Below are 121,896 nucleotides of genomic sequence, written 5' to 3'. Positions count from 1 at the left end.
TGGTCCCCCCGTATTTTGAGGCTGTGGCCCCTGGTTCTAGTCTCCCCGACCAATGGAAACAACCTCACTGCCTCTATCTTGTCTATCCCTTTCATTATTTAAAATGTTTCTATAAGATCACCCCTCAAACTTCTGAACTCCAACGAGTAAAGACCCAGTCTCCTCAATCTATCATCATAAGGTAACCCCCTCATCTCCGGAATCAGCCTAATGAATCGTCTCTGTACCCCCTCCAAAACTAGTATATCCTTTCTTAAGTAAGGTGACCAAAACTGCATGCAGTACTCCAGGTGTGGCCTCACCAATACCCTGTACAGTTGCAGCAGGACCTCCCTGCTTTTGTACTCCATCCCTCTCGCAATGAAGGCCAACATTCCTTTTGCATTCCTGATTAGCTGCTGCACCTGCAAACTAACTTTTTGGGATTCATGCACAAGGAACTCAAAAGAGTTTCATGCACAAGGAGCCAGCAGCGCGACCTCAATTATGACACGCAGCTCCTGTTTGTGAACTTGGGGGGTGCCAGGACCGCCCTCCGGGAGCTGCCTGTCTTTTACAGGGAACTCATCAGGGTCTGGAACAAAGTCTCCACCAAGCGCAGCTCTCCACCGGCTGGAGTGGCGGCCGTCCTGCAGGAGCCGCTGCTCGGGAATCCGTACCTCCACGGCCGAGGCTTCATGTGGCGGTCGGAAGAGAGGGCTGTGGCTGGTGAGGTGACCAGGGTCAGGGACCTGCTCGATGGCGGAGGAGCGGGCTGGATGGCGCCAGTCACGCTGGCGCGGCGCCTAAATTCTGCCAACGTCCGCCACGCGGCCGATGCCATCGAGTCGCTAAAAACAGCTCTGGGCCCTGACTCGGTTAGGTGTATCGAGGAGGCTCAAGCACGTGGGGAGATCCCGTCCGAACTGACCCCCGTCCGGACGGAATTCCTCATCGGCGCCAAACCCCGGAACCTCCCTCGGGGGCCGGCGCCTCACAACTTGAGCCGCCTCGGGGAAATCCCCTCCGTGCCTTTCAGTTCCGCGCGGAGGGGTTTCCTGTACGGGCTGCTCCTGCACACCCTCAACTTTGCCATCCTCGCCGGCCGTCCGGACACGCCATGGCGTACCATCTTGCCGTCCGGAGGAGGCGGGGGTCCCCGATGGAGGGCACTCTACGCAGGGGTCCTCCCACTATTCATCGGGGACTTGGCCTGGAGGGTGGTGCACGGAGCAGTGCCGTGCAATAAATTTTTAAGCCGGTTCACGGACTCCCAGGCCGCCTGCAATTTCTGCGGTCTGGAGGAGTCCGTGTTCCATGTTTTTATTGAGTGTACGAGGTTGCAGCCCCTGTTCCATTATTTGAAGGGGCTGCTTCTGAAATTCTGGCTGCACTTCAGTCCCACACTCCTGATCTTTGGGCACCCTGAGCGGAGGGGAGCGGGTAGGTCCGAGGGCCTCCTCGTAGGACTGCTCCTGGGCACGGCCAAGGGTGCCATCAGCCGGTCCAGGCAGCGGGCGGTCGAGGGGGTCGTTCAACCTGACTGCCTGCCTCTCTTCCGCTCTTACATCCGGTCCAGGGTGTCCTTGGAGATGGAGCACGCGGTGTCCACCGGTACGCTCGCGGCCTTCCGCGAGAGGTGGGCACCGGAGGGACTGGAGTGCATCATCACGCCCGGCAACCAAATTTTAATTTGATTTTACGTTTTAAAGTTTAATTTGTTTTAATTGCCGGTGCTTTTAGTGTCCCCCTCTCCTTTTATAGGGGGCACTGGAAAAAGGAAAAATTTGATTTTAGTGCCCCAAAAAAAAAAACCCACAAAAAAAATAAATAAAAAAGGGGCCTTGTAAATGTCTTGTGTGTGTCATCCAGGTCGGGTGGCACGGATACATGTTTTATGTTTTTGCAGTTTAACTCAAAAGAGTTTCATGCACAAGGAACTCAAAAGAGTTTCATGCACAAGGAGCCAGCAGCGCGACCTCAATTATGACACGCAGCTCCTGTTTGTGAACTTGGGGGGTGCCAGGACCGCCCTCCGGGAGCTGCCTGTCTTTTACAGGGAACTCATCAGGGACTGGAACAAAGTCTCCACCAAGCGCAGCTCTCCGCCGGCTGGAGTGGCGGCCGTCCTGCAGGAACCGCTGCTCGGGAATCCGTACCTCCACGGCCGAGGTTTTATGTGGCGGTCGGAAGAGAGGGCTGTGGCTGGTGAGGTGACCAGGGTCAGGGACCTGCTCGATGGCGGAGGAGTGGGCTGGATGGCGCCAGACACGCTGGCGCGGCGCCTAAACTCTGCCAACATCCGCCACGCGGCCGATGCCATCGAGTCGCTAAAAACAGCTCTGGGTCCTGACTCCGTTAGGTGCATCGAGGAGGCTCAAGCACGTGGGGAGATCCCGTCCGAACTGACCCCCGTCCGGACGGAATTCCTCATCGGCGCCAAACCCCGGAACCTCCCTCGGGGGCCGGCGCCTCACAACTTGAGCCGCCTCGGGGAAATCCCCTCCGTGCCTTTCAGTTCCGCGCGGAGGGGTTTCCTGTACGGGCTGCTCCTGCACACCATCAACTTTGCCATCCTCGCCGGCCGTCCGGACACGCCATGGCGTACCATCTTGCCGTCCGGAGGAGGCGGGGGTCCCCGATGGAGGGCACTCTACGCAGGGGTCCTCCCACTATTCATCGGGGACTTGGCCTGGAGGGTGGTGCACGGAGCAGTGCCGTGCAATAAATTTTTAAGCCGGTTCACGGACTCCCAGGCCGCCTGCAATTTCTGCGGTCTGGAGGAGTCCGTGTTCCATGTTTTTATTGAGTGCACGAGGTTGCAGCCCCTGTTCCATTATTTGAAGGGGCTGCTCCTGAAATTCTGGCTGCACTTCAGTCCCACTCTCCTGATCTTTGGGCACCCTGTGCGGAGGGGAGCGGGTAGGTCCGAAGGCCTCCTCGTAGGACTGCTCCTGGGCACGGCCAAGGGTGCCATCAGCCGGTCCAGGCAGCGGGCGGTCGAGGGGGTCGTTCAACCTGACTGCCTGCCTCTCTTCCGCTCTTACATCCGGTCCAGGGTGTCCTTGGAGATGGAGCACGCGGTGTCCACCGGTACGCTCGCGGCCTTCCGCGAGAGGTGGGCACCGGAGGGACTGGAGTGCATCATCACGCCCGGCAACCAAATTTTAATTTGATTTTACGTTTTAAAGTTTAATTTGTTTTCATTGCCGGTGCTTTTAGTGTACCCCTCCCCTTTTATAGGGGGCACTGGAAAAATTTGATTTTAGCGCCCCAAAAAAAAACCAAAAAAAAAAAGGAAAAAAAAAAAGGGGCCTTGAAAATGTCTGCTGTGTCACCCAGGCGGGTGGCATGGTTTTAATGTTTATGTTTATTTTCAGGTAAACTCAAAAGAGTTTCATGCACAAGGACCCCCAGGTCCCTCTGTACCGCAGCATGTTGTAATTTCTCCCCATTCAAATAATATTCCCTTTTACTGTTTTTTTTCCCAAGGTGGATGACCTCACATTTTCCGACATTGTATTCCATCTGCCAAACCTAAGCCCATTCGCTTAACCTATCTAAATCTCTTTGCAGCCTCTCTGTGTCCTCTACACAACCCGCTTTCCCACTAATCTTTGTGTCATCTGCAAATTTTGTTACACTACACTCTGTCCCCTCTTCCAGGTCATCTATGTATATTGTAAACAGTTGTGGTCCCAGCACCAATCCCTGTGGCACACCACTAACCACCGATTTCCAACCCAAAAAGGACCCATTGATCCCGACTCTCTGCTTTCTGTTAGCCAGCCAATTCTCTATCCATGCTAATGCATTTCCTCTGACTCCGCGTACCTTTATCTTCTGCAGTAACCTTTTGTGTGGCACCTTATCGAATGCCTTTTGGAAATCTAAATACACCACATCCATCGGTACACCTCTATCCACCATGCTCGTTATATCCTCAAAGAATTCCAGTAAATTAGTTAAACATGATTTCCCCTTCATGAATCCATGTTGCGTCTGCTCGATTGCACTATTCCTATCTAGATGTCCCGCTATTTCTTCCTTAATGATAGCTTCAAGCATTTTCCCCACTACAGATGTTAAACTAACCGGCCTATAGTTACCTGCCTTTTGTCTGTCCCCTTTTTTAAACAGAGGCATTACATTAGCTGCTTTCCAATCCGATGGTACCGCCCCAGAGTCCAGAAAATTTTGGTAGATTATAACGAATGCATCTGCTATAACTTCTGCCATCTCTTTTAATACCCTGGGATGCATTTCATCAGGACCAGGGGACTTGTCTACCTTGAGATCCATTAGCCTGTCCAGCACTGCCCCCCTAGTAATAGTGATTGTCTCAAGGTCCTCCCTTCCCACATTCCCGTGACCAGCAATTTTTGGCATGGTTTTTGTGTCTACCATTGTGAAGACCGAAGCAAAATAATTGTTTAAGATCGCAGCCATTTCCACATTTCCCATTATTAAATCCCCCTTCTCATCTTCTAAGGGACCAACATTTACTTTAGTCACTCTTTTCCGTTTTATATATCGGTAAAAGCTTTTACTATCTGTTTTTATGTTTTGCGCAAGTTTACTTTCGTAATCTAGCTTTCCTTTCTTTATTGCTTTCTAAGTCATTCTTTGCTATTGTTTAAAATTTTCCCAATCTTCTAGTTTCCCACTAACCTTGGCCACCTTATACGCATTGATTTTGAATTTGATACTCTCCTTTATTTCCTTGGTTATCCATAGCTGGTTATTCCTTCTCTTACCGCCCTTCTTTTTCACTGGAATATATTTTTGTTGAGCACTATGAAAGAGCTCCTTAAAAGTCCTCCACTGTTCCTCAATTGTGCCACTGTTTAGTCTGTGTTCCCAGTCTACTTTAGCCAACTCTGCCCTCGTAGTCCCCTTTGTTTAAGCATAGTATGCTCGTTTGAGACACTACTTCCTCACCCTCAATCTGTATTACAAATTCAACCATACAGTGATCACTCATTCCGAGAGGATCTTTTACTAGGAGATCGTTTATTATTCCTGTCTCATTACACAGGACCAGATTAAGATAGCTTGTTCCCTTGTAGGCTCTGTAACATATTGTTCTAAGAAACAATCCCGTATGCATTCTATGAATTCCTCCTCAAGGCTACCCCATGCGATTTGATTTGACCAATCGATATGTAGGTTAAAATCCCCCATGATTACTGCTGTTCCTTTTTCACATGCCTCCATTATTCCCTTGATTATTGTCCGCCCCACCGTGAAGTTATTACTTGGGGGCCTATAAACTACGCGCACCAGTGACTTTTTCCCCTTACTATCTCTAATCTCCACCCACAATGATTCAACATTTTGTTCATTAGAGCCAATATCGTCTCTCACAACTGCCCTGATATCATCCTTTATTAACAGAGCTACCCCACCTCCTTTCCCTTCTTGTCTATCTTTCCGAATTGTCAGATACCCCTGTATGTTTAATTCCCAGTCTTGGCCACCCTGCAACCATGTTTCAGTAATGGCCACCAAATCATACCCATTTGTAATGATTTGTGCCATTAGCTCATTTACTTTGTTTTGAATGCTGCATGCGTTTAGGTAAAATGTTTTAATACTAGTTTTTAAACCATGATTTTTAGTTTTGACCCCTCCTGCAGCCCCTTTATATTCAAATGTATTGTCCCTTCCTATCACCTTGTGATTTACACTTACCCCAGTGCTACTCTGCTCTGTTTCCTCCTGCCTTTTGCATCCTTTCTTGGGGTTCTATTCATCTGAGCCCTCACCCACTCTAACTAGCTCAGAGCCCTCTCCTGGGTTCCCATCCCCCTGCCAAGCTAGTTTAAAACCCTCCCAACCGCACTATCAAAATCACCCACACGAACATTGGTCCCGTCTCTGTTGAGGTGTAACCTGTCCGACTTGTACAGGTCCCACCTACCCCAGAAGCAGTCCCAATTGTTCAGGAAACTAAAGCCCTCCCTCCTACACCAATGCCCCAGCCACGTATTTATCTGACTAGCCTTCCTATTTCTACCCTCACTAGTACGTGGCACTGGCAGGAATCCAGAGATTACCACCTTTGAGGTCTTGGCTTTCAATCTTACTCCTAGCTCCCTAAACTCAACTTTCAGGACCTCACCGCTCTTTCTACCTACGTCGTTGGTACCAATGTGGACCACAACCACTGGCTGTTCCCCTTCCCTCCCCAGAATGCCCTGCAGTCGCTCAGTGACATCATTGACCCTTGTACCAGGGAGGCAACTCACCATCCTGATGTCACTTTTGCTGCCGCAGAAGCGCCTATCTGCTCCCCCCAAATATTGAATCTCCTATCTTCTTCCCGTCTTCTTCCTCCCCCCCCCCCCCCCTGTGCTGCTGAGCCACCCACGATGCTGTGGACTTGGCCCTGGCTGCACTCCCCAGAGGCATCACCACCCTCGCCAGTAGTCAGAATAGAGTACCGGTTGGAGAGCGGGATAGCCTCAGGGGACTCCTGCACTACCTGCCTCGCCATACTCTTGTGTGCGACCGTCACCCATTCCCTATCCTCCTGTACCCTTTTAATCTGTGGGGTGACCAACGCCTGAAACGAGCTATCCACGTACCTCTCGTTCTCTTGGATGCTCCTCAGTGCCTCCAGCCATGATCTTATTGAATGGCGGTGCAGGCTCGAAGGGCCGAATGGCCTACTCCTGCACCTATTTTCTATGTTTCTATGTTTCAAAGAAAATGAAAAAACAGGCAATTTTTTTTGTGCCCCTCTGATTTATCTCCTGGGTTGCTCACAGCAGTGTCCTGGAGAATAATCTTCATTCCTGGAGACTCCAGGCCAATCCTGGAGAGTTGGCAACTCTACCTCCTGATCAGCCCCCTCCCTCGACATGTGTCAGCAGCTTGCCAGTGTCATTTATATTCGACCCGAGGCCCAAAATGGAATGGGCATCAGGCCTACCCACTCCAGTGCAGGGATCATTCCCCAGTGTACCAGTTTCTAGGCCATTGGCTTCTGTGATTGCTACTTGGCTTAGACAATCACATGATGGGTGCTTGTTGGCTGAACAAAAAGGTGAAAAAAGAACTGCATTCATTTTTAGTGAAGGAACTGGATATCTCCAGTTTGAAATTGAAATGAATGCCTAACACTTCTTCTGCCTTCAGCATAGGATAATTTTTCTTTAGAGTTTAAAAAATGCATGGGGTTTATCTTGTTCTGTCAATTCTGAAGCTGCTTCTGGTTGCGCTGGTTTCCCCATATCAGTCAAAGCTAAAATTTACTGCATTGCAAGCAGATTTGCTACTTTCTCAGAGATTGTGCTGAGGTGTGTACTAAAGCAGTTTAACAGGCCACACAAGCAACCTTTTGCAGTTTAATCCTTTTTACAGGGTGATTTTAAGAGACAAAACGTCCTGAATTAACATCCCAGACAAGCAAGAGAAAAGACAAAAAAATTGGGGTACTGTACATTTTATTTGTTTCATTCAAAACTAAGATGTACTTTTGTTTAATATGAACAAAATTAGATTTTTTTTTAAATTGTATCTTTTTGACAACAGACCTCTAATTGTACATACAAAATAGGAGAAATACTGTCAATAACATGAAACATGCATTGCAAAGTTGACAACCACTTCGGGTTTGTATTTCCTCGGACCACTAGCTAATTTCTCAGGATTTATTTTAGATTCTGTATTAAAATGAGGTTGCAATGATCCGAGGGCAAAGCAAATAAAGTCACGCACAAAGTTTCACAATAATAGTCAGAGAAAGAAACACGTGGTCCAACTATTTGTAGTTTTGTGCTTAAGTCAAGGAAGAAAGACTGTGCATCTATACACAGGTTTGATGTTGAAACAGCGCCTTTCACGAACTCAGGATGTCCCAAAGCGCTTTACAGCCAACAAAGTACATTTGAAGTGTAGTCGCTCTTGCAAGAATCAGGTTTGAGGTTAAAACAGAAGAGGCAAGTATGAAAAGCCTGGTCTTTCCGCCCATGTTCAGACTCGGCTGCTGTCAAGGGTTACTGGACCATCGGTTGAACATAGTTCCGTGGGAAAAAGCCAATGCGACCTCTGCACCTTCCTTTCCACCAGTTGGGGTCCACGCTATCCATAACTTCAATTATGTCGCCTCGGTAAAAGATCAGCTCCGTAGGATCTTGGGGACAAAAGTCGAAGCACGCCTGGACATGTCTGGGTTTCTGTAACTAAAGTGCAAGAGTGATTGGGTTAAAACACCCTGAGATTAAAAGTACAAGATTTAGGGGCCGAAATTTGCTTTATAACACCGTCTGTTACCGCAGGCGGCAGACGGGTGTCAATGGCCTACCTTCAATGGTAAGCGCCGTCCACGCCTGCACAGAAATTCAGTCGGCTCTTTAGCAGAGGGCCAAGAGCTAACGCTGCACTGGCTAACGCCACCCACGTGGTGACGTCATCCAGCGTGCAATGCCTCCTTGGTGTCTCTGTCGCAATATTTAGTTTGAAAGTCGGCCTTCTTGGCAGGCGTCTTACAGTGTGAAAAAAGTGGTGTTTATTCAGCTGAACTCGAGCGGAATCAGCCAGAGAGCAAGGTAAGTTATTTTTTTTCTTTATTTATTTCTTCATTTTTTCATTAGTTGTTACAGTGGTGAAGTTTGTGTGTGGGTCGGGGAAGTTTGAGGTTTGTTTTCTTTCTTCCCGTTTTTCAGCTAGCATGGCGACAGCCTTCCGTTGGGAAATTCAGTCGGCCTCCTGAGCTCCCGCCCGAGGATGAGTGTGCATCGCCACTTTTAGCACTGCTCTCTCATCTTTGGGCGATAAAACTGAATTTTGCAGTTTGAGGCTGCATCTAATGCCTGCCGCTAAAATCAGCCCTCAGCAGGCGACACAGCCTCAAAAACAGCCATAACTAATTTCGACTACTTAGTTTTGTAAATAATTCAACACTGGAGTGGTGAAGGACATCCCAATGAGAGGTTAGAATTGCAGATAGGTTGATGCTAAAGATCCAGGTGGGAGATGAGGAGATTTTTTTTTCTTACACAGCGAGTTGTTATGATTTAGAAGGCACTGATGAAAGGGTGGTGGAAGCAGATTCAATAGTAGAAAAGGGAATTGGATATATACTTGAAAAGGAAAAATTTTCAGGGCTATGGGGAAAGAACGGGGGGGGAGTTTGGCTAATTGAATAGCTCTTTCAAAGAGCCAGCACAGGCATGATGGGTCAAATAGTCTCCTTCTGTGCTGTATGATAATACACAAGATAATGCTTCTATCCATTAGGCTATTGTAGGAGCTAGTCTACTATACCATACATTGGTCTGGATAGAAATCATGTAGTGTAATAATCAGAGCCAAATACATTGACAAATATATAAACTAAGAGCAAAGTGTATTGTACATCAGAACACATTGTAGCACACAGGTTTGAAAAAATAAACACTCATAAGATTTAATTTGCTGACTGAGAGTTTCAACAAAAATTTTGGAAAATATTTGCTTCAATTAGTTGTCTGGAATAATGGAATTTATTGGAAAGTTGGCTAAGGCAAGACAGAATCTGAAGAAATGCAGCCCGATGGAGCTTGATTGACAGCTAGGGGAAAAACTGACCTACTTTCACTCACTTTCTTCCCAGCATCTGTGCTGGTATCTCTCTCTCAAAATATTACAGCAATAAGACTTGCCTGAACAAGGTGCTATGACCAGACAGGCAGCCATTGCATCCCTCGAAGAGTCAGAAAGAAGAAAGCGTGCTCCCTGCACTACAAGCATGAACACCAGGCAGAGAAACTTGCACTGTACTGGAGATACTTGCACACACTAGTGGCAAATTAGGTTACCAGGGACTGGTATTAGTTAGTGTTGACAACCATCAAGTTTAAAATAAATGGAGGAGAAAGTGAGGTCAATGCAGGATATGCCAAGGTTGTGCTTTAAAGTCTGAAGATTGTAGAGGACAAGCAAAAAACATAAGCAGATAAGGTGTTCCATGGTTTTAAAGTTCTAGGATAGAACCTGTAAGAATACATATAGAATTAAATATTAAAGTTGGTTTCAGGAAAAATATAGTCTCCCTCCCCCTCCCGCGCCTCACAAATCCCACAAGACACCTTCTGCAATCAACATACCTCTTCATCAGGTTTTGTATCTCTCAGGAAAATCTGTTGCTTCTTTGCAATTGTTGTGGTCCTATAGAAGTCCACCAGCTCATTCAGGGAGTGAAACTTCTCTTCCCACAAATAATATTTGCCTTCTTTATCGCGAAGAACCTTAAAGTGCTGCACGTGTTTTCCATAGCTGTGGAAAAATGTCAAACTCTGTGAGGATGGTTGGATTCACATTCACAATCAATGTTCCAATTATTGATACAAATATAGTTATTTGTCAGCTATTTTAACACTGGCATTTTTTTAATGGGTATCCTAACCCGCACCAAGTCCTGTTCATCACCCCTGTCTTGCTGAACTCCATTGGCTCGCTGTCTCCAAACGGCTCAATTTTAGAGTTCAAATCCATCCATGGCTTCAGCTCTTCCTATCGCTGTAATCTCCTGCAACCCTCCGGAAACTCTGCATTCCTCCAATTCTGGCCTTTTGTGCTTCCCCGACTTCCACTGGAGTCATGGTTTCAGCTGCCAAGGAGCTAAGCTCTGGAATTCCCTCCCTAAACTTCTCCATCCCTCTCTCCTTTTAAGACACTCCTTATAACCTACCTCTTTGACCAAGCTTTTGATCACCTGACATTTGGCTTGGTGTCCATATTTTTGTCTGATTACATGCCTATGAAGCACCTTGGGACATTTTACTGCGGTAAAGCCGATATATTAATGCAAGTTGTTGTTGTTAATACCCCCACTAAAATCATAGACAAAGGACTATCACCAACATAAATTTATTTCAACCCCAATACCTTCAAAGATGTAATAATGAGAACATTCTTGTAGCATCACAGAGATACACTATGATCACATTCTACAATGGTCTTATCCCAGAGTATTCCTGATGAAAAGAAATCATTTAATTCTCATTTTCTTTCAATGGAGCCTATCAAGAATCAAAATTGCCTGGTCTTGCTGAAAGAAAACTGGCTGCATGAGATAAACAGAAAGGCAAGTTACTTGAACTGCAGCCACCAGTAACGTGTGAAGTGCCACCCACATTTGATCTTTTCCAACATACTATAATAGGAATCGTTTTACATACGATGTGTGCATAGATGCCTTTGAATGAGTTTCCAGTTCTAGTGCCAATATATTGAAAAATTATCAGTATTTTCATATGGACTTGTGACCACTATTGGTTTGGACAAATTTTAATAGGATGAACATGGTGAGACTATCATCCCAAAATTCAGGGCGGGATATGAAGCCAGGTCTCAGATAAAAATATAGGGCTAAAAATTGGATAGCCCCGAAACTAGGCACGGGGATCGCGATGCGCGAGTAACCCGCACCCATTCAATGTATTGCAGGCAGCATGCAAACTTGCACACTCAGCAAGAGGCCCAAATTCGTGTGAAACTAGCACCAATTAAAGCTAGTCTTCACCTCTTAAAGGGGAGGTGTATTCTGGATGGAGCAGGTACTGGAAGTTGTTGTATGTCGTGTATGAAGATGGCGCAAAATGGCAGAGAGAGGGCTCCCAGATTTTCAGATGCAGCACTCGAGGTCCTGGTGTAGGAGATGGACAGGAGGAGAATGGTCCTCTATCACAGGGGGCAATGAGGACCTCCAGACTGGCATTGCAAAGGGAATGGGAGCAGATAGCCATCGCTGTCAAGGCAAGCAGTGTAGCCCCGAGGACCTGGATGCAGTTCAGGAAGAAGTTTAATGACCTCACACGAGTGGTCAAGGTTAATTAATTCATCCTCAAATCTTTTTTCACTTTTTTTCCTTTCCCTTTTCTTTTTCTTTTTTTCCCCTTGCTCTTTTCTTTCTAGTAAGCTCACAGAACAATGATAGAACAAAACAGCTGCCTCCCCTTCCTTGACTGAAGAATAGGGACAAATTTGATGGGCCAAGGCCCAAGGGGACATTTTCTCATTCCGTGTTTAGGCTTTTAGGGCATGGGAAAGGGTTAAATTAATATCAGGTTGAAGTAGAAGACGGAGGAGATTACAAAACCTTGAAGGAATAACTCAGGTACTGTGACTAATGTTGTTCGCCACAGTTCTACTCAAGCAGAACTACCAATGGCCAACAGTTACTATGGTCTTTCAAGATAAAACAATGTTGTTTCATTGAAAATCAACTTGTGTTGTAGTTTCCTTATTTAAAAGCAACCATTTGTTTGGCATATATGTGTAATGATGGGATGCATTTAAATCCAACCATGACTAGTTTCCCTGTGTTTCTGTGAAAATAAAAGCGACAGCAAGACAGGATTGCAGAGTTTCACATTCTGACTTGGATTTAGACTGATAATTAGTACATGGAAAATTCCATAAAATGCTTATTCAAGAATGAACATGAACGCACGTAAATGCTAGTTATATAATGCCAGCATAGCACGCTATTTGGGCATTGAACTTCTGGCACAAAACAAAAACTTGCATTTATATTGCACCTTTAATACAGTAAAACATGCTTAGGGCACTTCACAGGAGCATAATCAGACCAAAACATTGACACCAAGCCAAAGAAGGAGATATTAGGACAGATGACCAAAAGCTTGATGAAAGAGGTAAGGTTTAAGAAGCGTCATAAAGGAGGAGAGAGAGGGTCTTCCCTTTTGTTCTTTCCTTCCCTCCCCACTTTTCCCTACCTAAGCACTTGCTTAAAACCTGTTGTATCTCTAACTTTTTTCAGTTCTGACGAAAGATCATCAACCTGAAACATTAACTGTTTCTCTCTCCACAGATGCTGAATAAAATAAACCTGTACAACTTCTTCATTTTCATATTTAAAATATATAACACTTTCAGGATCACTGTTTTGAACTGAAAGGTGATTGGACCCCAAAATGTCAAATATTAATATTTGCTTGGGGGAGGGAGCCATATACCCAGACCCGCCTAGAAAATATATCTTCAGTGTTCATATTCCCCATCTTGAAATTTTTGGGGGGATGGGCGAAGGGTAAAGATCCTGTGGCAGAATGGTGAGGTACGAGGCTCCTGAGATATTGGACCTCGGTCCTCGAGGTCATAGGTCGGCGAGGTGCAATGACCTGCCACTTTGTGATCTTAGACCGCGTAGAGACTGGTAAATGGTGTTGCCACGCAGCCCAATTTCTAGACCCTTAAATCCACTACTACTGCAAATTATGCTTGTTATTTCTGCAATAATAATGATGGATTGTTGGTTATACCTACAACTTAAGTTATAAGAAGCTCATATCCCACAATCTTTTTAAGTATAACTGAGGTAGATTTTTATCTTCAGTGCCTAGTAATTAAGCATTACCTGCGTGTAATGTGAACAAGAAATTTGGATGGTCTCCAGTATTGACATGCAATCCTACCTGCCTGATCGGTTTTGCTGTATGATTTACTCAGATGCCACTTTACACTGAGGTGGTGAAGACAAAAATGTATCCATGTAATCTTTTCAACTGTTAGGCCTATGTTTAATGCTCCCTTTGAGTTGCTAGCTTTTTTGAAGCTTTTGGTCAACTTTTACTAATTTCCTGGATTGACATGTACATCATAAGCAATAGGAAAAAAGATCAATCACTTCATTGCAGACATTCTTGTGTTTGTCGCAGTCTCGGAGCTATGAGAGCTGGATTTGAGTCGTTGACCTTATAATCACAAGACAGAATTCAGAGTCTCTGTCCCGTGCAAATTCCAATTCAGACCTCAGATAAGAATGGCATTCTAACATAATGTGTTCTACAACAGGTGAGAATTTTTTTTTAAGTCTTGCAGATGGCAGTGGCTGTGCGATTTAATATTTAAAAAGAACTTCGCTTGCTTAGGTTTCCAGTTCATATGTAAAAAAAAGTTGAATAAATTCATAGTGAACAAACTAATTTGAAATGTGTACGTTTATGACCAGGTCTTAGTCCCACCCGCTGATTGCAGTGCTGGGTTATCGAGCACCTGGGCTGCTGCATACATCTCTGAAGTACAGCTCATTCTGGTGGTGCCCTTAGCCAAAGTACACATTTTATATAGAATTACATAGAATTTACAGCACAGAAACAGACCATTTGGCCCAACTGGTCTATGCCGATGTATATACTCCACACTTCATTCTCAGCCTACTCCTGCTCCTAATTCATATGTTCTGCCATCATAAACCCTCTTTTCAAAAAAACATTTGACCCCTCCGTCCTTGCAAACTACTACCCCATTTCCAACCTCCCTTTCCTCTCCAAAATCCTTGAATGTGTTGTTGCCTCCCAAATCCGTGCCCATCTTTCCCGGAACTCCATATTTGAATCCCTCCAATCCCTTTTTCGCTCCACCGAAACAGTACCGAAACGGATCTCATCAAAGTCACAAATGGCATCCTTTGTGACTGTGACAAAGGTAAATTATCCCTCCTCGCCTTTCTCAACCTGTCTGCAGCTTTTGACACGGTTGACAATTCCATCCTCCTCCAATGCCTCTCCACCATCATCCAGCTGGGTGGGACTGCACTCGCCTGGTTCCATTCTTATCTATCTAATTGTAGCCAGAATATCACCTGCAATGTCTCCTCTTCCCACTCCCGCATCGTTACCTCTGGTGTCCGCCAAGGATCTATCCTTGGCCCCTTCCTATTCGTCATCTATATGTTGCCCCTTGGTGACATCATCCCAAAACATGGCGTCAGTTTCCACATGTATGCTGATGACACCCAGCTCTACCTCACCACCACTTCTCTCGAACTCTCCACGGTCTCTAAAACGGACACACTGCTTGACCAACATCCAGTACTGGATGAGCAGAAATATTTTCCAATTAAATATTGAGAAAACCAAAGCCATTGTCTTCGGGCCCTGCCACAAACTCCATTCCCTAGCCACCGATTCCATCCCTCTCCCTAGCCTCTATCTGAGGCTGAACCAGACTGTTCGCAACCATGGTGTCACATTTGACCCTGAAATGAGCATCCAATCACATATCCGTGGCATAACTAAGACCACCTATTTCCACCTCTGTAACATCGCCAGTCTCCGCCTCTGCCTCAGCTCATCTGCTGCTGACACCCTCATCCATGACTTGACTATTCCAACCCACTTCTGGCTGGCCTCCCATATTCTACCCTATGTAAACCTGAGGTCATCCAAAACTCAGCTGCCTGTGTCCTAACTTGCACCAAGTCCCATTCACCCATCACCCCTGTGCTCACTGACCTACATTGGCTCCCAGTTAAGCAACACCTTGATTTTAAAATTCTCATAATTGTTTTCAAATCCCTCCATGGCCTCGCCCCTCCCTATCTCTATAATCTCCTCCAGCCCCACAACCCTCTCCCCCCTCCACCTCCCCCCCTGCCCCCCGAGATATCTGCGCTCCTCAAATTCTTCCCTCTTGAGCATCCCTGATTATAATCGTTCAACTATCGGTGGTCGTGCCTTCAGCTGCCGAGGCTGTAAGCTCTGGAATTCCCTCCCTAGACCTCTCCACCTCTCTACCTCACTTTCTTCCTTTAAGATGCTCCTTAAAACCTACCTCTTTGTCCAAGTTTTTGGTCATTTGTCCAAATTTCTTATATGGCTCGGTGTCAATTTTTTTTGTCTGATAACATGCCTGTGAAGCACCTTGGGACATTTTACTATATTAAAGGTGCTAAATAAATACACGTTGTTGTTGTTATTATGTAACATATTCTGCTACTCCTTTCTCCCTCATGTACTTAACTAGCTTCCCCTTAAATGCATCTATGCTATTCGCCTCAACTACCCCATGTGGTAGCAAATTTCATATTGGGTCTCTCCTCAATTTCTTATTGGATTTTTTATATATATTTTCTAAAATAAACCATCAGGGCTGCTTTACTGAGTCTTGAGACCTCAGGACATCCCAAAGTGCTTTACAGCCAATGAAGTACTTTTAAAGTGTAGTCACTGTTGTAATTTAGGAAATGTGACAGTCAATTGGCACACAGTGAGGTCCCACAAAGGGCAATGAGATAATGACCAGATAATCAGTTTATTTGAGAAATAAATAAATAAATAAGCATTTATATAGCGCCTTTCACGGCCACCGGACGTCTCATAGCGCATTACAGCCAATGAAGTACTTTTGAAGTGTAGTCACTGTTGGAATGTGGGAAATGCGGCAGCCAATTTGCACACAGCAAGCTCCCACAAACAGCAATGTGATAATGACCAGATGTAGGCCCAGAAGTCCCGGTTTCTCCTCCCCGCGGCTGTTCAACTGGAATCTAGAAAAAAGAAGCGCACTTACCTGAAGCTGCTGTGCCCACGAGGGATCCCGGTTCTGAGGCCTCCACTGACTGCGCATCGCAGCGTGTGCACATCAGGGCTGGAGCTGCAGTCACGTGGCTCTGGACAGCCAATCAAGGTAAAGTATGTTCTCATTCATAATAATGGGAACTCCGTAAGTTGGAGCCCCTGGAGTGGGACTTGAACCCACAACCTTCTGACTCACAGGAAAGTGTACTACTAACTGAGCCACAGCTGAGGGATAAATGGGGAGAACTCCCAGTTCTTCTTCAGAATATTGCCATGAAATATTTTACATCCACCTGAAAGGCACTATATAAATATAATTCTTTCTTTTACAACAAATAGTCAATGTAAAACTATTATGATGTGAATATATGTTCTATTCTGCCTAAATAGCTAGTAAGCTGCCGCCAAGAATGTGGGTAGCTGTGCTTGATGAAAACACACAGGAACGAGCACCATTGTAAATTCGGGCAGTAAACATCATTTACACAAACAGGCTCTGTCAAAATTCCAATGTTGAATCTTTTTATGCAGCAAAGGTTTTGAAGGCTTTTGATCCAATTATTTTGCACCTGCAAGCCACCCTCCCATGAGACCGAGGTAGTGAAGTGTAAAGGACTAAAACATTTCTGCGTAGATAGGACAAGGTGCAAAATGCAGGTTAAGTGCCTTCCCACAAAGTGACAATGAAGTTCAGGAGGGGAGGATCCTGCCAGACCAACCTCTTTCAGGAAGTGACAATGCAAGTGGATTACAGTAAGCCCTTACGTGGGGTAATTTGAATTCCACAAGGCTATAAATAAAGTTATGAATAAAAGACTGTTGATTTAAACTCGTAGCTGTGGAGTAATTCCTGGCTATGGATTAGAAACTGACTGAACAGCAGCAACGATCTGCATTTATATAGTGCCTTTAATGTAGTAAAACGTCCCAAGGCACTTCACAGGAGCGTAATCAGTCAAAATCTGACACCCAGCCACAAAAAGTTATATCAGATCAGATGACCAAAAGCTTGAGGTAGTATTATGGAGTGTCTTAAAGAGAGAGGTAGCAAGATTTAGGGAGCGAATTCCAAAGCTTAGAGCGTAGGCAGCTGAAAGCATCGTTGCCAATGGTGGAGCGATTAAAATTGGGGATGTAAAAGAGGCCAAAATTGGAGGAGTGCAGAGATCTTGGAGGGTTGTATGGCTAGAAGAGGTTACAGAAATTGGGAGGGGCGAGGCCATGAAGGAATTTGAAAACAAGGATGAAAATTTAAAAATTGAGGCATTGCTGAACCAGGAGCCAATATAGGTCAGCGAGCACAGGGGTGATGGGTGAACAGGATATGGTGCGAGTTAGGATACGGGCAGCAGAGTTTTGGATGAGCTCAAGTTTCCGGAGGGTGGAAGGTGGGAGGCCAGCCAGGAGACCATTGTAATAGTCAAATCTAAAGGGAACAAAGGAATGAAGGGTAGGAAACAAGTATCCGTTAGAGGAGTTATGCCAGAATGGAAATAAGTAATGTGTTCCTGAGGGCTTATCGTTCTTCTTCTGGTTTACCTTTCCAAGTCCGACTGCGGCAACTACAGAGAAATCTCCATGCTGTCGGCCACTGGGAAAGTCTTCGCAAGAATCCTCCTCAACCATCTTCTCCCTGTGGCTGAAGAGCTCCTTCCAGAGTCACAATGCAGATTCTGTCCACTAAGGGGTACAATGGACATGATCTTCACCGCGCGGCAAATACAAGAGAAATGCAGGGAACAGCACCAACTCTTGTACATGGCCTTCTTTGACCTCACAAAGACCTTTGACACTGTCAACCGTTAGGAACTATGGAGCGCCCTCCTCCATTTCGGCTGCCCCCAAAAGTTTGTCACATCCTCCACCTGCTCCACGAAGACATGCAAGTCATGATCCTGACCAACAGATCCACCACAGATCTATTCCACGTCTGGACAGGGGGCAAGCAGGGCTGCATCATCGCACCAACGCTCTTCTCGATCTGCCTTGCTGCAATGCTCCATCTCACTATCAACAAGCTCCCCGCTAGAGTGGAACTAAACTATAGAACCAATGGGAACCTGTTCAACCTATGTCGCCTCCAGGCTAGATCCAAGTTCATCCCCTCCTCTGCAATCGAACGATGCTTGCGTCTGTGTACATTCAGAGGCCGAACTCCAAGCCATCATCAACACCTTCACTGAGGCATACAAAAGCATAGGCCTTATGCTAAACATCCGTAAGACAAAGGTCCTCCACCAACCTCACCCCGCCACACAGCACTGCCCCCAGTCATCAAAATCCACGACTCAGCCTTGGACAACGTGGATCATTTTCCATACCTCGGGAGCCTACTATCAGCAAGGGCAGACATCGATGACGAGGTCTAACACTGCCTCCAGTGTGCCAGCGCAGCCTTCGGTCACCTGAGGAAGAGAGTGTTTGAAGACCAGGACCTCAAATCTGGCACCAGACTTATGGTCTTCAGGGCAGTAGTGATACCTGCCCTCCTATATGGCTCAGAGACGCAGACCATATACAGCAGACACCTCAAAGCGCTGGAGAAGTACCTCCAGCGCTGCCTCCACAAGATCCTGCAAATCCACTGGGAGGACAGACACACCAATGTCAGTGTCCTCGCTCAGGCCAACATTCCCAGCATCAAAGCACTGACCACACTTGACCAGCTCCATTGGGCGGGCCACATTATCCACTTCCCTGACACGAGACTCCCTAAGCAAGTGCTCTACTCCTACACGGCAAGCGAGCCCCAGGTGGGCAGAGGAAACGTTTCAAGGACACCCTCAAAGCCTCCTTGATAAAGTGCAGCATTCCCACCGGCACCTGGCCCAAGACTACCCAAAATGGAGGTAGAGCATCCCGGAGGGCGCTGAGACCTTGAGTCTCGTCACCGAAAGCGTGCGGCAAACCAGACTCCCCACCCACCTTTTCCTTCAACCACTGTCTGCCCCACCTGTGACAGACTGTAATTCCAGTATTGGATTGTACAGCCACCTGAGAACTCTCTTTTAGAGTGGAAGCAAGTCTTCCTTGATTTTGAGGGACTGCCTATGATAATGATGGTGCTGGGACCTCTGCTGATTCTAATTGACATGGATTCAGAAACTCAAGGCAAAGTGTTTTTGTGGGCCAGTCCATAATTATTCGCACCTCCAGCTGCAGATTTGGGCAGGTGCACTCGTGGTGGGAGTGGAAAGTCACAGGTAAGATTAAAGGTGCTGCAATTAATTAGAGGGAAATGGCAGAATAGGGAGCCACAAATTTGTACAGCTTTTGGAAAGGCTGTAACAGCTTCGCTTAAAAATGGCACTGGCACTGGAGTGTCAGCCTAGATTTTGTGCTCACATCTCTGGACTGGGGCTTGAGCCCACAACTCTGACTCAGAGATGAGAGACTGAAGCACGGCTGACAACTTAGGTTCAATGCAGGGTTAATTTCAAAACAAGATATTTTGCTCCAAGCTCAATATGAAGGCTGAAGAAAAGTCCAACTGAACGTACAAAAGCTAGGTCTGGATACCATATTAACTTGGTGTAGAGAAAGATGGGCTGAGTGGAATGAGTTCTATCCAGGAAAAGGAATCCACAGCCACCAGTGAGATTTCGGTAAATCGAAGTATCACTTTTCTGAGTTCTTGAGAGTGACTCTGTAAGGAATGGATGTGGCCCATCTGTGTGACGGGATTGCAGGTGGAGGAAAGCTTCTTTACTAAAGCTGAATTTTTATTTTTGGACCCAGATCAAAGTAGAGGAGGCTGATGTCAGAATGGGGAAAGACGCTAGATATCATTTGAATCATTGCATCATTCGTTAGCCTTAATTTTCATATACGCCATTTCATAACACTGCCAATTTAGCAATCAGACCACATTATTGGGTAACATTCAAATCCAAACATCACCAACCATAGACAGAATATAGTTTGCCTATGTGCCAATAAAACATGTGTCAGCCTGGATTATGTCCTTGGGTTGGGGCTTGAAAGTAGTGACTCTGAGGCAAAAGGACCACCAACTGAGCCGGAATTTTGGCTTTCGGGGTTTTTCGGCGAAAATGGTAGCGGTACGCGAACCATTTTTGCTGCACTACCATATTTAGACCGAACTTTCGGGTTTTACGTGGTAAGGGGGGGGGCATTGCACAAGGATTCACGGCGCAAAAATGTGAGTTTCACCAAATTTAGTCCGGGGCCGGGAGCACTGCGAAAGAGGCCTTGGAAGGGGAAAAGGAAAAAGCAAAAAAACATTCCAAAAACAGTCACAAAGCCCTTAGCTAGCAATCGCTGAAAAAGAATTTAAAAATAAAAACTTTAACTTACTTTTTTGCAGGTTTTCGTACTTAGCGCTGTTGGCAGGGCTGTACCGACAGGTTTGACTTGTCACTATTCTGGGCGCGGCAACGGGTCGGGGGAGAGCCGAAACGCGGACGCAAACAGAATCCGCGTCATTGCATGTCGGCGCACCTCTCGCAAGTGCCGCCGCAAACAGCTACCCGAGGATCCTGCCGGGCTTTGCGACCGGGTTTTCGCCACGGAGGGTCAAATCGCAGCGAAAACCCGGTCGCAAGCCTCTCGAAGATCCGGCCCAATCCTCCGGGTGTGGTCTCACCAGGGCCCTATATAATTGCAGTAATAAAGGCCAACATATCATTTGCTCTCTTAATTGCTTGCTGTACTTGCATGTTAACCTTCGCTGATTTGTGTACAAGGACACCCAGGTCCCTCTGAACACCGACATTTCTCAATCTCTCACCATTATTTTCTCAAACTGTTAGAGTTTGACATTGTCTGTGAGAACACAGCACCATCTCTTGTGGGAAAAATTAATCCACTGAGTTTCGAATATGGAACCCTTTTGCTTTAAATCACAGTTGTTAAGAGGCCAAAACTGAAGCCAAACCACAATCCCACCCAGATTTCTTAAAATGCAAATCTGGAACATTATCACGCAATCTTTAATGATGTGCTTAGAAAAAAACCGATTAATGCAGCTTAACAAGATAGCACTTGTTTTCAACTAATGAAATAAAATTGTCTTAATGTAACCGAACCTTTGAGATGCCCCAATCCATGAGATTAGTTGCAATGTTACTGCTCCATTTAACCAGACAGCAAATTTTCATCTTTAGGTTACTCTTTTTTTACCTTAGGACTCCCAGAGTAGTTTACAACCAATTATTTTTGAAGTTTAAGGAAGGAATGTTGACATCAGGAGCCATGCATAGTCCCATGAAAGCCTTCACGTCCCCTTCAGGACTGCATTGATATGTCAGCCTAGATAATGTGCTCAGGTCTCGATTTGAATTTGAACCCACGACCTTCTGACTCAGAGGAGAAAGTGCTACCAATCGAACCAGGATTGCAAAATTAAAGATAAAAGGGAAGACGGGAGACTGTCCATCTGCAAATCAGGCAAGGTTCATTGATTAGAACTTGAAGATAAAGAGACTTTGTTTGAGTTGCAAATTAAATTGTATGCTGTCAAAACTTTCGCAGATACTTGAGATCCAGAAAACATGTGTGATTGTTCATTAGCATTCAATTATAATGCCCTTGTGTATTGTGCCTTTAATGGAGGTTTCAAAATAGTGAAAGGCAAATATAGGTTTGAATTATGAAAGCTCTTCACACTAAGTTTTCAACACATAGAATGGATTCGAGAGAATACAGGCCTAGTCTACTCAATCTCTCATCATAGGACAATCTCCTTATCCAGGAATCAGTCTGGTGAACCTTCATTGCACACCCTCTATGGCAAGTATATCAAGTAAATTTGCTGTCTGGTTATACGGAGCAGTAACATTACAACTAACCTCATTGACTGAGACATCTCAAAGGTTTGGTTACATTAAGACAATTGTATTTTGTTAGTTTAAAACAAGTGGTATCATGTTAAGCTGCATTAATCTGTTCCTTTTCAAGCACATCATTAAAGATGAATCTCAAAATTGAGTGATAATATTCCAGATTTGCATTTTAATAAATCTGGGTGGGATTGTGGTTTGGCTTCAGCTCTGGCCTCAAAACAACTGCGATTTAAAGCAAAAGGGTTCTGTTATATATGTAAACCTGTAAATACCTTGTTTAACCACTAGAGGGCTCATTCCCTGGAGTCCCAAGGGATTCCACAATCCTTTGGGAGCACCTGTACTTAAGGAGGCCTCACAGGCTGGAGAGGTACTCTGGAGACCTGCAATAAAAGACTAAGGTCACACTTTACTTTGAGCTCACAGTATCTGGTCAGATTCTTTATTCATACACTACAACTGGCGACGAGATACAGTTGACGAACCACACCGCAACAATGTAGAGAACAGTGGGCATCCTGAAGAAATTTTTGGAGGGAGATGATTGGGAAACCTTCATGGAGTGACTTGACCAATACTTCGTGGCCAACGAGCTAGAAGGAGAAGCGAACACTGCCAAACGAAGGGCGATTCTCCTCACCGTTTGTGGGGCACCAACGTATGGCCTCATGAAAAGTCTGCTTGCTCCAGCGAAACCCACAGAGAAATCGTACGATGATTTATGTACACTGTTCCAGGAGCATCTAAACCTGAAGGAAAGCGCTCTGATGGCAAGGTACCGGTTCTGCACGTGCAAGAGGTCCAAAGGCAAGGAAGTGGAGAGCTATGTTGCCGAACTAAGACGCCTTGCAGGACATTGCGAATTTGAAGGACATTTGGAGCACATGCTCAGGGACTTCTTTGTATTTGTCATTGGCCATGAAGTAATACTTTGCAAATTTTGACTGTAGAGACCCCAACCTTGAGTAAAGCCATAGCGATAGCCCAGGCGTTCATCGCCACCAGTGACAATACCAAGCAAATCTCTCAGCACACGAGTGCTGCTACAAGTACTGTGAACAAAATAATGTTGTTTTCAAATCGTAACTTACAGGGCAGGCCTCACATGCCTGCAGCTGCACATCCGCAGATGTCTTAGAGTCCACCATCAAGGGTGATGAATGCTAGGCCATTAACACTTTGTTGGCATTGCGGGGGTGATCATCATTTCCATTCATGCCACTTCAAAGGATACGTTTGCAAGGGCTGTGGAACAATGGGACATCTCCAATGTATGTGCAGGCGAGTTGCAAACCCTGGTAATCCTGCAAACCACCATGTTGCAGAGGAGGACAGATCCACAGAGGATCACGATGAACCAAAGCCTCAGACCGAGGAGGCAGAGATAAATGGGGTGCACACATTTACCACAAAGTGTCCCTCGATAATGCTGAAGGTTGAATTAAATGGATTTCCGGTGTCAATGGAGCTGGACATGGGCGCGAGCCAGTCCATTATGAGCAAAAAGTATTTCGATAAATTGTGGTGCGGCAAGGCCTCAAGCCCAGTCCTGACTCCCATTCGCACTAAACTGAGAACTTACACAAAGGAACTGATTCCCGTAATCGGCAGTGCTACTGTAAAGATCTCCTACGATGGAGCGGTGCACAAGTTACCACTCTGGTTGGTACCAGGCGATGGCCCCACGCTGCTCAGCAGGAGCTGGCTGGGGAAGATACGCTGGAACTGGGATGACGTCCGAGCGCTCTCGCCCGTCGACGACACTTCGTGTGCCCAGGTCCTAAACAAGTTCCCCTCGCTGTTCAAACCAAGCATCGGGAAGTTCCAAGGAGCAAAAGTGCAGATCCACCCAATTCCAGGGCCGCGACCCATCCATCACAAGGTGAGAGCAGAACCGTACATGATGAGAGAGAGGGTGGAGATCGAGCTGGACTGGCTGCAATGAGAGGGCATCATTTCGCCGATCGAATTCAACGAGTTGGCCAGTCTGATTGTCCTCAAGGGAGATGGCACCATCAGAATCTGTGGTGATTACAAAGTAACTATCAATCGTTTCTCCCTGCAGGATTAATACCCACTACCAAAGGCAGATGACCTTTTTGTGATGCTGGCGGGAGGAAAGACATTCACGAAGCTGGACTTGACCTTGGCCTACATGACGTAGGAGCTGGAGGAATCGTCGAAGGGCCTCACCTGCATCAACATGCACAAAGGTCTCTTCATTTACAACAGATGCGCGTTTGCGATTCGATCAGCCGCAGCGATATTCCAGAGAAACATGGAAAGTTTATTGAAGTCAATCCCGCACACCGTGGTCTTCCAGGACGACATCTTGGTTACAGGTCGGGACACAGTCGAGCATCTGCAGAACCTGGAGGAGGTTCTTAGTCGGCTTAATCACGTGGGGCTCAGGCTAAAACGCTCGAAGTGTTTTTTCCTGGTGCCTGAAGTGGAGTTCCTGGGGAGAAGAATCGCAGCGGATGGCATCAGGCCCACCGATTCAAAGACGGAGGCAATCGAGAACACAGGGAGGCCACAGAATGTGACGGAGCTGCGGTCGTTTCTAGGACTCCTGAACTACTTTGGTAACTACTTACCGGGTCTCAGCACACTGTTAGAACTGCGTAAAGGAGACAAATGGGTATGGGGTAAAAGCCAAGAAAATGCCTTTGTAAAAGCTAGAAAACTGTTATGCTCAAACAAATTGCTTGTGTTGTATGATCCATGTAAGCGTTTGGTACTAGCATGTGATGCATCGTCATACGGTGTCGGGTGTGTATTGCAACAAGCTAATGAATCTGGGAAATTGCAACTGGTTGCTTATGCATCCAGAAGTCTGTCTAAGGCTGAGAGAGCCTACAGCATGATTGGGAAAAAAAACATTAGCGTGTGTTTATGGGGTAAAGCAAATGCATCATTATCTGTTTGAGCTCAAATTTGAATTGGAAACTGACCATAAGCCACTGATATCCCTCTTTTCTGAAAGTAAGGGGATAAATACGAATGCATCGGCCCGCATCCAGAGACGGGTGCTCATGTTGTCCCATACAACTACGCCATCCGCCACAGGCCAGGCACAGAAAACTGTGCCGATGCTCTCGGTAGGCTGCTATTGCCCATCACGGGGGTGGAAATGGCACAGCCCGCAGATTTAGTTATGGTAATGGAAGCATTCGAGAGTGAGCAATCACCTGTTACCGTCCGACAGATTAGAACTTGGACGAGCCAGGACCCCTTACTGTCCTTAGTTAAGAAAAACTGTGTGCTTCTCAGGAGCTGGTCCAGTGTTCCATTAGAAATGCAGGAAGAAATAAAGCCGTACCAGTGGCACAAAGATGAAATGTCAGACTGCCTTCTGTGGGGTAATTGGGTAGTGGTGCCTAAAAAGGGCAGGGACACTTTCATTAGTGATCTCCACAGTACCCACCCAGGCATTGTAATGATGAAAACGATAGCCAGATCCCACGTGTGGTGGTCCGGTATCAATGCGGACTTAGAGTCCTGCGTGCACAAATGTAACACATGTTGACAGTTAAGCAATGCACCCAGGGAGGCACCACTAAGTTTATGGTCTTGGCCGTGCAAACCTTGGTCTAGGGTCCATGTCGACTATGCAGGCCCGTTCTTGGGTAAAATGTTCCTAGTGGTCCAAATGGATTGAATGTGAGATGATGTCGGCAAGCACGTTCACTGCCACCACTGAAAGCCTGCGGGCCATGTTTGCCACGGATGGCCTGCCTGATGTCCTTGTGAGTGACAATGGGCCGTGTTTCACCAGTGCCAAGTTCAAAGAGTTCATGACCCGCAATGGGATCAAACATGTTACATCTGCCCCGTTCAAACCAGCATCCGATGGTCAGGCAGAGAGAGCAGTGCAAACAATCAAGCAGAGCTTGAAGAGGGTAACTGAAGTCTCACTGCAGACTCACCTATCCCGAGTCCTGCTTAGTTACTGCACGAGACCCCACTCACTCACTGGGATTCCACCCGCTGAACTGCTCATGAAAAGGGCACTTAAGACAAGGCTTTCGTTAGTCCACCCTGATCTACACGAACAGGTAGAGAGCAGGCGGCTTCAACAAAGTACATATCATGATAGCGCAAATGTGTCATGCGAAATTGAGATTAACGATCCTGTATTTGTGTTGAACTATGGACAAGGTCCCAAGTGGCTTCCTGGCACTGTCGTGGCCAAAAAGGGGAGTAGGGTGTTTCAGGTCAAACTTTCAAATGGACTCATCTACTGGATACACTTGGACCAAACCAAACTCAGATTCACGGACTATCCAGAGCAATCCACATTAGACCCTACCTTTTTTGACCCCCCCAAAACACACACCAGTGGCAACCGACACAGCGGTTGACTACGAAGCAGAACGCATCACCCGCAGCAGCCCGGCAGGACTCACCACACCAGGCAGTCCAGCAAGGCCAGTTACACAGCAGCCCAGCGAGGGCCCAACAAACGACTCACCAAAACCAGCATTTGCACTGAGACGATCAACCAGGGAAAGAAAGGCCTCAGATTGACTCACCTTGTAAATGGTTACGCTATTGACTTTGGGGGAAGTGTTGTTATATATGTAAATCTGTAAATACGTTGTTTAACCACCAGAGGGCTCATCCCCTGGAGTCCCAAGGGATCCCACAATCCCTTGGGAGCACCTGTACTTAAGGAGGCCTCGCAGGCTGAAGAAACACTCTGGAGACCTGCACTAAAAGACTAAGGTCACCCTTTACTTTGAGCTCACAGTATCTGGTCAGACTCTTTATTCATACACTACAGGTTCCATATTCAAAACTCAGCTGGCTGATGGAGACCAAAACCCTGAAATGATTTCAGAAATAATTAGATATTATGATAAGGGGGTTAGATTAAAGAGTGGTTTTAGATAGATGAGCTAAATTGGACTGAATGATCTTCCTTATCTCTGTTTATCTTGTGCTCTTGATAACAATTGAATGGCCGCATTGTCTTCACAGACCCTTCAACTATATAAAGCAATGGCTTCCCCTGCATTCTTTACTCTTGAGGTAAGATCAGTGAACTCTAGAGGTATTTGGAGCTACGGAAATGACCGTACTTGGCTGTTTCATCTAAAGGATCTGTTGATTGCTAATAAATTGTAAGAAGTAGCTTCCTGGAAAAGGGGCAATTAAGCCTTTGTGGACTGATTGCTGTTCTATTAAATATTGTGCTGTTTAATATCTTCCCGGCTCATTGTTTCAAAGTACTTTTATCTGCAAGTAAATCTGAACAAGTTACTGAGCCTGAATGCAGTAGTCTGAACAGTGTTTTTCCTCTACCTTCTGCAATGTTGGGAGGACGTGATGTGCATCCCATGCAATGTTCCCTTTAAGTTGCGCCACCACGTCTGGAGCTCCCGCGCAGGCAGCTGGCCGGCTTTACAACAGGAAAAACTACGCATACATGGGAATTTGAATGGGTTAAAGCGACTGCACACCCAAAACAAAATGAAAGGGAACATTGATCCCATGTAAGCAATTTACCACAATTCAAGGCTAATTGTTAAACCTGGGCTAGGCTAATCCCTTTTCATTAAAGCGGCAGATTTTGGTTCACAAGAGACGTGGAGCATGAAAAGCTACTGGGGGAGAAAGCCTGAACTTTAACTCACCCCGTACTCCAGTTAATTACTGAGAATGACTTGAAGATAAGCTTCATAGGTTAGTTTCTCGCCTACAGCACCAGTCTATCATCTCTGTTCAGATGGGTGGCATAAAAGTCTCTTCTACCCAAAGCAGAAAATATATATCTCTGTGTGACCTTTTTAAGTCAAAATAATTCTCAAAGATAAAGCAAATACCTAAACAGCTCGTGAATACTAAGTTATCTTTACTGTGCAAAGTGCAGTCAGTTTTATGCATGAATGATTTCCAGTTGACATTGGATTTATCAACCGAGGAATGTGGGAACATTCCTCCTCTGGACTGGCTCAAAGCTCTAAGCATGACTATCCCGTTGCTTTTGTTTCTTGCGCTGGGAAGGGGTTTAATTATTAAGCTGGAAATAAAACCCCAACTTGGCATCCGATGACAGGGACGAACTCTGCCGAGATGTTTAATTTGCAGTCACATTCTTCAGTGTGAGGCCCAGAATTGTCAAATGTGGGGCCCGATGGGCACTTCCCATGCCCATCAGAGAAAGGTTGAGTTACAGGAATTGCAGCAATTTATGGCTTGTGATCATGTGCCCTGTTTATATCTCTTCTCAACAAAGCCTACAGAAGTACAAACGGCCTGCTTGTTATCTCCTCTCTACTTAGGATGGTTTATGTCACATTTCTGGACCATTTTTCCACAAAACAGATTTGGAAGTGAGACACATTTAAGCGGTGTGTTTTAATTCAAATCGGTTCACAAGCGCTTCAACTCCTCTTTACAGCCATGTACTGCAGCTGCCCGACAAGGAAGATATTATGTATTAGTAATGCAGGTACTTGTGTAATAAAGCTAGATGGACCAGTTTGTGGAATGGTGCTGCTGACAGGCCACTTTGAACTGAGACAATATGAATCGATTGACTCATCTCAGACTCATTGGGGGAATTATAAATTTCCTCCTCTTGGGAGGAACTGGGTGGGAGGACGGTGGGGTGGGGGCCAGTTAAAATAGAGTGTGCGGCTTACCCACTGGCTTCTTGCCCTGATCTGGAAACCCGGCAGAAACCGGAGGGGTCTTTTTTAAAATATAGGCCGCTGATGACATCATGGGGGCCTGACGGAAATAACAACCTGAGGCTTGAGGGGCTTCTCTCCAAAGTTGGAAACTTGCCCCAAGTAGTTGGAGAGTTCAATTCTGCACTACAAGTCCTGGCAAGTGGAAAAACAATGGAACATAAGGAATCAACTGGGGAAGGAAATTTGACGCACCCAAAGCGGGTAGCTGATTGCTCCGTGAACTGGCCTGAGGCCCAAGCCAAATTCGGCATCGAACAATCCTTAGCACGCAGGCCAGCGGCTGGGAGGGAGTTCAGTAGGGTCCCACAGTTGAGGGAGGGGGTAGCCTAGGGTAGGGGAAGCCTGAGCTATCCCTGATGGGCTCGGAGGAGCATTCCTGCTCCTCTTGGTCCCACAAGGTAAGTTTTTTTTTTAAATCCACTTACATTTATGGACCTCTTCCGGCCCTGGCTTCTCTTCTTTGAAAATGTTTGGTGACCGTTCTTCTGAGGACTGCGGGTTAAGCTGCTGAAGATATGGAACAACTAGGCAGAGTTTGCGCATCTCAAGTTCTTCCCACTTGTACCTGGACTTTGATTTGTGCATTTACTGGGACCCGATTTGCACAGTTTCCGGTAAGTGGGCTGCTCGCCCAATTACAGGCTTGCCTGAATATGGCATCAGGTGAGCCTTGGACACCAAAAGGGCAACTGAGATGCCGCCCCCCCCCCCCCCCACCCCAACATGTTTACCAAGAGCTCGGTGCTTTTAAGGAAGGACTGATGTCACGGAAAGAGGAGGAAAGGCTACATGGCATTATTTTCCACCATATCCTTTTTTGCTGTACATTAATGTGTTTGCATGTAATTCAAACTATCTTGGATTTTGTAAAACCTGGCTTAGTTTGCTTGCCGTTGTTTTATGCAAAGTCTCCAACTGATCACGAATAACTAGCCTTTTTCTTTGCAAATGTGACTCTATAAAGAAGCCTTTGTAATCTTTAGTGCTTGTCTAAATATACAAGAACTGTGTAATGAAGAGACAAACTGTATCAAAGAGACCAAAAAATGCCAGTTCATCTGAGCATAAAGTTTCCATACAATTTTGCATTAAAAGGTATGGGAAGCACCATTAAGTAAATTTTAAGAGGAAAGAGTGTACGATTCTGATATAAAATGTGGACAAGCCAAACCACAGAGTTAAGATGTATATTTCTTACATAAACAGCAGAGCTATGATTGTCAGTTTTTGCCAGTCTATCAGTTGCTGGATGTCATTATCCTGGAACCACGCAGCGACAGGTTGGATCTTGACTGGGTAAAGTACACCCTTGATCAACACACATGTTGATGCAACATTGGGATTTATATTTAGTTCTACATTATTTTTGTAATTGAGATTTAAAGTGTTGCACAGGTAGTGGAGTAATGTGATCTTTCATAATAATTAGGGGGAATTTTCACTCCCGAGCCTGTGGCCTGGGTGGTGCTATGAGAGGCTCTGGTCCATTTTAGCAGATGGGACTCACTAATATAGATACAACAAGCAGCCCACCCAAAATGGGAATCCAAAGGCAGCTCGCTAGGTTCCCCAAGTCATTGGGGGAGGGGTGGGGGGGTGGGGGGTGCTTCTCGAATGCGGAAGGGATGAGACCGGGGTGGCAGCGCCCTAACCTTTTTTTGCAGGGCCAAGAGTAGCATTCCTGGCCCACAATAATAATTTTCATCTGTAAAGGCCTCTGCTTTTTGCCCGCTGGTTTTTTTCTGCAGCAGGTACTCCACGCAATAGGCGGATAGGATTCTTTGGGATACTAATTAGGCCATAGGACACAATTCAGGTGTGTGCAGGAGGCTCCCGCCTGAATTGGGCGAGTGTCTCAAAAGCCCAAAGAAATAGCATAATTAAAATGGCGCTATAGTAATGGTAAGTGACCAGTTTCCAGCTGGCAGAAGGAGTTAGAGCCATATTATGTCTCTGTCTTGTATGTTGTAACATCATCATTTAATGAGTTGATTCTCGCTGTCTGTGTTGAGTAAATTATTTACAGGATTGGGTGACAAAGTGGGGCTACAGTTCTGCCTCTTTATCCTTTGGCCAGTGTTCAACTCCAACTCTGACAAATGGGATGAACATTTCCTGTTTGATCTCTCTTGGGCAATCTTCATAACCCAACACCTAGTGGTTGCAAATTGAGAAATTTTAATGTACCAATGTTTATTTTTTGGACTCATCAATTTGAAGGATATTTCCGTTTTATTGGAACTCTTGCATTTTGAGCAACCATTGTCAACATCAAGTGCTCCCTGGCCAAATATAACTGGCCTAAATGTAGAGCATAACTCTCCAACAATATTCCTAACCCTAACCTTAAAAATAGCACCCACTACTGTAGCAGTAAGATGACAGTGCTCCCGGTGGCCTTTAATTGAGACTGCTAAATTGTCGAGAGTTTCAGTGCTGTAGAACTTTCATTTGCTTTTAGGTGTTTTTCAATTGGTGTAGGGGAGGGGAATTTTCATCTCGTGTGTCTGAGGTAGTTTTAAAATCTGAACAATGGACCGCCCAATTCTCCAGTGTTCTGACATAGATACAAGCAAGTAAGATCTCAAGTTACGTAATTAATTCAAGTGACACTTGAAGCTTTGTGAAAACACCATGTTGCTGCAAAAGGAACAGCGAAACTAGATCCATTCGAGGAGGATAGTTGGTTGATTTTTTTAAAACTCTTTAATAAAGGAAAGAAAATAGCTTTGCACATTGCACGACTGTAGGCAATCTTGGCCACTGCTTAGTCCAGGCAGCACTGATCACTTTTGTCATTTCAAACTGAGTCCATTTGCCTGAATAAACATATAAATGTGAAGCTTACACTTGGGGCAAGCTGTTTCTCTGTGGTCCTGCCCAAAATCGCCCCCACTTGCTTCTCCTCAATCCGCCGTGCACTAATGGTGTTGGTGAGGGGTGGTGTGGGCCTGGGTTCCGGCAAATGTTTACTTCTTTCCACTCTGGGCCCTGGGAAGCAGCAGCAACTACCCCGAAGTGCCCCCTATGGAGGGAGAGGAGGTTGCAGTGGCCTCCTCCCTCCATTCTGCCCCCAATGACTTGCGCATTGAAGGCTCCTGCCATGTCCTTCAGTGGGTCATTGTTTCCAGTCTTTGGAACACTTCTGCCCCTGTTAAGGTCCTTGCTGAATCTTGTGGTGTTGCAATCCCACCATACATATTTAATGAGTACCTGCCCCAGGAAAATAGGTCAGGGTTGGGGCAGCTACAAAGGCACGAGCGGAAATCCTGTCCTGGAATTCTGCCTCTGTGTGGAGAATTACCCACCTTTAGCTTCATGGAAATCTCTCTAAAATTAGCCATATACCTTTTGTGCTAGTGGGCCTCTTTTGCAGCTTTCAAAAGCAAGTCTTGCCTCCCTCCCCTCTACACAATTTGATTAGAGCTAAATGGAGGGGGCAATTTTAAAAGGGTCCCGAACATCACCCTGTATATGAATCTGTGGACATATATTTTGCGGTCAGTGGTGAAAGAACCGTGCCAGCACTTACACTTGGCCATTGACTTTCTATGGGATTTTGTTTGGAACTTGCTGTGATTTGAAAGCCATTTCAGCATGGTGCCCTCCACAGGAGACCTGGGAACTATGTGATCAGGGAAAGCAACTGTGTAGTTCTTTAAACAATCAGATTGAAGAATCTTTACTGAGGCACACAGTCTGAACTAGGAAGTGTCAGTTAGAATAGTTAATTCAATGCCAAATCATGTACAGAAAGCAAAGTAAAGAGAGGGAAAGAATATTGAAATTAAGAGAGAGAAATAAAAGAGACAGAAAGAAAAAGTAAAACAAAAATTTGATTTAAATTATTATATTTTTTAAACATCCAATAATTAAAATCTGAAAGATTCCACACTTGTTAAAGTTAATTTTCAGTGCCAGAGAGATTGTTTGGCAGTAATTAAGACTTATCATACCATTCAAAATGTATTTACATTGGATTGGACAAGCCCTAACTTTTTCTGGTGTGTTTAGTGAGTACCTATCACGTAAGTATCCCAACTTCACACCCCGCCAGGTATGTGAATGCCGAGTCGCTTGGCGAGATACCGGTGTAGCGCAGCTTCGGAAGGAACAGGGCAATTTGGACAACAACTTCCTGATTTCTGCATTTATCTGCACATGTGTGGTCGCCAGACGTTGCAGTCCGATTTACACTTTAATAATGTTGAGCGCTGATAGCATCACCGTTATTTCTACCGCAATATCCAGGCTAATGTTTTCTTGTGTGTTGCAACAGTGCAGTGTTTACATTTTGACCTAATCTATGCATTGTACAAATGCTTTTGGTCTCAAGGTGAAAAGGCTGCATTTTTAGTCAAATATCACTGATAAAGAAGGGTACTTCACTTGCTCTCTGAACTTCTCAATCTTTTAAATTTAGATACCTATACTTTTTGAATGAGGGATGTCTGTGTTGGAATGAAATACTTTTCTCTCCCCCCCACCCCCGTCTCCCACTATAGTCTATAGGCCCCCTAACTGTAGCTACATGGTTGGATGGAGCATAAATCAAGAAATAATGGAGGCTTGTAAAAAAGGAACGGCAATAATCACGGACAATTTTAACCTTCATATTGATTGGATAAATCAAATTGGCCAGGGTAGCCTTGAGGAAGAGTTCGTAGAGTATATCCAGGATAGTTTCCTTGAACAGTACGTTGCGGAACCAACCAGGGAGCAGGCTATCTTAGATCTGGTACTGTGTAATGAGACACGATTAATTAACGATCTTCTAGTAAAGGATCCTCTAGGAATGAGTGACCATAACAAGGTTGAATTTCAAATACAGCTGGAGGGTGAGAAAGTTGGATCTCAAACCAGTGTCCTAAGCTTAAATAAAGGAGACTACAAAGGTATGAAGGCAGAGTTGGCACAAATGGACTGGGGAAATAGATTAAAGTAGGGGACGGTTGATGAGCAGTGGCAGACATTTAAGGAGATATTTCATAATTCGCAACAAAAATGTATCCCAATGAGAAGGAAAGACTGTAAGAGAAGGGATAACCATCTGTGGCTAACTAAGGAATTAAGGGATGGTATCAAAGTGAAAACAAGGACGTACAATGTGGCGAAGACTAGTGGGAGGCCAGGGGATTGGAAAATTTTAAATGCCAGCAAAGAACGACTAAAAAAATGATAAAGAGAGGGAAGATAGATTATGAAAGTAAACCAGCACGGAATATAAATTCAGATAGTAAGAGTTTATACAGGTACATAGAAAGGAAAAGACTGGCTAAAGTAAATGTTGGTCCTCTAGAGGATGAGACTAGGGAATTAATAATGGAGAACAGGGAAATGGCAGTGATGTTGAACAAATATTTTGTATTGGTCTTCAAGGTAGAAGACACTAATAACATCCCAATAGTGGATAATCAAGGGGGCGAAAGGGAGGGAGGAACTTAATACAATGATTATCACTAAAGAAGTAGTACTCGACAAAATAATGGGACTAAAGGCGGCCAAGTCCCCTGGACCTGATGGCTTACATCCAAGGGTCTTAAAATAAGTGGCTGCAGAGATAGTGGTTATAATCTACCAAAATTCCCTGGATTCAGGGGCGGTCCCAGTGGATTGGAAAACCGCAAATGTAACACCCCCATTTAAAAAAGGAGGCAGACAAAAAGCAGGAAACTATAGAGCAGTGAGCCTAACATCTGTCGTTGAGAAAATGCTGGAGTCCATTATTAAGGAAGCAGTAGCGGGACATTTGGAAAAGCATAATTCAATCAAGCAGTCAGCATGGTTTTATGAAAGAGAAATCATGTTTGACACATTTACAGGAGTTCTTTGAGGATGTAACGAGCAGGGTGGATAAGGAGGAACCAGTGAATGTGGTATATTTTGATTTCCAGAAGGCATTCGATAAGGTGCCACATAAAAGGTTACTGCACAAGATAAAAGTTCACGGGGTTAGGGGTAATATATTAGCAAGGATAAAGGATTGGCTAACGAACAGAAAACAGAGAGTTTGGATAAATGGGTCATTTTCCGGTTGGCAAACGATAACTAGTAGAGTGCCGCAGGGATCGATGTTGGGGCCTCAACTATTTACAACATATATTGATGACTTGGATGAAGGGACCGAGTGTAATGTAGCCAAGTTTGTTGATGATACAAAGATGGGTGGGAAAGCAAATTGTGAAGAGGACACAAAAAATCTGCAAAGGGATATAGACAGGTTAAGTGAATGGGCAAAAATTTGGCAGATGGAATAAAATGTGGGAAAATGTGAGGTTATCCGCTTTGGCAGAAAAAATACAAAAACAAATTATAATTTAAATGGAGAAAAATTGCAAAGTGCTGCAGTACAGAGGGACCTAGAGGTCATTGTGCATGAAACACAAAAAGTGAGTGTGCAGGTACAGCAAGTAATCAGGAAGGCAAATGGAATGTTGGTTTTTATTGCAAAGGGGATAGAGTATAAAAGCAGAGAAGTTCTGCTACAACTGTACAGGGTATTGGTGAGGCCACACCTGGAGTACTGCGAACAGTTTTGGTCTCCATATTTAAGGAAGGATATGCTTGCATTGGAGGCTGTTCAGAGAAAGTTCACTAGGTTGATTCCAGAGATGAGGGGGCTGATTTATGAGGATAGGTTGAGTAGGTTGGGCCTGTAAAGTCCTTACTCTACAGTATGAAACCACACGAGGCACATTCTGGGGACAAGGTCACTCTGTGACCTTAACTCTTTATTCACAGGACTCCAAAGACGATGACCCTGCGTGGGACCTCCCTTTTTATACCTGTGTGATCAGGTAAGGAGTGTCTCCCACAAGTTCACCCCTTGTGGTCAAGGTGTGCATCTAGGTTGAGTGTATACAGTAATACAGTGGTGTTACATTGTGGTTACATACATGACATCACCTCCACACCCCCCCCAAAGTCTTATTGGGATCATAGGTTTAGTCTTTCAGGTGGCCTACGCTCCCTCGTGGAGTGCCGCAGTTGGGGCTCTGGTTGTTGGACACTGACGTGAGTGTCTGTCACCTGTGGTGATTCCGGCCTGTCCGGGCTGACCGCAGGGACTGTGCATTCTTCTGATTGCTCTTGTTGCTCGTTCACTGGCGGTGTTATGAGCTCCATCTCATGGTCTTCTTCAGGTTCCTCTGTGTCGATGCTGAACCTTTTTTTTTACTTGGTCCAGATGCTTACGGCATATCTGACCATTGTTGAGTTTTACCACGATGACTCTATTCCCCTCTTTGTCAATTACAGTGCCCTCAAGCCATTTGGGCCCCATGGTGTGATTGACGACGAATACAGGATCATTTATCTCTACATCTCCCCCTCGAATTACGGTCATGGTACTCGTTTTGTGACTTGCGCTTGCCCTCAACTATGTCGGTCAGGACTGGGTGAATGAGGTACAACCGAGTTTTGATTGTCCGTTTCATTAGTAGCTCTGCGGGCGGGACTCTTGTGAGCGAGTGCGGGTGGGATCTATAGGCCAGCAGGAGACGCGATAGGCGGCATTGTGGGGAGGGTCCCTGAATCCTGAGCATACCTTGCTTAATGATTTGGACCACACGTTCTGCCTGACCATTGGAGGCCGGCTTGAACGGCGCAGTCCTGACATGGTTGATGCCATTGCCCGACATAAACTCTCAGAATTCATAGCTTGTGAAACATGGGCCATTATCACTAACCAGGATGTCTGGCAAGCCATGGATTGCAAAGATCGCACGTAGGCTTTCAACGGTGGTGGATGATGTGCATGAATTCAGAATGATGCACTCGATCCATTTCGAGTATGCATCGACCCCAATGAGGAACATCTTTCCCATGAACGGGCCCACGTAGTTAACATGAATGCATGACCATGACCTGGTGGGCCAGGGCCACGGGCTGAGCTGTGCCTCCCTGGGGGCATTACCCAACTGGGCACACGTCGTGCGCCTGCAAACACAGTGTTCCAGGTTTGAATCAATTCCAGGTCACCAAACGTGTGACCGGGCAATGGCCTTCATCAGCACAATTCCTGGGTGCTCGCTGTGGAGTTCCCAGATGAATGCCTCCCTGTCCTTCTGGGGCATAACTACCTAGCTGCCCCATAGTAGACAGTTGGCTTGGATGGAGAGCTCATCCATCCGTCTGTGGAACGGTCTGATCTCCTCAGGACATGCTCCGTATGCGGGCACCCAATCCCCAGTCAGGACAAATTTCTTAATCAGGGATAGGAGGGGATCTCTGTTGGTCCAGATTTTGATCTGGCGGGCTGTGATGGGGGTGCCTGCGCAGTCAAAGACATCGACAGCCATGACCATCTCGGCGCTTTGCTCCGCTGCCCCCTCAGTGGTGGCCAGTGGAAGCCTGCTAAGCCCGTCAGCGCAATTTTCAGTGCCGGACCGGTGCTGGATGGAGTAGTCATAAGCAGCCAGCGTGAGAGCCCATCGCTGTATGCGAGCTGATGCATTGGCATTGATAGCCTTGCTGTCTGACAACAGGGATGTTAATGGCTTGTGGTCCGTCTCTAATACAAACTTCCTACTAAAAAGGTAATGATGCATTTTTTTTACACCATAGACACATGCAAGCGCTTCCTTCTCGACCATCCCATAGCCCCGTTCTGCTTGAGAGAGCGACCTGGAGGCATAAGCCACAGGTTGTAGTTGACCCTCAGCATTGCCCTGCTGCAACACGCACCCAACCCATAGGACGACGCATCACATGTCAGAACCAATTTTTTACAGGGGTCGTGCAGGATCAACAACTTGTTTGAACAAAGTAGGTTTCGCGCCCGATCAAAAGCCCGTTCCTGACAGTCTCCCCAAAACCAATCGCAACCCTTACGCAGGAGCACGTGTAGCGGCTCCAACAATGTGCTCAAGTTCATCAGAAAGTTCCCAAAACAATCCAACAGTCCCAGGAATGAACGCAACTCTGATGTGTTGCCGGGCCTGGGTGCTCGTCGAATCGCCTCTGTTTTGGATTCGGTGGGCCGAATCCCATCTGCAGCAACCCTCCTGCCCAGAAACTCAACCTCAGGAGCTAAGAACATACATTTAGACTTCTTGAGTCGCAGGCCTACCCGGTCCAGTCGGCGTCGCACCTCCTCCAGGTTGTGGAGGTGTTCCTCGGTGTCTCGACCCGTGATGAGAATGTCGTCCTGGAATACGATTGTTCCAGGAATGGATTTAAGCAGGCTTTCCATGTTTCGTTGAAAAATCGCGGCCGCTGATCGAATGCCAAACGGGCACCTGTTATAAACGAACAGTCCCTTGTGCGTGGTGATGGTGGTCAGTAGTTTAGATTCGGCGGCCAGTTCCTGGGTCATATAGGCTGAAGTGAGGTCCAACTTGGTGAACAGCTTGCCGCCTACCAGCATGGCGAAGAGGTCCTCCGCTCTCGGGAGCGGGTATTGATCTTGTAAGGACACCCGATTGATGGTGCCCTTGTAGTCGCCACAGATCCTGACAGAGCCATCCGCTTTTAGGATGGAAACGATGGGGCTCGCCCAGTCGCTGAATTCAACAGGCAAGATGATGCCCTCTCTCAACAGCCGGTCCAATTCGCTCTCAATCTTTTCCTGCATCACATACGGCACCGCTTTGGCTTTGTGATGCACTGGTCTGGCGTCCGGGGTGATGTGTATCACTACTTTAGTGCCTTTGAAAGTCCTGACGCCAGGTTGGAATAGTGAATCAAATTGTTGTAGGACTTGTGAGCACAAACTTAGCTCTACAGATGACATTGCGTGAACATCCCCCCATTTCCAGTTCATCTTGGCTAAAGAGCTCCTCCCCAACAGTGCGGGACTATTGCCCGGGACAATCCAGAGCGGCAGCCGATTCACTAAACCATTATGTGTGACAGCCAACATTGCTCTGTCTAGCACCGGAATGATTTCTTTAGTGTAAGCCCGTAACTGTGTCTCAACATGTGCTAATTTGGGTCTACTGGCTTTAAGTGGCCATAGCTTCTTAAATTGCTGACGTCCATGAGTAACTGGCTGGCCAAAGTGTCCAGCTCCATGCGTACAGGGATACCGTTTAATAAAACCCTCATCATCATTGGTGGCGTTTTGGTGTATGAACTGTGAATATTCGCCACATGGACCCACTGAACCTCGGCTTCCATCGATTTGCCCCAAAAGTCATCCTGCCTCAAAGAACCCTCTTCTGGTCCATCTGCCTCATATATTAGTTTGGTTGCAGACTTCCTGCACATTCGAGCTAAGTGGCCACTGAGATTTCATTTCCTGAAGACAAACTGTTGAAATCTGCAAGATCTGTCTGAGTGTTTTCCCCCGCACCTCCAGCATGAGTTAAAGTTTCCATTGTTGGGAACAAAGGGACTATGGCCAGGCATTCCGCGCTGACTGTCCCTTTGACTGGTCTTAAGTACCCTATTAGTGGGTGTCAATGGCCCCATCCTGGGCCGCATTGTCCACTGTGATGGCGTGGATGTCTGTTCAGCCTGCCATTGTCTCTGTTGAAGTCCTACTCTGGGGTCTATTGCTGCCTGGGGAGTGTCGGACTGCCCCTGCCTGCCTGCGGGGCTCTGAGTCGCATTGATGATGTTGACTCCCTGATCCATCGCCGCGTTAGAGGCAGAATTGCGCGCATATATTATTTTCATCTCTTCCTCCCCGCCGTGAAAGTTTCAGCTATCAACACCGCCGCTTCCAAGGTCAAATCCTTGTTCTCAATTAATTTGCAAAAAATTCCCGCATGACTGATGCCCTCGATAAAGAATTCCCTTAGCGTCTTCCCGCTGCAGGCATCTGTGAACTTAGAGGCTGGCCAAACGCCGGAGGTCCGCTACGAAGTCCGGTATGCTCTGTCCTTCACGACGTCGGTGGGTGTAGAATCTGTGTCGAGCCATATGTATGCTACTCGCCGGTTTGAGGTGCTCCCCGATCAATTTGCTAAGTTCTTCAAAGGTTTTGTCCGCCGGCTTTTCGGGTGTTTGTAAGTCCTTCATGAGCGCGTAAGTCTTTGGTCCGCAGCTGGTCAAAAGATGAGCCCTTCGCTTGTCGGCCGCTGCATCCCCCAGTCATTCTTTTGTAACGAAGCTTTGCTGAAGCCTCGCGACAAAATCATCCCAGTCTTCCCCAACACAGTACCGTTCCTCTGTGCTACCGGTGGCCATTCTCGTGGGTCATGAATTCCCGTTTCTCGTCGCCAATGTAAAGTTCTTACTCTACAGTATGAAACCACACGAGGTACATTCTGGGGACAAGGTCACTCTGTGACCTTAACTCTTTATTCACAGGACTCCAAAGAAAGACCCTGCATGGGACCTCCCTTTTTATACCTGTGTGATCAGGTAAGGAGTGTCTCCCACAAGTTCACCCCTTGTGGTCAAGGTGTGCATCTAGGTTGAGTGTATACAGTAATACAGTGGTGTTACATTGTGGTTACTTACATGACAGGGCCTATACAAATTTGTGTTCAGAAGAATGAGAGATGATCTTATTGAAACCTATAAGATAATGAGGGGGCTCCACAAGGTGGATGCAGAGAGGATATTTCCACTCATAGGGGAAGCTAAAACTAGGGGACATAGTCTCAGAATAAGGGGCCACTCATTTAAAACTGAAATGAGGAGGAATTTTTTCTCTCAGAGGGTTATAAATCTGTGGAATTCTCTGCCCCAGAGAGCTGTGGAGGCTGGGTCATTGAATATATTTAAAGCGGAGATAGACAGATTTTTAAGCGATAGGGCAATAAAGGGTTCTGGGGAGCGGGCAGAGAAGTGGAGCTGAGTCCATGATCAGATCAGCCAGGATCTTATTGAATGGTGGAGCAGGATCGAGGGGCCAGGTGGCCTACCTCTGCTCCTATTTCTTATGTTCTTATATTCTTACTGGGTCAACTTAAATTTTCAAGACTGAGATCCATAGATTTTTAGATTTTTGTTAGGTAAGGGTATCAAGTGGTATGGATCAAAGGCGGGGAAATGGATTTGAGATGCAGATCAGTCATGATGTTATGGAATGGGGGAGCTTTGATGACTTGAACAACACATTTTGTATTGCTGTGACTCCTTACTTTATTACACTATGTTCTGTTACAGCATTTCAAATCTGAGTGAGGAAATTACTCATTATTGTACAAACGATTATCATGTTTCTCGATATTTTATGTTAATGGAAACACCGCCTCTTAAGAACGCATAGACAGGAATCTGGTGTGAGCATTTTAAGCGTATGTGCAAGAAATTCACTCACAATAGTTTTCAGCATCTAACGTGAAATTGCATGCACCACTGAGAACAGTGCAAAGTAAGCCAGAATTATACAGGATTAACTTTACATGCAAGACAGATTTGGAGCTGTTCTCAAGTCAGCATCTCTGGGATAGTATACCAACGCTGTTGATTCTTTGCTCATTTATAATGTGTACCCTAGGATTAATTCAGAACAGGTTCCACAGGTCAGCTGTACAAAGTTCTGCTTACTCCCAAGCTTGATGGCCAATATCGTAATATCGTAAATGCCGACTAGCAATGCACTGCACCTCATGCGGGTTTTTATGCTGTGCTGTTTAAAGAGACTCTCAGCATTCTAGCTTTCGATCAAGTGTCAGATGGTTGCTATTGAGAACTTTGTATTTCCATTTCACCCAGCTTGACCATTTTGTGTGTTTAACTCCTTGCAGGAGAAAATAGAGATTATATTTTAATGGCGGTGTACATTTTCCCTATATTTTACAGATTTCCTACAGATGAGAGAGATGAGGTCATGTATTCGTGCCAGTAGTGCCTCTCCACCACACTTCAGTGCCTCAGCAGGGATTCCATCTGCTCCCGAAGCTTTGTTGTTCTTAAGCTGTCTTATGGCTTTTTCTACCTCGTGCAGTGTTGGGGTTTTACTGAGGTGGTGGTGAGTAGCATGCTGCGGAATGGAGTCGAGAACACTCAAGTCAAAGGCAGAGTCTCAGTTGAGGAGATCTTCGAAGTGCTCCTTCCAGCGGGCCCTGACTGCCTCGGTGTCTTTGATGAGTGCTTCCTCGTTTTTGGCCAGCAGTGGGGTAGGCCCTTGAGTGTTTGGACCATAGGTGGCCTTGACTGCGATGAAGAATCCTCGCACATCATGGCTGTCGGCCATCTGCTGTATCTCCTGTGCTTTCTCCATCCACCACCTGTTCTTTAGGTCCCGGGTTTTTTGTTGGACCTCAGCCTTGAGGCGTCTTTAATGCTGCTTTGCTGCTTCGGAGTTAGGTTGATGCTTAAGGTTCAGAAATGCCCAGCGTTTGTGATCTATTAGCTCTTGGATCTCCTGATCATTCTCATCAAAACAATCCTGGTGTTTCCTGGTCGAGTGACCGAGCGTCTCTGCAGGCATTGGTGATGGAGGCCTGGAGGGCAGACCAAGCGCTGTGGGCATTCTGCATCTTGAGGTCATCAAGGCATGCCAGGTGAGCTGTGAGACGCTGACTGTATCGGGCTCTCTTAGCTGGGTCCTTAAGTGCTCCAGCATTGACTTTTTTGGCGCACTGCTTCTGCTGCCCCCTCCGCTTTGGGGCTATGTTGATGTCAATAACGCATCGGATTAGGTGGTGGTCCGTCCAGCAGTCATCAGCTCCTGCCATGGCGCGGGTGATGCGCAAATCCTTGCGATCCCTGGCTCGGACGATGACATAGTCGAGTAGGTGCCAGTGTTTGGAGTGAGGGTGTTGCCATGATGCCATGTATTTGTCCCTCTGGCGGAATAAGGTATTGGTGATGACAAGTTCATGTTCTAGACATTTTGTCAGGAGTAGGGTACTGCTGGAGTTGGCTTTCGCTACCCCCTCTCTGCCAATCACGCCTCCCCAGAGGGCTGTGTACTTGCCGACCCTGGCGTTGAAGTCACCTAGGAGGATCAGTTTGTCGTCTGCGGGGACGCGGGACAGGGATTTTTCGAGGTTGGAGTAGAAACCCTCTTTGGTCTCATCTGTTGGGACGTACGCACTGATGACTGTGGTGCATTGATTCCAGGATAGGGTGAGTTGAAGAGTCATGAGGCGTTCATTAACCCCACAGGGGGAGTCTTTGAGGCGGTCGACCAGCTTGTTTTTGATGACGAAGCCGACTCCGTGAAGGCTTCGTCATCAAAGGAGGAGTGAGGCCCCATCACCGCTGGAGGAGTGAGGCCCGATCACCGCTGGAGGAGTGAGGCCCCATCACCGCTGGAGGAGTGAAGCCCCATCACCGCTGGAGGAGTGAAGCCCCATCACCGCTGGAGGAGTGAGGCCCCATCACCGCTGGAGGAGTGAGGCCCCATCACCGCTGGAGGAGTGAGGCCCCATCACCACTGGAGGAGTGAGGCCCCATCACCACTGGAGGAGTGAGGCCCCATCACCGCTGGAGGAGTGAGGCCCGCCACTGGAGGAGTGAGGCCCACCACTGACGGAGTGAGGCTCGCCGCTGGAGGAGTGAGGCCCGCCGCTGGAGGAGTGAGGCCCGCCGCTGGAGGAGTGAGGTCCCATCACCGCTGGAGGAGTGAGGCCCCATCACCACTGGAGGAGTGAAGGCCCACTGTCGCTGGAGGAGTGAGGCCCGCCACTGGAGGAGTGAGGCCCACCACTGACGGAGTGAGGCTCGCCACTGGAGGAGTGAGGCCCGCCGCTGGAGGAGTGAGGCCCCATCACCGCTGGAGGAGTGAGGCCCCATCACCACTGGAGGAGTGAGGCCCGCCGCCACTGGAGGAGTGAGGCCCCATCACCGCTGGAGGAGTGAAGGCCCATCACCGCTGGAGGAGTGAGGCCCGCCACTGGAGGAGTGAGGCCCCATCACCGCTGGAGGAGTGAGGCCCGCCGCCACTGGAGGAGTGAGGCCCGCCGCCACTGGAGGAGTGAGGCCCCATCACCGCTGGAGGAGTGAAGGCCCATCACCGCTGGAGGAGTGAGGCCCGCCACTGGAGGAGTGAGGCCCCATCACCGCTGGAGGAGTGAGGCCCGCCGCCACTGGAGGAGTGAGGCCCACCACTGACGGAGTGAGACTCGCCACTGGAGGAGTGAAGGCCCGCTGTTGCTGGAGGAGTGAAGGCCCGCTGTTGCTGGAAGAGTGAGGCCCCATCACCGCTGGAGGAGTGAGGCCCGCCGCCACTGGAGGAGTGAAGGCCCGCCGCTGGAGGAGTGAGGCCCGATCACCGCTGGAAGAGTGAGGCCCGATTATCACTGGAGGAGTGAGGCCCACTGCCACTGGAGGAGTGAGGCCCACTGCCACTGGAAGAGTGAGGCCTGCCACTGGAGGAGTGAGGCCTGCCACCACTGGAGGAGTGAGGCCCAATCGCAGCTGGAGAAGTGAGGCCTGCCGCCACTGGAGGAGTGAGACCCGCCAATGGAGGAGTGAGGCCTGATCACCGCTGGGGGACTGAGGCCCACTGCCACTGGAGGACTGAGGCCCACTGCCACTGGAGGAGTGAGGCCTGCCACTAGAGGAGTGAGCCCCGATCGCTGCTGGAGGAGTGAGGCCCGATTATCGCTGGAGGAGTGAGGCCCACTGCCACTGCAGGAGTGAGGCCTGCCACCACTGGAGGAGTGAGGCCCACTGCTACTGGAGGAGTGAGGCCTGCCGCCACTGGAGGAGTGAGGCCCAATCGCCGCTGGAGGAGTGAGGCCCAATCGCCGCTGGAGGAGTGAGGCCTGCCGCCACTGAAGGAGTGAGGCCCGCCAATGGAGGAGTGAGGCCTGATCACCGCTGGGGGACTGAGGCCCACTGCCACTTGAGGAGTGAGGCCCACTGCCACTGGAGGAGTGAGGCCTGCCACTAGAGGAGTGAGCCCCGATCGCTGCTGGAGGAGTGAGGCCTGCCGCCAATGGAGGAGTGAGGCCTGATCACCGCTGGGGGACTGAGGCCTGATCACCGCTGGGGGACTGAGGCCTGTCACCGCTGGAGGAGTGAGGCCCACCGCCACTGGAGGAGGGAGGCCTACTGTCGTTGGAGAAGTGATGGCCCGGTCGCCTGGTTGGAGGCTCACTTGCTCGCTGGGCGTCGTCGTGGATCGAGGAACCCAGTCATCATCGCTAATGAGTGGTGTGGTGGGGTGGGAAAGCCTGAGGTAGGCCCGATCTTGTGGGATTCCCAGGGTTGGGTTTAACGTAGGGGATTAAGTGTTTAAGACCCCCTATTAGGTTCTATTCAGGCTAGGGGACGTTTAGTGGGGTGGGGGGAGGCTGAGGGTGGAAAGTTGCCGATGGTAGCAGATGGTGGTTGTTCAGCAGCGGAGCTCCCTAGGGAGCTGCCACCCCGGCGGCCATCTTGCCTTGTGTCGATCTATTACAGCACTGCTATAACACTTTAACTTTATTTGTTAAATTGCAGTTCAAGGGTCAGTCACCTTTTCCTGTAAAACTATCTTGGGTAAGTTCTAAACATTTTATCGAAGGTTGGAGAGTCTTTTTATGCATGTGACATGTACCTTTTTAAAAATATACATGTGAGTTCATTAAATATTGTTCTAAATTTGCCCAGAAAGAAGGATTGTGAAATCCATTTAAACAGTACAGTTTTTCTCGTCAATATTATGTGTCTTTTTCCAACTCTGCTTGTTCCTTTCCTCCTCACCCAAAGGCACTGACTCATGCTGAGATATAGTCTCATGGCTGCTATCAACCATCTGGAACCTTGCTTAAGTGAACAGCCATGATCGGTATTAGTTAACCTAGAAAAACTAGCAAGAAATCGATAACTTCAAAGCAAGTGTAACTATTAGCCTGCGTTTGCAGAAAACAAAAACAAATGAAACTTGAGCTTTGTACCAATATTAGATGTGTTTAACTATCATAAATACATCAAATCTCATAGTGTACATAACACATATAATGTACCATAGTTAAATGCTGTAACAATGTCCCGGATTTTGTAGTCAATGGCAAAGGAACGGCGCTCGCCATTCACCTTGCTGACAGCTGCCCACAAAGTTTTTAGGCTTGCTCTAATCTGGCCTGCGTTTCAGCGTGGCGCCTTCTACAGGGCATTTGTAGCGTGTGTGAGCAGGAACAGAAACAGCGAGACTCTTCAGCCAATCAGATTGAAGTTTCCTCACTGAGACACACTGGGCTAGAAAGTGGGTGCATTTGTGCTTCCGTTGTAACGGGACGCAATTGCCTTCGCGACCGGGTGCGGCGCGGACATCGACTCCCACCATATTGGGTGGGACTTTAGCGGTGGTGCTACAGCATTGCGCCCCGATCTCCTGCGCAATGTAATCACCATGCGCATCACCCCGTTAATGCCCCGGACCTGAAAGTCACTTTGACAACCTACATCAGCGCCGGGCGAAAACACCCAGCTACAGGAGACATGAATCGGGCAACTGGCCGCTACCAGGGCGATGATTAAAGGCGAGGTGGATGAGGGAAGTAAAACAAAAACTTACCTTTGGTGATGCCATTTTCTTTGCAGGTTCTTGCCCATGATCAGTCAGCCCAGCACGCTGCTTAAGTGCTGGGCTGATCCGTGTTTTCGCTACTCCCACTCCCTTGGGGGTCCAGGTAGGTCCGTTTTGCTACGTTCAGAATAAATCCTCAAGACTGTATTGTGAGCTCAAACTGTTGTGACCTTGGTCTCTTTATTCAGACTTCAGAGTGCCGTTGCAGGATGGTGAATCACCTTTTATACCTGCTTGCCCCAGGGTGCACAGGTGACCCTTAGGTCTCCCACAGGTGTACCCCCTAGTGGCAAGTCTTATATATTGGTGAGATTTATATGCATACTCCCCCCCCCCCCCACCAAAGTCTTATGTACAAGTTATTTGCAAGTTGAGGCGATCTGACGCCCTGTGTCCCCGGGTCGATCGCCTGAGTTGAAGTCCTGGCATGGTGGTTTCATCCTCGTGGTTGATGGCGAGGTCGATTGTGTTAGTGGGTCTATGGGGGGCCAGGTCCTTTCACGGTGGTTCCTGGTTATCTGTAATTCGCAGTTTGGTCTGGTCCAAATGTTTTCTGCATTTGCCCATTACATGGATTCACAATCAAACGCTCCATTTTCATCACACACACTCCATTCCCCCCCCCTTTGGGTAATACAGTGCTTGAGGTCCATCTGGGGCCCTGAACATGGTCTACATCGTTTATTCTGATGTCACATAGAGGAGCCGTGCGATCATGGTACATTCTCTGCTGATAGCGTAAGGAAGGCTCGATTCTGAGTGATTCTGTCTGGTGACTGCATAGCACCCGGGATAGCCGGGTCTGTAGGGAGTCTACCGTGACACGTGTGGTGCTTGGCTTTGTGATTTGGGCTGCCCGCTCCAGACTATGGTCACTGACCCTAAGGTCTGACAAGCCCAGGATGGCCGATATGGCCTTGAGACTTTCAGTAGTGGCGGGAGGCCTCGTGGTTCCCGTGGATCCTGGGCCATGATATGGAGGCACCGGACCACCGACTGTGTGTAGCCTCCCTGCCTTTCTTTGCAACGTTGCAGGATTGCCCCATTGGGGGCAATCTGATGGGATGAGCCTTTCGTCTTTGCGACGGATAAGCTGCAACATCCTGTCTGGCGGTTCACCGTTGGCAAGCGGTAATGTGGGATCCTGGCTGGTCCAGGTCCTAAACTGGGGGGTCGTTATGGTTGACCCCTCACTTTCTAGCACTTCCACGACAACAAGTAGGTCTGCAGGCTGTGCCATTTCCACCCGGAGGTTGGGAACGGTAGCCAACTGAAGGCATTAGCACCGTTCTCAGTACCTGGTCCGTGGCAGATCATGTTACAGTGCATAGACAGTGTTAGACATTCTTAAAACAAAGCATCAATAATGGTGCCTCTGCTCTCCCAAAACTGTGAGATGGGCGGCTTGTCTGACTTGAGCAAATATTGGGACACTCTTTGGTACGCCTCTTTTGTCCCGTGACCCCAAGCTACTGCCTTGATTAACTTATTGGATACATGTACAACCAGTTGGTGTTCGCCCGCTACTTGGGCTTGTTGCAAGGTATCCCCGACCCCATATGATAGTACATCATTGGCCACAAAAGAACGCTCACATGGGTTACATAGTGCAAACAATTTAATGGAACGTAGTGGATTCCTGGTCTTCACAGTGGCCGCCCCTTTACCTTTGCCCCAAACCCAGTCATCTTCCTTGCTGGGCAACACCTGCCTCTGTTTCGTTGCAGCGACATCCCGTGGTCTGGGCGCTCTCTCGTCCCGTGGTCTGGATGCACTCTCGTCCCGTGGTCTGGATGCACTCTCGTCCCGTGGTCTGGGTGCACTCTTGTCCGTATCTGTGATACCGACTGCCGCGATCTTCCTCCCCAGGGATTTTGCCTCTGGAAGACACATTCGGATCATTTCGGCCGGAGTCCCACTCTGCATGGTCGACCTGGAGCCTCTTCCATTGTCGCGAAGAGGTCATCAGCTTTGGTGGTGGGTACCATACCTGTACCGCTGCTCGGTTGATCTTCACCTCCTCATGGTCGTGATGAGCGGCCTGTGCCTCAGGGATCTGCAAATAGATCTGCACCTCGATGCCTGGTTCAGCTGAAGATGGGGCTTTGCTCCCTTTGAACAAGGGAGACGTCATTCGCCGGAGAAGGTACGCAGAGGTCTTCCCAGTTCTATCGAACCTTCCCCATGCACCTTCTACCAAGCAGGTGCATCACCTGAAACAATCCACAGTGGTAAATCATGCACCGCTCCCTCATGGAATACTCTTATGTCCGCACTACCATAACTGGTATCAGTTCCTTGGTGTAGGTGTGCAGCTTTACCTGAATTGGGATCAGCTTGGGTCATTGTGCTTTGTCGTCCCACAGCCTCTCGAATGCCTTCTGGCTCATAACTGATTGACTCGCCCCCGTGTCTAATTCCATGGAGACTGGCATGCTGTTGAGTTCAACTTTTAACATTATCGGAGGGCTTTTGGTGGTGAAAGTGTGTATCCCATATACTTCCTCTTCATCCTCAGGTTGAGTTGCCTCTCCTGCTCATTCAGAGTGATCCTCACTGGATCGGTCATCCTCTCCTGACTCTGCCACGTGGTGAGTCACAGGTCGTTTGCACATTCGCTGGAGGTGCTTCATTGTTCCACAGCCCTTGCACACATAGGACTTGAATCGACATTGATGAGCTCTATGACTGCCCCCACAGCGCCAACATGATAATGGATATGCATTCACACCCCACGGCGGACTCTGAGTCACTCAAGGTCTAGCTCTGGCCTCTGCAGTCGTGTAGGCCCTGCCCTGTACAGTTCTGCCTGCTGAAAACATTATTTTATGCACAGTACTTGTGGGTGAGCTTCAATTCTATGAAGATATCTGTTTCATGTTATCACTCATGGATATGAAAGCCTGGGCTATCATGATGGCCTTGCTCAGATCTAGGGATTCAGCAGACAGCAGTTTGCGAAGAATGATCTCTTGGCCGATTCCAAGCACGAAAAAGTGCCGTAACATTTCCCCCAAAGATCCTGCAAATTCACACTGTCCCGCAAGGCGTCTTAGGTCGGCGACAAAACTCGCCACGTTCTGGCTCTCGGCGCGATGGTGCATGTAAAAGCGATACCTGGCCATTACGATGCTTTCCTTCGGCTTGAGGTGTTCCCGCTCCAGCGTACACAGCTCTATGTAAGTCTTGTCCGTTGGTTTGACAGGTGCCAGTAGATTTTTGAGGAGGCCATATATCGAAGACCCACATATGGTGAGGAGAATCGCCCTGCGCTTGATCGCCGTCTCAGCCTTGTCCAGTTCATTGGCCACGAAGTACTGGTCGAGATGCTCAATGAAGGCTTCCCAATCATCACCCTCAACAAATGTCTCAAGAATACCAATGGCAGCTATTACCGCATGTAAGTTCGTGATCCGTTACTCGTCGCCAATTTGTTAAATCCTCAAGATTGTATTGTGAGCTCAACCTGATGTGACTGTGGTCACTTTATTCAGATGCCAGTGTGCCGTAGCAGCATGGTGAATCACCTTTTATAACTGCTTGTCCCAGGGTGCACAGGTGACCCTTAGGTCTCCCACAGGTGTGCCCCCTAGTGGCAAGTCTTACATATTGGTGAGGTTTACATATATACATAACACGTTTTAAGCAGAGCCTGCAGCGATGGTCTTTCCCTTTAAGGGAGGGTAGGGCTCTTTGAACGCAGCAGCACTGCACGGCCCAATGTACAGCGCTGCTGAGATTTCCGCCCCGCCCGCGTCCTTTAGCGCTCCAAGAAGAAAATGGAGCTCCACTTCCTTCCTGGAGCGCTAAAGCCAATTTTATGAGAGCAGGGGAACATTACGAACATACGAACAATGACAGACAATAAAGACCATCTGGTCCATTGAACCTGTCCTACACAATTGCTATACCTTGTGTATCAAAATATACACTCTCCACCCCACCCGAAACCATGTGATTTCCTGGAAGAGGCAAAATAATCATTGAAAACCATGGCCAATTTGACAAAACAAATTCTGGGAAATTGCTCTCCGACCTATCTAAGCGATCGAACCTAGTCCAGGTGATCACTCTGGCCTTGAATTCCCTGCAGTATCTACCTTCTGTAAGAGGTGATTTCCACCGCAGCCAAAAACAAATCCAGCTTTCGCTTGAAGTAATTCAGTGAGTCTGCATCCACCATATCAAACGACAGCTTGTTCCAGAGGCTCACTATTTTCTGGGAAAAGAACCACTTCCTGGTGTCTAACCTAGATCTAGCCCAATATAACTTAAATTTGTGATCCCTGGTCCTGCCTAACCTGTTTAATTGAAATAAATGGTCAGCTGGAACACCATCTATTCCCTTCATTATCTTAGCAGCCTCAATCAGATCCCCCCCGCCCTATAGTCTACACCGCTCTAAGGTATAGAGTTCTACCTCTTTAGACTATCTTGATAACTAAGATGCTTTAGACTTGGAATTAGTCTAGTGGCTCTCTTCTGCACCCTTTCCCAGACCCTCAATATCAACAACAACAACAATCACCCACCATGTGAGGAAACCAAAACTGGATACAGTATTCCAAGTGCGGCCTGACTAAGGTCTTGTACAAAAACAAAACAGTACGCCTCATCTTATACTCAATTACCCTATGGATACTCCCCAACACCCTATTTGCTCTAGTTATTGCTGCACGGCAATGCTCATGCACCTTTAAGGATGTATGCACTAAAATGCCCAAATCTCTTTCTATCTCCACCATCTTTAATGCCTTTCCTTGAAAGGTGTATGAATGTTGAGTATTTGACCTGCTTACATGCATAACACTGCATTTATCTAAGTTATATATGATTTTCCAGTCTTGAGCCCGATCTATCAACACATTAAGATCTGCCTGAAGCAGACAAGCATCTTGTACAGTTCTAACACTCGCACAGATTTTGGTATCATCTGCAAATTTTCAAATTGTGCCCCCAACCCCAAAATCCAGATCATTAATAAAAATAGTAAAAAGCAACTGTCCCATCATTGGTCCCTCAGCGCCTGCCACTAAGTTTCCCAGCTTTCAAACGTTACAGTAATGAATTTCTCCCCCTCAGAGTTTAAACCAGGAAGTATATATTCAAGAAGCATAAATTAGATTTAACTCAGGCACAGAAATCGGAATAAAGATTGGGAAAGACGGATGGAATTAAGAGAGAGAGAGAGATAAAAGAGACAGACAGAAATTTTAAAAAAGATTTACATTTTTAGTTTAAAAAAAAAATCTCCAATACTAATTAGCTTCTGAGGGAATGAAACTCCACACTAGTAAAATGCAAATTTTCAGAGCCAGAAAGACTGTTTGGCAGTAATTATCACTTACCACACCATTAACAATGAACTTGCTCCTGAATGCACCAGCCCTACCTTTTTATGGTGTCTTTAGTGGGAACTAGTGGGTAAGTACAGCAACTTCATGCCATTGCGAGGACTGCTACAGTATCCCCTGTGGAGGAACAGGTTATCTCTGACAGAAACTCCGGATTTCTGCGTTTAAATGCACATATGCAGACGCCAGAAATAGCTGTTCGATTTATTCCAATATAATAGTGAGCACTGTTAGCCTCACCATTATTATTAACACAAAATCTGGGCCATTGTAAATAGTAATGGGTTATTGGGTTATAGGCTTCACAATAATACCATAAAATTATTGAAACAGACATATAAATAACATAAGATCAACACAAGTTATATGTTAGTCAGTGCATTATGGCACGTAGGACTAAGGAACTGAGTTTGATAGTCCGTTCATCGTTCAAACCAGAGAAAAATGGTTCTGGGTTTTTTTCACTAGCTGTATAAGAACTAGTTTGTGCAATATAAAGCTTATCAATGCAATCTGCCTTCTGGTAATTAGTTTAAATTCTCTGCACCAGTCAATATAAGTGTATCCACAACCTGAATATTATTCAGTTACATTATCATTAGTTTTAATTAATGCCTAGATATTTTAATGAAGATTTAAGCACAGCCTAGCTAGAATAAAGAACAGTGTCTGTCATAATAGCAAATTTCACATAATTGTAGCTTACTCAAGTCTTCTTTAAATCCAACCACCATTACCTAAGGCTGCAATTATAATTATAGACCGGTTAGCCTGACATCGGTGGTAGGGAAAATGTTGTAATCAATCATTAAGGATGAAATAGCAACGCATTTGGAGAGCAGTGATAGGATTGGTCCAAGTCAGCATGGATTTATGAAAGGGAAATCATGCTTGACAAATCTTCTGGAATTTTTTGAGGATGTAACTAGTAGAGTGGATAAGGGAGAACAGTGGATGTGGTGTATTTGGACTTTCAAAAGACTTTTGACAAGGTCCCACACAGGAGATTGGTGTGCAAAATCAAAGTATTGGGGGTAATGTACTGATGTGGATAGAGAACTGGTTGGCAGACAGGAAGCAGAGAGTCGGGATTAACGGGTCCTTTTCAGAATGGCAGGCAGTGACTAGTGGAGTGCCGCAGGGCTCAGTGCTGGGACCTCAGCTCTTTACAATATATATTAATGATTTAGATGATGGAATTGGGTGTAATATCTCCAAGTTTGCAGATGACACTAAACTGGATGGCGGTGTGATCTGTGAGGAGGACGCTAAGAGGCTGCAGGGTGACTTGGACAGGTTAGGCAAGTGGGCAAATATATGGCAGATGCAGTATAATGTGGATAAATGTGAGGTTATCCACTTTGGGGGCAAAAACACGAAAGCAGAATATTATATCTGAATGGTGGCAGATTAGGAAAAGGGGAGGTGAAGCGAGACCTGGGTGTCATGGTTCATCAGTCATTGAAGGTTGACATGCAGGTACAGCAGGCGGTGAAGAAGGCAAGTGGCATGTTGTCCTTCATAGCTAGAGGATTTGAGTATAGGAGCATGGAAGTCTTGGTGCAGTTGTACAGGGCCTTGGTGAGGCCACACCTGGAATATTGTGTTCAGTTTTGGTCTCCTAATCTGAGGAAGGACATTCTTGCTATTGAGGGAGTGCAGCGAAGGTTCACCAGATTGATTCCAGGGATGGCTGGACTGACATATGAGGAGAGACTGGATCAACTGGGCCTTTATAACTGGAGTTTATAAGGATGAGAGGGGATCTCATCGAAACATATAAGATTCTGACTGGACTGGACAGGCTTGATGCGGGAAGAATGTTCCCGATGTTGGGGAAGTCCAGAACCAGGGGACACTGCCGCCATTCAGATAATATTCTGCCTTCGTGTTTTTGCCCCCAAAGTGGATAAGGGGCAGGCCGTTTAGGACTGAGATGAGGAGAAACTTCTTCACTCAGAGAGTTGTTAACCTGTGGAATTCCCTGCCGCAGAGAGTTGTTGATGCTGATTCATTGGATATATTTAAGAGGGGGTTAGATATGGCCTTTACGGCTAAAGGGATCAAGAGGTATGGAGAGAAAGCAGGAAAGGGGTACTGAGGGAATGATCAGCCATGATCTTATTGAATGGTGGTGCAGGCTCGAAGGGCCGAATGGCCTACTCCTGCATCTATTTTCTATGTTTCTATGCTATATCCAACAGTATGCAATTCAAAATCTAATCAAGACTGGATAATTTAAACTCAAATGTCAGCTATCTCTCATTGAATATTTCAGATTAAGATTACATGAGAGATGGAAAGAGAGATTAAAAGGCATGTACTCACTTCCTTTAAAAAAAATATCCAAATATCCATGCCTGGCCTACACTTTAACAGTGATTTTCAAGCTCTTATCAATAATTAATTCATCCACATCGGCCTTCTGAATGAATATCCTCACAGTGGGACCTGGTGTGGTGGAGTGCCACCTCTTATGGTGTTAGCTGCTTGTTGTCAATGCTCAGGCAATGGCTCTAAGTTTAAGACACTGAACCTCTTAACTCATCGCTCTTTTACTTTGTCTTGTTCTACATTTTAACCGAGTTCTAACTTGCTCTTCAGTCAATACTCCAAATCCAATTCTGAGCCATGGTGAGAGACGGGGTGACCCAACTGACATGGGGAACCCGGAGGTCTGAATGGCATCGTTCTGCGCCAATCATGAAGTGCAAGTGGGGACACAACAGACACTAGGGCCGAAATGTTGCTGGTGCTCAGCGGACAGGATCGGTGGCGTGTCGAGTGTTAAAGTTGAAGTAATTGACAGCGGGTCGGGAACCCACTGTCAAATCGCACCCACACGCCTTTCCCAGTGTTGGATCTGTCAATGCTGAGCAGACCTGACCGGCAGCGGTGGGAGACCTAATTAAAATGATTAGCACGATCAGCCCCAACACCAGCAGCATCAGGCACACCAGCAGCAACAGGCATACCAGCACCAAAAACAACACTAACCTTCTCCACAGTAAACTGATTCTGCACAGGACACAGGGCATCAGCACCCGACACATTGCAGCCCGAGACGCCAGGGATGGCCTCACTATGGCCAGATTTACTTCACTTGACGCTGTACACCCTGGCTTCCACATGATGGACCAGGTTGGCACCACCTCACACCAATACCATAAAGCATCCCTACAATGTCCAACCCATTCCTTTCACACTCATCACCATTGAGGGAGCTACTGTTATGTCTCACCATTCAACCCACTAAGCCATTTCCAAAGGTGCACACAAATCTGTCCAAGAAAGCAAAGTGTTGAAAATAAAGGTTTCAATACTTGACACCACATTAACAGAAACTTTACATGAACATTGGCTAAAACACCCAAATGACTACGCTTGTGTGTTGTTAGTTGGTATGATTGGACTAGGATGAGGGTGAGTGTGAGGGATGGCTAGTGAGATGGGGGTGTGATAATGTAGATAGAGGGGATGAGTGGAGGTCCAAGGTAATTGGGAGAGCCTGGCTGCAGCTCTGTGCCTTTGTGCAGTTATTGTCTGTGTTTGCAGCATCTCAATGCTGTAGAATACTCACAGCACAAATGTCAAAACAAATGTGGCCATGGTCCCTTCAAGGAAACCGGCTGATGACACGCCATGAATGACGTCACCTCTAATTGGGCCGAGTAACGCAATGGGTGGGCTCAATCAAAGAAAGTCTTTTTACACAGCAGGATAGAGCCAGCAGCAGGGCCGCGACCCGCTACCGACATCGCCCGCCACAGATCCGTCGAGGTAAGTAAGATCGCGGCCTAGGTCTAAACGCTCATGTAAAAAGTGGACACCTGGGTCGTGAGCCTAAACAGTGAGTATCGGCAGCTGATCAACTGGGGATGGAGCATCACCGATCAGTCAGATCTCATTCACCTGGTATCTACTTTCAACCGTAGTCATTGGAGAACGAACAAGAGGGCTGATGTTCTACCTACCACCCCCAACCATGGGAACGGAGTCCAATTGTAATACTCCATGTGCTACCCGACAGCCAACTTATCAAAGACCAGGAATTAAACCAAATATTGGTTTTGTTGAACAGTGCATAGGAGAAACTTTGGGTCTCAAATGTGAACCTTTCAAAAATGTATTTTCTCATTTGCAAGTCTCTAAACCACCTCCAGGCATCCATGCAAAACCTACTCATCGTTCAGCACTACAAACATATTAAACAAAATACAGGTTTGCTGGTACTGACAGTGAGTCAATCCTGTGCCTCTGCTCCCCCGCAATTAACTTGTATGGACGCTGCTGATGTAGCAATGATAAAGGTGTGAGAGAAACACTACTTTCATGGCACATGGTGCTAGAACTCTGAGCCCAATCAAGTGAAGGCTGCGCTATGAGCTCCACTCTCTCTTCATACTGCTGGGTCTTTCTCCGAGGGACAATAGAGAGAGGCCCAGAGTTTTCATGGAACATCAAATCCTGGGTACTCCCCATTTGCCTCCTTTAAGTTACAGCTTCAGGCTATGGGTTCGATTCCCACTCCAGAAACTTGAGCACAAAATCTAGGCTGACATTTCAGTGCAGTACTGAGGGGGTGTTGCACTTTCGGAGGTGCTATGTTTCAGATGGCTATAAAAGATCCCACGCACTATTTAGAAGAAGAGCAGGAGAGTTTTCCCCAGTGTCCTGGCCAATATTTATCCCTCAACCAAAACCACTGAAAAAACAGATAATCTGGTCATTATCACATTGCTGCTTGTGGGACCTTGCTGTGTGAAAATTGCCATGTTTCCTACATTACAACAGTGACTACACTTCAAAAGTACTTCATTGGCCGTAAAACGCTTTGAGGCATCCTGAAGTCGTGAAAGGCGCTATATAAATGCGTGTTTGTTCTTTCTTGCAAGTAGTGGGACTGCTCCATGCCTGCTAGCAGTGGTGCACCATTGATGCAAAAGGGCCTCAAAGAGTTTAAATAAACACTCAGCCCAAAAGCTTAAAGCCACCACACCACCACCTGCACTAGAGATCTTGCAATAAATATGGGTGTAACTTTGCATAAACTATCAGCAGATCTCTGGAGATTTAAAGTGAAACCTTTGGAGTCGGACAAAATGTTTGAAATTCAGCAAATTGTGAACCTTCAAGCCGAGATGGTTATGGAGATAAACACGAGTTCGAGCGACTTCCTTCTCAGCTTACAACAAAATAACACAGCATGTTACCTAATACTGTGCTAGTGTGGCAGCTGGTGTAGTCAATAGCACCCCTGTGTGGTTCGAGATAAAACTCCTCACCACTAATCCTGCACAACAGGAGTCTCCCATCTTAATACTGGAAGATAGTGGAGAAACTGCAAGCAGTTTAAAAGATCAATTGCTGTTTCATTGTTTGTAATTGGATAGTCCTTTTCAAAAGGTATTTCTGAACTACAAGCGATGGCAGTTGTGTGTGTCAGCTGTGGCTCCGTTGGTAGCACTCTCATCTCTGGTGCACTACTGAGGGAGTGTTGCACGGTCAGAGGTGCCGGCACAGAAGTCGATGCGATGTTAAACCAAGGCCCCATCTGTCTCCTCAGGTGGATGTAAAAGATCCAATTGCACAAGAGCAGTGGTGTCCTGGCCAATATTTATCCTCAACCAGCACTACTAAAGAAACAGATTATCTGCTCATTACCACGTTGCTGTTTGTGGGAACTTGCTGTGCGCAAATTGACTGCTGCGTTTCTAACATTACAACAGTGATCAGACTTCAAAAATAATTCATTGGTTTAAAGCGTTTTGAGCGTCCTGAGGTGGTGAAAGGTGCTATAGAAATGCTTCTTTGGTAGTGTGAGGAGACAATAGTCCGATTACCACAGCCTGGTATTGCATATGACCCTTCAGCTGAACTGAGGATGAAAGAAAGAAAGGCTTGTGTTTAGATGTGCTAAGACAAAAATAAGGGAAAAATTGCCCTTCGCCCCGATTGGGGGCGGTACCATCTGGGGTCGCGACTTTTAGCGCCCGGCACAGAAGTCCCGCCCCTGCCGCAGAGTTTCCCTTACCGCCCCTCAAAGGAAGCGGAGCAAAATCTCGCGCACTTCACTTCCTTTGGGGGTGGTAACTGGGGTGCTGCTGGGGCGTTGAGGAAAGCCCTATAAGGAGGGGGATGCTCACTGCACACTCTGCACGGCCTCTGATGGCCTCCACTAGGCCACCGGGGCAGCGTGCGACTGGGCCTGCAACCTGGCACCCAAAACAGGGCTGCATAATGGCGGCCTGGACCACGCAAGAGCCGCCATCGTTGACCCAACCCAAGAGTCGACAGGCAAAAAAAATGGCGGTCCAGGACGCTGGGGCCCTCCCCTTTAAGGAGCGCCCCAAGAAAGGATGTCAGATAGCTTTGCGACCCATGAACCTGGCGTTGACATCTGCTCCTGCCAGCCTCATGGCCAGCGGGGCAATTTCCCCCACAGGGCGTTAAGGAGTCGACGCAGGGCGGTGAGGGGTCGCCGCGCATGGCGATGACATCATCACCGGTGGCCTGGCGGCCCAGGGCGCTACCTGCAGGATGTGGTGCTGCCATTGCACCACCTCTGCAAATTCCGGCAATTTCCCGGAAGGCAGTAGCGGCCCCCTCCGCTGGGTGAAAAGTCTCCACCGATCTGTTAGCACCCCCCAGAAGTGCTAACGGGGTTATAAAAAGGGGCAATTTTACCCCTAATTGTGTTTTAAATCACAAGTAATTTTAAACAAAGTTGAGAGCAAATTATGTTTTCATATTAAATCACAAGCAAGGGAGTTACTCTTCCTTAGGCAGTATTGACTTACCAACCTTATCATGCTCAGTGGTAAATCTTATTTCAGTCCAAGATGGTGCCACACAAAGGATTTATTGAAACAAATATGCAATGCTGAATACACTTTGATCGGGTTCATTTAAAGTGTTTGTCAATGATACAGTATTTGATTTTAATATTTCTGGGTATCTTTTGTTTGGAGTTGGATATATATTTGAAAAGGAAAAATTTGAAGGACTATAAGGAAAGTGGGTGAGGGGTTTGGGCTCAGTGTATAGCTCTTTCAAAAGAGCTGGAACAGGCACGGCAGGCCAAGCAGCCTCCTACTGGGCTGTATGATTCCATGATTCTTTTTTAAATCAAAACTCCATCTCTTGCTCTAACTCATTCCTAAAGCCCCATGGCTCCCTTTCGCTTTCCCTTCCTCCGATAATTTACAGGCGCTTATCTACAAAAAACTCAAACTCGTCGTCTGCTAATGGCTACTTCGTGATTTTCCTATTCCTTTCAAGCTTGGTGTCCTACATTACAGACCCTCACTCCTTCCAACTTTCTCAGCAAAATCAAACCGAGAACACCACACACACACACACGCGCGCGCGTCAGTGGAGCTACAGAGAAGGAAAACCTGTTGGTTTGCAATTTTAGTGAGCTCTGTTAATAATTTACATAACAAATTTCTGTATTACTTACTTTACTGATATGGAGAACTCCCCAGGTGAACTCTCACTCTCTCGTAACAGAAAAGCCCCGATATATCCTTGTTTCAGGAGTAATTCTTCAGCTGCTGTCCTGGAGATTCTGCCTATATACCAGCTGTTCAATTAACAAAAGACACAGGAATATTAAAATCAGTATCAAAAGGCCATATTATATACTCCTGTATAATGTACTTGTTTATACATCAGAATAAGGTCAGCCTTGGCTCAGTGGGTAGCACTCTCGCCTCTGAGTCAGAATCTTTATGGGTTCAAATCACACTCCAGAGACTTTTATCTCATAATCTAGGATATGAAGTGTCAGCCTCATCTCAGAAAGCACTTCCCTTCCTGCGATTATAAGATAAAGTCTCTGGAGGTGCCGTTTTTTGGATCCGTCGTTAAACCGAGTTCCCATCTGTCCTCTCATGTGAACAATAAAGCATCACAGTTTTGATGAAGAGCAGTGGAGTTCTCCCCAGTGTCCTGGCTGATATGTATCCCACAATTAACATCATTAAAACACCAAATCTGATCATTATCTCACTGCTGTTTGTGGGATCTTGCTGTGCATAAAGTAACTGCCGTGTTTCCTATATAGAAACATAGAAAATAGGAGCAATAGTAGGCCATTTGGCCCTTCAAGTCTTCACCGCCATTCAATATGATCATGGCTTATCCTCTATCTCAACACCATATTCCCGCTTATCCCCCATAACCCCTTGATGTCTTTTGTTTCTAGAAATCTATTCAGTGACTTGGCCTCCACAGCCTTCTGTGGTAGAGAATTCCACAGGTTCACCACCCTCTGAGTGAAAAAATGTCTCCTCATCTCGGTCCTAAATTTCCTACCCCATATCCTGAGACTGTGACCCTTTGTTCTTGACTTCCCAGCCAGGGGAAATATCCCCCCCACATCCAGTCTATCCAAACCAGTCAGAATTTTATACGTTTCAATGAGATCCCCTCTCATTCTTTTAAACTTTAATGAATACAGGCCTAGTCGACCTAATCTCTCCTCATACGACAGTCCTGCCATCCCAGGAATCAGTCTGGTGAACCTTCGCTGCACTCCCTCTATGGCAAGTATATCCTTTCTTAGGTATGGAGACCAAAACTGCACACAATACTCCTATACCTACATTACAACAATAACTACACTTCAAAAGTACTTAATTAGCTGTAAAGAGCCTTGGGATGTCCTGAGGTTGTGAAAGGCACTATATAAATGCAAGTTCTTCCTTTTGTTCTTTTTTCTTCCATTTCACCTAACAACAACAACTTGTATTTATATAGCACCTTTAACATCCCAAGACACTTCATAGGAGCATTATGTAATAAAAATTTGACACCGAGCCACATAAGTAGAAATTAGCGCAGGAGAGGTACGTTCTAAATAATATCTTCAAACCTACAAGGATGCACTTAGCACTTTGTAAAATATAGTTAGGAACTTTTATTTCCTACAACTTAATGCACAAAGCTCGTAAAACAATTTTTTTCATGCTGTGCAATTGGAGTTGATTACGAACAGATTCATGTAGATACTAGTGGAAAAATATTTCCGAATGAGCAAAATGCACTAATTAGTTTGAATGACATGTTCCATCATGTGTGAATCTCCACTCCTCTGTTTAAAAGATTTTTCTGAAGTGTTACTGGTAGCGAGGTTCCTTTGAGTAGGGGACGAGTTTGCTAGCACAGGAAGGGGGATGTTTTCTGAGATGAGATCTGATACTTCAAGCTCCATCCAACTTCAAAGTGATGATGATGGTTGATCAAAACCTGACAATGAAATGCCGCTTATCCAGATGGGCTAATAAAAAGCCAAGTATCTTCTGGGGTTAACAGAAGTGCTCAACCTCATAGTCACAGATTAAATCTGTTTTCACAGCCTCTGTTTCTGTTGAAATACTTTTTAAAAAAAAAATGTAGAACAAACAAATTTATCAGCAATAGAAGTTCTGCCTGATTTCTCCTCGGTTCCAGTTTTGACTGGTCAAGTGGAACTTTTTTACTCAAAGGATAATATAGAATTGTGGAATAAGTTTCTGGAAAAGGCCATCGAAGCAGGCAGTATAAGTGAGTTAAGAAGACACTTTGGTGGTTCTGGAGGTAGATGGGGTTGAGGGATTACGGTGAGGGGGATTTTGAACAGAAGGTGGATAGGTGGAGTCAATCTGTGAAAAGGGGCCGAAATTGCCAAAATTGCCAAGGAATCATTGGGGAAGATTTCCTCCCTCTGCTCCTTGAAGTGAAATTGAAATGTAATTGTGAAGCGAACGCTCATTTATGATTTGGCTGCAAATAGCAAACAGAGAATATTTTCCACACCTATATTTTTTTCATTTGAAGCTTAAAATCACAAGGCCTGTGGGCTCAACCCCTTCTTAATCTTATAATATAGGTGGACACTTCAGTGCAGTACTGAGAGAGTGCTCATCATCATAGGTGGTCCCTCGAACGATGATGACTTGCTTCTACACGAGTTCACAGAAGTTTCAATGAGGGACCCGATGTTCCAGTCCTGAACTCCAATTGAGGGGGTGGAAGATGCCTGTGCATGGATTTTTTTAACATGTGGTGACCGTTGCACACCAACCACCACAGACAGAGCTAGGTCTTTATCCAGTGGCAAGGGTTAACCAGGATGACTGGAGACCTGCTCTGCTGCACGGACCCAGTGCACACACACATCGCGGTATGGGCAGGCCCGTGCTGCCCCTGGGCCCTCGACTCTTCTGGGCCTCGTACCCTCATTCGCCGCACCTCCGCCACAATCCCGCACCGCTCCTCCGCCACAAAAACACTCACGGACCTCCGCCACGAACTCCTGCCGCACCTCCGCACCAAACATTCGCTGAACCTCCGTCACGATCACCCAACAGATCTCAGCCATGATCCCTCATCATTCCTCCGCCCTGATTACACATCACAAGTCCGCCATGACCTTCCTGCTCCTCTGCTGTACCAGGGCCCCGCCGATGCTTCTGCCCACGCTCCAAACGGCGACCTGGGTCCTGATAATGCCACCCAGTCGCCCACCTCAAAGCCGTTGCATACTTGTGTCAGCTGAAGCTGCAGTGGTATGCTCCAGCTCTTTTTATAGCCCTGACCTGCGGAGATGTTCCCTTGCAGGTCATAAGAACAAAAGAACATAAGAAATAGGAGCAGGAGTAGGCCATACGGCCCTTTGAGCCTGCTCCGCCATTTAATACGATCATGGCTGATCCAATCATGTACTCAGGTCCACTTCCCTGCCCGCTCTCCATAACCCCTTATTTCCTTATTGTTTAAGAAACTGTCTATTTCTGTCTTAAATTTATTCAATGTCCCAGCTTCCACAGCTCTCTGAGGCAGCGAGTTCCACAAATTCACAACCCTCTGTGAGAAGAAATTTCTCCTCATCTCAGTTTTAAATGGGTGGCCCCTTATTCTAAGATCATGCCCTCTAGTTCTAGTCTCCCCTATCAGAGGAAGCATCCTCTCTGCATCCACCTTGTCAAGCCCCCTCATAATCTTATACGTTTCGATAAGATCATCTCCCATTCTTCTGAATTCCAATGAGGCCCAAACTACTCAACCTTTCCTCATGTCAACGCCCTCATCTCTGGAATCAAACTTGTGAACTTTCTCTGTACTGCCTCCAAAGCAAGTATATCCTTTCGTAAATATAGAAACCAAAACTGCACACAGTATTCCAGGTGTGGCCTCACCAATACCCTGTATACTGTAGCAAAATTTCCCTGCTTTTATACTCCATCCTCTTTGCAATAAAGGCCAAGATTCCATTGGCCTTCCTGATCACTTGCTGTACCTGCAACACCTTTTGTGTTTCATGCACAAGTATCCCCAGGTCCCGCTGTCCTGCAACACTTTGCAATCTTTCTCCATTTAAATAATAACTTGCTCTTTGATTTTTCCTGCCAAAGTGCATGACCTCACACTTTCCAACATTATACTCCATCTGCCAAATTTTTGCCCACTCACTTAGCCTGTCTATGTCCTTTTGCAGATTTTTTTGTGTTCTCCTCACACATTGCTTTTCCTCGCATCTTTGTATCATCGGCAAACTTGGCTACGTTACACTCAGTCCCTTCTTCTAAGTCGTTAATATAGATTGTAAATAGTTGGGGTCCCAGCACTGATCCCTGCAGCATCCCACTGGTTACTGATTGCCAACCCGAGAATGAACCATTTATCTCTACTCTCTGTTTTCTGTTCGTTAGCTAATCCTCTATCCATGCTAATATATTACCCCCAAACCGTGAACTCTTATCTTGTGCAGTAACCTTTCATGTGGCACCTTGTCAAATGCCTTCTGGAAGTCCAAATACACCACATCTACTGGTTCCCCTTTATCAACCCTGTTCGTTACATCCTCAAAGAATTCTAGCAAATTTGTCAAACATGACTTCCCCTTCATAAATCCATGCTGACTCTGGCTGACCGAATTTAGCTTTTCCAAATGTCCTGCTACTGCTTCTTTAATAATGGACTCCAACTATTATGTCTGTAATGTACCTATGAATGTCTCCACGAGGAAATGTGTTGTACTCAAACTGTAGTGACCTTGGTCCTTTATTTGTAACTCCAGAGTGAGGCAGCCGCATGGTGGCTCCCCTTTTATACAGCCCCTGCCACCAGGGCAAGAAACCCCGGTCTCCACCAGTTGCACCCTCTAGTGGTGCCAGCATGCATATACACAATGTAAATCTTATTGATAGTACAGCAGGTAAACAAGTCTCCATCTTATGCAACTATACAGTGACTACACAGAGAGTATATCTATAGTCCGCAATCACTCTTCCCCAAGTCCTTTGTGCCAATTACCTTTGCATTATGTGCTCTGGCTTAGCTCTCCCCAGACCTTGGCTGTGCTTTGGCTTGGCTCTCTCCCTGTTCACCCACAAGTTCTTTTGCCACAACGTTGGGTAGTGGTTACCAGTTTGGATGGTTCGATGATGCAGTGGACGTTCCTGTGGGTTCTGGCTGTGATCCATGTGTGTGTCCATGGCTACATACATCCATTCCCCCCCATCAACAGCGAGATCATGCAGCTGGCCCGTTACATTAACATAGAAACAAAGAAACATAGAAAATAGGTGCAGGAGTAGGCCATTCGGCCCTTCGAGCCTGCACCACCATTCAATAAGATCATGGCTAATCATTCACCTCAGTATCCCTTTCCTGCTTTCTCTCCATACCCCTTGATCCCTTTAACCGTAAGGGCCATATCTAACTCCCTCTTGAATATATCCAATGAACTGGCATCAACAACTCTCTGCGGTAGGGAATTCCACAGGTTAACAACTCTCTGAGTGAAGAAGTTTCTCCTCAACTCAGTCCTAAATGGCCTACCCCTTATCCAAAGACTATGTCCCCTGGTTCTGGACTTCCCCAACATCGGGAACATTCTTCCTGCATCTAACCTGTCCAGTCCCGTCAGAATTTTATATGTTTCTATGAGATCCCCTCTCATCCTTCTAAACTCCAGTGAATACAGGCCCAGTTGATCCAGTCTCTCCTCATATGTCAGTCCCGCCATCCCGGGAATCAGTCTGGTGAACCTTCGCTGCACTCCCTCAATAGCAAGAACGTCCTTCCTCAGATTAGGAGACCAAAACTGAACACAATATTCCAGGTGAGGCCTCACTAAGGCCCTGTACGACTTCCTTGCTCCTATACTCAAATCCCCTAGCTATGAAGGCCAACATACCATTTTCCTTCTTCACCACCTGCTGTACCTGCATGCCAACTTTCAATGACTGATGTATCATGACATCCAGGTTTCGTTGCACCTCCCATTTTCCTAATCTGATGCCATTCAGATAATATTCTGCCTTCGTGTTTTTGCCACCAAAGTGGATAACCTCACATTTATCCACATTATACTGCATCTGCCATGCGTTTGCCCACTCACCTAACCTGTCCAAGTCACCCTGCAGCCTTTTAGCGTCCTACTCACAGCTCACACTGCCACTCAGCTTAGTGTCATCTGCAAACTTGGAGATATTACACTCAATTCCCTCATCCAAATCATTAATGTATATTGTAAAGAGCTGGGCTCCCAGCACTGAGCCCTGCGGCACCCCACTAGTCACTGCCTGCCATTCTGAAAAGGACCCGTTTATCCCGACTCCCTGCTTCCTATCTGCCAACCAGTTCTCTATCCATGTCAGTACATTAACCCCAATACCATGTGCTTTAATTTTGCACACCAATCTCTTGTGTGGGACCTTGTCAAAAGTCTTTTTAAAGTCCAAATACGCCACAGTCACTGCTTCTCCCTTGTCCACTCTACGAGTTACATGCTCAAAAAATTCTAGAAGATTTGTCAAGCAAGATTTCCCTTTCATAAATCCATGCTGACTTGAACCAATCCCATCACTGTTTTCCAAATGTGCTGCTATTTCATCCTTAATAATTGATTCTAACATTTTCCCCACTACAGATGTCAGGCTATCCGGTCTATAATTACTTGTTTTCTCTCTCCTTCCTTTCTTAAAAAGTTACATTAGCTACCCTCCAGTCTATAGGAACCGATCCAGAGTTGATAAACTGTTGGAAAATGATCACCAATGCATCCACTATTTCTAGGGCTACTTCCTTAAGTAGTCTGGGATGCAGACTATCAGACTCCGGGGATTTATCGGCCTTCAATCTCATCAATTTCCCTAACACAATTTCCTGCCTAATAAGGATTTTCTTCAGTTCCTCCTTCTCACTAGAACCTCGGTCCCTTAGTATTTCCGGAAGGTTATTTGTGTCTTCCTTCGTGAAGACAGAACCAAAGTATTTGTTTAACTCGTCTGCCATTTCTTTGTTCCCCATTATAAATTCACCTGAATCTGACTGCAAGGGACCTATGTTTGTTTTCACTAATCTTTTTCTCTTCACATATCTATGGAAGCTTTTGCAGTCAGTTTTTACGTTCCCAGCAAGCTTCCTCTCATACTCTATTTTCCCCCTCCTAATTAAACCCTTTGTCCTCCTCTGCTGTATTATAACATTCTCCCAGTCCTCAGGTTTGCTGCTTTTTCTGGCCAATTTATATGCCTCTTCCTTGGATTTAACACTTTCCTTAATTTCCCTTGTTAGCCATGGCTGAGCCACTTTCCCCGTTTTATTTTTTACTCCAGACAGGGATGTATAATTGTTGAAGTTCATCCATGAGATCTTTAAATGTTTGACATACAGGATCAGAAAAGTGCAAGTACAAAGAAAGGAAGAAAAAAAAAATTTTTTTTTTACAGTTTGTATCGTGACACCTTGGTTCAGTGACTTACATTCATTACATTTTACGGTCGTGCGCCAGGATTGGGTACATTGCATTCATGGTTAAGTCATGGTCAGTACTGAGGTAGCAGTACAGGTATGCGAGGATGCTAATTCCAGAGCAACCTGATGGGGTCCTCGTCATTTGATGGTGGCGCTGCACTCCCTGCTAGATGGGTGGGCTTGCTTTACTCACCTTGGTAGGACTCAGGGCCTTTGCCGTTGCCTAGTTGTAGGCAGAGCCACAGATGTGTGTGGCCTCCCTGTCCTCCTTTGAGGGCTGCAGAATCTTCTGCCTGCTCTCTAATGGTGTTGGGAACCTGGCTGTTCCAGGTCCCATTTGGGGAACTCGTTGGTTCTGACCTATCGCTCCCAGACATGGCCGAGGTAGCGACTGGGTCTGGGGGCTGCGCCGTCTTCACCCGGGTGATGGGCAACGGCGGCCTACTGCGCATATTGGCACCGTTTTCGTTTCCAGGTGCGAATAGTGCCATAGTGCCTGCAGCGTGGGATAGAGCTGGGGCAGGGTATCAGCATCAGTGCCTTCACCCTCCTGAGGTCGTTGGCCTATAACTTGAGGGGACACCTGGGGCAGGATCAGCGCCTTTACCCTCCCGAATTCGCTTGCTTGCTACTTTTGGGGATACTCTATTCCCAACATGTCGCAACAACATTTTGTTCTTTACATTCTTAATCGGTTTGTTACATTGATTGCCATGCATACAATGTCTCTTTAAGTTCAGTTGGTTGCAGATTTCCTTTAAGAGAACTCTGCTGGCTTTACCCCAATCAAATCCTTTGTTAGACACCACGTGTTGGTCCCTCAATGTTGCACCTCATGGTCTGGCCGCGGCCATCTTTTTTTTCAGCCACGATGCACCTCGCTGCAGCAGGGATGCCTCGAGGTCGACTGCCTTGATCCTTCTCTCCTGTGATTTTGCCACAAAAGCTGGAAGAGTGCCTGTGAATCGATTTTCCTCCCCAGGAGTCCTGCCACTGGAGCCGGGAAGGTACTTTTAGGTCGTTCCGGTCGGATCATTGCCACGCAGTCGTGATGGATGGTCTGTGCCTCAGGTGCTGCGTTGGTCTGTTCTCTAGTGCCTGGCCCAAGCGAAGGTGAGGTTTCGCTCTGCCTCTGAGCACAGGGGACATCGATTGCTGCAGTGAAGAGGTCTTTCCATTTCTACTGGATCTTCCCCATCCACCTTCTTCCGAGTAGCGTTGAACGATCACCTCCAACAATCCACAGAGGTGACTTGTGCACCACGCCATTATGGATTACACTTACATCCGCACTACCAAGGACTGGGATCAGCTCCTTGGTGTAGGTGCGCAACTTTTCCTGTACTGGAACCAGCTCGGGTCATTTTTTGTTCCATAGCCTCTCAAAGGCATCCTGGCTCATCATTGACTGGCTCGCTCCTGTGTCCACTTCCATGAAGACTGGAACACCGTTTATCTCGACTTCCATCTTCACTGGAGGACAATCGGTGGTGCAGGTATACACTCCATACACTTCTTGGGGCTGAGCTGCCTCTCTGGCCAAATCATCATACTCCCCGCTGGATTCAAAGTCATCCACTGATTCCTCTGCTAGACGGTGAGTTGTGTTTCTTTTACACATACCCTGGAGGTGGCCCTTCATGTTACAGGCTTTGCATACGTATTCAGCAAACCGACACTGGTGGCCCCTATGGTTTCCTCCGCAACAGCAGCATGGTACTACTCGATTAGCAACCCTCGGCGGACTCTGAGTTCTGGAACCCTGAGGTCTGTGCTCTCTGCCCTGGGCAGAGCCATGTTCTACAGTCTTGCCTGTGAAAGGCACCATTCTGTGTACAGTACTTGCCAGGTTTGAGTCAACAGGATGAATAATTTGCTTGGTACTGCAGGTCGAAGTCATGAACACCTGACTGATGCTGATGGCCTTCTGCAGGTTGACTGTGGTGTCTGCAGATAATAGCTTGTGAAGGAGGTCCTCGTGGCCAATTCCTATAACGAAGATGTCTCGCAATACTTCGTTGAGGTGCGTGCCAAATTCACATGGTGCCGCAAGTCTCCCGAGGTCGGCAGCATATTTTGCAATCTCCTAGCCCTCAGGTCTGCGGTGAGTGTAGAATCTGTGCCTGGCTGTGAGGATGCTCTCTTTTGGTTTTAATTGGACTCGAATTAGTTCAGTCAGCTCATCGTATGTCTTATCCTTGGCCTTCGTGGCAGCAAGTGGGTGCCAGCAAGTCCCTGACGAGGCGGGAGACCTCGGGCCCACAACTGATCAGCAGTATAGCCTTGCACTTCTCCGTCGATTCGTCCGTCTCCCCTGCCAAATTGTTTGCCACGAAATATAGCTCGAGCCTTTCCGTGAAGGCATCCCAATCATCACCCTCTGGGAAGTCTTTTAGTGTGCCAAAGGTAGCCATAATCGCGGGAAAGTCCATATTCTCGTCGCCAATTATTATGTCTGTAAAGTACCTATGAATGACTCCACGAGGCAATGTGTTGTACTCAAACTGTAGTGACCTTGGTCCTTTATTCGTAACTCCAAAGTGAGGCAGCCGCATGGTGGCTCCCCTTTTATACAGCCCCTGCCACCAGGGCAGGAAACCCCAGTCTCCACCAGTTGCACCCTCTAGTGGTGCCAGCATGTATATACACAGTGTAAACCATATTGATAGTATATCAGGTAAACAAGTCTCCATCTTATGCAACTATACAGTGACTACGCAGAGAGTATATCTATAGTCTGCATATATAACACCAACATCTTCCCAACCATAGATGTTAGGCTAAGTGGTCTATAGTTTCCTGCTTTTTGTCTGCCTCCTTTTTTAAATAGGGGCGTTATATTTGCAGTTTTCCAATCTGCTGGGACCTCCCCAGGATCCAGGGAATTCTGGTAAATTACAACCAATGCATCCACTATTCCTGCCGCTACTTCTCTTAAGACCCTAGGATGCAAGCCATCAGGTCCAGGGGATTTATCCGCCTATAGTCGGGGTGGCCCACGATGTCGGAGGTACCGTCTTTCAGATGAGACTTTAAACCAAGGCCTCAGGTGAAACATCAAATCAAGGGCCTGTCTACCTGTTCAGATGGATGCGCACAATCCCATGAAAGAAGACCAAGGCGATCTCTTTGCACCGTGTCTAATATACGTCCCTCAAACAACACCAGTGCAAGTAACAATGTCAGCTATTTCCTCCTGCCACACAGTTATCCTTTTATTTATCCATCAATCAGATTTTGCCCATCCTGTGCTCGGATACCAATTCACGGATGTTAGCAAACCTCTGGTGCATTGTGTATATCATCCTTCTCCATGTGTGAGCTTGGGCAGATTATCCAACCGGGGAAACTATCACAGCAGCAAGCAATCCTATTGATCTACATCCTCTCTAACATGGTGAGATCGAGTGTAAAACCCCTACTGTGGCTTCAGCGAAGAACAAAACCCTGCCGTACCACACGTATGGTTATGCAGAACACACTGTTAAGGGACTGCAAGGCTCAATATGTAGATGTTCAATTACCAGAAATACTCACTCATGTGGTTTCACTTTAATGTAATTCTTGGGAACAAAGCCTTCTCTCCCGTGCAATTCAGCTTTATACCAGTTAGGGTCATCCTCCATGTTAAGCACCTGAAAGAAAGACATTAAAATGATTGCAGAAATCCTCTTTTTATAATCATAGAATGGTTACAGCACAGAAGGAGGCCATTCGGCCATTCCAGCCCATGCCGGCTCTCTGCAAGAGCACTTCAGCTAGTCCCACTCCCCCTCCCTTTCTCCACAGCCCTGCAAATGTTTTTCCTTTGGGTACTTACCTAATTCCCTATTGAAGCCACGATTGAACCTCCCTCCATCACCCCTTCAGGCAGTGCATTCCAGATCCTAACCACTCGCTGCATAAAAAAGATTTTCCTCATGCTCTCGTGCAAGTATTCTAATTCTTCACCCTATTTCATTCGCTTCTTAAATTACATCCAGTTTGCAAAGACTAGAGGCTCACAAGGAAATACATGCACAGAAATGTAGAACACATGGTGCACAAAGCAAACTTGTAGTGGACTAGTCACTTTCTAAACTTTAACCCTGGGACCAAATTTCTAGACAAGATTGGCTCAAGGGCAGTCACATGTAAGGCAATAGTTTTTTTTTTGGCATCCTTGTTTTCAGAACTCTCCATGGTTTTGCACCTCCCTATCTCTGTAACCTCCTCCAGCCTTACAAGCCTTCACGGTCTCTGTACTCCTCCAAGTCTGGCCTCTTGGGCATCCCTGATTTTAATCGTTCCACCTCTGGTGGTCATGCCTTCAGCTGCCTAGGCCCTAAGCTCTGGAATTTCCTCCATCAACCTCTCTGCCTCTCTACCTCTCTCTCCTCCTTTATAATGCTCCTTAAAACCTACCTCTATGACCAAGCTTTTGGTCACCTGTCCTAATATCCCCTTCTGTGGCTCGATGTGAATTGTTTTTATTATTGATGAGGCTTTTGTGAAGCGCCTTGGGATGTTTTGATACTTTAAAGATGCTATAAGCAAGTTGCTGTTGGACAATAGAGTTCAATGAATGGTAACACGTCAAAGGCTAATGAAAACATATTGGGGCAGATTTTTGGCTCCTCTCCGCTCGGTTTTTCGCCCCGGAGCGGTGGCATTTGCGGTGGTGAGGTGTTCTGGCCGGGCAGTCAGCTTCCAGCGCCCCGCAGCGATCCTTGGGTCCAGTTTAATGGAGCAGCACCGCCCGGAAGAGCTGCGCCGGTGTGCATCGCCACTGGTTGCGACACCGGCACGAGTTTTGACTCTTGCCTGACCCGTACACCACGAAGCGGCCCCGCAGTGATCACCTGGGAAATCAGGCAGTCCGACGCTACTGACAGTGGAGAGGTAAGTAATGGATTCACTCCTAAGGTAAGTGTGATTGTTTTTTCTTTTAAATTTTTTTGCGATTTGTGTTGTGGTGGTGTGGGCAAAGTTTTGGGAATATTTTTTAAGCTTTTTTTTAGGTTTCCCACCGCCTCTCCCTCAGGCGTCTCACAGAGCACCCCCGGCCCGGCTCGTTAGCTCGGGAGTTTCCCATGTTAGCGCCCAAGATTGGTGTACAACGCCTCCTTTAGTGCTGCGCCCCCTGACTCAGGGCCCAGCTGCCCAATGTTACTTACTGAGGCGCAAACTGTTCCCGGGCGCAAACTTTACTGCCCCGCCGTCATTACTGCCCCAAAAACATCAAAGCTGATGTTTGATTTCACTTGATTCACAAAGCACAGAATGTGTGTGCAAAATGTGTGAAAATATCCTCTCCTCCCACCACAAAACTTTATAGTACCGAAGAAGACTATTTGGCCCATCATGCCTGCGTCGGTTCTTATGCTCGAGTTATGCAAAACTAATCCCACTGCCCTGCTCTCTCCTCGTAACCTTGTATCTACCTCTGCTTCAGGATGGAATGGTCTCTGCCTCAACCAGTCTCTGTAGCTAGGCATTCCCTGTCCCAACATTTCATCTCAAGCGTCACTCTCTTACTGTCGGTTTTAGACTGATGACTCTTTGTTACTGACTCACCAGCCTAAGGAAATAGTCTCTCCTGCTATCTATAGTTTCCTATCAGTGGTGAATCTATGGTGAACACTCTCACTGGCTTTAATGCCCTTTCTATATGGGGCATCTGTAAGTGTGCACTGTTCTCTAACTCATCTACACCTTTGTTACCGCTAGATTTGACTACTCCAACGCACGCCTGGCTGGCCTCCCACATTCTATCCTACATAAACTTGAGGTCATCCAAAACTTTGCTGCCCGTGTCCGAACTCGCACCAAGTCCCATTAACGCATCACCCCTGTGCTCGCTGACCTACATTGGCTCCCAGTTAAGCAAAGTCTCGATTTCAAAATTCTCATCCTGGTTTTCAAATCCCCCCATGGGCTCACCCCTCCCTATCTCTGTAATCTCCTCCAGCCCCACAACCCCCCACGATATCTGCGCTCCTCAAATTCTGCCCTCTTGAGCATCCCTGTGTATAATCACTCAAGCATTGGTGGCCCTGCCTTCTGTTGCCTAGGCCCTAAGCTCTGGAATTCTCTGCCTCTCTACGTTGGGATGTTTTACTACATTAAAGGTGCTATACAAATACAAGTTGTTGCTGTTGCATGTGTGCTCAGTTTGCATCAGAAAATCTCAGTGCCGGAAAGAAAACATCTCGCCTCAGTGAGTTCACTTTTAGGGAGTGTATGGTGCACGTCTTCTATTATCCAACTCTGACACTTCATCTTATTGCTTCATCAGTGGAAGCAGGAAGTGCGGTGGTTGGTTGCTGGCTATTGATGCATCGTTCTCAAGATGCAGGTGGCCAGTATCTCCTTGTGCTCGGTCCTGAGAAAAATCTGCAGCTCTCTGGCACTACATCTGATGCTATGGTGGCTGCCTGGCCCTACATAAGAACATAAGAAATAGGAGCAGGAGTAGGCCATACGGCCCCTCGAGCCTGCCCCGCCATTTAATACGATGATGGCTGATCCGATCATGGACTTAGGTCCACTTCCCTGCCCGCTCCCCACAACCCCTTAATTCCTTATCGGTTAAGAAACTGTCTATCTCTGCCCTGTACGCTATCTGGCAAATTACTGGAGTTGGATGGCTGGGTAAGATAGATGTGGTGTCTCAGACCCCTCACCATCTGTGTCAATTCTTGCCATTCCTCCTACTGTGCTTTCTCTGGTGATCTTTTTTGGGAGCAGACATTGGGAAGTAATGTGGTGACTGAAATAACTTTTTATGGCTCTTTCGCTCTGATCCCCAGCACGCTACAGAGAATTGCATAGAATTTACAGCATAGAAACAGGCCACTCGGCCCTACTGGCCCATGCCAGTGTTTATGTTCCACAGAGACCTCCTCTCACCCCTCTTCATCTCAGCCTATCAACATATACTTCTATTCCTTTCTCCCTCATGTGCTTATCTAACTGCATCTTAAATGCCATTCCTCTCAAATACTCCATGTGGTAGCAAGTTCCATATTCTAACCAATCTCTGGGTAAAAAAGTTTCTCCTTTAAATGTAGACAGAATTAAACTAAACTAATGCATTAGGAGTATAAGGGTATCTATGATCCCCATCCAGGGTGTTAATTATAGTAATTGTACCTAGACTCAGGCCCCCTTAGTGGGGGATCCTGTTGCAAATGATCCTGGTGTGGCTTGTCTCTCCATGATGCTCGGCAGTTTTATTAGCCATTCAAATATCACTGCACAGACGTGTCTAGTGGCACTCCTCCATTGTTGCCTCCCATTGTTGAGGGGGGAGGGTGGAAGGAGGCATGGGGAGTGTGGAAGGAGGGGGGAGGGTGGAAGGAGGGTGGAGGGTGGATGGAGAGGGGAGGATGGAAAGAGGGGGCAGGGTGGAAGGATGCAGGGGGAATGTGGAAGGAGATGGTGAGTGTGGAAAGAGACGGGGGCAGAGGAAATGGTTAATCATGATGCTCTGGCAATCATGAGTGTGGGCAGGCTTGATGGACCAGCTGGTCCTTTCTTGTCCATCGATTTTGTATGTTCATATATATGTTTCTCTCTCTCACTCTCCCTATTTTTCATCCCCATTCCCATGGCAAAACAAAGGTTTGTCAAACATCTTCCCTTTAAAATGTGTGGCAGATGCACTGGACAAAGTCCTCATCAGGCATACGCATGCCAAGCTTTGTCTGTTGTGAGCTGTGCTTTCCCTTCCCATTATAGCAGACGTTCAGTCTGATGGTGCTATTCATGGCTGGAGCCACAGCAAATAGAGGAAGCAAGATTTCACATAGACAGAGCTTAATGCTACGCAATTGTCTGGGGATGATTCTTGCTTATTGGCCAAGCTTTTCATCGCCCATCCGAATATCTCCTTATATGGCTCGGTGTCAAATATTGTTATAGCGCCTTGAGAGACGTTTTAATACATTAAAACGCTATAGAAATGCAAGTTGCTGTTTGCTTTTTTTAAAATTATACTTTTTGATACAAAAATCCCTCGTTGTCTGGGGTTCCCCTATAAGTAAAGTGAGCATGAAGCATGGGACTGAGGCTCAGTACTTCTCGCAGAAAAAATAAGAAGGCATTCTCTTTCCCCTATTCTAAGTGGCAAGCCTGTAGATCTTCACTATTTTACCCCATGCTTCCCTGTAAATTGCTCATCCTCCTACCCATCAACCACTGCCACACTTTCTCCTTCAACTGGCAGGACAGAGGAGCCTGTTACTCTAAGGCAGTATTGTTTGTTGCTGTGTAAAGTAAACCATCTGAACGTTTGTCTGAGAGCTGGTGGGAATTTCTCACAGAAAGTGACATTGTTTCGACAAGCTTACAGTTGAACTCTGGCTGATGGTTAGAAGTGCAAGGGGGGTAAAAATTGGAGAGAGCGGGCCTGTGCTCAGAGACAAATAGGCCCGAGGCCCGATCCAAATTCTAACCTAGGACAGATTGTCGAGTCCTTTGAGATCTGATTATAGGTAAGTATCCCTGTGGAGAAGTAGCAGTCTAGGTGTATGAAGTTCGGCACCGGGCCAGCAACTATCTGAATTTGACACCCTCAGCAGCCAAAGCAATCAACTGCAATGGTACGTAGAATGTAACAGCGATGTCAGGGAGAATGCTGAATATTGTATGCTGGGATTATGAGAAATATGGAGCTCATCTACTGCAAAGTATTCTCTGGATAAAATCTGTATTTTTTATCTTTGTGTCTGAAATGCTATTTTTACAATTCAAATGATTAAATGTCATTGCCTTCAGCCATGGCTCAGTGGGTAGTACTCCCACTTCTGAGTCAGAAGGTCATGGGTTCAAGTCCCACTGCTGAGAATTGAGCACAAAATCCAGGCTGACACTCCCAGTGCAGTACTGAGGGAGTGCTGCACTGTCGGAGGTGTAGTCTTTCAGATGAGCCTTTAAACCGAGGTGTTGTCTACCCTCTCAGGTGGACATAAAAGATCCCATGACACTATTTGGAAGAAGAGCAGTGGAGTTCTCCTCGGTGTTCTGGCCAGTTTTTAATCCCTCAACCACCTTCACTAAAAACAGATTATCTGGCCATATATCTCATTGCTGTTTGTGGGACCTTATTGTATGCAAATTTGCTGCTGCGTTTCCTACATTTCAACAGTGACTACACTTCAAAAGTACTTGATTGACTTTGGGACATCTTGAGGTCTTTGCTACATGACTAAAACATATCTACAACCTTTACTACAAGTATGCCTGGATGATCCTGTGTGAACTGCTGCTGCACAATTACTGCTGACTATGGTTTGTTAACCACCAGTTACAATGCAATAATGACCCCTTGGATGAGGTACCAGAGGATGACCAGTGCCTGAGGAACCAGACCCCAGTAAGGAGTCTGAGCCTTTAGGAAAGGAGGTGAGGGAGGAAAGTTAGCAAGAAAGAGAAAAAAAGTAAACCCTGCTCTGCTCATTTATCAGATTCAGAAAGATGGACAATTATGGGATGAGATTTTCAACAAAAATAAGGAGTGATTTTTTGCAAGCAATGATCTGCTGCAATGCATCACATTAATCATTCCTGCCCATGGACTTGTGATCCATTTCCAAGGGATTCTTTGCCTTAATTTCAGACCTTATATAGAAAAAAAGGATCTCTAAAACCAAACACAAGCTAAGTTAAACTGATGATAATGCTATCTTTAGATACAAGTCTAAAAGCACACCTATTTTTGGTATTACTGGCCCGCATGGCACCAAATAAAATTGCAGGGAACATTGCCCATCACCCCTGTGCTCACTGACCTACAATGACCCCCGGCCTGGCAATGGTGGAGCGATTCATATCGGAGATGAGCAAGAGGCCAGAAGAGCGCAGAGCTCTTGGGGGGGGGGGTTGCAGGGCTGGAGGAAGCTACAGAGGGAGGGGCTAGGCAATTCTGGCCTCTTGCGCATCTCCGATATGAATCGCTCCACCATTGGCATCCGTGCTTTCAGCTGCCTAGGCCCTAAGCTCTGAAATTCCTTCCCTAAACCTCTCCGACTCTCTTCTCCTTTAAGACGCTCCTTAAAACCTACCTCTGTGACCAAGTGTCACCTGTCCTAATAATTTCTTATGTGGTTCAGTGTCAAATGGTGTTTGATAATGTTTCTGTGAAGCGCCTTAGAATGTTTTCCTACGTTAAAGGCGCTACATAAATACAGGTTGTTGTGGTTGTGTGGGGAGGTGAAGTCTTGGGTGAGATATCACCACATCGCACATTCCAGGAAGGTTTCTTCTGCTGTTGTATTTTTTTCTCCTTTTCTTGGTGAATGAAACTACGTGTTTTTTTGTTATTTGGAATGTAATCGCACCCAACTTTAAAAATCTTTATGAGGCCCTCGACTGAGTGCCTCTGATGCCTTCCAAAACCCTGAGAGTTAAAGGACTCCGTCCCGATTTTAACCCCCGAGCCCCACCCACAATCACCCGTCCTGCCCTCAATGGAGGGGGGTAAAATAGAGGCTATAGTATCATTGGGTCCAAGAGGTCATGATTTGTAGTATGAAAATCAGCTCCTGCTATTCTTTAAACTAAACAATATTAACAATGACATTTTCAGCTTTGAAAATAATGTGTAGGGACAGTGAATGTGGTGGACCTGGTGAATAGGTACATTCTGAACAGAACTGATGTCACTATTGTATGTTTTCAGGAGAAAATTACTGACGAATTAACTGATTCAGTATGTATGCAAATCTCCTGTTAGAATTTGTGATTAATTCATTTCTTAGGATCACTTGAATTTTCTCATTTAAAAAAAATAACTCATGCTGAACTGCTCAGTATGATAAGCTCAATGGGTGGTAATCAATCCGAAACATTGAATGGCATTGTTTTGTGTGGGCTAATTTTAATTTTTCTAAAACTAGTCAGCACAACTCTCAGAGTCGATTTCAAATGTAACAAAAAATAAAATTTATACTATTACGACATGTCAGTTTTAATAACCCCTCCTACAGTAGAATTCCGTGAAGCCAGATTATCATTACCTTAACAACTGAGATTTAAAAGGATACCCACTGGAATCGTAACCTAATGGAAATCAATTCTTGCAAGTACAGTTTAATTAAAAAACTAAACACTCAGCAGATGTTAACTATGAACTGTTCGATCTGGATATCATGAGCATGCTGGCTTTCTTTTAAAACCATTGGAAAATAAATATATTTGCAGAAGGCTCCAGTGTGTAGTCAGTGTGTAGAATCAGAATCGGAAGGTTAATTCATGAGTTCACAGATCAAGTTGTTAGATTCAAAAATGATCCTGTAATTTTCAATTGTGTGTCAGGGGGCTGGAAGTTATGTTGTACAGAGCTGGTCGGAGAGTCCAGAACAAGGGGGCATAATCTTAAAGTTAGAGCTAAGCCATTTAGGGGTCATGTCAATTCACTAAATATATTCAAAAGGGAGTTAGATGAAGTCCTTACTACTTGGGGGATCAAGGGGTATGGCGAGAAAGCAGGAAGGGAGTACTAAAGTTTCATGTTCAGCCATGAACTCATTGAATGGCGGTGCAGGCTGGAAGGGCTGAATGGCCTGCTCCTGCACCTATTTTCTATGTTTCTATGTTTCTATGTCAGGGAACACTTCACACAATGGGTAGTGGAAGTCTGGAACTCCGTCCCTCACAAAGCTGTTAAGGCTAGGGGTCAATTGAAAATTAAAAAACTGAGATTGATAGGTTTTTGTGAGGCAAGGGTATTAAGAGTTACGGAACCAAGGCGGGTAGATGGAGTTACGGTACAGATCAGCCATGGTCTAATTGAATGGCGGAACAGGCTCGAGGGGTTGAATGGCCTACTCCTGCACCTATTTTCTATGTTTCTATATTTCTATGCTCCTATGTAAAGTATATCGCGCTAAAATAATCAGAGGAGGGAATGAATGAACACAAGGGCCGGTTTTAATTGCTGAACGTGTTCAGGATGGAGCTGCTGTTTAAGACTCACCTTCAGAGTTTCTCCCTTGTTGAAACTCAGCTCATCCGTGGCCGACGCCGCGAAATTGTACAAGGCGACTGCTTCCATGCTGCTGAGCGATGAGAAGAGCACCTGTGTCCTCCTGCCCTGCCCCGGGAGGTTAAGGAGTTAATGCAGGTAACGGTGAGAAACTGCAGATCCTCTTCGCTCTAATTTCTGTTTGCCTTTTTTTCTTTCTTTCTTTCTTGCCTTCCGAGGCCAAGCCTTTTAAGTTTTAATGAGGCTGTGTATTTTGCATGGAGGAGGAGAGATGCAGTTCTGCCCCGGCTTCTCACAGTGTCTGAACATTACTCGAGTGTGAAAAGCATTTCCGTCTGTTGCGTCTCAAAGGGAAGGGTTTTTTTCTCTCTCCTATCTTCAAATACAATACCCAAACAGGAAGCTCATGTCACATTATTGCTCAAACGTTTAACAGCAGTGGATTTTTGTTTTTATGTTTCTCTCCTCACTTCTCGTTGCAAGCCAGCCGGATGCACCATTTTTTTTTTAGTGCTCAAAATGTTGATCTATTTGTACCTCACTAATTTTCACCTCCCCTCCTGAAGGTGCTAAAACTCGTATACGATCCACAGACACAGGTGCCTTCCGTTACTTTATCCAGATAGGCAGGGTTGTAGTCAATGGAACCGACTATCTGCCGCTGCGTATAACGGGCGGCTGATCCGTTACCACCCATTTAGCGTCACCGCCCGAGACGAATTTCTAGGCTCTCATCTACCTGTGTGAGCTCCGACAGTGAGTGCTGGCAGATTATTCAATAGAGGTGATATCACGCTTAAACCCAATATTGTCTCTGGCCATCCCATGCATGTGCATTTGAGTATATATATAAAATATATAAATGTGTGTGCGTGCATATATATATGTGTGTATATGCGTGTGCTTTTGTGTAATTATATATATATGTATATATGTGTGTATATGTATATGTGCGTGTGTGTGTATGTGTGTATGTGTGTATGTATATATGTGTATATCTGCGTGTGTGTTTAATTATATGTATATATGTGTATATATGTATGTGTGTGTTTGTATATGTATATGTGTGTGTGTGTATATATATCTTCTCTCTTCTTAGGCAGTCCCCCAGAGTCAAAGATGACTTGCTTCCACACTAAAATTAGTTCCAAGGTGACTGATAAGACCAATGTTGGCCAGATCCCGAACTTCATTTTAAAGGGTGGAGGATGCCTGTGCATAAATTCTTTTAACGTGGGGTGGCCGTTGCACACCAGCTTGCCAGGCTTGACAGAGCAAGGTCCAATGGCAAGGGGCTCCAAGACGATTGGAGACCAGGCTCTGCTGCACGCGTGCATATAATGTGTATGGGTGTATATATAAATATATACATTTTCCAGCGGGTGTTATTGCATAGTGATCAGGCGCAGATGGCCACCTGACCTATTTATTGCTGCGCTCGCTATCCCAGGAGTGCTGAAGATAAGTATTGTGCCCCTATCGCCACTTCCCGCTACGTGTACACAATACATTGTACTCCTGCCGATACTGTGATGGGATTGTATCATCATTTCTGTGGTGCGTTACTGATGGTAACATGTCCCCCTGAAGTGGGGCTTTCAAACTCTGGGATCTATAAGTTAACTGTATAGTCAACTGAGATATTGCTGTGGAGTCAGGCCCTATGGACATCTCTGAGCACTGCTTTCGTTTTCCTGAATGGTCAAGTAAACTTCTGAGCCTGATTTTTTTTTTAATGTTCTCAGGTCTACCCCTTGCACATTGCCCCTCAGCTTTCTCTGATCTTGGTTGCTTTGTGTCCGAAGCCTATGGACCCAAGAGTTGAACATTGCACAGGCAGTATCACATAACCCAGGTTTTAACTGTTGCTATTCATTCGCAGATCAGCAAGCTTCACCTTCAGACTTCAGGGGCTGCAATCAAAGCAAGGGGGAAGCAAAAATTGCTTTAAAAGTTGAAGACTAACTGTTCAATTTGTACTAGGCTGATTTTTTTTTTTTGAAATTCGTAGCCAATCGTTCCAATTCTTTGTCAAATCACAAACGCCAGAGGTCACCTTGGGCCCATTCAAGGATCACTCTGCGCCAATGCTCTTAGCCAAAAGGCCTAGAGCCACTGCACCGTTCCTGGAAGTACTGCAATACCAGGTTCGTGCCATGGAGGTGTACTAGGCTGATGGCTACATGCACCTAATGTAACAGGCCAGCAGACCTGTAAATGCAAACTTCTGCTGTATTCTTGATTTGGCGTTTTGAATAACAAGTTGCTTGCTGTTGAAAAGTAGTTCTCACATTCTTTCCTTGTTGTAATGAAATGCAAGTACTTTTAGCTGCCAAAATTGATGATTAATTGCCAGAATGTTAATTATTTGCTCTTTAGGGATACTCGGCTTTCATTATAGAAGCAGTTTTTTAAGAGGGTTAGTTTGCCCCTGCCCTTAAGCCACATTCGCCCACCCTCCCACACACTCCCCCGCCATCCCTCACTGGTAATTCCTCCTTGGTAAACATGTTTCCACCAGGTCAAGTCAACTATTTACGAGTCAGGGAGGTGGAGACACAAATGAGAAGTCTGTCACTAATTACAGTAATGATTGTATTGCAGAGGTTTCCATGAATATGATTGTAGTCAGCATTAGTAAATGAGAAGTTAGTCCACAGTCAAATTATATTATGTTTGGAAGTCGCGTGGTGTGGTTTACATTTTCAGTGCATACAGTTCAAGCATTCCGCACTGATTTACATTCGCTCGAGGTGGTCGATGAGGCACAACTGATACTGGGAAATCTCCCTGCTTACCAACATTTGGACCAGAAGAAGATTAGAAGCTCATTTGCAGAAGTAATCACATTTAATAGCTGCATATGTAAATGACCTGACCAGCTGAGTATTTCCAGTATTTTCTATTTTTATTTATGTAAATATAAACTTCTGTGACAAAATACAAATTACAAAAACATCTTCAGATTTATTTTCATGCCTGCTGTATTAAAATCAACTTGAAATGTCCTGTTTGCACTGGCTTTGGTAGTTTGTTTAAATTATTTGACTTTGACTGTTGAAATTATTTTAATGTATATAATCCATATAGCAGGAATTATATATGAAACTATTATTCCCTATACTCACATTTTGATTTGAGAGGGAGGAAAGCAGCTTTCAAAAGCTTAAAAGGAAATAACTCGCACATATTTATTTGCAAATGTTCCCACGTCACATGGTCATGTGATATGCAAATTTCAGTCGAATTCAGACAATTTCTCTTTTAAGAACCACAGGTCCAAATCAGGCTGTTAAAAAAAAATAACCTTCTTTAATCGCTTTACAGCCTTCCGGACTCAACATTGAGTTCAACAATTTCAGATCTTAACCATTACTCCCATTTTTCTGGATAGCAAGTGTTGGTAATGAATCTGCTGTTGCCATTTACAGCTCCTCTACACCCACTTTTTGTTTTTTCACTTGTCCCATTACCACCAACTGGAGGTCCTGCGCAGCTCGCTTACCAGCTTATCAATGGAAGATTTTGCACATGAGCAAAATTTTGAATGGGCGGTGCAGCTCGTTAAAGGGATCCTGCACCCCCCAAAAATTAGGGGGAACATTGATTACCTTTTGCCTTGTACCATCAACCCTTTTATCATGTAATCACTCCTGCCTTCCACCCTATCACAGACCTTTCCCTTTTGTTCTTTCTTTCCCCTCCGCCCACTTTCCCTGCCTCTGTGCTTGCTTAAAACCCGTTATAACGCTAACCTTCGCCAGTTCTGTAGAAAGCTCAACGTCCTGAAACGTTAACTCTGTTTCTCACTCCACAGATGAAGCCTGCTGAGTTTTTCCAGCATTTTCTGTATTTATAACCTTTTTTAATATTGTGTATCTATTTTATGCTGTCCTCCTCCCAACATTCTGGAAATCAAGCTTCTGAGTTGGGTGATCTTACTCTCTCAGTAAGGATAAACGAGAGCTAACGATTCAATAATTGTAATTTCTTTGTCCCCCGAAGTCCCGAGACCCATCTGTCACCTTTTGGTCAATTGTCTTCAATTTTTTTCTTGTCTAAGTGAATTGTGAAAACTTTCAGATTCCCTTTGTGTGAACTCACTCGAATCAACAGCTTTGCATAATGATTCGTTACAGCATAAATACAAGGAAGATCTCAGCCTGGTTGGTAGTTGTTGGTATGGGCACAGTAATTTACCTCAGCATTACCAGCTTGGGGAACGGAATAATGGCCAAGGTTCCCCGTACTGATTGCTGCCTAGCAACCTCTGTTGGAAAGTGCATGTTTGTAGGTGATGTGCTAAAACAGCTTTTTTTTAAATCCCTATTGGTTTCCATCGCCTTTAATTGAACCAGAATGAATGGAAATTGTAAAAAAGTTTATTCCTACTGTGGATCTCCCAACCATTACAACAACTTGCATTTAAAGGGAATTGGATATGTCCCTGAAGGAAAAAAATTTGCAGGGCTACAGGGAAAGGGCGGGGGATTGGGACTAGCTGACGTGCTCTTGCAGAGAGCTGGCACGGGCCCGACGGGTTAAATGGTATTCTACAGTGCTGTAACGATTCTATGATTCTATATAGTGCCTTTAATGTAGTAAAACATCACAAGGCACTTCACAGGAGTTATCAGACAACATTTGACACCGAGCCACAAAAGGAGATATTGGGACAGGTGACCAAAAAGCTTGATCAAATAGGTCGGTTTTAAGGAGCGTCTTAAAGGAGGAGAGAGAGGTAGAGAGGCGAAGAGGTTTAGGGAGAGAAATCCAGAGCTTAGAGCGCAGACAGCTGAAGGCACAGCTGCCAATGATGGAGTGGAGCATTTTGAAAAAACTAATTTTGCATACGTAGTTTTTAATGTTAAAAGTCCTTTTACGTGAGCGTTAAAATCTCAAACCTCGATGCTCATCTTCTTTCACTTGAAGTAACCTCTCGGGGTCATTACCAAAGATTAGAGGGTAGTTGTTAAACAAACCGAGTAACAAAGCAATCTTGCACCAGATACAAAAGCAAAATACTGCGGATGCTGGAAATCTGAAATAAAAACAGAAAACGCTGGAAATACTCAGCAGAATCTGTGGAGAAAGAAACAGATGCAACCATTCCCCCATAGCTTTTCCTCTGCTGTTTGTTCTGTCAGTGTTTGGGTAATTGAAATCCTGCATGATTAACATTCCAGCCTTCTTTACATAACAGGCATTCCTTATCTGAAAAAGATTTACCTGCCTTCTCTTGGAGGGAGGGGTGGGGCCATAACAACTGTCAATGCTATTTCTTTTGTTTACTACCCGTAACCTTAATTCACAATGCTTCAGCAAGGTATTTACATTGTTTGCTTCTGTAGATGCTATATATATTCCACTTCTTCACCTGCACTGTTAAACCTGTGAATATACTTGACCGACTAAGCGTTTGTTCTTCTTGGCATCTTTGAATCACCCAGAGGGATATCCTGTGGAAAGATCAGCTCAGCACACTTTCTCTTTGTCAGATGTGGCTCAGTGGGTAGCACTCTCGCCTCTGAGTCTCATAGATCATGGGTTCAGGTCCCACTCCACAGATTTGAGCACAAAATTTAGGCTGACACTGTTGGAGCTGCCGTCTTTCGGATGAGGCATTAAATCCAGGCCCCATCCGCCCTCTCAGGTGGATGTGAAAGATCCCATGACGCTATTCTGAAGAAGAGCAGGAGAGTGCTCCCTGCTGTGCTGACCAATATTTATCCTTCAACCAGCATCACTAAAACAAATGATCTGGCCATGATCATGTTGCTGTTGTGGGATCTTGCTGTGCAGAGATTAGCTGCTGCATTTACTAAATTATAAAAGTGACTACACTTCAAAAGTACTTCATTGGCTGTAAAGTGCTTTGCCGACGCAGACTCGATGGGTCAAATGGCCTCCTTCTGTGCTGTACTATTCTATGATTCTATCAAAGTTCACTGTTGTCTTTCCAACTGTATGGCCATTTGTGTCCATTGTCGAACAGCTCGACCTGTTTCCAATAGTGATGGGAACAGGATAAAGTTGTGCAGAATAACAGTGATCGTTGGTAGAAAGCTTAACTGGCTTATTTTCAGAGGTTGAGAGCAGATTCAATAATATCTGTTTAAAACAATTATGGCAACTACATGACAACAACAACAACTTGTATTTATAAAGCGCCTTTAACATAGTGAAACATCCAAGGAGCTTCACAGGAGTATTATGAGACAAAAGAAATTGACACCGAGCCGCATAAGGAGAAATTAGTGCAGGTGACTAAAAGCTTGGTCAAAGAGGCATGTTTTAAGGAGCGTCTTGAAGGAGGAAAGAGAGGTACAGAGGCAGAGAGGTTTAGGCAGGGAGTTCCAGGCAACAGAAGGCACGGCCAACAATGGTTGAGTGATTATAATTAGGGATGCTAAAGAGGGCAGAATTAGAGGAGCGCAGACATCTCGGGGGGGATGTGGGGCTGGAGGAGATTACAGAGACAGGGAGGGGCGAGGCCATGGAAGGAAATAAGGAAACTAGGAAACTAAATTCTGCTTATTCAATGCTCAAAAATGTTATTTGAGATTCATTTCCATTGTGTAAAAACTGCATCATAGAAAATATTATTATTGAATCTGAATTTGATGGGTGCTGCGTTCTTTCTAAAGACTTATCAGCTTCTTGTCATTATAAAAGGCTGGATTCCGATCAAGTAATTATTTTTTCTTGCTTTTTATCAACAGCTTTTCTTTATTGACGTATTTAACATGCTAAACATTGAATTGATTGGTTTAGATTATAGATGCTGACATGGTTATTGTTTTCTTTTAACAAAAAATTGAAACCTTACTGGCACTGCTGGTTTGAAACATCAAAGGCTCTTGCTTTTAGATGACTGCCGTGTCATTATTCCAACATCTCCATCATTTACTCTTGCACATTCCCTGCTATATAATTGAGGATGGGAATGATTATTAGTTCTATGTGTACTTGTTGGAATGTATTACTAATGGACTATCGAAATCGGTGGCCACTGCAGACAAAAGCAACACCTGTAAATGACGTGTAGGGGGATCTGGCTCCAAGTGGAATAGCTGCTGATTAACGGTTCGGTCGTTTCCATGGAAGCTGGATTTGCAATGGATTTGATTGTTTACCTTCTGCAGCAGTTCACAAGCCCTATGTTACTGAGAGCAGCTGATTTGATGAAGGTGCGTTGCTACCAATGGTGGTAACATGGGACATGGACAGAGGAGATTTGCTAAGTATTTTCTGAGGACGTTCATTGGTGTTCAATTTTAGAGAAGTGTTATAAAGTTGCGGATGGATTGTTTATTGTACGCCCAACTGCATAAAGCCATATAAACCTAATCAAACAGCTGCAGTTCAGCTCTTGTTAGTTGCCAAGTACATGTTGTGAGTTGTTTTTCATACTCTATAACATTCAGAAAAACTTGTAGTTTGTAATAAAAAAAGAGATGGTCTACTTTTTCACCCACTTAAGATATTTGGCACTCTATGTGTAACCACGTACAATGTACAGAGCTCCATCCCACACATAACTCTCTGCATTACTATGTAAAGTTTCCATTGTGGGTGAAAATATTGTGGTGAAAATTGTTTTTCTTAAATAACAATCCTAATGATTATCACTCCTACAACCAGAAAATGCAACTGTTTAGAAAACAATAACTCAGGATTTTTACCTTAATTGCCTTGTTTACTAGTCGAGATACTTTGATATAAACCCTAGAGACAATAAACTAGATGGTGTGCATTATTTTCATAGCAGTATGTATAACTGATCAAACTTGGTACTTTTCTACCTGATTATGTATTAATATCAATTATTTTACACATTGAAAGGCTTTTATTTGACTTTTGTCAGCTAGGTTCAGTCGGTAGCGATCTCGAGGACTTGAGCACAAAATCCAGGCTGACACTCCATTGCAGTATGGAGGGATCGGAGGTGCCATCTTTCAGATGAGATGTTGAATTGAGGTCCCATCTGCCCTGTCATTTGGATATAAAAAATCCCACTGATCATCTACTGATACTTGCTCCACTTGACTTATCTCATTCCCCAGAACCAGATCCAACAATGCCTCCTCCCTCGTTGGGCCAGAAACATACTGATCAAGATTGTTCTTATTTCTTAACTCTAGCCATAAAGATTCTGTCCTTGATCCCTCCAGGACATCTTACCTCTCCAGTATTGTAACATTCTCCTTAACCAATACTGTCACACCCCCACCTTTCTTTCCTTCTCTATCTCTCCTGAGCACCTTGTAACCAGAAATATTTAATACCCAATCCTGCCCTTTTTTGAGCCAGATCTCAGTTATTGCCAGAACAACATATTCCAATGTGGTTGTTGGTGCCTGCAGCTTACTCACCTTGTTTACTATACTTTGTGTGTTCACATACATACACTGTAAACCCATCTTAGACCATCCTGTATTCACTCTTAGTTGGACCCCACCTAATAGCTTACTATTTCTTATTTTAGTGCCCTCTGCCTCTCCCAATCTTTTGAGCACTTTATTTCCCCTTTCTAATGTTACATCTTGGTGATGATCCCCCTGCCTAATTAGTTTAAACCCTCCCGAACAGCATTAGCAAACCTCCCCGTGGGGATATTGGTTCCGGGCCTGTTGAGGTGTAACCTGTCCGGCTGGTACAGCTCCCACACCCCCCAGAACCAGTCCCAATGCCCCAGAAATCTGAAGCACTCCCTCCTGCACCATCTCTCCAGCCATGCATTCATCTGTTCTATCCTCCTATTTCTATACTCACTTGCGCATGTTACTGGGAGTAATCTGGAGATTACTACCTTAGAGGTCCTGCTCTTTAATCTCTTTCCTAGCTCTCTAAAATTTGCCTGCAGGATCTCATCCCTCTTTCTACCTGTGTTATTGGTATCGATATGCACCACAACCTCTGGCTGTTCACCCTACCCCCTCAGAATATTCTGCTGCTACTCAGAGACAACTTTAACCCTGGCACCAGGGAGGCAACATACCATCCTGGGGTCATGTCTGCAGCCCCAGAAATGCCTTCTGCTCTCCTCATTATTGAATCTCTTACCACTATTGCTCTCCCACTCTTCTTCCTCCCCCCGCTCCCTCCCCCCCTCACCCCGTACAGCTGAGCCACTCGTGGTGCCGTGGACTTGGCTCTGCCTGTATTCCCCAGAGAAACCATCACCCTCACCAGTACTCAGAATGGAGTACTGATTGGAGAGCGAGATGCACTCAGGGGACTCCTGCACTACCTGCCTGGTCCTCCTCTTTTGTCTGGCAGTCACCCATTTCCTCTCTGGCTGCACACTCTTAAGCTGCAGGGTAATTTCCAATGAAATACGAACTCCGATTGTAGTTTTAATTTCTTTATTTTGGCAGACAGCAGTAACAAGCTCTTGGCTTTAAGCCAGGTCTTTGTCCTTCTGAGACCACATGGTCAAAATGGCTGTATTTATACCGGGTTCAATTTACAGAAAAGAACTCGCCTTCTTTGACCTTATTGGCTCAATTAATAGTCTTTTAACCTTTGAATTGGCTCGCTACCCAAAGTCCAAAAATGTCAAGTTGATTGATGACTTAATGCAACATGCTCCCACTCACGTAGCATCTCTGACTTGGTGTCTGTGAATTCTCACAGTCTATCTAAATGCAGCCTGTTTGAATTCTCTATCAATCCCCCCTTTGATTCTTTCACAAACTGAATCATAAAACATCAGGTATCACTGGTTAAACATTCTACAAAATAATTTCATACATGTTAATAGAGTTTCCTTCTAAAATTTGTTGATGTGTTTCGCCACATGTCCGGACTAGTAGCTTGCACACAAATTTACACCAACCCGAGTTCCATCGTGGCCACAATGGAAGTCTGGTTTTAGTAGGTTAATTAACCTTATTCCAATTTAATCCAAATCAGTATCTTAGTTCAACCAGTAAGCAACCTTCCCTTAAGCATAACATACCCCTGTGCCATGTACAGATGGTCTGCTGGGACCTGCAAGGTGTCTCACATGCGGGACAGCAGCTACAGCTGCCTGGTCGCAACAACATTTAATCAACATAAACAAACAGTATAAAAGTAAAATAATTACAATAAATAGAATTAAACCTTCCACCAATGAAGTTCCTATTGAACCTAGCCATTCAGTGGCTCCACTCCACAAAGTGAATGATGGGGGTTGCTTAAGTTTTTCTACCTCCTTTTGGATATGCTCCGCTAAGTGGGTAATTTCTTCGGAGCTATCTGGGATATACGTGCAACACTCAGTTCTGAGTAGGATGCAAGTACCTCCCTTTTCAGCCAGGATGTAATCAAGGGCCAGTCTATTCTGTAGGGCTACTGTGCGGATTGTTACCATTTCTGCATTGATTTTAACTAGGGCCTCTGAGATATCATTGGCTACCCGTTCCACAACGGATGCCATGTTAATAGATTCCCTTACCAGTCTGGCGGTCCCATACCTGGGGATCAGAATGGCAAAGAACCTCTCTGTTCCTGTGATAGCTCTCTTAGGACGGTGTAAATGTTCCGACAGTGACTTTATATGATACATATAAGGCACAATGTAGGCTAAATAGCAGGATCCCATCCAATTCTGGGGCAGCCAAGGGTAGGCCTTGTGGCCACACACCCAATAGGTGCCATTATAGGCAATGAATGTTAGCTGTTTCTTTGTCAGCAACACTCCGGGGCCTGTCCAGGCTTTTCCATCTGTTTTATTCAGAATCCCCGTTACGTTAAAAATTCCCACATCGGCCCAGTTTGGACGGTTCCGTGGCTTGATTAGATTATAATTCCGGAAGCAGTTACTATACCCCATATTTTGGCCTCCTTTGATGTTTCTAATCAGACAGACCGATTCCCCCGGTCTTCCTATTCCCGTTGTATTAGTGACAACAAAAAATGGGGGCCGTTTGGAATTATTGTAGCACGGTTGGTATCCCCCTTCAAAGGTAGTCAGATTGTAACCCGCTGACTTCCATTTATGTGCCCAGTTTTCCGTATCCTGAAACGCATTGCCTGTTTTGTTTTGATTAATTATCCATTCAGCCATTTCCGAGATATTCAAGGGAACTGGCCTCAAGGGACTCCCTCCCTTTGAGTGAATAGGAATATGCGCACACACCCAACAACTAGAAATGTTACCTTGTTTGGCATAAATGTATGACATATATAAAAAGGTATTTACATGTAATTCCCTTGCTACCCTACTATTTCCCTTTGGTGCAGAGGGTCGGCTAGTAAGAAGTAGGCCTATGCCTAGAACACCTACAATCAATAATACAGTAAATTTATACATTTTCGCAAAATGTAATTGTCCTTATTAGATTTCGACTTCAGTTACGGGTGCTCATTTAACATGTGAAGCGTGGATCCAGGCTTTCTTTCCTTGGACTTTAACAGCTGCCTGGGTGGTCAATAACACTTGGTAAGGTCCCTCCCACTTGGCACCCAAAGGTTCTTTATGCAACTTTTTCACATACACCCAGACTCCCGGGATGATGTCATGTCCTCCTTCGGGTGGATTACCCCAAGCTGCCGATACCTGTCGGGAAACAGAACTAATAGCATTAGTTAAGTTCTGACAGTATGATAACAAAGTGTCACTCATTAAATGAACATCAGCTTTTCGTAAATCGATAGTTCCTGGCAGCGACATGGGTCTTCCTGTTATAATTTCAAATGGGCTTAGACCTGTAGTTCTGTTCGGGGTTGCCCTAATGCTACATAGCACTATTGGTAGTGCCTGGGGCCATGGTGTTCCTTCTTGGTGATATTTGGCAAGCCGTTGTTTCAGAGTTCGATTCATTTGTTCTACTTGTCCTGATGATTGTGGATGATAAGGACAGTGTAAATCCCACGTAATGTTCAGTAACCTACAGATTTCTTGGCAGACAGCACCTGTGAAGTGTGTTCCCTGATCTGAGTCAATGCTACTCGGGACTCCCCATCGGGGAATGTAATCCTTACACAAGACCTTTGCAGTGTGATTGGCTGTGGCTCTTTTAGTTGGGACAGCTTCTACCCATCCAGAGAATCTGTCGACCATGACAAGAATGTTAGTGTATCCTTGGCATGAAGGAAGAGATATATAATCAACCTGCAGATGCTGGAATGGTCCGACAGGGGCAGGGGGCCTCAGTTGGGGCATTACCGTGATGGGTCCAGAATTATTTTTCTGGCAGACCACACAGCGGTCTGTTACCAGCTGGGCATGTTTTTTAAATCCCCGACCCCACCAGCTTTTCTGGAACCGTGCCGTCATCTGTTGTGGGGCCAAGTGTCCCCACGAGTGGATCTGTTGGGCTAAAAAAGGCATAAGCGCTTGTGGCGCGACTGGCTTGTCGGTAACTCTTTGTCTCCAGACACCATCTTCACATAGCTTAATTCCTACCTCAATCCATGTCCATTTTTCCTCTCGGGAGCACTCGCCTTGCATTGTTTGAAGGTCTCGTGTCAGAGTCCTGAGTGCTTTCAATCTGCACATCTGTGTTGGTTCTTTTGGAGGAACGCCCTGTGAGGCGGCATCTTTAGCTGCCTGGTCGGCTAGGGCATTTCCCTGTGCTTCTGTGGTATTTTCCTTGGTATGGGCCTTACACTTCAGGATGGACACTTCTTGAGGTAATTGTATGGCCTCCAGTAAGTCTCGGACTTCTTTTCCATTTCGGATAGGTGTACCAGCAGCAGTGAGGAATCCTCTTTTACGCCATAACAGACCAAAGTCGTGAGCGACTCCAAAAGCATAATGCGAATCTGTGTAGACATTAGCTGTCTATCCTTCTGTTATTCGACATGCTTCTGACAGGGCCCGTAACTCGGTCTGTTGTGCTGACGTTCCTGAGGGTAAACATCCTATTGCCACTACCTCATATAAGGTTGTAACTGCCCATCCTGCTTTTCTGGTACCATTGTCAACAAAGGAGGAACCATCTGTAAACAGGATGAGGTCTGGGTTGTGCAGAGGCTCCTCTGCTGCTAAGGCTGCTTCTTCTGTTTCTTTTAAAATCTCCACGCAGTCATGCTCTTCACATTCTCCCCCCTCTTGCTCCCTCGATTCTGACATCGGGAGCATAGTTGCGGGATTAACCGGGCTGGCCCGGACGATATGGAGATTAGGAGCTTCCAAAACTGCTGTCCAGCGGGTCCATCTTGCTGCCGTCACCTGAGACATTCTATTCATAGACAGCAAAGCGTGTACGGTGTGGGGACACTTGACAATCAGCTTTTGGTCGAGGACTAGACCCGCAGTGATCATTACCGTTCGACATGTAGCTTCCATGGCCCTTAGGCAACTTCCCCATCCGAGGGCTACCGCATCCAGTTTTGCCGAATAATAGCCAATAGGTCTTTGCAGATCCCCATGTTCTTGTGTCAGTATGGCTGTCATATATCCTTCTTTCTCATGGACAAACAGGGTAAATGACTTACCACTGTCGGGGATTCCCAGAGCCAGTGCCGAACACAAAGCCTTTTTCAAACTCAGGAAGGCCTCTTGCTGTTCTTTAGTGAGGGTGATGGCTTCTTTAGGGGCACGTTTCCCCTTTAAAATATCATTCAATGGCTGAGCAAGCTGTGTGAAGGAGTCAATCCAATTTCTGTTAAAGTTACACAATCCCAAAAAAGACCTTAGTTCCTGAATAGTGGTGGTTTTTTTAGCAGCCCGAATGGCTGCAGCTCTATCCTGGGTAAGTTCTCTCTTTCCTTGTGAAATATTTTGTCCCAGGTATACAACCTCTTCTTGGGATATTTGTGCTTTGTCGATGCTGGCTTTATGTCCTTTCAGCCGAAGGTGGTCCAGCAAAGCTCGTAAATCTTGTTCATGCTGTTCTTCCGTGTTTGAAGCTAGCAGGATATCGTCTACATATTGGATGACTGTGGATGACAGGGGAGGTAATTCTCGCAAATGGCTTTGTAAAGCTATGCGGAATACCGTAGGGCTGTTGTGGAAACCCTGCGGTAACCGGGTCCAAGTATACTGTTGTCCTTGGACCGTGAAAGCAAACCACTGTCGAACCTCCGGTGCCAGAGGCACCGACCAAAATCCGTTGGCCAAATCTATAACCGAGAAATATTTATGTTCCGGTTTGAGGGCATTAAAAATGGTGGAAGGATCTGCGGCCAAAGGAGCTTTTTGATCAATACACTGGTTAGCTTTCCTATAACCGACAGTCAAACGCCAAGTCTCATTAGATTTCTGTACCGGCCACACGGGGCTATTGGAGGAGCTATGCATTTTAATAAGCACTCCTTATTTCTCCAATTGCTGAATAACCGGTAAGATTCCCACGATGGCAGTTGGACTGATGGGATACTGTTTAGTGCATGGAGGCTTGGTCCCGGTAAATGACGCAGGCTCCATCTGGAGTAGGCCACAATCGTTCTTATCTTTAGCCCATATCGGGTGTTCCTTCAATTCTTCTTTCTTCAAAGTTCTAATTGACCATGTCACCCGACCATCCTCGAAATGCAACGATGAATCTATTTGGATTAGAACGTCCATTCCCAAAAGGGGTTGATCTACTGGACCTATCCAGACTGGCGTGGTTAGTTCATGTGGACCCAGCCCTATAAGTATCGGTGTTGTCCTTTCAATTTCCATTTTATGGCCCCCAACTCCATAGGCTGTACATGCCCTACCATCCAATGGCAAAAAGTCTCCATATTGTAGGGGTAAGCATGTTAATTCCGCCCCTGTGTCTAAAAGACAGCCCATGTCCTTATTGCCCACCCTCACAGTTATATATAGCCCATCTCCCTCTGTTGTATTAGTGCGAGGAGGGGGGCCAGGGTGGGCTCTAACCGATTTTTGCTATCCCAAGTAACTCCTTCTGTTGTTGTATTGTCAGTCGCTTAAATGCTTCTATGAGGTCATTATCTTGTGACAAGCCTGGTTTGTTGGCTGAATTGTATCCCTGGCTGTGTCCTCTTCCCCAGCCATGACCTTTCTATTTTGCCCTGCACGTCTTGGCCCAGTGACCTACTTTCCCACAATAACGACATTTTCCGGGTAATTTTCCTAATGACTGTTTATCGGAATCCTGGGATTTCCATCCCATAGCCTGTACAGCTCGGACTTCAGCTCCCATATCCCGATCTAATTGGTTATATCGATCCACCAATGCTGCAAAGGTAGTTCCTCTACCTTCCCAGTCCGGTAACACTACCTTAAGCATTTTGGACAGTTCTGGCTTTAGACCTGCCACGAAAGCTGCTTTCAGGGGTCCAAACACTTGTTCATCCATTTCCTCATCCGTATTATTCATACCCGAATGTTCTAGCCACGTGCATCTAAACCGCTCGTCATACTCCAGGACCTCCTCTGTTCCTTTCTGTTGGCAGGATGCAATTTTTCCCCAGTCTGTCTTAGCTGGACTGAAGGCTTGCAGCCAGTGTTTAATCGCCTCCCATCCTGCGTCTAATTCTTGCTCATCCTGCCCCAAAGCTTCTTCTACCTTGTCGTGCAATTTTCTTCCCTGTGTTTTTGGCACCATTATGGTCAAAATTTGCACTCCGTTCCAGGGATGAAGTTGATATATATTTCTTAAGCGGTCCAATTGGTCCCACATTTTCACTCCCCCTTTCTTTGGATTGGGCAATTCCTTGGATCATTTATCAATTTTCTCTGGGTCTGCCGGATCATGAAATAAGTATTTTTCGTACACCCTTTTCCTCGTTTTTTTGGTTCCGTCCTCATCCGCAGTCTCTTCTGATTTGACTAGAACTCGTCTTTTTTTAAACGGGGCAAAGCGATACGACCCTGTATCGTCGGAGGATTCAGAATCCATATCTATTCCTCAGTCGTGTCTTCGGGTTTGCGCTTTTAATTTATCCAAACATGGGTACCCTGGGAATTGACCGATACATTTTCCTTTTCCTATTACTGTCTCTTGACCTAATGATTTTTTCCATTCTTTAATTTCACCTTTAAGATCTTTAACTTCCGCTTCCGACTTTTCAAGTTCAAGTTTTTTCTGTCGGAGCTGTTCACAAACAGTTTGCAATTGGTCCTTTGTACTGGTCAGTTCTCGATCATGTTGGGAACGCATTATAATTTCATTCCGGTTTCGGATCTTTCCCATAACGGCTGGGGACCATCTAGTTCGCTCTTTATTTATCATACGGGTCGTTTTTCCCCAGACCTTTTTAATCTCGTCCAAGGACCATTGTCCTTTGGAGGTTCCGTACTTTTGTTCGATCTTAATATAGGTTTTAGATAAATTGAATTGTTGCTCTATGTATTCTTTCAACTGTTCGAGAATTAAATCTAGCGAAACTTCAGGTGGTGCCTGCCCACCTTTAACAGTTGTAGGCAATTCTTTGCTCTTATCTCCTGTTGCCATAATACTGATTTCTTTACTGGGGTCTCGAATCGTAGGCTTTCCAGCCGATCAATAGATCGGTGATTAATTAACTAACACACCGCCGAAGTTTAGACGTCTATGGGACCTCGAACCGACTACCAACCGGAGGGTTCGCAAACCGGAGGCTTTCGGAATCACGTAGAAGGAGAGGCGAGTTTAGACTTTTGACCGAGGACTTTTATAAAGAGGAGTCCTTACCTCAGTATGTAGGTTCGATGTCCAAAATTCAGTTTATTTCCTCAGCGATCCTGTTCGTGATGCCAAAATTGTTAGATCTCTTAATTTCCAATGAAATACGAACTCCGATTGTAGTTTTAATTTCTTTATTTGGGCAGACAGCAGTAACAAGCTCTTGGCTTTAAGCCAGGTCTTTGTCCTTCTGAAACCACATGGTCAGAATGGCTGTATTTATACCGGGTTCAATTTACAGAAAAGAACTCGCCTTCTTTGACCTTATTGGCTCAATTAATAGTCTTTTAACCTTTTAATTGGCTCGCTACCCAAAGTTCTAAAATGTCAAGTTGATTGATGACTTAATGCAACATGCTCCCACTCACGTAGCATCTCTGACTTGGTGTCTGTGAATTCTCACAGTCTGTCTAAATGCAGCCTGTTTGAATTCTCTATCAGTGACCACCTCCTGAAACATGCAATCCATGAAGCTCTCAGCCTCACAGATGCACTGCAGTGATGCCAGCTGCTGCTCAAGCTCCGATACCCGTAGCTCGAGCTCCTCCAGCCAACGACACGTCCTGCACATGTGATTGCCCAGGACACGGGAAGTGTCCTGGAGTTCTCACATGGCACAGGATGTGCACTCTGTGAGTTTGAGCTGCCCTGCCATGCCTCTATTTAATAGGCTATGGACTTACTTAGCAGAAATAAAATTAAAACTTAAAAAAAAACACTCACCAGCTACTCACCAATCAGCTCCTTCCCTTGCGCTGATGTCACTTTAGGTTTTTAAATCTGACATCACTCTTTCAAATTCAGCTTGTGTTGAGTTACTCAGCTCTCGCTCTCGTTCAGGTCCGCCTCAGCTCCAATCAGTTACCAGCTTTCCTGTGATGTCACTCCTGTATTTTTTTTTCTCTCTGCTGCTCCGATGCTGCCACCGATTAGGTCCACACTGGTCTCTCCTCTGCTGTTTAAATATTGGATCAACAGACACTCCTATCTTTATTGCTGTGACTTTAGCCACGATCAATAGGCATCGTGCGAAGGGAATGTTAGTAGCTTGCCACCCATCACAGGGCGTTCTACAATTAAATGTATTGATTTCATATCACTTGCATGGATACCCGAGAGAGGCTTAAAGGGCTCAAAGCCAATAAATCCTTAGAGACAAATGATAACTATCCAAAAGTGTTAAGGAGATGAGGATAAAGTGAGAGAGACATTGAATACTCAATTGGAAGAAAGCCAATGCAGGTCAAGAAAGGCGATAAAATAAGCCTTGGGTAATTACAGGCCCTTTCGTAACTGGCAAATTAATAGAATTGATCATTAGGAACAAAGTTAAGGATTAGCTGTTGGAAAGTAACCTATTAGAAAACAAATGGCCTGGTTATAGCAGGGAAAGATCCTTCCTCACCAACCTCCTCGACTTTTTGAGGGAATGATATCCTAAGTAGACATTGAAATCCTCAATGTGTATGCCTAGATTTCTAGAAAGCTTTTGATAAAGTGCCAAATGAAAGGCTGCTACACAAGCTTAATGCAGTAGGTATTCCAAGGAAATCTTGAAGGTGGATAAAGAATTGAGTGAAAGAGATGAAGGAGCAGAAACAGGTTAGGGAATGCCAGGCTGGATAACTGTGGAGTGCCTCTGTAATTGGTATTGTAGCCCCTACTGTTACTGATTTACATTTAGGACATTCTTGTGCATGTACAAAGGGACATCCTAGTCCAATCATACCAACTAACAAGACACAAGGGTAGGCACTTGGGTGTTATCGCCAACGTTCATGTAAAGTTTCTGTTAATGTGTTGTCAAACATTGAAATCTTTATTTTGAACACTTTGCATTCTTGGACAGATTTGTATGCACCTTTAGAAGTGGCTTAGTGAGTTGCAAGTAATGGTGAGACAGATGGGCACCCCCACAATGGTGGTAAGTGTGAAAGGAATGGCTTGGGCATTGTAAGGATGCTTTATGGTGTTGCAGTGGGGTGGTGCCAACCTGTGGCAACCATGGTGTACAACGTCAAGTGAAGTAAATCTGGCCATGGTGAGGCCATCCCTGGCATCCTGGGCATCAATGTGATCAGGTGCTGATGCCCTGTGTCCTGTGTAGCATCAGTTGATTGCGGAGAAGGTTGGTGTTGTTGTTGGATGCTGCTGGTGTGCCTGGTGATGCTGATGTTGGGGCTGACAATGGTGGGATTCTGAGGACCAAGATGAGATTTTTTTTCAAGGGCATCGTGCTGATGGAACAGATGGTAAGTGAGGTTGAGATGACAGAACTAATCTGTCAATGGTAGGAGAGATTATTCCAATGGTGTGATAATGGATAAAAAGTTTGCCCCAAAAACTTGCTAGCTACATAAAGCTCAATTTGTCTTCCAAATGCAGAAGGCAACAGTTTCTGACCTGGGAGCTATTATAAACCACTTGCAGCTGTCAAATCAGTGAATCATCCCATGCCGATGTGATTCCCCGAGCAGCGGGGAAGCCATTGGCGAGCTCTAACAATCTAAAGGTGAGCTTAAAATAGCTTTTAAGTGATTGTTAACAAGCTCTTAATAATCTAAATTGCCTCTCCCACCGCTTGGTGTTGTGTCTGTTCAGCGCTGACAGACCCCACACCTGGGAGACTAGCGTGGAGGCGGGTTGACAGTGGGCTCCTGGCCCGCTGTCAATCATTTCAATTTTGACAGCTGACCCGCCTCCGATCCCGTCCTCTCAGCGTCGGCAAAATTCGGGCCAACATTTCAGGTCCTTGATGAAAGGTCACCGACCTGAAACGTTTACTCTGTTGCTCATTCCACAGATGCTACCTGACCTGTTGAATGTTTCCAGCACTTTTTCTGTCAAGGTAATAATGCTCTTTCCTTCGTCAGAAAATATTAATCCTGAACGATAATAGAGCTTTCAGACCAGTTTGCAGTTTATGAAAACTGCAACCTGGCCATCTACAATGTTTTTTGTTGTTTGGCAAAACCACTAATTTTCCATCGAATTCACAGGAAATGACAGGTGAACACCAAGGGCTGTCCAGTGTTAAGGTATTGACTATATTACATAATCAAGTGCCCACACTTCTATCCGAGCATAAAAAGCACCAAAGGAAAGAATCTGGAAGGTATTTAAGCATTGCTTGTTTATTAATCTGTGCCAAAATTAATGTAGCGTAACTGTGGTGGCAGCCCATCTGATAGAGCTCACAATGACCTGGAGTAAAATGTAAGTGTTCACAGCAGAAAGCAAATGGTGCAAACAAGATCTTCAGAAAGAGTTATAAAAATAATGAGTTTGTTTGCTTACTGATAAGAGAAAGCAAAAGAATAAGTTTCAAGTAGAGTTCCTGAGGGAAAAGAAAGCTCCATAGATGGGAAGAAGATGGAGAGAGCAACAACAATTCAACAAGGAGAAATGGATATAGAATGAAGCCGATGAGTATTGGAAACAATATCATTCTCTTAAACTGGCAGAGATAGACATATATCCACAGCAATTCTGGGAGGTGAGGGTACGGAACATTGAACTCATATATCTGCTGGAGTTAATTTAATTCCAATTGTTAAAGGGAACAATGTTGATAATTTTATTCAAGCTTTAATATTCAAGCCCCAACAGGAGCGTCGGCAGTTCGGGGAGTTCGAGGTGCGTCGAGGAGGCAGAGCGGGACGTCGAGAGGCCTATAAAGGCCCAACAGGAATGTCGGCAGTTCGGGGAGCTTGAGGTGCATTGAGGAGGCCAGCCGGTGCAGCTGCAGCAGGGAGGCAAAAAAGAAGTAGAAAGAAATCGAAAGGTGACGTCACAGCCAAGGGGGTAAGTGATTGACTGGTGATTGGTAAGTAGTTTTTTATTTTTCATTTCTTTATCAGTAAGTAACATTTAGCATTGTTGTTGCCAAATTAAGTTTATCTAGGGGTTAAGTCATGGCAGAAGAGCTCGGACACGTGTTATGCTCCTCCTGTACTATGCGGGAAGTCAGGGAGGCTTCCAGTGTCCCTGACGGCTACGTGTGCAGGAAGTGTGTCTGGCTGCAGCTCCTAATGGACCGCATTGTGGCACTGGAGCTGCGGGTGGATTCACTCTAGAGCATGCACGATGCTGAGAATGACGTGAATAGCAGGTTTAGTGAGTTGTTCTTACCGCAGGTAAAGGGTACACAGCCAGATAGGGAATGGATGACCAACAGGAAGAGCAGCGTAGAGGACAGAGAGAGGCTGCAAAGAGATTTGGATAGGTTAAGCGAATGGGCTAAGGTTTGGCAGATGGAATACAATGTCGGAAAGTGTGAGGTCATCCACCTTGGGGAAAAAAAACAGTAAAAGTGAATATTATTTGAATGGGGAGAAATTGCAACATGCTGAGGTGCAGAGGGACCTGGGGGTCCTTGTGCATGAATCCCCAAAAATTAGTTTGCAGGTGCAGCAGGTAATCAGGAAGTCGAATGGAATGTTGGCCTTCATTGCGAGAGGGATGGAGTACAAAAGCAGGGAGGTCCTTCTGCAACTGCATAGGGTATTGGTGAGGCCGCACCTGGAGTACTGCGTGCAGTTTTGGTCACCTTACTTAAGGAAGGATATACTGGCTTTGGAGGGGGTACAGAGACGATTCACTAGGCTGATTCCGGAGATGAGGGGGTTACCTTATGATGATAGATTGAGTAGACTGGGTCTTTACTCGTTGAAATTCAGAAGGATGAGGGGTGATCTTATGGAAACATTTAAAACAATGAAAGGGATAGACAAGATAGAGGCAGAGAGGTTGTTTCCACTGGTAGGGGAGACTAGAACTAGGGGACACAGCCTCAAAATACAGGGGAGCCAATTTAAAACCGAGTTGAGAAGGAATTTCTTCTCCCAGAGGGTTGTGAATCTGTGGAATTCTCTGCCCAAGGAAGCAGTTGAGACTAGCTCATTGAATGTATTCAAATCACAGATAGATAGATTTTTAACCAATAAGGGAATTAAGGGTTACGGGGAGCGGGCGGGTAAGTGCAGCTGAGTCCACGGCCAGATCAGCCATGAACTTGTTGCATGGCGGAGCAGGCTCGAGGGGCTAGATGGCCTACTCATGTTCCTAATTCTTATGTTCTTATGTAAGGTACTGCAGGTGTCCCCTGTATTCATCCCCCTGCAAAACAGATATACCACTTTGGATATTGTTGGGGGAGATGACTCATCAGGGGAAGGCAGCAGCAGCCAGGTTCATGGCACCATGGGTGTCTCTGCTGCACAGGAGGGCAGGAAAAAGAGTGGGAGAGCTATAGTGATAGGGAATTCAATTGTAAGGGGAATGGATAGACGTTTCTGCGGCCACAACCGAGACGCCAGGATGGTATGTTGCCTCCCTGGTGCAAGGGTCAAGGATGTCTCAGAGCGGGTGCAGGGCATTCTGAAAAGGGAGGGTGAAGAGCCAGTTGTTGTGGTGCATATAGGTACCAAAGATATAGGTAAAAAATGTGATGAGGTCCTACAAGACGAATTTAGGGAGCTAGGAGATAAATTAAAAAGTAGGACCTCAAAAGTAGTAATCTCAGGATTGCACCAGTGCCATGTGCTAGTCAAAGTAGGAATCACAGGATAGCTCAGATGAATACGTGGCTTCAGGAGTGGTGCAGAAGGGAGAGATTCAAATTCCTGGGACATTGGAACCGGTTCTGGGGGAGGTGGGACCAGTACAAACCGGACGGTCTGCACATGGCAGGGCCGGAACCAATGTCCTAGAGGGAGTGTTTGCTTGTGCTGTCGGGGAGGAGTTAAACTAATATGGCAGGGGGATGGGAACCTATGCAGGGAGACAGAGGTAATTAGAATGGGGACAGAAGCAAAAAATAGAAAGAAGCAAAGTAAAAGTGGAGGGCAGAGAAACCTAAGGCAAAAAGCAAAAAGGGCCACATTACAGCAAAATTCTAAAGGGGCAAAGCCTGAAGGCTCTGTGCTTCAATGCGAGGAGTATTCGGAATAAGGTGGACGAATTAACTGCGCAGATAGCAGTTAACGGGTATGATGTAATTGGCATCATGGAGACATGGCTCCAGGGTAACCAAGGCAGAGAACTCAACATCCAGGGGTATTTAACATTTAGGAAGGATAGACAGAAAGGAAAAGGAGGCGGGGTGCCATTGCTGGTTAAAGAGGAAATTAATGCAATAATAAGAAAGGACATTAGCTTGGATGATGTGGAATCGGTATGGGTGGAGCTACGGAATGCCAAGGGGCAGAAAACACTAGTGGGAGTTGTATACAGACCACCAAACAGTAGTAGTAAGGTTGGGAGCTTCCCCTTTTATACCTAAAAGTCCAGGTTAGGAGTGTCTCCCACAAGTTCACCCCGTTGTGGTCAATGTTCTCAAGGTGTACAACTTAGGTCAGCTTATACATGGGTTACAATGATAGTTGAATACATTACATCACCTCCCCCCCAAAATCTTATTGGGATCACAGGTTAAGTCTCTCTGATGGTTTACGCTCCCTTGTAGAGCGCCTGAGTTGGGGCTCCGGTTGTTGGGCGCTGGCCTGAGTGTCTGCTGTTTGAGGTGCCTCAGGCCTGTCCGGACTGCCCACAGTGACTGGGCTCTCCTCCACTTGGTTCCGGTGTTCGGTCACCTGTGGTGGAGTAAACAACGTCGTGTTCTTCCTCTGCTTCTTCTATGGGGTTGCTGAACCTCCTTGTAGTTTGATCCACATGTTTGTGGCAGATTTGTCCATTGGAAGTTTAACTACCAAAACCCTATGCCCCTCTTTGGCAATCACAGTGCCTGCAAGCCATTTGGGCCCTGCAGCATAATTAAGGACAAAAACAGGGTCATTGACATCAGTACATCGCGCCCTCGCATTTCTGTCATGGTAGTCACATTGTGACTGACGCCTGCTCTCAATAGCTTCTTTCATTAGTAGGGTGTATTAGGGATAACTTGGTTTTGAGCGTCCTTTTCATTAGCAGCTGTGCGGGTGGAATCCCTGTAAGCGAGTGTGGTCGGGATCTATTAGCCAACAGGAGGCGTGATAAGCGGCTTTGTAGGGAACCCCCTTGGATTCTGAGCATCCCCTGTTTGATTATCTGCACTGCTCGTTCTGCCTGGCCGTTTGAGGCCGGCTTGAACGGTGCCGTTCTGACATGGTTGATTCCATTGCCTGCCATGAAGTCCTGGAATTCAGTGGTTGTGAAGCACGGGCCATTGTCGCTGACCAAGACATCCAGTAGACCATGGGCAGCGAACATTGTCCGTAGACTTTCTACCGTGGCAGAGGGTGTGCTTGAATTTAAAATGGCACACTCAATCCATTTGGAGTAGGCGTATACTACAACAAAAAACATTTTTCCCATGAAAGGACCTGCGTAGTCCACATGGATGCGTGACCATGGCTTGGCGGGCCAGGACCAGGGGCTGAGCACACATGTTGCACCTGCGAACACAAAGTTCCAGGTCTGCATCTATCCCTGGCCACCAAACGTGTGACCTGGCAATTGCCTTCATCATGACAATGCCCGGGTGCTCATTATGAAGTTCCCTGATAAACATCTCTCTGCACATCTGGGGTATGACTACTCGGTTTCTCCACAGTAGGCAATCGGCCTGAATCGAGAGTTCATCCTTGCACCTATGAAACGGTTTAAATTCCTCAGGGCATGCCCTGTACATGGCTGCCCAGTTCCCATTCAGGACACATTTCTTGACTAGAGACAATAGCGGGTCTTTATTTGTCCAGACTTTAATCTGATGGGCTGTCACAGGTGAGCATTCGCTTTCGAAAGCTTCAACAGCCATGACCATCTCAGCATCATGCTCAGTTGCTCCCTCAGTGGTGGCTAGTGGGAGCCTGCTGAGTGCATCGGCGCAGTTTTCAGTGCCCGGTCTGTGCCGAATTGTGTAGTCATAGGCGGCTAACGTGAGTGCCCACCTCTGTATGCGGGCCGATACATTCACATTTATGGCCTTGTTGTCGGCTAAAAGGGATGTTAGGGGTTTGTGATCTGTCTCCAGCTCAAATTTCCTGCCAAACAGGTACTGGTGCATTTTCTTTACTGCATATACACATGCTAGCGCTTCCTTTTCTACCATCCCGTAGCCCCTTTCTGCCTGGGACAGACTTCTGGAGGCATAAGCTACCGGCTGTAACTGACCACTGGCATTCACATGATGCAATACACACCCGACCCCATAGGACGATGCATCGCACGTTAGAACAAGTTTCTTACACGAGTCATATAACGTTAACAGTTTGTTGGAGCATAACAAGTTGAGTGCTCTATCAAAAGTCCTTTTCTGGCTGTCCCCCCCAGTCCCAATCGCGACCTTTGCGTATGAGCACGTGTAGCGGCTCTAACAGCGTGCTCAATTTGGGAAGAAAGTTACCAAAATAGCTCAGGAGCCCCAGGAACGAATGCAGCTCCGTCGTGTTACGGGGTCTGGGTGATCTCTGGATTGCTTCCGTTTTGGACGTAGTAGGTCTGATCCCGTCTGCTGCTAACCTCCTCCCCAGGAATTCTACCTCTGGAGCTAAGAAGATGCACTTCGCCTTTATCAGTCGCAGACCTACCCGGTCCAGTCTGCGTAGCACCTCCTCCAAGTTGTGGAGGTGTTCTTCAGTATCGTGACCCATGATGAGCATGTCGTCTTGAAAAACCACCGTCCTTGGAATCGACTTGAGGAGGATTTCCATATTTCGCTGAAAGATTGCGGTGGCCGAACGAATCCCGAACGGACATCTATTATACTCAAACAACCCCTTGTGTGTCGTGATGGTGGTCAGCTTCTTCGACTCACTCGCCAGCTCCTTGATCATGTAAGCTGAGGTCAGGTCCAATTTTGAAAAAAGTTTGCCACTGGATAGCGTCGCAAAGAGGTCCTGCGCTCTCGGTAGCGGCTACTGGTCTTGGAGTGACACCCGATTGATGGTAGCCTTGTAATCGCCACATATCCTGACCAACCCATCCGCCTTGAGCACCGGCACAATTGGGCTCGCCCAGTCACTGAATTCGACTGGCGAGATGATGCCTTCCCTCAGCAGACGGTCCAATTCGCCTTCTATCTTTTCCCGCATCACGTACGGCACCGCTCTGGCCTTGTGGTGTACTGGCCTGGCGTCCGGGTTTCTGTGAATCACTACCTTGGTCCCCATGAAAGTGCCAATGCCAGGTTGAAATAATGAGTCAAATTTGTCCAGGATCTGTGAGCATGATACTCGCTCCACAGAAGAAATTGCATTGACATCGCCCCATTTCCAGTTCATGACAGAAGGCCAACTCCTCCCCAGTAGTGCGGGACCGTCCCCCGGGACAATCCAGAGAGGCAACTTATTCTTCGAATCTTTGTGGGTCACGACTACCGTGGCGCTGCCTAGCACCGGAATGATCTCCTTTGTATTTGTCTGTAGCTGTGCGTCAATCGGCAATAATTTTGGCCTCCTGGCCTTGGACACCCACAACCTTTCGAATTGTTTGATACTCATCAGGGACTGGCTGGCCCCCGTGTCTAGCTCCATTAATACTGGGATGCCATTGAGGAGCACTTTCATCATTATCGGTGGCGTCCTGGTATATGAACTGTATATGTGCTCCACATGAACTCACTGAACTTCACCTTCCAGCGATTTCCCCCAGTATTCATTTGGCCTCGTAAGGCTTACATCGGGCCCGTCCTCCTTGTACATCAACCTGGCTGCAGGCTTCCTGCACATACGCGCCAAGTGACCACTGACGTTGCAGTTTCTACAGGTATATTGCTGATACCTGAAAGCTCTGGCTGGGTGTTTGCCTCCACACCTCCGGCATGAGCTGGAGGCCCCATTGTTGGAAACAAAAGGTCCATTACCAGTCGATCGTCTCTGACTGTCTCTGTAACTGTCCTTAAGCGCACCATTAACAAGTGTTGATGGCCCCATTACTGGTCGCATTGTCCATTGCGATGGCATGAATCGCCGTTCAGTTAGCCATTGTCTCTGTTGAATTCCCCCTTTGGGTTCGACTACATGCTGGGGCATGTCCAATTGCCCTTGTCTGCCTAGAGAACTGTGTGCCACGTTAACAATGTTGACTCCCTGGTCGTTTGCCGCATTTGAGCCAAGATTTTTGTCATACATCATTCTGGTCTCTTCCTCCCCTGAGATAATTGTCTGGGCTATCAGAGCCGCCGCTTCCAAGGTCAAGTCTTTGGTCTCAATCAGTTTCCTGAAAACCCCAGCGTGCCCGATGCCCTCAATAAAAAAGTCTCGCAGCATCTCTGCTCTGCATGCATCTGGGAACTTAAATAGGCTCGCCAGTCGCTGGAGATCTGCCACGAAGTCTGGAACACTTTGCCCTTCTCGCCGCCGGTGCGTGTAAAACCAGTGTCTCGCCATGTGCATGCTGCTCGCCGGTTTAAGGTGTTCCACGATCAACTTACTGAGCTCTTCGAACATCTTGTCCGCCGGCTTCTCTGGCGCTAGAAGGTTCTTCATTAGGGAGTACGTTTTGGATCCACAAACCGTTTGGAGATGAGCTCTGCGTTTGTCGGCCGAATCCTGTCCCAACCATTCCTTAGTGACAAAACTTTGCTGTAGTCTCTCGATAAAGTCGTCCCAATCATCACCAACACAGTACCTCTCTTCTGTGCTGCTCGCGTGGTTTAAATCCCAGTTTCTCGTCGCCAATGATATATCCTTACTATACAGTATAATGCACACGAGGCCCATACTTGAGAGAAGGTCACTTTGTGACCAGTTACCTTTATTACCAAGATCTCAAGTGATGAAGGTGGGTGGAGCTTCCCCTTTTATACCTGAAAGTCCAGGTTAGGAGTGTCTCCCACAAGTTCATCCCCTTGTGGTCAATGTTCTCAAGGTGTACAACTTAGGTCAGCTTATACATGGGTTACAATGATCGTTGAATACATGACACATGCAATAAAGGTACAGCAGTTATCATGGGTGACTTTAATCTACATATTGATTGGGCTAACCAAACTGGTAGCACTGCGGTGGAGGAGGATTTCCTGGAGTGTATTAGGGATGATTTTCTAGACTAATATTTCGAGGAACCAACCAGGGAGCTGGCCATCCTAGACTGGGTGATGTGTAATGAGAAAGGACTATGATACGTCCTTACTATACAGTATAAATGCACACGAGGCCCATGCTTGAGAGAAGGTCAGTCTGTGACCTATCTTTTATTCCATAGCACTCAAGTGATGGAAGTGGGTGGAGCTTCCCCTTTTATACCTGAAGGTCCAGGTTAGGAGTGTCTCTCACAAGTTCACCACTTGGTGGTCATTGTTCTCACTTAGGTCAGATTATACATGGGTTACAATGCTGGTTGAATACATGACATCACCTCCCCCCTCCATGTCTTATTGGGATCACAGGTTGAGTCTCTCTGGTGGTTTATGCTCTCTTGTAGAGCGCCTGAATTGGGGCTCCGGTTGTTGGGCGCTGGCTTGAGTGTCTGCTGTTTGCGGTGCCTCAGGCCTGTCCGGACTGCCCACAGTGACTGGGCTCTCCTCCCTTTGGTTCCTGTGTTCGGTCACCTGAGGTGGAGTGAACTCTACATCGTGTTCTTTCTCTGCTTCTTCGATGGAGTTGCTGAACCTCCTTTTTGTTTGATCCACATGTTTGCGGCAGATTTGTCCATTGGTAAGTTTAACTACCAGAATCCTATTTCCCTCTTTGGCAACCACAGTGCCTGCGAGCCATTTGGGCCCTGCAGCGTAGTTGAGGACAAAAACAGGGTCATTTACATCAATACATCGCGCCCTCGCATTCCTGTCATGGTAGTCATATTGTGACTGACGCCTGCTCTCGACAATTTCTTTCATGGTGGGATGTATAAGAGATAACCGGGTTTTGCACGTCCTTTTCATTAGCAGCTCTGCGGGTGGAACCCCTGTGAGCGAGTGTGGTCGGGATCTGTAGGCCAACAGGAGGCGTGATAAGTGGCATTGTTGGGAACCCCCTTGGATTCTGAGCATCCCCTGTTTGATTATCTGCACTGCTCGTTCTGCCTGGCAATTTGAGGCTGGCTTGAACGGTGCCGTTCTGACACGGTTAATTCCATTGCCTGCCATGAAGTCCTAGAATTCAGTACTTGTGAAGCACAGGCCATTGTCACTGACCAAGATGTCCGGTAGACCGTGGGCGGCGAACATTGCCCGTAGACTTTCTACCGTGGCAGAGGATGTGCTTGAATTTAAAATGGCACGCTCGATCCATTTGGAGTAGGCGTCTACTACAACCAAAAACATTTTTCCCATGAAAGGACCTGCGTAGTCTACATGGATGCGTGACCAAGGCTTGACGGGCCATGGCCAGGGGCTAAGGGGGACTTCCCTGGGTGCAATGCCCAGCTGGGCACACGTATTGCACCTGCGAACACAAAGTTCCAGATCTGCGTCTATCCCTGGCCACCAAACGTGTGACCTGGCAATTGCTTTCATCGTGACAATGCCCGGGTGCTCCTTGTGGAGTTCTCTGATGAACACCTCTCTGCCCATCTGGGGCATGACTACGCGGTTTCCCCACAGTAGGCAATCAGCCTGAATCGAGAGTTCATCCCTGCGCCTGTGAAATGGTTTAAATTCCTCAGGGCATGCCCTGTACATGGCTGCCCAGTCCCCATTCAGGACACATTTCTTGACTAGAGACAATAGCGGGTCTCTATTTGTCCAGACTTTAATCTGACGGGCTGTCACGGGTGAGCCTTCGCTTCCGAAAGCTTCAACAGCCATGACCATCTCAGCAGCATGCTCGGTAGCCCCCTCAGTGGTGGCTAGTGGGAGCCTGCTGAGTGCATCGGCGCAGTTTTCAGTGCCCGGTCTGTGCCGAATAGTGTAGTCATAGGCGGCTAACGTGAGTGCCCACCTCTGTATGCGGGCCGATGCGTTTGCATTTATGGCCTTGTTGTCGGCCAAAAGGGACGTTAGGGGTTTGTGATCTGTCTCCAGCTCAAATTTCCTGCCAAACAGGTACTGGTGCATTTTCTTTACCGCATATACACATGCGAGCGCCTCCTTTTCTACCATCCCATAGCCCCTTTCTGCCTTGGACAGACTTCTGGAGGCATAAGCTATCGGCTGTAACTGACCCTTGGCATTGACATGCTGCAACACACACCCGACACCATAGGACGACACATCGCACGTTAAAACAAGTTTCTTACATGGGTCATATAGCATTAACAGCTTGTTGGAACATAACAAATTGCGTGCTCTATTAAAAGCCCTTTCCTGGCTGTTCCCCCAGACCCATTCGCGACTTTTGCGTAGGAGCACGTGTAGCGGCTCTAGCAGTGTGCTCAATTTGGGAAGAAAGTTACCAAAATAGTTCAGGAGCCCCAGGAACGAACGCAGCTCCATCGTGTTACGGGGTCTGGGTGCACTCTGGATTGCTTCCGTCTTGGACGCAGTAGGGCTGATCCCGTCTGCTGCTACCCTTATTCCCAGGAATTCTACCTCTGGAGCTAGGAAGACGCACTTCGCCTTTTTCAGTCGCAGCCCTACCCGGTCCAGTCTGCGTAGCACCTCCTCCAGATTGTGGAGGTGTTCTTCAGTATCGTAACCCGTGATGAGGATGTCGTGCTGAAAAACCACCGTCCCTGGAATCGACTTGAGGAGGTTTTCCATATTTCGTTGGAAGATCGCGGCGGCCGAGCAAATCCCGAACGGACATCTGTGGTACTCAAACAACCCCTTGTGTGTCGTGATGGTGGTCAGCTTCTTCGACTCACTCGTCAGCTCCTGGGTCATGTAAGCTGAGGTCAGGTCCAATTTTGAAAAAAGTTTGCCACCGGATAGCATCGCAAAGAGGTCCTGCGCTCTCGGTAGCGGCTACTGGTCTTGGAGTGACACCCGATTGATGGTCTGCTTTGTGTATGTCCGTAGCTGTGCGTCAATCGACGATAATTTTGGCCTCCTGGCCTTGGACGCCCACAACTTTTCGAACTGTTTGATACCCATCAGGGACTGGACGGCCCCCGTATCTAGCTCCATTGATACTGGGATGCCATTGAGGAGCACTTTCATCATTATCGATGGCGTCCTGGTGTATGAACTGTATACGTGCTCCACATGAACTCGCTGAACTTCAGCTTCCAGTGATTTCCCCCAGCGTTCATTTCTGCAATTTCTGCAGGTATTTTGTTCATCTCTGCAAACTCCAGCTGAGTGTGTGCCTCCACACCTCCAACATGAGCTGCTGTTGGAAACAAAAGGTCCCTTGCCAGTCGATCGTCCCTGACTGCCCCTGTGACTGTCCTTGAGTGCGCCATTAACAGGTGTTGATGGTCCCATTACTGGCCGCATTGTCCCTTGCAATGGCATGAATCGCCATTCAGCTTGCCATTGTCTCTGTCGAACTCCCCCTCTGGGTTCGACTACATGTTGGGGCATGCCCAATTGCCCTTGTCTGCCTGGAGAACTGTGTGCTGCTTTAACAATGTTGAATCTCTGTCCCAACTATTCCTTAACACAATACCTCTTGTCTGTTCTGCTCATGGCCATGCTCGCGTGGTTTATATCCCAGTTTCTCGTCGCCATTGATACGTCCTTACTATACAGTATAAATGCACACGAGGCCTATGCTTGAGAGAAGGTCAGTCTGTGACCTATACTGTATTCCATAGCACTCAAGTGATGGAAGTGGGTGGAGCTTCCCCTTTTATACCTGAAGGTCCAGGTTAGGAGTGTCTCCCACAAGTTCACCACCTAGTGGTCATTGTTCTCACAGTGTACAACTTAGGTCAGATTGTACATGGGTTACAATGCTGGTTGAATACATGACAGACTAATTAGCAATCTTGTTGTGCGAGACCTCTTGGGGATGAGTGACCATAATCTGGTAGAATTCTTTATTAGGATGGAGAGTGACACAGTTAATTCAGAAACTAGGGCCCTGAACTTAAGGAAAGGTAACATCGATGGTTTGAGGCGTGAATTGGCTGGAATAGACTGGCATATGATACTTATAGGGTTGATGGTGGATAGGCAATGACAAACATTTAAAGATCACATGGATGAACTTCTGCAATTGTACATCTCTGTCTGGAGTAAAAATAAAACGGAGAAGGTGGTTCAACCGTGGCTAACAAGGGAAATTAAGGATAGTGTTAAATCCAAGGAAGAGGTATATAAATTGGCCAGAAAAAGCAGCAAACCTGAGGATTGGGAGAAATTTAGAATTCAGCAGAGGGGGACAAAGGGTTTACTTCAGAGGGGGAAAATAGAGTTCGAGAAGAAGCTTGCCGGGAACATAAAAACTGACTGCAAAAACTTCTATAGATATGTGAAGTAGAAAAAGATTAGTGAAGACAAACGTAGATCCCTTGCAATCGGATTTAGGTGAATTTATAATGGGGAACAAAGAAATGTCATACCAATTGAACAAATACTTTGGTTCTGTCTTCACGAAGGAAGACACAAATAACCTTCCGGATGTACTAGGGGACCGAGGGTCTAGTGAGAAGGAGGAACTGAAGGATATCCTTATTAGGCGGGAAATTGTTTTCGGGAAATTGATGAGATTGAAGGACGATAAATCCCCGGGGCCTGATAGTCTGCATCCCAGAATACTTAAGGAAGTGGCCCTAGAAATAGTGGATGCATTGGTGATAATTTTCCAACAGTCTATCGACTCTGGATCAGTTCCTATGGACTGGTGGGTAGATAATGTAACACCACTTTTTAAAAAGGGAGGGAGAGAGAAAGCGGGTAATTATAGACCGGTTAGCCTGACATCAGTAGTGGGGAAAATGTTGGAATCAATTATTAAGGATGAAATCGCAGCGCATTTGGAAAACAGGTTCGGTCCAAGTCAGCATGGATTTATGAAGGGGAAATCATGCTTGACAAATCTTCTGGAATTTTTTGAGGATGTAACTAGTAGAGTGGGCAAGGGAGAACCAGTGGATGTGGTGTATTTGGACTTTCAAAAGGTTTTTGACAAGGTCCCACACAAGAGATTGGTGTGCAAAATCAAAGTAACTGGTATTGGGGGTAATATACTGACGTGGTAGAGAACTGGTTGTCAGACAGGAAGCAGAGAGTCGGGATAAACGGGTCCTTTTCAGAATGGCAGGCAGTGATTAGTGGAGTGCCGCAGGGTTCAGTGCTGGACCCCAGCTCTTTACAATAGACATCAATGATTTGGACAAAGGAATTGAGTGTAATATCTCCAAGTTTGCAGATGACACTAAACTGGGTGGCGGTGTGAGCTGTGAGGGGGATGCTAAGAGGCTGCAGGGTGACTTGGACAGGTTAGGTGAGTGAGCAAATGCATGGCAGATGCAGTATAATGTAGATAAATGTGAGGTTATCCACTTTGGAGGCAAAAATGCGAAGACAGAATATTATTTGAATGGTGGCAGATTAGGAAAAGGGGAGGTGCAACAAGACCTGTGTGTCATGGTTCATCAGTCATTGAAAGTTGGCATACAGGTACAGCAGGCGGTGAAGAAGGCAAATGGTATGTTGGCCTTCATAGCTTGGGGATTTGAGTATCGGAACAGGGAGGTCTTAATGCAGTTATACATGGCCTTGGTGAGGCCTCAGCTGGAATATTGTGTTCAGTTTTGGTCTCCTAATCTGAGGAAGGACGTTCTTGCTTTTGAGGGAGTGCAGCGAAGGTTCACCAGACTAATTCCCGGGATGGCTGGACTGAGGAGAGACTGGATCAACTGGGCCTTTTACATTGGAGTTTAGAAGGATGAGAGGGGATCTCATAGAAACATACAAGATTCTGATGGGACGGGATAAGTTAGATGCGGTTAGATTGTTCCCAATGTTGGGGATGTCCAGAACCAGGGGACGCAGTCTTAGAATAAGGGGTAGGCCATTTAGGACTGAGATGAGGAGAAACTTCTTCACTCAGAGAGTTGTTAACCTGTGGAATTCCCTGCCACAGAGAGTTGTTGATGCCAGTTCATTGGATATATTCAAGAGGAAGTTAGATATGGCCCTTACAGCTAAGGGGATCAAGGGGTATGGAGAGAAAACAGGAAAGGGGTACTGAGGTGAATGATCAGCCATGATCTTATTGAATGGTGGTGCAGGCTTGAAGGGCCGAATGGCCTACTCCTGCACCTATTTTCTATGTTTCTATGTTTCTAATATTACTAGCAAACGGCCAGAGTCCCATCTCCATAGTGCTCACAAATATCAAGTTTGAAAGGGAAATCCAGTTTTGTCTTAAGTTTTGATTAAGTGGCAGTTTCTTTCAAACTCAGTTATTGTATTTAGGGAATTTAATAACAAGTTCAGGCAGAAAGCAAATGGAGTTTAATGCGGGGAAGTGTGAGGTCATCCACTTTGGATGCGAGAAAGGCAAATGGGAATATTTTCTTACAGTAAGAGACTAAGAGCTGTGGAGGAGCAAAGGGAATTAGGTGTCCATGTACACGAATCACTAAAAGCTAATGCACAGGATGAACAGTCATTTGAAAGGTTAATGGAATGTTGGCCTTTAGCTCAAAGGGGTTGGAATTCAAACGTGTTTCAGTTGTACAGAGCCTTGGTCAGACCCCATCTGGAATACTGCATTGAGTTTTGGACACTAAACCTCAGGAAACATATTGGCAGTGCAGATTCAGCAGAATTTTACTGGGGCTTGTCATGTATCTTACAATATTATATATAACTGTATCCTAACATGCTATACATGACTGTAATAAGATATGACCTGTAACCACCAGCATACCTTACCACCAGGGTGCACTTGCAAGAGACAAGTATATAAGGACAGGTCTCAGGCAAGTGCAGCATTCCAGAGCTGTGAAATAAAGAAGCAGGTCCAGAGTGACCTTGACTTCACTACATGCCTCGTGTGAATCTGTACTGAGGGGACAGGACTTTACAGGGCTTAAAGAGTTAAATGATGCAGACAGGTTGCAGAAACTTAGCTTGTATTCCTTTGAGTTTGGAAGATTGCGGAGTGATCCACTGAGGTTTTTATTGTGTCTGTAAGCACTCTAGTAATGATTCCACGAGGTAAGGTATTGCACTTGAACTGTTGTGACCTTAGTCCATTTATTGCAGCTCCTGAATGAGGGTACAGTAAGGTGTGCTCCCTTTTATACTTGGTTACCTGTGGTGTTATGGGGAGCGGGCAGAGAGTGGACCTGAATCCATGATCGGATCAGCCATGATCGTATTAAATGGCAGAGCAGGCTTGAGGGGCCGTATTGCCTACCCCTGCTCCTATTTCTTATGTTCTTATATTAATGGGGATACAGAGAAACGATTTCCTCTGGTGGGGGAATCCAGAACAAGAGAGCGTAATCTTAATATTAGATCTAGGCCATTTAGAAGTGAAATTGTGACATTTTTTTCCTTGATTCTTTTTTATTTTTGTGTACTCCATTAGATGACCTGGAGAAATAGTTTTCTGCACCATTCAAATCGTTGGTCGAGTTGCCATTGGCCAGGGGCATTGCTGTTGCTCCTGGTGGTGATTGCTCTGGCTGGTTCCCATCACACTCAGCTACTGAAAGGGTAAGGAAAACTGAGCAATCTCTACACAGCAATAACATTACCCATTTGAGCAACTGTAGTAGGTTACAAAGACATTTCTCCTTCATTCCATAGTGAAAAATGTCATTCTGATCTCTACGTGATTCAGTTTTGTCATAATTGTGAGTCCCTGTTTTAAGCACTGAACAGATAACCAGTGAATCACTTTCTAAATATTCATGCGGGTGATTGGAATGTCTCCATCACCCTTTCCAAGCTGAATCTTTAATATTGTGGCTGCTTTCAGCATTATCAGCTGTTTATACATAGAAGGGAATTAATTAAAACGATTGCAGTGTTGAAGGTGTTATTTTGTCAGCACTTTCTGATAAGTATGAGCTGTTCAAATATAATAGCAGCCAAGAAGCCTTTTCAAATACGTGATGAGTGTAACCTCCTGGAAATAAATTCAGGAATCGTGTTCTTGAGAAAATGAGTTCAGTATTTAGATTCTCCTGCAGCTGTCATTAAATGATTATTCTTCGTGTGAGGCTGGACACTGAGTGCTGGCTAAGCCTTAATCCATAACACGTGTCACAGCTCAACCTGATCCTATCTTCAGCCAGCAGTCACACAATGTAGTTCTAGAAAGGATTGCTGGCTGTTGGTGTCAGCCATGGCTTAGTAGTAACACTATCGCCTCTAAGTCAGAAGATTGTGAGTTCTCATTCCACTCCAGGAACTTGGGCACAATATCTAGGCCAATACTAGATATTGTGCCCAAAGCAAGCGCTCTACTCAGAACTCCTTCACGGCAAACGAGCCAAAGGTGGGCAGAAGAAACGTTACAAGGACACCCTCAAAGCCTCCCTGATAAAGTGTGTTGTGTCCTTAGATGCTCTAGTAATGACTCCATGAGGCAATGTGTTGTACTTGAATTGTAGTGACCTTAGTCCTTTATTTGTTAACTCCAGAATGAGGATCACACCTGGTGGCCTGCCTTTTATACTCGGCCAGGCACACCTGTACAGGTAACCTATGAGTCTCCCACTGCTGTGCCCACTGGTGGCACAGCTTGTGATAGTACCAACAGTAGCATGTAGAATACATGACATCACTCTCCCTTGAGCTTTTAGTGCAAATCGCCTCTGCATTGACTGTGCTCTAGGCTTAGCTCTATGTGGGCTCTGTCTGGTTGACCGTTGGCAGGTCTCTCCAATCTTGGGTGAGTGGTTGGTGCAGTAGCGTGATGGTGGTTGCTGTTTGTGTGTGTGTGTGTGTGTCCCTGACCACTCCATTCTTTCGCCCCCCCCCCCACCCCCACTCCCCCACATTGATTATGGCGGGGGCTCCTAGCATTCATGTACATTCACGTTCAGGGAAGTGGGTTTTGCGTTATTTTTGGTGGTTTAGTGGTGCGACAAGTGCGTTAGATGCCTTATTGATGCAGTGACCGGTGCATGAGGACAAGCTAGTTCTGGAGCTGCTGGGTTGTGTCCCTGCAATCTGGTGGTGGCTCAGTGCCCGGTGCTGGCAGTGGGAACCCGGTTTGCTCGCGTAGCCTGCTCTCGGGGCTGTTGCCGTGGTCCATAACGTCTGGCCGGTTCACTGATGTCTGTGACCTCCCTGTCCTTTCTTTGCGCCCTGAGTCACAGCTGCTCCCTGAGGAGCTGTTGTCTAGCTGTGCACAGGGAACTGCTGACTCGCTGGCCTGAGCGTCGTTTGATTTGGGATCCTGGCTGGTGCCTGTTTCCTTTGGGGGAACTGTGGCGGGTGATCCTGCATCTACAGGTATGGCCTTTGTGGTGATGGGACCTGGAGACTGTGCCTTAGTACAGTCAGCTCCTTCACGTTTGTGGCAGTTGGTGCCATCGGGTGCCTGAGAGGTGGAACCGATCAGGGGCATGGTATCGATACCGGTGCCGTTGCCCTGCTGAGCTCGCTTGCTCTGCAGCTCGTGTGTGTCAACTGCTTGTGGCCACACCATGGTGCATGACTCTGGTCCCCGGGACACAGGCTACAGCATTGGGTAGCTCGCTGGACCTGTGTGCTCTTGATGGGTGTCTGCCCGCGCATTGGCTGCGTGCAGTTGAAACCCTGCATCGCACAACTTTTCATTACTTATGCTGGACACACTGTGGGTCCGAATGCGATCGCGCAACTTTTTCTCGCTGGTTGTATGTGCACAATTCAGACCATCAGTTACACATTTTACATAATCGGGCGATTTTTCCTTGCGGGTTGCGTATATACAATTCAGATTATCATTTGCACATTTTACATGATCAATCACATTTTTTTCCTCTGACTTACAATTACTGTTACATTGCTTAAGTGTGTGGAACTGTCCCTTTAATTGTGGTGGGTTGCCGGTCTCCTTTAAGAGAGCCTTGCTTTCTTTACTCCAATCCGCTTCTCCATTTGGTTCCTCATGTTGCTCCATTCGGCGCTGCACCTCGTGGTCTGGCCGTGGCCATCTTTGTCTTCAGCGCCTCACCTCGTGGTTTGGGTGCCATCTTTCCTCCATCCACGATATCGACTGCGGATCCTTTTTTCCCCGGGTTCTGCCTCCGAAGCTGGGAAGTCGCCTTTTGAATCCGATTTTCTTCCTCCGAAGTCCTGCCACTGGAGCCTGGAAGGTGCGTTCGGGTCATTTCAGCTGGATCATCTCCACGCAGTCGTGCTGAGTGGTCTGTGCCTCGGGTGCCGTGCTAGTCAGCTCACCGGTGCTGGGTCCACCCTCAGGTGAGGGCTTGCTTTGTCTCTGAGCGCAGAGGACATCGATCGCTGGAGGGGTGAAGTCTTCCCATTTCCGATGGATCTTCTCCATCCACCTTCTGCTGAGCAGCGTTGGTCCATCACCTGCAACAATCCACAGAGGTAACTTGTGCACCGCGCCATCATGGAGTACCTTTACATTCGCGCTGCCAACAACTGGGATGATTTCATCGGTGTAGGTGCACAGCTTTGCCTGAACCGGGACCAACTCGGGTCGTTCAGCCTCTCAAAGACTCCTTGATTCATCACTGACTGGCTCGCCCCCGTGTCCACTTCCATGAAGACTGGAACTCCCTCTATCTCGACTTCCATCTTCAGCGGGGAACACTCGGTGGTGCAGGTGAACGTGCTATGTACCTCCCAGTGGGACTGGGCTGCCTCTCTGCCTATCGATTCATAATCCACGCTGGATTCATGGCCATCTGCAGACTCTTCATCGACACAGTGAGTCGTATTTCTCTTACACATTTGCTGGAGGTGGCCCTTTGTGCTGCAGCCGTTGTATACATAGTCTTTAAAACGGCACTGGTGAGCCCTGTGATTCCCTCCATAACGCCAGTATGGTGGTACTCGATTAGCCCCCTCAGCGGACTCTGAGTTAAGGGACTCGGGGTGCCTGTTCTCTTTCCCCTGAGAGGGTTCGCGTTCCACAGTCCAGTCTCTAAATGGCGCCACTCTGTGCACAGTACCTGCCGGGTTTGAGTCCTGAGGGTGAGTCATCTGCCTAGAACCGCAGGTCGAGGTCATGAATGACTGGCTCACAGAGATGGCCTTCTGCAGTGTGACTGTGGTATCCGCCGACAATAGCTTATGAAGGCCCTCATGGCCAATTCCAATGACGAAAATGTCCCGCAGCGCTTCATTGAGGTGGTCGTCGAACTCGCACGGTGCCGCCAGCCTCCTGACGTCTGCGGCATACTTCGCGACTTCCTGGCCTTCGGGCCGTCGGTGGGTGTAAAACCGGTGTCTGGCTGTGAGGATGCTCTCCTTGGGCTTGAGTTGCTCATGGATCAGGGTTATGAGCTCCTTGTATGACTTGGTCGTTGTCTTCACTGGTGCCAGCAAGTCCCTGACGAGGCCATAGACGGTGGGCCCACAACTGCTTAGCAAGATAGCTCAGTGCTTATCAGCCAGTGTGGCCGGGTTGTCTCCTGCCAGGTTGTTTGCTGTGAAGAAATGTTCTAGCCTCTCCACAAAGGTTTCCCAATCATCACCATCGGCAAACTGCTGCAATGTACCAAGGGTAGCCATTTCCCCGTGAAAGTTCGTAATCTCGTCACTAATTGTTGTGTCCTTAGATGCTCTAGTAATGACTCCATGAGGCAATGCGTTGTACTTGAACCGTAGTGACCTTAGTCCTTTATTTGTTAACTCCAGAGTGAGGATCACACCTGTGGCCTGCCTTTTATACTCGGCCAGGCACACCTGTACAGGTAACCTACAAGTCTCCCACTGCTGTGCCCTCTGGTGGCACACCTTGTGATAGTACCAACAGTAGCCATGTAGGATACATGACAAAGTGCAACATCCCCACTGACACCTGGGAGTCCCTGACCAAAGACCGCCCTAAGTGGAGGAAGTGCATTCAGGAGGGTGCTGAGCTCCCCGAGTCTCATCGCCGAGAGCATGCAGAAATCAAGCGCAGGCAGCGGAAAGAGCTTGCGGCAAACCTGTCCCACCCACCCTTTCCTTCAACGACTGTCTGTCCCACCTGTGACAGGGACTCGTATTGGACTGTTCAGCCGCCTAAGGACTCATTTTAAGAGTGGAAGCAAGTCTTCCTCAATTCCAAGGGACTGCCTATGATGAATAGATCCCATGGCACTATTTCGAGAGAAGAGCAAGAGAGTTCTCTCCGGTGTCCTGGCAAATATTTATTACTCAACCAAAACCTAAAAACAGATGATCTGGTCATTATGACATTGCTGTATGTGGGACCTTGTTGGATGCAAATTGGCTGCCGCGTTTCCTACATTACAACACCACAAAAGTATTTGATTAGCTATAAAGCACTTTGGGACATCCTGAAGTCGTGAAAGGCTCTATATAAATGCAAGCCTTTCTTTTTGTCAGGTGTGTTCATTTTTTTCCCCCTTTCCTCGTCCAGAATGCTAAGGCCAGTAGCAGTGCTTTTGCTGGCTGAGAATTGCTAATTTGCCACATTCCAGGGATTGAATTCAGGATCTTGTTGATGTCCAGTTCCCCACCCCACATTCCAACATTCCTCCACTGAACTATGGTTGGGAGGGATGGAAACGGCATTGATCCTGACAGTGCAAGAATTTTATGGAAAAATTCCATCTGTTCTTTTTTCAATGTTATTATTTTGCAGCAATAAAAGTATTATTGAATTTCAAAGGTGTCAAATAGTTTGCCCCAATTTGTTTGATTATGTTATCAATCATGTTGAAATAAGTTGGAATTTTTAACAGCTGTCATTTTCTTGACCAAAATGGGTTTCCACAATGATTCCCCACTTACATCTGATAACATTAAGCACTCTGTAGCTTCTCATTCTTCCTCCCTTTTTCTCAGTCAAGATACGAGAATCTTTCATGAATCTGCACTGCTTTTCTTCCTTGTGATAAACCTAAGTGTGATCGGACTGCAAGAGTGGTTAAAATCCCGAGAGATCCCACAGAGGGTGCAGGCTATTCTGCACAGAGTAAATGGTAAAAAGAGTTTGTGATGTGGTAGTGGCTCAATGCCAGATTGACAATTAGATATTTTAATAATTCTTCTGGTACTTTCCTGACAAGATTATGCTTTATGTTTTAATTAGAACCCCAGAATTTGGAATGAACGACTTCTGTCACGAACTGTACACTCCTCCTTCAGATTCCCTATCACTCCAGTGGACCTACCGGATGGTCAATTCGTGAATCTGCCTGCTAGTATGCTAATTAAGGGAGATATTATAGCCCTAAGACCAGGGCATAAAGTGCCAGCATCCCTTCGAGGAATCCAGGTAACTTCGGTACAGTATTGAATGGTTTGCCTATTTAAATTTATAGAGTTATAACCTTGCAGTATTCTATCTAAGTCAAGAGTCAAGGGTTATGAGGAGTGGGCAGGGAAGTGGATTTGAGGCCAAGATCAGATCAGCCAAGATCTTATTGAATGGTGGTGCAGGCTCGAGGGGCCGAATGGCCTATTCCTGCACCTATTTTCTATGTTTCTATGGCCCCAAGTTTCCACACGCGGCAAAACAGGCACCCCTCCGAGCTGGGCGCCCGTTTTTCGCGGCGAAAACGGCGCCTGAAAAAAAACGCGCTATTCTCGAGCGCTTTGCAGCTCGATGTGTGCTTGGCGCAGCGCCCAGGGAGCGGAGCCTACCACTCGCGCCGATTTTGTAAGTAGGAGGGGGCGGGTACCATTTAAATGAGTTTTTTTCGTGCCGGCAACCCTGCGCGTGCGCGTTGGAGCATTCGCGCACGCGCAGTGTGAAGGAAACATTGGCACTCGGCCATTTTTGTAGTTCTTTGCAGCTGTTCATTTTTTAATCATTTTTTAATAAAACCACATTGCCCTTCCATGATCAGTACTGAGGCTTCTTGCAGCAGTGAGAAGGCTGCAGGAAGCCTCAGAAGTTGAGGCAGCCGTTTCCCGACGGGCCTGACCGACGGCAGGGGGGCCTCTCCCTCCTGCCATCGGGAATGGCTGCCTCAACTTCTGAGGCTTCCTGCAGCCTTCCCCCCCCCCACCGCCGGCGGGAATGGCTGCTGCCGTCGGTCGGTCGGGACCTCACTGCCTTTCCCCCCCCCCGCGGGAACGGCTGCCTCCTCACTGCCTCCCCCCCGCTGCCGTCGGGAACGGCTGTCTCAACTTGTGAGGCTTCCTGCAGCATTCTCCCTGCCTGAAGCACTTTCACACAGGTAGGAACATGGTTTATTTAATCTTTTCTTTGCTTATAAATGTTTATTCAGGTTGGAATTATTTGTATAATATTTGTATAAGTATAACTAAGGATTTATTATAGAATTTAATGACTTCCCTTCCCCCCCCCCCCCCCCCACCTCGTTCCCGACGCCTAATTTGTAACCTGCGCCTGATTTTTTAATGTGTAGACAAGGTTTTTTCAGGCCTACAAAAATCTTCACTTGCTCCATTCTAAGTTAGTTTGGAGTACGTTTTCATTGTGGAAACTTTCAAATCAGGCGTCAGTGGCCGGACACGCCCCCTTTTGAAAAAAAAATTCTGTTCAAAAGTGAAACTGTTCTAAATGACTAGAACTGCAGAAAACTTAAATGTGGAGAATTGCGATTTCTAAGATACTCCGTTCTCCACCAGTTGCTCCTAAAAATCAGGAGCAAATCATGTGGAAACTTGGGCCCTATGTTTCTAACAGTGAGGCGTTGAATTAAAATTTAAAAAATGCTGGTATCAGTAAAAGTGACCATGAAGCTACTGGATTGTTGTAAAAACCCACTGGTTCACAGTGTCCTTTCTGGAAGGAAATCTGCCGTCCATACCCGGTCTGCCTACATGTGACTCCAGTGCCACTTCAACGTGGTTGGCTCTAAAATGGCCTAGCAAACCACTCAGTTGGCCCACCATCACCTTCTCAGCAGCAACTAGGTATGGACAATAAACGCTGGCCTTGCCTGCCAGTGATGCCCACATCATGAGAAAAAATAAAACAACAATAACTGCAGGAAGAGCACACGGGTATGTAACATTGGGCGAGGGGAAGGGTGCAACTTAAAATAATTATATTTTGTTTTCAATGTCCATGTTCTCCAAGAACCAGCTAGTTGGTATATAGTCAGAAATTTTCAATGCAAGTTTATGTTATTCTTTTTTCTTTATCCTCCTACACCTGTTCAGCTTGATGCAAATTTCTTGGCCTGCGAGTTCTTTTCATCTGGCACCAAAGGAGGAGTAGAGTTGGGTCAGGAAGCCAGAACATTTGGAGCTTTAATCAGCCTTGCATTGGCCATCATTGTGCACATCATCGCGAATCGGCCCCCACTCCTGAGCTACAGCAGAGCATTAGCAAAATCGGGGCTATATTTCTGTAAAGCTATAAACATCTTGAAATGCACTGTATTTTTTAAAAGCAATAAATTATGATTCTCTACCTCCATGTAAGATAAAGAATATGTGATCTTAGATAAAGGTAACATCTTTTGTCATTTCTCCTCCCCTCCGTCACCTCTTCATAACCAAGAATAGGCCGCTCACAGCCTTCTGAAGCCTCAGCCTTTCAGAGTAACTAAAACACCTGTGGTTGAAAATATCCAGTAAGTTCAAGAGTGTGGTTCTGTTCATTATCGACTCAAGACTACAGTTACAACTGTTGAATCACTAGGTCGGGCCCTCTTCCACTCTTCTGCCTCCTCCTCATTTTACTCTTACAAACTGCTTCCTCTCTTGCAAAGCCATTTTGTATATGGTTTGTTGCTAAGGTTACCCTTTCTACTCAGTTTGTTTGCACTTAAAATTTAATATTGTTTCCAAATAGCACAGGAAGCAGATAGAAAAATCTTGGATGGTATGGCTCATTAATAATGAAGGTAAAATTAGTGGGATGATTTATTTCACAGAAAATTCAGACAAGGAAAATGATGTGCAGTGCAAAACCAGGCACAAAGCTACTATCTCCCACCACCTTCTATAACCCTTGCTTCCTCTCTAAGGTCCTTGAGTGTGTTGTCATGTCCCTGTTTGATTCTGCCCTTCTCCAGGCATCAAAATGGCTCTAACCAAAGTTACCAATGAGATTCTCTCTGACTGTGGTGCTTTATGCCTCCTTGTCTTTCTCGACTTCTCAGCAATGTTCAGCATGATCAACCACACCATCCATCTTCACCATCTCTCTTCCCTTATCTAGCTTTGTTGGAAATGCCCTTGCATGGTTCCACCCCTACATATCAGCATGTAGCCACAGTATCTTCAGCAATGGCTTCCCTTCTAACTCCAACACCATTGCCTCT

General features: G+C 46.2%; 1 protein-coding gene across 1 annotated transcript; it reads right to left on the bottom strand.

Annotated features, from left to right (window-relative positions):
* Positions 1-7,433: 7,433 nt before the first annotated feature.
* On the bottom strand, positions 7,434-78,525 carry LOC139225911 (GRB2-related adapter protein-like). The gene is made up of 5 exons (XM_070856773.1): positions 78,221-78,525; positions 69,799-69,896; positions 58,976-59,098; positions 10,074-10,242; positions 7,434-8,168 (listed from the first exon to the last, which is right to left on the bottom strand). The coding sequence occupies exons 1-5, from the start codon at positions 78,296-78,298 to the stop codon at positions 7,983-7,985; spliced, it is 654 nt and encodes a 217-aa protein (XP_070712874.1). The 5' UTR covers positions 78,299-78,525; the 3' UTR covers positions 7,434-7,982.
* Between the last annotated feature and the right edge of the window lie 43,371 nt (positions 78,526-121,896).

The sequence above is a fragment of the Pristiophorus japonicus genome, chromosome 15 (genome assembly GCF_044704955.1).
Source record: "Pristiophorus japonicus isolate sPriJap1 chromosome 15, sPriJap1.hap1, whole genome shotgun sequence".
NCBI classification, from domain to species: Eukaryota; Metazoa; Chordata; class Chondrichthyes; family Pristiophoridae; genus Pristiophorus; species Pristiophorus japonicus.
Note: the sequence above shows the minus strand (reverse complement) of the source record. Positions and strands in the feature narration are given on the sequence as shown.

Coding starts and splice junctions, on each gene's coding strand:
- LOC139225911 (XM_070856773.1), bottom strand. CDS start 78,298: ATGGAAGCAGTCGCCTTGTACAATTTCGCGGCGTCGGCCACGGATGAG. Junction 69,897..78,220: donor ACAAGGGAGAAACTCTGAAG/GTGAGTCTTAAA, acceptor TCTTTCTTTCAG/GTGCTTAACATGGAGGATGA. Junction 8,169..10,073: donor ATACAAAACCTGATGAAGAG/GTATGTTGATTG, acceptor CTTGCACTTTAG/TTACAGAAACCCAGACATGT.